Below are 144,179 nucleotides of genomic sequence, written 5' to 3'. Positions count from 1 at the left end.
GAAGAACATTTCCATTATCCTAGAAGGTTCTAGTGAACAGTGCTGAACTAGAAATGGTTTGGTCACCAAACAAAAATGTAAAGAATAGAAGGTTGACTCCACTTTCAAACAAATCAAAAAGTGAACTCTTGAACTGCCATTGGTAAAACTCCAGCCATGTCTGCTCAAAAAAAAAAACAAGGATAGGTCAGGACAACATGATACCCAGTAATAAAAAGCTTACATTCTTTCTCCCCAGCAAAGCGCAGTACAGCTTAACCTCAAATGGAACGTGACATTAAGGAACGAAAAGGGAAAGACGGGTAACAGAGCCGCTGAAGCTAAACAGAGCAGGCCCCACGTTCGGCATCCTTCATCCCACAGCCATAGTCATTACACTGAACGTTTATCAGTCAGTCTCTTGACCTGATGGGGAAGCTAATGCCAGTGAGACAGGAGTGCAGGTGGGGTGGGGCAGTGTCACAGTCAGCTCTATGTAGAATACTCAGCTCTGACAATGCAAGGAAGTCAACTAGCACCACAAACAAAACAAAGGAACAAGAGGATGTATTAGTCAGGGATTAGACAGACAGACAGATAGGCAGACAAATTGAGATTTACTTAAGGAATTGGCTCATGTGACTGCGACGGCTGGCATGTCTGAGTGTGTAATGCAGGCCAGAAGGCTGGAAATTCAAGGAAGAGCTTACGTGGTTTTGAGAACGAAGGCAGTCTAGAGGCAAGATGTCTTCGTCCTTTGGAAGCTTCTGACTTTTAACATCTTCAACTGATTTGATGGGATTCATCTATGTTATGAAGCTTTACTCAAAGTCTACTGGTTTAAATATTAATTATATCTAAATCACATCTAAAAAAAATACCTTCTCCTGGCAATATCTAGACTGGTGTTTGACCAAACAACTAGGTACCCATAGCTGAGTCAATGTGACACAGTTCATCATGCCAAGGGGTTGGAGATTGAAACCTTTAGCTCTAGGTCCCTAACATTTGGGACCTCCCTTACCACCTCCCTTTCTGGCTAACTTCCTCAAGTTCAACAGCATCACCAGTGGAGATTAATGTTAGTGAGGCTGTAAGAAAGGCAGACCTGGCCATGGTGGCCACTGGACACCTGTCCCACATGAGGCTATTGACAATAGAAGGTCTCCATGAGCTTTCAGAACAGCATGCCTGATGTCAACACTGAGGGTTGCTCTAGGACATGAGGTAGCAGAAACACTAGTCTTTCTCTTTTCCCCAAACTGACTCCTGTCAAAGCCTACAAAGACACTAAAATTTGGAATTACATTTTGCAGATTATATGACCACTTGGGAAATCCATAAAATAAATGAGATGTTTGTCAACTACTTTGAGCACTTCAAAAAACAAACTCTGATGGAGGGAAAAATGGTTTTTATTAAAAATGCTTTTCCAGAGGCACCTGGGTGGCCCATTCAGCTAAGCACCTGATTTGGGCTCAGGTCATGATATCAGAATTCTGGAATCGAGCCCCACATTAAGCTCCACATAGAGGTCTGCACTTAGCAGGGAATCTGTTTGTCCCTCTCCCTCTCTACCTGCTCATGCTCTCTCTCTCTCTCTTTCTCTCTCAAATAAAAAAAATCATTTAAAAAAGTAAATAATAATAATAATAAAAGAATGCTTCCAGGCTTCTAAACCTAGCTTGACTTTTTCTGTGAGTTTTATGCAGAAGAGGAGGAAATTTCCTTGACTTCTAGAAAAAGAAAGAAAGAAAGAAAGAAAAATTCTTTCAGACCATGGGCTTCATAGGCTATGAGCAATATAAGTTTATACTTCCCTGAGAAAGTTCCTTCTGCCCTTAACTTTTTCTGATTTTACATTCATAACTGATGAATATATCCTGCAATGGTATTATCTGGGCAAGAAGAAATTAACTTATAAATCCATAGATATCTTTCCTCCCCCCCAATGATACTAGATATTCAGGTAGCAGGTTTTTGGACTGATTTCCTTTCTCATTTATTTCAACATCTAACCGTAAACTTTGTGAGTCACAGGCACTGATATCCAACTGTAGCTTTTTGCCTTCACCTTGGCGTAATCCTTGGAGCACTTTTTCTAAGCACTCCGTCAGAAACCAATTCCTGCTTATAATACTCCAAGCCACACTCTCTGCACCTGTTTATTCCACAAGACACAACTAAACTCCATGATTACCATTTCCTCTCAGCTGTTAAAGAGCAAAGATTATTAAAAATGTAGTTATTTAAATCTACAAAAGTATTGGTTTATTTCCAATCTTGATCCAGACTTCAAACAAGGACCAAATCTCATCATAATTGGATCTCATAGGAAGTATGAGAACTGTATGTAATTAAAGTGACTTAGTTTCCAAGAGTCAATGTAAATTCAGGAAATGACACTAGTAAATTCATTCATACAAGAATACGCCCCTTTTACAATCCCCCCCATCGACCTTTTCACATTCTAGACATATTCTGCTACCCTCGCCTCCCCTGTTTATGCATCACCTTCTCAAATTCATCCCTTCTTTTGAATTCATCCAACTCATTCCCATTTATAGATCCACCAAAAGTCTGTCTGCCAGGTACTTTACCATCTAGTCCCCTGTCTTTGATAAGCCCTCTCAAAGCTAATCACTTAGAATTAATCTCTCCTCCTCTATACTTTCAGAATACATGGTCTTTACCAGAATTAGAAACTTCATCACATGGCAGGTTAGTGTTACTTGTGTACATTTCTCATTACTTGTGAGCTCTGACTCGGAAATTTACTGTGTGTCATTTTTCTCTCCCAGCACCTAATACACCAAATATATGTTTAAAATGAAGTGGAATGGTGGAAGGGGATGGAAGTACTTCCCAGGCGGAACAGTTTCACAGGCTCAGGTTCAGCTGTTAATACAGCTTTTCTGAAAGCTCAGTGATTCTATAATGTGGTACCATGACTTTAGCCCACAGGACACCAAAGGCAGGAGAGAAATGTCCTTAGAGAAATGATATAGAGAAGTAGAAAAGAATAGCACATTCAGTTAGCAAGTACTCATTCTCCAGAGTTGCTTCAAACTTCCCATTCTTGGAAGAAGAATCTATTTCTGCCTCTGCAGTTTCCAAGTGCAAAGTGGCAAACTCTGATTATCCCTCCAGTGCATACTATAAGAGAAAGGGTTGTGTTTAAATCTCTTCCATATACATTAGCACATTCCATTTTTATGTATCCTGAGAGGCAAGCAGGGTAGTTTTATCTCATTTTGTAGATGAGGAAAAGGAATGTCAGAATTTAGATCATTTTCCTAAGGTCAGTTTGTGGCAGAGCTGGAATTGTAACTCAGGTCTTTTGGCTTCCTGATTTAGAAATGGTGGTGCTGGCGAGTAGATTTCCAAGCCTTGACTGCCATTCACTGTTCCACTCCAGACATTCTGGGGTGGGGATTGGGAGGGCAACAGATAGCTCCAGATGTGGAAGCAGAGAAAGCTCAAGCAAGGCATCAGGGAAGTGGAGAGGGAGCAAGCCCTGAGTGTTAGATTGTAGTATTGTGTCAGGGAAGTTCAGATTTCCATAGACTCTTTTCTGTAAGGAGCAGAAACTTTGCCTATTTTAGACAAACCCTTCAGAGATCATCAGTATTTATAATTGTCCAAGTTAGGTAAAAGTAAGGACTCCACACTGGAATGCAGGAATGATGGAATTTCTGGAACCCACTCAGGAATCATTGGTCCATTGAAAGGAAGAAAAGGACTGTCCGTTTCTCCAGAAGAAAGAAAAAGGCAGGGTCTTTTGAGCTCTCAAAATACATAGTCTTGAGACATTTGATCTTGAGAGAATGTGCAAGTACATCCTTGACCAAAGTCTAGGATGTTCTGCCACAGGCAGTGGCCACTTTTCATAGACTTGCTGACAAGTATGCCTAATTCAATGTTGTGACATTTTATGGGAATTACCCAAATATTGTGATTATATGCAAATGACATAACAGCATTTCGGAGCTGTTCTGAAGTGCAAGGTAAGGTTGTTCATAAAACCTTTTTGGCTCTTTGGCATCTGGTATGAAAAGGGGAAGAAGCATGTACATGAAGCCAACATATATAAGATGTAAATGATACATCTGATAACAAAAGACAAAATACATTTAAATTCTATGTAAGATTTCTACAATGGTGAAGATGAACTGGATGAAGAACCCAAGTAATCCCTAAGGTTGAAAGGAAAAGAGGAAACCAAACCAAAGGATGGAAAGGGATCAGTGAAAACAGAGAGAGGGAGGGCAAAAAAAAAAAAAAAGCAAGTCTTTGCAAACACAAATATCTGCTCATCATAAAAAAATTTTTTTTAAGATTTTTATTTTTTAACCTAGGGTGTAAGCATACCATTTTCATAAATTTATTTTAAATATTGTTCCATTTTGCTTCAGTAGGTTTACAATTTAAAGAAAGAGTCTGACTTTTTAAATAGGAAATACTAAAATGTATAATTTATTGAGACAATGGGACTGGGAACAATTTTTATGGTTAGATAATTCTAATATTGTTTGGAACATGTGTGTGTGTGTAACATATATAATATATGATATGTAAAAATACATGCATATGATATATATAATTTATATATTATATAATAAAAATGCAAAAGTGTACATACACACACACACACACACACACACTTTTCTTTAAGAATATTGGTAAAGAGAGGTCTTGGGCAGGTTGTGAATGAACTTTGGGTTCGCTGGGAAAAACAGAATAATAATTTAGCTAAAGAAACAAATTGATGAGAAGAATAAATGACCAGGTTGCTATGTAAATTTTCTCCTGGCTGGTCCAAGAAGACAGATGTAAGGAACTACTGGAAGTGGAATCTTGTCTGCTTCACTCCCACACCCAATACCCCCAGATGTCAGCCACTAGGAAGTAAAGCAGAAAAGAGCCTAACTCTTTGATTTGGAAGAGGAGCCCTTAGAAAGCTGTAGCCCATAGCTAATTAAGAAAGCCAAAAAGAAAAACCACCACATCCTTTCTGATAAAGAGGAAGAAATTAAAGACTTAGTTACAGGGTTGCTTAATAGACTGTGTGTGCAGGTGTGTATTTTATTTATTTATTTTTTATTTATTTTCAGCATAACAGTATTCATTATTTTTTCACCACACCCAGTGCTCCATGCAAGCCGTGCCCTCTCTAATACCCACCACCTGGTACCCCAACTTCCCACCCCCCCCGCCACTTCAAACCCCTCAGATTGTTTTTCAGAGTCTATAGTCTCTCATGGTTCACCTCCCCTTCCAATTTCCCCCAACTCCCTTCTCCTCCCTAAGGGAGTTGGGGGAAATTGGAAGGGGAGGTGAACCATGAGAGACTATGGACTCTGAAATGCAAAGTCAAATTAAGTTCTAAATTACTATCATACAAGTAGAACCTAAAAGCAAATTTTTGACTTTGAAAAAAATTAAAATGAATTGTATTTTATCCAAAGCAACAAATCCATCATGGTTTATTTATTATTACTCTTGCCTATTTGAAAGAGAGACAAAGAGGGAATTTGATGTGGCTTTTTGTTAAAGTTGGGCATAAATACTGTTGGAATAGAAATTAAAACCAGAAGAGAAGAAAGAAACAAATGCTTAACCACAAAGGATAATACAGTTACTGTGACAGAGCTCCATGCTTGGCCCCAAGCTTCTTGGCAGTCAAGACCAAAAAGAAAACACAGTGAGTTATATAATGCCAATGAAAGAAAGCATACAAGTCCTTCAAGGGAGAAAACCTTTGTTTCTGGTAATAAATTTTCCAAAAAGCATTCATCACTAGATTAAGCAATAATTGATAACAGTTGAGCTCTCGTGGAAGGAGCTTGCCTTTGTATTTCTCAAAGGTTGCTATTTTTTATCTTGGCATAAACGTATCATTTAATTCTTACCTATGAGAGGTTAATATGCATACTAGTGATGCTTCATTTGTACTCTTGTAGAAAAATATATAAGAATGTGGACAGTATGTTAAAGTCCTAACTCTCTGTCAGTTATTCATAAGCAAACTTTACCATTTTAATCAAAGCCAGATGCCAGTCCATGGTGGCATCCAGTAGAATTGCTTTTCATCTTCAAATTTACTAAGGGATACAGAGAGCGATATCTTCATAAATAAGTGAGCATTCTCCAAAGAACAGGGGAATGGAATAAGAATAGTGTCCATGGGGAGCACCTGGGTGGCTCAGTTGGTTGAGCACCCAACTCTTGGTTTTGGCTCAGGTTGTGATCTCATGTGTTAGGAGCCTGAGCCCCCTGTGGACCTCTGTGCTCAGTGGGGAGTCTGCTTCAAGATTCCCTCCTTCTGAACCGCTCCCCATTCTCTCTCAAAAAATCTTTGAAAAAAAGAATAGTGCCAATGGGATTTTAAGATAGCTTGAATATTTTACTGTAGTCAAAGCTTTTTTGGAGTACAGTGGGTCTATTTCTATTTTAATGTCAGAAGAAAGGGCATGGATTATTCTTCTTCCTTGGAATGGTGGAGAGAAGAGTCTCCATAAAACCATGACAAAGGCGTGTGAAAAAAAGCTATAGAAAAGATTAAGAAGTGAAAGATACAGGATTATACCAAGATATGAAACAAAGGAAAGCAGATATAATGGGAAAGGATGCCAAAAGGCATTTATGAAGGTCAAGAGAAAGAGATGCAGGTGGATTTTCTAGGAAAAAGTGAATTTTATAAAGAAATTATTGAAAGTTGCTAAAAATCCTGCTTTAAAACAGAACTCAAGAACAAATAGGAAAAACAACTCTTAGAGACAACAGAAATTCAAGAGATTCTAGGAGTTACTTAGAGTTTAATATGTAGGATTCTGGAATATAAAACATATCAAATTTATGTTATAAAAGAATAGGAATTACATTCACATAAGGATTTCAAGTCTTGTGACTACTGATGCCATAACCAAAAATAGTGGAAAGAAAAGAAATAGATACTATAGGTAGAAAAGGAGAGAGGGAGGGAGGAAGAAGGGAAGGAGGGAGGGAAAGTAAAAAACAAGATGAGAAGCAGTGGGACAGACACAGACAGAGCCTGCATTTGGAGATGGGCTCATGTGGATGTGATTCCCTTTTCACCACTCACTGATTCTGTGATATGACAAGTTACAACACTCCTCCAAGCCTCAGTTTACTTGTTCGTAAACTAAGAGTAACAACAGAATTATGAGGAAGGGTAAATGGAATAGTATGAAAAACACTTAGCACAGTGCCTTCCATAAAGATTACTGATGTATTAATAGGGATTGGGTGGGTGGCTGGGGGCATAGAGTGAGTGAGTGAGAGAAGGAAGAATGGAGGGAGGGAGGGAGGAAGGAAAAAATGAAATCCCTACTTAGACCTCAAAGAAATATTAACAGCCAAATAAATTAGGGGAGGAAGCCCATGCTGTTATACACTATTGGATGTATTAGAGTAGAAATTCCCCTTAGAGATTATGGAATTCAACTCCAATTTATAGGTAGCTAAACTGAGGCCCAAAGTCATATTAACTCAAGACCACACTGCAAGTGTGCAACAGCTACCTTCTCTGGAAAAAATGTAAAAAGAAGATTTCTTCTCTGAAAAAAAAATGTAAAAAATAATGGTTACTTTAGAAAAGAAAATTAATGTCAGACAAGGTTGCCTGATTTATTTATGGCCATAAGTAAGGGGATAAGCCTTAGCCTTGGCTGGCTTAAATTTCCAAAATGTATAACCTGAATATTTTACTTGCCTTTGGCCTAGTCACTTGAGCACTTTTTCTTTTAAATTTAATGAATATTGTTCCATATTCTACTTAAATATAAACCTAAAGAATACACTGAACATTTTATTCATTATAAAACTTCCAAGACTGAGCATGTAGTTCTTTGGGGTAAATAATTATTACCTCTTTGTTACTTTAACCACTGTCTCTGAACACAATTTAGCCCAGACATGGCAATTAATTCCAGAATCATTAGTTCTTGGCTGCCAGTGTTCCTGATACTATTTCTCTTATTCTAGCCAAATTCTAGAAGCTGTAATCACAAAGATCCTTTTCGGTGCCCTATAACATTGTTATTATTTTAAAACTGTAGCCAGAAAGAGTAATTCTCAAAGGGGGGGAAAAAAAGTTTGTTTCTGAGGAAAAATTATGTGTTCCAGCCAATGAAGCCTATTGTTGAATATTTATAGAGAGTATAAGAATATATTTTAGTTCTTTTCACTGTTTCAAAGTCCAAATAACTAACAGATACTTAGAATGGGATTTTGGCTTATGTTTATTTTTTACATCAGTATATAGCACAACGTCTTGGGAAAATGGTGGAGGTACATTGTTCTGTTGTTTAACTAGATTTCTCGACTTTTCACTTGGTTACTACCACCAATCTGATTCCAATCTACAAACTCAAGCTATAAGATGTTTTTAGGCTCTTTTAAATCCATACAGAGAGAAATGTCAGACAGATTTACCTATTCTGAAGAGTTTAGCACCTAAAAGAGGAGTTAATACTTAAATGGTTTAAGAAGATAATTACCAATGCAAGAAAAGGCATCATTTCAACAGTCACAAAATGAGTAACTTTGTAAATACATGCTGAGTTGAGAGAAGGGATGTAAGATGGTTAGGAAAGACCCTCATCTCCATCATTGCCATCATCATTATCATTATCACCACCACTACCACCATTATATCTAACATGGATGAAGGGCTCATCACGAGCCACAGGACAGTTTAAGTACTATATATCCATTAGCTCATTTAATTTTTATAACAACCTGTGAATAGGTAATCGTATCCTCATTTACAGATGAGGAAATTGAAGCTCAGAAAGGTCAAGTGATTTATCCAAGATCACACAGCAGAGCTGAGATTCGAGTCCACACATTCCAGCTTCAGAGAACCTAAAAGGAGGAACAAAGAAGTGAGATTTAATCTGGGTCTTGAAGGATAAGATTTCACTAAATGCAGAGGAGAACAGTAGGGAAAAGTAAGAGCAAAAGCAAAAAGGTGCAAAAAGTCACATTGCCTGGAGTAGAAGATAGGAAAGATTGGCTATTGGTAACAATGACAACAAAACCATTGAGATTTTTAAGCAAGAAATAGACATATCAAAATGACATTTCAGGGAAATGAATATGACAATAACATGCATGATGGATTCAAATATTAGAAGACTAGTCTATAACTAGTCATGACAAGTGAGATTTGCAAATACAAAGACTCAAACAAGTAGTAAGAGGGAAGGAAGAGATGACCGAGAAATATTACAAAAAGTAGTGTCATCTCAGTCACTGAATTTGCCTGAGGGTTCAGAAAAAATGAAAAATCAAAAGATGGCTCTAAACCTGGACAAACAGCAATATAATATCACTATTAACAGAAATTAGAGAGTTGATTTTATAGACAACAGTAAACTAAACTAAACATTTTTCCTAAGTCATTGGTTTTCCTATTCAAATGATTCTTCACTGTATTACTTCGTTCTCTGACAATCCATTTTTTTATTTCCCAAGGCTTAGTCATTGATGCTCTTTTCTTTTTCCCCATCCTTTCCCCTTCAGACAGTGCATCCATTCTTATAATTTTAATATGAATTTGTATGTTCACAATCCTTAATTCCATATTGATATCCAGCCTATCTCCTGAGTTCAATATCTACTCCAATGTGCTAAGTCTTCCCCTTGGAGACACATCCAGCATCTCATATTAATATGTTCTCAAATAAGTGAAGTAATGGCAGAGCAGGCAATAAAGCCAAAAAGGCAACCTTTACTACCAACACATATGGTCAATAGATCTTAATCCTTGCCATACAGTAGAATCAATTACGGAGCATTTAAAATCCACACGTGGCCATTGCATACCTCAGAATCTCTGGTGGAGGGTCATGAACATGTATGTCTGAAAACCTCCATAGGTCTTCCCATTGTGAAATAAGCTTTGAAAATTACTAACTGATACTGTGATTGATCAATAGAGGTACAGCTCAATGTCTGGGGAAAAAAAGAAATGAAACAATTAGAAGTTAGAATCAGGTTACAGAAGAGAGCTCAGTTTCTTGCATGAAACAACCCCAGCAAAATTGTAGAGGTGTTAGGATAGCAAAGATCAGAAATGGGTCTTGAGTAAAAACCCGATTCCCCAGACCAACCACTTCAGCATCACCTGGAAACTTAAAAACGCAAAATCCCTCAAGCACACTTGACCTACTGAATCTAGAACTCCAGTAGCAAGGCCCAGCATTGTGTGTCTAACGGTTCTCTAGGTGATGGTGATGCACCATAAAGTTTGAGAATCACTGGTCAAGAATCTTAGAGAATGGACAGAAGGAGAAGACCTAACTAGAGAAGAGGATGTCTGGAGGCCTTAAAATGTTTCCAGTCATCCTGTGGAAATCTTGTTAAGTAACCATGCCCTATGCTACAAGGGAAGTTTCATCTACTACCAAAGGATTAATGTTATACAGATAGTATTCTCTGACAACAATGCAACAAAAACAGAAATCAGTAACAAAAGTCTGTAAAAAAAAAAAATACAGTTATAAACTAAAACCATACTTCTAAATAATTCACTGAAGAAATAAATATTAGACTGGAAATTATAAAATCCTCAGACGTGAATGTCAACAAAAATACTATGTTTAAAACTTGTATGATGCCAATAAAGTGAGACTTAAGGGGACACTTATAATCTTAAATATGTACATTTGAAAAGACCAGGATTAAAATTTAATGAATTAAGTTTCTAAACATAGGTGAAATATGCCATTTTCTAAATTTATCAAAATTAACTCAAAAAGAAATACTGAACATGAATAGACTTGCAATCATAATATTAAAGGTTCTCAAACTGATAATGCCAGACCAGAAATAATATCACATGGGGACTTGTTAGAAATGCAAATTCCCAAGCCCCACCTCAAAGCAACCAAATCAGAAATTCTGGGGGGTGGGGCCTAGCAATGTGTATTTTCACAAATCCTCTCTGCGATTCTGGTACCACTAAAATAATAACAGCCTGCGCTACAAAAGAAGCTACTAAAATCATATCCTCATCTCCAGGGCAGCCATATCCTCCCGGGCCTCTGAGAACTCCCCCTCCTCCATGCCCTCACCCACGTACCAGTGCACAAAGGCCCTCTTGGCATGCATCAGGTCGAGCTTGTGGTCCAGGCGGGCCCAGGCGATGGCGGTCGTGTTGCTCAGCATGCACACGGCGCGCTGCACCTTGGCCAAGTCGCCCCCGGGCACCACGGTGGGAGGCTGGTAGTTGATCCCGACCTTAAAGCCCGTGGGGCACCAGTCCACGAACTGAATACTGCGCTTGGTCTTGATGGCGGCGATGGCGGCGTTGACGTCCTTGGGAACCACGTCGCCCCGGTACAGCAGGCAGCAGCAGGCCATCTCAGCAACTTTTTTCTCACCAGAAAACTTACGTATCATCATCATTGCGAAGATTTGAATGGGTGTTCATAGGTGAGATCAGTGAGAGTCACCAGAATGTGGATTGCCTAAAACATCTTGCTCCTGTTTTGCTTGAAGATGGTATAAAAGTCTGCTATGCCCTATAGCCGGTGCACTTTCATGTGGCATCCTAGCCAAGGTCTTTAGTCAGTCCCATGTCCAGCTTTAAATTGAAGCCATTCCAGTTGTGTGTATGGTGCCTCTAGGATATTGTAATGTTTGATACAACATTTCCAAATAAGCTGTGATCAGAGCACCTAAAAGGACAAAGATTTGAGATTTTTACATATTTTTTTGTGCCTGCTTGCTAACAAATGTTATACGTGGATGACAATTTGCTCTAGGACTAGCTTCCATTATAACCTGGTAGGGGGATAGTGGAAGAAGAGCAAACCCCTACTTGTCTGTCCTGATGCCTACCAGTATATACAGAAAAGCCAAATGTGGTCAATTAGTATGGGCTAGTTCATGTTACGTGGATTTAAATGAGACTGGGAAAAGAGAAGTTGGAGACAAAGAGTATAGACAATTCCTTCAAGTAATTTTATAAATGGGAACAGATAGGTCAAGACATGACTGGTGTGGGGGGAGTGAAGTCAAAAGGATTATTGCATTTGCTTTGAAGAATCGATAAAGTAGTTTTCCTACCTTTTGTCCTTTTTAAAAAAATACTCCCCCAGTACATGGAAAGTATCACAAAGAAGAAAACTGAGAGCTGGTGATGCTCAAAAAAACCTTAAAGTGTTTTAAGTTAGTTCACATTTTTAATCTGTTACAGTCTACATTTGAATGTGCACATATGCAATCTATTTAGCATCCGAAAGAGCCTGGCAAATTAGGAAATACATTTAGAACAACAGAATCAGTTTTTAAATTTTTAATGTTTTAGCCACCAAAACACAGAACAGTCGTGAACCTGCCTCTCAGCACCTCTTACTCCGTTCCACTTCCGTGGAATGCCATTCCCCTGCGACAACCACAAACAAACTTTCAACAATGTTTGCTCTTTGGAGTGTTCTGTTTCCATAACTTTAGTTCACAGAAGGTTGGATGAGAGAGAAGGACTTTTTGTTAATGAATCCTTCTCTTCTTCCAAAGGCCTAATCCTGCTCATTAGAATGTTTGATTTTTTTCTGCAGTAAATACACCCCGGGTTATTTTCCCTGGTGAATTATCTGGACACAAATGAATTCTGAGTTTTCATGGCCTGACTTCAGAATTTTTTCCTTTACAGTTTTCTGCCTGGCAGAATTCTTAAACTGAAGACTGACTCACAAAGACTGCCAGATTGGGCATTCTGAATAAAGAATGAGTTTCTTCAGCTGACAGTAGTTACTGCAGGAACTAACCTAGGAAAGGTGAGTCCTAAGTATCTATTCTTGAGAAAAGACTTAGCCAGCCAAAGTCAATTAAAAGCTCAGTCCAGGACATTCTAAACATTTCTAACCCACTATCCAGATGTTTCCATGAAAACATCTTTAAATTGGTTCCTTTTGGGAAGCATAATTTTGAAACATTGATGAAAAGAAACCTCTATCTTTTCATCAGATCTAATGAATGGTTCTACTTTATTAAAAAAAAGAATTTATTATTCTGCATTTATCTTTTTCTCATATAAAAAGTCCTCATTTTAATAGTAAAAAATAATCAACATTTAAGTTCAAGTTGTCATCTCTTTAAACAAGTCAAGAATTCTATTCATTCTTTAAATCTAATCTTTGGGGATGACTGGGTGTCTCAGCCGGCTGAGTGTCTGCCTTCCACTCAGGTCATGACCTTGGGGTCTCAGAATCCAAACTGGCATCAGGCTCCCCACTCAGCAGAAAGCCTGATTCTCCCTCTGCCCTTCCCCCTGCTCGTCCTCTCTCTCTCTCTCTCTCTCTCAAATAAGTAAAATCTTTTAAAAAAAGATTTAGAAATGTTTCAAAAATATCTCTCACCAATACTGTGTTAATACCATATGTTATTAAAAAAAAAAAAAACAAACTTGGGGCGCCTGGGTGGCTCAGTGGTTTAAAGCCTCTGCCTTCAGCTCAGGTCATGATCCCAGGGTCCTGGGATGGAGCCCCACATCGGGCTTTCTGCTCAGCAGGGAGCCTGCTTCCTCCTCTCTCTCTTTGCCTACTAATGATCTCTGTCAAATAAATAAGTAAAAATCTTAAAAAAACAAAAAACCTTATCTAATATTAACTCATCAACAGAGAGGGGGAAAGTGTGTTTGTGAGAAGAGTGACCAAGCAAGACTGACAAAGTAATAACTATTGCTATACAGAACCCATAAAGTCTTCAGCTCAAGGTCAGACTAAACAAATATGTTTACTTTTCATTCCTTCCCAAACCCTATTTGAAATAAATATATTTGTATTTATATACATATGTATTTATATACATAAATAAATACATTTAAGGAATAAACCTCTAACAGCACTGGAAACAAGAAACAAGAAAAAGTATCAGTAGACCAGAAATGTTGAGGAAATAAAAAGCAGATGAAATCAGATGGATGGAAAATGCAAACCAGAGAAAACTGGAACACGCAATAGGTGTGGGAAAGACAGCTGTGAGAGACACCCATCTCTAAGTACTCCGTCAGAGAGAAACTAAGCTCTGAATCTACAAATGCAGAAGGCAGAGTGAAAGATAATAAATTAAGGAAATATCTGTAAAACAGCTGAGCCAGTAGTGTCCCTTCTTTCTGTCTATGGAAATCTTCTGGCTGAGGTATTTTTCTTCCAGAGGATCTAACTAGGCAGAGTAAATGGAAGCACAGCAGAATCTGAGATAACTCCAGACATGCTCAATGGACACACACACACACACACACGGAATCAACTTTCACACCCAAACATTCCTTGTACTGGCTATCCTGGGGGGTCTCTCAGCCTGCACAACTGCTCCTAGCTAACATACTCTAAAAGAAATCCTATCTTCTTACAGAGAAAATTTTAAATTCTAGATGAAATGTTATGTCCCTAAAAAACGTAAATATTTACAGTCCTAGAAAAAGCTCTAAGCCAAAACTGGATAATAACCATAGGATAAATGAAAAGCATAGGGGGAGAGGGAGTAAATGTATGCCCCAAAGGTAAAGGATCCAGACTTTTCATGGTTTTATTTGTCTCAATAAAACCAATCATCTCTATTTATTGAAACTATCCCTACATATTTAAAAAAAAAAAATTGGGTGCCTAGGTGGCTCAGTTGGTTGAGCAACTGCCTTCAGCTCAGGTCATGATCACGAACTTCAGGATTGAGTCCCACATCAGGCTCCCAGCTCCTTGGGGAGTCTGCTTATCCCTCTGACCTTCTCCTCTCTCATGCTCTCTCTCACTCATTCTCTCTCAAATAAATAAATAAAATCTTAAAAAAAATTTTTTTTTAATTTCCCTGCTCCTTCTATAAGGCTAGCACAAACACATACACACATACCAAATGCTACTAGCTGGGTTCTACAGGCCACATCTACCTTGCCAATGATTATGTATACATAGCAATTTTTAATATTGAATATAAGTATGATGAAAGCCAAAATCCATTCTCTGCTATTATAGTCTCTGTTTCTTTCTTTATGAGCCTCATCTACTCTAGTTGACTTTTTAAAAAATTTCACTCCTTTAGGCATGTGAGTTCACTATTCTTACCACAGACCAGTTTCATTTGCAAATGTGAATTTTAAAATTCTTTCCAAATTATTAGCAAATCAAATCTAGCACAGAGAACAAAACAGTATAACTAAATAGAGTTTATGCAGGGACTGGTTTATCATCAGAAAAGTAACTTGCAGAATTCACTATATTAACATGTTAAAGAACCATTTGATAGATGGACACATACATACACTTGAAAATTTTATATCCATTCCTGCTTCTTTTGTAACTCTTAGTAAGCTAAGAATAGAAGAATACTTCCTTATTTTGACAAAGAAAATGTATCTAAAACATAGAGCAAATGACATTTTTTTTAATTATTTATTTAACAGACAGAGATCACAAGCAGGCAGAGAGGCAGACAGAGAGAGAGGAAAGGAAGCAGGCTCCCTGCCAAGCAGAGAGCCCGATGCGGGGCTCGATCCCAGGACTCTGGGATCATAACCTGAGCTGAAGGCAGAGGCTTCAACCCACTGAGCCACCCAGGCGCCCCCAAATGACATTTTTTTTAAGATTTTTTGTTTGTTTGTTTGACAGAGAGACAGAGCACGTACACACACGAACACAAGCAGTGGGACAGGCAGGCAGAGGGAGAGAGAAAGGGAGAGGGAGAAGCATGCTTCCTGTGGAACAGGGAGCCCAACATAGGGCTGATCCCAGGACCCTGGGATCACAACATGAGACAAAGGCAGATGCTCAACTCACTGAGCCACCCAGGTGTCCCAGCAAATGACATTAAGGGTAAAAGATAAGAAAGAGGTCTTTTATCCATTTTGAGTTTATCTTTGTGACGGTGTAAGAGAATGGTCGAGTTTCATTCTTCTACATATAGCTGTCCAGTTTTCCCAGCACCATGTATTGAAGAGACTGTCTTTTTTCCGCTGTATATTTTTTCCTGTTTTGTTGAAGATTATTTGACCATAGAGTTGGGAGGGTCCATATCTGGGCTCTCTATTCTGTTCCACTGGTCTATGTGTCTGTTTTATCCATCAGAATCCTAGAGGAGAACATAGGCAGTAACCTCTTTGATATCAGCCACAGCAACTTCTTTCAAGATATGTCTCCAAAGGCAAAGGAAACAAAAGCGAAAATAAACTTTTGGGACTTCATCAAGATCAAAAGCTTCTGCACAGCAAAGGAAACAGTCAACAAAACAAAGAGGCAACCCACAGAATGGGAGAAGATATTTGCAAATGACAGTACAGACAAAAGATTGATATCCAGGATCTATAAAGGACTCCTCAAACTCAACACACACAAAAGAGACAATCATATCAAAAAATGGACAGAAGATATGAACAGACACTTCTCCAATGAAGACATACAAATGGCTATCAGACACATGAAAAAATGTTCATCATCACTAGCCATCAGGGAGATTCAAATTAAAACCACATTGAGATACCACCTTACACCAGTTAGAATGGCCAAAATTGGCAAGACAGGAAACGACATGTGTTGGAGAGGATGTGGAGAAAAGGGAACCCTCTTCCATTATTGGTGGGAATGCAAGTTGGTGCAGCCTCTTTGGAGAACAGTGTGGAGATTCCTCAAGAAATTAAAAATAGAGCTTCTCTATGACCCTGCAATTGCACTACTGGGTATTTACCCCAAAGATACAGATGTAGTGAAAAGAAGGGCCATCTGTACCCCAATGTTTATAGCAGCAATGGCCACGGTTGCCAAACTGTGGAAAGAACCAAGATGCCCTTCAACAGACGAATGGATAAGGAAGATGTGGTCCATATACACTATGGAGTATTATGCCTCCATCAGAAAGGACGAATACCCAACTTTTGTAGCAACATGGACGGGACCAGAAGAGATTATGCTGAGTGAAGTAAGTCAAGCAGAGAGAGTCAATTATCATATGGTTTCACTTATTTGTGGAGCATAACAAATAGCATGGAAGATGCTATTTGGGGAGCATGGAGATGGAGGAGAAGGGGTGATGAAGAGGAGAAGAGAGTTGAGGGAAATTTGAAGGGGAGGTGAACCATGAGAGACTATGGACTCTGAAAAACAATCTGAGGGTTTTGAAGGGGTGGGAGGTGGGAAGTTGGGGAAAACAGGTGGTGGGTATTAAAGAGAGCACAAATTGCATGGAGCACTGGGTGTGGTGCGAAAACAATGAATACTGTTACACTGAAAAGAAATAAAAAATTTTTTTTAAAAAAAGATAAGAAAGAATTAAGGAAAAGACAAATAGCTATTACTAAAAATTATTCTTCGTTCCTAAATAATGTAATAAGACAAGAAACCAAAGGAAACATAAATATTACAATGACAATAGCCAATGTTTTGAATAGTTACAGCTCAGGATAATCAATGGAAAAGTTTTAGAGCTAATGAGTTTTCTGGAAGATCAAGATACAAGCTAAGTACACTGAAATAATGACATTACTTAAAAAAAACCCATTAAATACAATAAAAAATCATATTCATAACAATTAAAATTTTATATATACCTATGTTTTAAAATAATCAAACCAGAGAAATATAAGAAAATTATTAAATATTTTAGAAAAGCCTTTATAAAAACCTGAGTAAATATCAAAATACATTATTCTTTTTTATATAGGAAGATTCCATTGGTAAAGGTATCAGTTTTTGTCAAACTGATAGCTACAAGTTGAATGTGTTTCTGACAAAAATCCAAACTATTTTCAATGGAATTTGAAAAGTCAATTCTAGGGGCTCCTGGGTGGCTCAGTGGGTTAAAGCCTCTGCCTTCAGCTCAGGTCATGATCTCAGAACCCTGGGATCTAGCCCCGCATAGGGTGCTCTGCTCAGCAGGATGCCTGCTTCCTCCTCTCCCTCTGCCTGCCTCTCTGCCTACTTGTGATCTCTGTCAAATAAATAAAATCTTAAAAAAAAAAAAAAAGAAAAGAAAAGTCAATTCTAAAGTTTACTGGTAAAAATAAATGTGCCCAGAAAAGGGGCTTAAAAATTGAAAAATAATAAGAATTTTCCCTCCCTGGCAAATATCAAATATCAAGCTATAAATCCATGTTAATTAAAACAGAGAATTTACGTTAAAAATATAGATTCATAGACATACACATAAATATAGATACATATAGACATACACACACACCACACACACGCACACACACACACCCCTCTTCAGGGTACAACCAGAATGAAGAGTGAAGAAAATATATGAAAGAAGGAAATAAATGAGTCTTCCTAAGTTTCACATCCTTAGTGCATCACCATCAGAGTAACCATTAGGAGCTAACGTCTATGAAATTATGCAGTTCACAAACACTTTTAAGTGCACTGTAGAATATTTATAAATACCAAATGCCTGTAACCTGTAAATAATTTTACATATAAACTTAATAATAATAATCTGGCTAAGGGTGAGCATTTTATTTTTAATCCTGGGTCATAGTTGACTTTATTCTATAGAAACATAAGAGTCACGATACAATATCAAGGGTCAAAGAAAATGCTTGCACTATGAACCTGGGGGCCAAAATTTCTGTGGAGCATTTCCCCCATGCATTGTAAGATGTTTGCAGCATCCCTGGCTTCTAGCTAGGCCAGAGTGATATTTTTATAAAGAAATCAGATCATCTCTCTCCCTTATTCAAAATTCTCCAATAACTTCCCATCGACTTACAATGAAATCCAAATTCTCTACAATTCTGCGGCTCCACACAGACCTCCAGCCTTAGATGCCAGTAGAACTCTCCCCACCACACACACCTTCTCAGCTGTGATGACCAAAAATGTTTCCAGACACTGCTGATGTCCTCTTGGGGACACAATTGCCTGGGGCTGAGAACCACTACTATGAACAATTCAAATCAAACCTTTACCTCCTCTGGGCTGATGAGCACTCAATAGTGTGCAACCCCATTTTGATATTGCTGACCCAAAGCGCTGGTGGGCCTTCTGTGTTACCTGGCATTCCTGCATTGTACCCTATGCCATCACTCCCCCAGAGTCTAGGAGAAGAAACCATAATTTCATCCCCTCCATTTTCATTTTTCTCAAACCTCCCCCAATTCATCCTCAATCCTCGCTTTTGTCAACTACTAAAAGATAAAACTGTAAGCTCCAGAATAAAATATGTACATTTATTTAGGGACTTAGAGATTGCAACTGGGAGACACAGACCCCATCAGAATCAAAAGCATGCTCCAGAGAGACAAAGGGTAAGGTTAGAGCTTTTAAGGAGGGAATTTACGTAAGTTGTTTCAAACAAAATGTGATTGGTGCTGGTATAGTTACACTAATCTATACATGGTTGGTTGCTAGGGCTACTGTCAGGCAGAAAGTTCATTTGTGTCCATCTTAACATATAACAGATGCCTTGGCTTTCAGCTGAGTTCAGCAAAAATTCTGAGAATTTGAGATGAAGACGTGCATAAGCCCTACATCCTCAATGTCCGCCCAGCTCCATTTTAAATAACTCTGTTAGCAAAGCTTACTCCCATTTTATTCTCTCTGTTGTCACTTTTAACTAATGGCTTTACTTCCTATTTCACTGAGAAAAGAGAAGCAATCTGAGAATAGCTTTCTCACCTTCTTACCACAAATTCTACCAGCATTTATGTGGCTGCACATTAGTTCCCCCCTTATCTGCAGGGATGCGTTCCAAGACCCCCGGTGGCTACCTGAAACCGTGGATAGTAGCAAACCCTCTACATACTGTTTTTTCCTATGCGTGCAAACCTATGATAATGTTTCACTTATAAATTAGACGCTGTAAGAGATTAACAATAAGTAATAATAAAATAGAACAATTATAATAATGTCTTGTAATAAAAGGATGTGGGTGTGGTCTCTGTCTCTTTTTCAAAAATATCTTATTGTACTGTACTCACCCTCTTCCTGTGATGATGTAAGAGGACAAAATGCCTGAGTGATGAGAGCAGTGAGGTAAAAGGCGCAGGTGTGACGCAGCGTTAGGCTACCATTGACCTTCTAATGATTTGTCAGAAGGAAGATCACCTGCTTCCGGTTGACACAGTAACTGGAAATGCCAGGAAAGCAAAACTACAGGTAAGTGGGGGATTGCTGTACCTCTATTTGCAACCTTTTTTCCTGTTACAATGAGCAATCCCTCCTTGCCCCTAGCTAAATTCATGGAATGATAATTAATATACACATTAACTTTATAGCCTTTAGTAATTCACAGTTGCCACTATCCAAAGTATATGTACTTAAATTAAGATCCTATCTTATTCCAGCTGTAGAACCACTGTGATATGTTCCATTTTTAAAATTCTGATCTTATACCCTGATAACAATATTTATAGATATCAATGACTGTATGAGGAATCCTGATATCTAATATCTGTCAACAGAGTGTCCGGAAGTCCAACATCATTGAAGGATGGAAATGTCCAAATATCTTGTATCAAGCAACCGCATTCATTAATTTTGGGCAAACTGAGGATGCGGAAGAGACTAAAGATGAAATTTCATTTTTAATTTTTTAAGAACGTTGTCAGTGAGAACAAAAAGTGTGAAAGCATTTTGTCAGGTCTTTTATCAAACAGCTACTACACTTTTTAGAATAGCTTTAAGATAAGTGGGAGTCTTTAATAAGGTATGTAACCTCCAAATTTAAATTTTTCCTTTGGGGAAAATAAGGTCTCCTTACAGCGATTTACCTCATGATGCAATTTCCAGAGAAATTGGTAAGAAAATGAAGTTTGCCTGTACCTGCACTACTTTTCTCATGGGAATACTCTGAATCTCATAAAAATGTTGGCTATAAATGTAGTTTGAAAAAGTTGAGTGAATTAAATGCAAAGTATTATTAAAAAAAATCCAGTTCTTATCACGGAAATATTCTATCTTAGTGTGGGCAGCATGATTGCCATGCATAGTCATCCTTTTAGCTTTTAAAATTTGTGGGATCAGGGACTCTATTATATTCTTTTCCACTATAAAGTCTAAATAAGGACAATCTTAAAAATGAGTAAAATTAAATGAGCACTTAAGTAATTTAAAGGACAGAGAAAATGGATACATTCTAACCCCTGGGGAGATAAGCATAAGTGGACTCAGATGGCAGAGTCTGGAAAGCGCTCAGCTAGATGCATCCAATGCTGTGATAGAAGGGTTAAAGGGTGTTCCTAAAAAGGAACTGGGATGGTACTCTGGTCAGAGCGAGTGGCACCTACAGAAGGCACAATGGATAGCACTTGCTTGAGAGTGGTCAAATGTATTTGTCTGACTAACCCCCGAGAGCACCTAGGCTCAAAACACGGCCTTGCCTGCAACATATAATAAATACGGACTAGTAGGATCCCATTCCCAATACCGATAGAGAGACAAGACACTCAGGAGTTTCTGTCTCCTACAGTTCAGGATGCAAGACAGGGAAGATCCTTACAGGGTCCTGGGATGGGAGGGTAGATATTGGCAAATGACACAGTAGTTCTCGGCATTCTAGAACTGGCTCTGAATGAAGACAGAAGTTGGGGATGAGGCAAAGTCTTTTAGATGAACTCAAACTAGCTCCTAGCAGCCATAAAGGACGAAGAAAAGAAATGTTTGGAGAAATATTATCACAGACCAGAAATGAAAAAAGAACATTAAAGAACATTTCCAAGGAATAAAGTATGTAAGGGTTCCAAGTAAAAGAGCTTAAAATGTTATTAAAAACAATTTCTAAAACTTAATATACTCATCTCATGAATTTTCTGAGTCTTACATAGGTAGACATTACAAAACTATAGCATGAATAAACTTTACCTGTACTGACTAATATCAACATAGTATTGCTAAAAGGAGGAATAATGACAAATAACCATATCCCTGAGAAACCTGCATCAGCATTTCCTAATGTTTCATAACCACAGGATGCTTTATGAATTATAAAATGTTGATGGAACACCAAAGATTTTCTTTTTACTTACTTTCTTAAGATTTATTTATTTATTTATTTGTCAGAGAGAGAGCGTAAGCAAGGGGAATGACAGGCAAAGGAAGAAGCAAGCTCATCTGCAGAGCAAGGAGCCTGATTCAGGACTCGATCCCCGGACCCTGAGATCATGACCTGAGCTGAAGGCAGATGCTTAATCGACTGAAGCACCCAGGCACCCCACCAACACTTTTTTAAAAGATTTTATTTATTTATTTATTTATTTATTTATTGAGAGAGAGAGAGCCAGAGACAAAGCACAAGAGGAGGGGAGGAGCAGGGACAGAAGCAGGCTCCCCACTGGCAAGGAATGGGACTCCATCCCAGGGCCCTGGGATCATGACCTGAGTCAAAGGTGGATGCTTAACCAGCTGAGCCACCCAGGTGCCCCAGAACACCAACATTTTGACAGAAGATATTATGCACACTTGATTAAAAGAGGACAGCCAAAATAAGTGTTTTGGGAAAACATCAAAATTGAATTCACATGTGTAAGAAGAAATAAACACTTAATGAAATTGCAAACAAATTCAATAATAAATAAAGTTATCAAAATCATAAATAAATTCAATAGGAAAATGTTCTTCTATTATAGAGATAATCAACTATTTAGAAGTGAATGCTATGATGTTCAAAACCTACTTTAAAATACTGACACAGAAATATGTACACTTATAAAACACATAAAGCAAACTGGACACTTTCTTCAAGTCATGCAAACCCAAGAGTCGCTCCACGATGTGGCAAGTTGGAGCAGAGCTAGAGAGTCTGGAGTGTAGTGGGGTATGCTGAATATGTCCACAAAATCAAGGTATTTCAAGCCATAGGTTGCAAATGTTGAATGTTATGAGCTGAATTATGTTCTCTCTAAAATTCATATGCTGAAGTTCTGTCAGTACCTCAGAACCTAATTATATTTGGAAATAGCGTCTTTAAAAAAAATATTCAAATCAAAATGAGATCATATGGTGGGCCCTAATCCATTATGACCTTATAAGAAGGAAAGATTAGGACACACATGAACCCAACCTCCTCGTGCAGAGAAGAGACCATGTGAAGACATGGGCAAGAAGGCTGCCATTTGCAGGAAAGGAGAAAAGCCTGGGAAGAAACCAACCCTGCTGACACCTTGATCTCTGACTTCCGGCTTCCAGAACCGTAAAAATTAGGTTTCTATTGTTTGAGCCACCCAGTCGGTGGTATTTTGTTAGGATAGTCTTAGTAAACAAATACGGATTTCCTCCCAGATATATTTGAATCAGAAAGCAGTAAACACAGGTCCTTGAGATGCTGCCTAATCTGTCCATCATCCTTTGGGCAAAGCCACCTTTATGTCTCTCAGGTGAGAGATAAGAGTACTTGGATATCCACAGGAGAGGACTGTTGTCGGTGGTACATGCTGAAAATTGTGAAATCTCAGTTCTAAATTCTTCACTGCACAAACCCATCGATGAGTTTCGGATATTGATTCCAGGACAGCAGCCTTAAAGCTCTGGTTGACAAATTAAGATGAAAAAATTTGGAATGCTTTGCTACAGAACACACTGCATTAGAAACTACCTAAATGTAATCAATAAAAATACATGAGAAGCTGGGAATCTCAGTCCTTCTTTTTTTCCTTAACTCAGAATTCAGATGAGGTCATGAAAAACATCTTAGGTAGCATTTTAAAAATATAAGTTAAAGAAATTCAGAAGAAACTTTGTTTCAGACTTTACCTTACATGTACATTTCCTTGTCTCTTGTTTGCCTCTAAAAAAATAGAAGTAGAATTGTTTCCCCAATAAAATTCCTTTTCCAAACCTACTAAGAAGTCTTGAAAAAAATCCCAATGTAGTACATGCTAATTGTAGATGGTGTTGACTTTTCTTCCACATATTAAAAAAATAAATTTAACAGAAAGATTTTTACTTACTAGTTAGCAATGTCCCTGCATGTCTTTTTGCACTGTTTCTAATTACTAAGTTATTTTGAATGTGTGTAAAGCAGAAGAGTTTGCCTAAAGGGCGAGCTTGACATCCTTAGAACAATATCCCCCTTATTGCCCATCTCCCCACCCCATTCTCACTCTTCATTCCCTTTGACCTCTCCTGACCACCCACTCAGTCCTGTAACTCTCTTCTTTCTTCGCAGCATGGACAGGGCCCTTCCCTGGCTCTTTCTCTGATGCTTTTCTCTCTGTTCGAAAGGTTCTGGTTGTTGCTTACCCTAACTGAATGATCTGTAAAAGGCTCATCCTGGCTTCTTGGCCCTTTTCTTTTTCACATTCAGTCTCCAAATGAAATTCTTCCAACTCACAGCTTCAGTTACTGATTTTCACCCCCATGGAAGCCTGAAGGCCGCACCTAGACCCAGACCTAGAGTTCCAAATGCCCTTAAATACCAATCACATCCACTTGAACGTTTTCAAACTGTTTAAAAACTGAATTCATCTGCTTCCCACATACATAAACCTCTCTTGCCCCTCAAACCTGCCTTCCCTTTCTTGGTGCCCTAATGGATTCATTGTCAATCTTCCTCATCTGGCCATTTTGCTCACATTCTGTATATGGTTCTTTTTTGCAATAAAAGCAAAGTCCAGTAACTTGGAGGCTGTAGTGTCTGCAAAGCCAAAGTATTTACTAGATAGCCCTTTACAGAACATGTTCTCTGAACCCCTATCTAGCACATAGCTCTAGCCTAACTTCTGGTGAGCTGTTTTTAAGCTGTTTATATATCTTTTCCCCCATTAGACTCTAGACTTCTTTAGAATAGGGTTAGGTCTAATTCATTACTGTTTTTTAAAATCTCTACTCCTAGCACAGAACCTGATACACAGTATTTACTCAATAAATACTGATATAGAGTCATTTTTTTTTTTTTATTCTTCCTGCTTCATCCTCTAGATCTACTCTGCACTCTTTCCCCCAAAACAATTCTTGGTTTCATGAGATAGGTTGCAAAAATGGCTGTCATGGTTCTCGCACTATTTCCATGCCCTTGGTTAGTCTCCACTGATACAGGCTCTGGCCTTGACCACATTACTTGCTTTGCCCAATGGGATGAAAGCAAATATGGTGCAAGAAGACACTAGAAGACTACTTGGTTACTGGGTCTTGCCCTTGCTTGCTGCAGTTGGAACTCTGATACCACCAGACGAATGAACCAGACTAGCCTGTTTGATGGTGGAAGACACATGGCCCTGTGAATCCCTTGCTCCAGCCAGATAGGTGAGGGAGGCCATCAAATGCTAGCTGACTGCACATCCATGAGGAAACTCTACTACATGAATGAGCCCAGCCAAGACCAGCAAAAGAAGTACCCAGATGAATCTAACTAAACCTGCTGACCTATAATATCATGAGCTAGTAAACTATTATTGCGTTAATCCAATACGTCCCCTTGTGGGAGAGAGTTGTTATATAACATAAGCTGGCTGCTATTTAGGTCTTCTTCATTTTAAATATCTCTACGATTACTGCCATAAACTTGACCACCAAACCACCAAAGCTGTGTCCACCACCACTTTATTCTCTACCCTTACCCTTTATACTAAGATAACACACTGTAGGAGGGGAAGGAAAAAACTTTCCATCTACCTTTCTTCTAAGTTCTCTGGCTGGCTTAATAATCAAATTAATAAATAGATTAACTAAAGAATGGCAATTTCAATTACATACATATGGGGACCCCACAAAAAAATGAGAACCCAGGACAATCCAGACAATTGAAGGTTATATGCCATCTTGAGCTAAGGAATGGGATAAGCTCTGGGGCTTCAAAGAGAGGGGTGAGTCACAAGAGGCTAAGAAAAGCAGATGTTTAGCAATTGTATTTGTCTTGTAATTCAGATAGGTCATTGTGATTTAAAAAAAAAAAAATTATCTCCAGTAGTAGCCCCCTTTCTGGGCCAGGCCCCCAATCTAAAATGTTTAGGGTAGTTTAAGGGGGAAGTAAAAGTTTCTTTTGAATCTGCTGGGTCTTAATCGCCTTCAGCTTAAAATAGTCCACCTGCCAAAGTGGCACATTTTGGGGAGATTTGTTCCTAACCCCTTCAACACTAACCTGTCTTCTTGCTCCTAATTTCTATTTAGATATGTAAATTTTAGGGGCTCCTGGGTGGCTCAGTCAGTTAAGCATCTGCCTTTGGCTCAGGTCATGATCCCAGGGTCCTGGGATGGAGCCCCGCATAGTTGAGCTCCTTGCTCAGTGGGGAGTGTGTTTGTGCTCCCTCACATGCTCTCGCATTCTCTCTGTCAGATAAACCAATAAAATCTTTAAAAAAAGTTATGCAAATTGTAACCTCCACGAGAAAAGCTCCTAAAGCATAAAAAGCCTACAGATGAAGTGATCTTACAACTTCCTCTGATATATGAGCAAACTGTCTACTCTCTGCATGTCCCACCATTATATTTTGGAAGCAGTTTTTACAGGTTCACAGCTGGAGAAGAAATTTCCCTTAGCGAAGAATCATACCTCTAGTCTCACCCATATCTGATTTAGATATTTAGATGAGACTTTGGACCTAAGACTTTAGAGTTAATGTTGGAATGAATTAAGACTTTGGGGGCTCTTGATGCGTTGGGCTCTCTGCTCAGCGGGGAGCCTGCCTCCCTCTCTCACTCTCTGCCTGCCTCTCCATCTACTTGTGATTTCTCTCTGTCGAATGAATAAATAAAATCTTTTAAAAAAAAAAAAAAGAATTTGGGGGCTCTTGGGTTAGAATGAAAGTATTTTCCATGCAAGAAGGACATGAATTTAAGAAGTCTAGAGGCAAAGTGTTATAAACTGCATGTTTGTTTCCCCTTGCATTCATATATCAAAACCTTGTGATATCATGATTTATAAGGAATATATATTTGGTCATTCAGATGACCAAAGTATATGTCTCACATGTATTTCATCTTCATCAACAATTCCTGGCTCCCAGCTCCCACCACCCTTAGAATTTCCTGAGCCATAAGAGTATCTTTTGTTATAATATTTGGTCTCTTGACCTCATTGCCAAAAAGCACTTCAGATCCATAAAGGTGAAAGGAATGTCTTGTTATTCATGACAAGCCCCTTACCAACAAACTGGGCTATGTAAATGAGGTGACTTTTAGAAAGAAAGTAAGGATGTGGGCTGTCAGGGGAACCAACCATGGGTAGAAGATTGGAACTTTTAGTCCATGCCCTGATTTCTTGAGACTGAATCAATGATCAATGGCCAATGATTTAATCAATGATGCCTACATAAAAGAGAGGGTTTGAAGAGCCTCCAGGTTGTGGAATCAGATGGCTCCCACATACCCCTATGCTGGGCCCCAGACTCCATAAAAACAAAAGCTTATTTGTCCAGGACCTCACCCTATGTATCTTTTTTTATAGGGCTATTGATTAGTATCCTTTGATAACCTTGGTCATAAATCAGTAATCTGGAGAATAAACAAGTTTCCTGTGTTCTGTGAGCCACTCTGGCAAATTAATTGAACCCGAGGAGGAGGGTGTGTGAAGCTCGGATTTACAGCGAGTCAGTCAGAAGCACAGACAATAAATAACCTGGGTCTGTGATTGATAGCTTAAGTGGAGTGCCATCTCTTGGGGCTGAACCCTTCACGTGGAAACTCTGATGCTATTTCTGGGAAGATAGTGTCAGCACTGAGTTGAAGTGTAGAACATCTAGCTGATGTTGGAGAAGTGCTTGGTGGTGTGGAAAACTGCCCCCTCAAATATACCCCTCTACACATTAAAAGTGTTGATCAGCACCCATGAAGCCTTAACCTCCAATGAGAAGTTATTTAGAGACAGGACCTTGGGAGGCAATTAGGATTAGATGAGGTCATGAGGGTGAAGCTTTCATGATGGAAATAGTACCCTTATAAAAAGAGATACCAGGGTACACACCCTTTCTCTCTCTCGCTTTCTTTCCCTTTGCCACGTGAGGACCCAGTAAGAGGCCAGGAAGAGAGCTTTCACCAGAACCTGAGCCTGCTGACACCCAGACCTTGGACTTCCAGCCTCCAAAACTGTGAGAAAATAAATTTTTGTTGTTTAAACCGTCCAGTCTGTGGCAGTTTACTAGGGCAGCCTGAGCTGACTAAGACAAGTGGTCAACAACCACAAGGCAAGAATCGCTTGCATCTCTACCAATCAAAACTAATTGTTATTTCTATATTCAAGAATCTCTTATATTGTTATCAGTTTTCTACAACTTACAGAGTTGTAAAAGAGCTCAAAGGTGATGGGAGGGACAGAGAACACAGAAAAATGCACTAGACAGGACACCTAGTGATCTTTTCTGCCAATTTCCAAATCTATCATAAGTTGCCCTGACATATCTAAAAAGCAAACTGTAAGCTGATTATCTCTACCTCTCCTGCTCTGAGGCTATTCCATAGGACATCTGCTGTCACTTCCTTGGATTAAGTCTCTTTATTCAAACCTACACACATCTTGTTTGCTGTCTTTTATTACAAGTGCAACCCACAGTTCCCAAGCCCATACCAACCCAAGGGAGTTGACAAGAGTCAGAGTCACAATGATATCCTCACAGTATCCATCTTGACCTCTAGTCCTCACCAGCAAAATCTTGAACCTTAGATGCCATTGGTCTTCTTGGCCTTAGTCACTACTGCTAGGTCACTTTTCCAAAGTCACGCATGTTGCCATGTGAAGCCGCTCGTTCTGTGCTACCATTCTCCTCATGGACAAACAAAGAAGGGGCAATGAAAGTAAAAAGAGCTATCATTTACTGAGCTCCTATTATGTGCCAAGCCTAGATACTTTACATTCTTTTTTTTTTTTTCAAAATCATGTCACTACCTGCCTTGGTAGTTAAAACTAAATTATATATCCCTGAAAAGCATTTCTAAAATATAAGACCATTTTTCTATATGCCAAAAATAATCACATTTAATAAAGTTCATTTCATATTTGATAAAATTAGTAAGTTCTTCACTACATCTAATATTCAGTCCAAATCTAAATTTTCCCAGCTGTCCAAAGAATGTCCCTTACAGTGGGTTTCTCCAAACTAGAATCCAATCCAGGACAGTGCAGCTGGTTGCCAGGCTCCTTTCAGTCTCTTTTAATCTAGAAAAGTACCCCTTTTTCATTGGCTGACGTGTTGAGGAGATCGGGCTAGCTGTCCTGTAAAATGTCACACTTTCTAGATTTGTCTATTTATTCCCTCACGGCATTTGTCTAATTTGTCTAATTTCTCCTATGTCTCCTAGAAACTAGAATAGCTAAAATCTCCAGTTAAGCATTTGTGGCCAGTCAGAAAATGACATCAGAGGACAACTAATATCCCCTTGCTGATCATTAGTGATGCTAAGATAGAATGATTTTTCACCTCTCCAGTAAGGCCACCAGTGGTTTACAAAACATTGGGCTGCCTTAGGCCTTAAGTATGTTTGAATGAGGTCACCTTCAGTCTTGGCCACCATGTACAAAATTAATGCAGTGAGAAAACACTTTAGAGTCCTCCGCAACCCATCACAAGCTAACATGTAGGACTATTTCCTTTAGAAAAAAAACAACTCTGTAGTGAATTTCAATTAAAAATGGAACCTTAAACTCACTGGGCTTGCTTTTTCTTCTCTAGGTACATTGTCAACAGGGAGCCTTGACCCTGGCACTGCCCAGTGTGAAGACTATGGTGATGGGTCTGGGTCACTGACGTGCATGTCCCCAGCTTCTCCCCGTCTCCTCTCACAGCCAGCTTTCCAGCCTTTCTTTATCTTTGTGGTTTTTGTCTGACCTCTTCATGTTTGCTTTCCCCCAGGGGCCCCTAAAGTGAACACAACATTTTTTGCATATACTGTGAGAGGCAAATCTGTTATTGCACTTGAAGTTTGAGGAGCTTAAGAATTAGCAATTGTGAAATGGATCTGCAAGTTTGAATCAAGAAACTGAAATTCATAAGAACTTTTATCCCAAGGGCAGATGAGAGCTTGGCTTTTAAGTGCTATCTGAGTACATCTTCATCTTCGACAATTATTATTCAGGAAATCAATAATGATAATATGATGCTGAGAAAAGGCAATGTAACTAGCATTACACTAATGCCCCACTTCTGAACCGCTTGAACCAGAAGTCAAATGTGATTAAGAAAGTCTCCTGGAAATTCCAAACACCTGCAAACCTGCATTCAACCTACTTTCCAGGGGAAGGAAATAATCCTTGGAAGGCAAGTTGAGAAACTTAGTCAAATATATTAACTCTGTGTTCATTTCAAGTGCAAAGCAGGGGTGCCTGGGTGGCTCAGTGGGTTAAAGCCTCTGCCTTTGGCTCAGGTCATGATCCCAGGGTCCTTGGATGGAGCCCCGCATCAGGCTCTCTGCTCGGCGGAGAGCCTGCTTCCTCCTCTCTTTCTGCCTGCCTCTCTGCCTGCTTGTGATGTATCTCTGTCAAATAAATAAGTAAAATCTTTTTTAAAAAATAAACAAATAAAGTACAAAGCAGGGGTGCCCCTGGGTGGTTCGGCCAGTTGAGTGTCTGACTCTTGGTTTGGGATGTGTCCTGAGACTGCCCACCTTCAAGCTTTGTGCTCAGCAGGGAGTCTGCCTGAGATTCTCTCTCCCTTTCCTTCTGCCCCTGCCCCCTGCGAAAGCTCTCGCTCTCACTCTCTCTCTCAAATAAATAAATAAATCTTAAAAAAAAAAAAAAAGCACAAAGCAGGGAATATAGAAGCGGAGGTATATAAAGTCCTATATATGGGAAAAGGGGTTAGTGGGAGTAGTTAATTTAAATGAAAACAGATTTAAATCTACAGAAGCCATTTTCCCCAAAGTAAAGCAGAAAAGACAAGAATATGAACCTCCAACAACTAAGGGAAATTTGTGTTGTCCTCACCTAGAATGGGGCAGTCCCAATCCCTTACAAAGGCAGATCTATGCTGGTGACCCACATAAAACATATTTATTTATATTTGAAGATCTTTCTTAGAAAAAGCAGTAAATTTTTGTTAGGAACACGTACAGCAGATCAACAGGTAAGACACAGAGGCAGATTTCATCTTAATGTCAGGAACAATTTTTTGTGTGGCAAAATATACAGAATATAAATTTATCATTTTAGACTTTTTAAGCATACCATTGCCACATGAAGTACATGCACATTGTTGTGCAACCGTTGCCACTATCCATCTCCAGACTACACTCTGAAGCACATTAAACGGCACATCCTCATTCCTCCCCCAATCTCGGCTCCTGGCAACCACCATACCACTTTCTGTCTCTGATTTTGACTACTTGTCTAAGCATTCACATAAGGGGAATCCTACAACCGCTGTCCTTTTGCATCCGCCATATTTCACTCAGCATAATGTCCTCAAGTCTCATCTACATTGTAGCATGTATCAGAATTTTACTCCTTTTGAAGGCTAAGTAATGTTTCTCTGTGTGTGTGTGTGTGTGTGTGTGTGCAGCATTCATTCATAGATAGACAATTGGGCTGTTTCTATCTTCTGGCTACTGTGAAGAATGCTGTTATGGACATGGGTGTACATACACTTGTTTGAGTCCCTGGTTTCAGTTATGCTGGGTATATACCCAGAAATAGAATTGTTGGATCATACAATAATTTTATGTTTAACTGTTTGAGGAGCTGCCATACTGTTTTCCACAGCTACTGCACTCTTTTACATTCCTGCCTGTAATGTACAAGGGTTCCAGTATCTAGACATCCATGTCAACACTTGTTGTTCTCTGGTTTTTGAAATCAACATCTTAAGGCATGCAGAGGAGGAATTTTTTTTTAAAGATGTTATGCATTTGAGAGAGAGTATGTGTGCGCATGAGCGAAGGGTGGGTGGTGGGGGGCATGTGTAGACAGGGGGAGAAGAAGAAACAGACTCCCTTCTGAGCAGGGAACTCAACCCAGGGCTCTATCCCAGGACGCTGAGATCATGACCTGAGCCACCCACCCAGGCACATCTGGAAGAAGAATTTTTAATAACTAGACCTGTGCCACATTGGGATGAGCTGTTCCCAGGATATAGGGGCCAATGGACGTGTTCTACCAAAGACTAGATAAACTAATATGCTCAGTTATGCAAGTTGTGCACTGTCCAAGTGTGTCTGGTCACAGAGTGTGTAAGGACTAAGATCCAGCACTTCGTTCACATTCCAAGGTGTGAACCCTGGTGTAAATCTGCCTCTTCTGGAGAAAGCAATAACTTTTTCCTTTTTGGAAATATTGCCAGCTTGCCGAGCCGTGTGCTTTATTTTTCAATGCAAACTAAGGCATTTATTTACTAAAGCTATTGGTTATCCAGGCTTACTGACTCTCTGTCATGGGAAAGCTGTAGATAGAGTAGATTAATACACAGGGTAATACCTAGTCCAGCCGGACTAGATGTCCATTAAAGCTCCACTCAATGGTGATATTCTGTGCACCTCTTTGATTCTTTTATAAGATGCCCCCTAAAAATTCTTTGCACTCCTTGCATTGACAGGTGGAGGCAATAGCCCCTCACCTTTAACCTGGGATCAGTGACTGCTTCGTAATAGAATCCTGCCGAGGTGACACGTACCAGTTTCCAGGCCCAGACCTTATAAAACTGGCAGCTTCCACTTCCTGACTCTTTGGACACTCCTTCTTGGAATAGAGCCACCATGCTGTGAGGAAGCCTACAAATCACTCTCTACAAGTCTCTTGGTAGAGAGACACACATGGAGAAAAACCAACAGTCATCATCAAGTGAGCAAACTGTCTTGGAAGTGGAGCCTCCAGCCCCAGCAAAGATGAGCTGTCCCAGCCAAGCCCTGCTCAGATTGCAGAAGGATGAGTAAAGTAAATGACTGCTGTTCTTTTTAGCCACTACCATTTTAGGGTGATTTTCTTTGGCTGCAATAGATAATCAAAAGTCTGTAATACAATGTTACCAGGGCTCCAAACTCATTTTTCCACAATATGTTTCACACCAGTAGTGCCTTAAATGATTCCAAGGGAGAACTTTCTCTAAGGAGCCCTGAATTTATTCTCGTATGTCACAAGTGATGGCATTTGTCCCTCACCTCCTCTCCCACTCCCCAATTTAGGGTAAAACTCTCTATCATAGAAGGATGCTGAGACCCACTTTCTGCACTGTCTGCACATCCTATCATAGAAGGATGCTGAGACCCACCTTCTGCACTGTCTGCACACTGTTTGGATTTCTTGAGGAATCACAGGTTTCTCTAAGCCACGCACTGGGCCTTTTCACAGACTCTCCTGCCTTCCCCCCAGTGGTACGGAGCAGTGGGGAGCAGGCTTCTAGAGGTGAGACAGAAGCAAAACTTGACCCAGTCAACGTTGTCCAAGGTGGCTCTTTAACTTGGGTTAAGCTTAAGGAGGGGGGTGGGGGCATAGAAGCCAAGCCAAGAGGCAAGGAATGCGGAGGAGACTCCCCACCCCTGCGTGGATCCTGGCTCTAGCCCTAGTCCTTTCCTCACAGATCAAATCTGCCTACACTTACTGTGAAGGGAATGGGTTTTTCAGCAAGGCCTTCCTCGGTTCTGAGTCTTGTCTGTAAAACGCTCCTCCTTCCATTGCCAAACCCCCTTCGTTTCGGGAAGGAAAGAGTTAAAAGACTTGCCCTTCAGGGCCTGGGAGGGGGCGGCAGCTTTGCGCTTTATAGTGGCAGCCACGGGAGGGCTGGAAGGGTAAGACGTTCTTGGCGTCCCAAAGTGGAGGAGAAGGTCTGGGAGTGTTTCGAGAAGGGGAGGACAGATCCGGAGGCGTGTTCCCCTGGAGTTCTTTTTCTTGCGAGCCTTCGCGCGCGCGCGCGCCTGCAGTCATCCCTTTGGTTTGGCGGTTGCGGACAGGAGGTAGAGAGACTCCGTCCCACACGGTGGCCAGAAGACCTCCCGGGAGAAGCCGTGCCCAGGAGCGTCCGGAAGCCGAGGCCGCTGAGCTCTCGGGCCGCCGCGGCGCGGGAGCCGGGGGACAGCCACCACCTATCCTCGCCGGCTCGGCTCCCTCCCGCCCGGGTGCGGCGCGCGGACCGGGCAGCTGTCTGAGCCCGCCAAGCTCCACGGTCGGTGCAACTCTTTCCTCTCAGGGAGCCGGGGAGGTGGAGGTGGGGGGGCGCCGCCTGGGTCCCTGGGCTGGGAGGAGAGGCGCCCTGCGGCTTGGCGACCCTCCGCGCAGGGGCTGGCACCCACCTGCCCGAGGGCGCGCGGCGGGGCGGGCACCTTCCCGGGAAGGGAGCGCTCCGAAAACGTTTGGGGGCTGGGGCACTGAGCGAAAGCCCCCAGCCTCCCCAGGCGGGATTCAGATTTTTAGAGGAAGATCAACGGTTCTCCCCAGGCATGCGAGAAGTTTGTGGAACATCACGCCCTTGTCTGTTGGTGGTTGAAAAGCCTACTAGTGAAGTTTGCCTTTCTGACTTTCTTACTTCTCCCCCCCCACACACCCCACCCCCCGCATACCCGGGGTATGCCAAGGGTAGCCAAGGGCAGTCGGTGTGAGGGACTCATGTGTTTTGGAAAACCCCCAGTGCAGCTAGTTTGGAAACCTGCCTGCAGAGGTCTGGGCGTTTTGTTCTGTGCTCTCCTTTAAAGGGCACTTGTTGCGTTTCACGTGCAGAAAACAAGGGCTGTATCTAGATAATCAGCCTCTGTTTACACCATCCTAATGGAGTTCCCGGATAGAGTTGGCGGCGGAGGGGGTGGGGTGGGAGGCATATTAAAGTCAGGCGTCGTCAATAAGACGAGCTGCTAATTTATTACCGAGAGAGCAGAACCCATGGAAAACTAGTAAAAAGTTCCTGGTTTATTTGTTGGGGTTTGGGGTTTTTTGGTTTTGTTTTCTTCTCTCCTGTAGATATTCAGGGCTTTCCCCCCACCACCTAGTACCCACTCTGTGTTAAGCGTTAATTAATTGAGAAACACCTTGACAGTCATTTCAGTAAATTACCTGCTTTAAATTTATGCCATTTCAGTAAGATTGGAATTTCCAAATTACTAGTTGTATAGGTGAACTTTAATCCTGATAATTCAAGGTGTTAAATGCTTACAGTGTCAGCCGAAGGATTCAGTCCTCTTCCTTGGAAATAGCTTTTTGAACTCCCACCAAATTCTTAGCCACCAAATAGGGAGCATGCCTATAAACCTTGGGCTGAACCTCGGATGCCTCACTCGAGAGCCAGGTCTGATTATGACTGAGGGTTGCAAGCACAGCATAACTTGGATCCATAGAAAAGGGCTACAGATTCATTCTTGGAGGAACATGCATTTGAGAGGGGTTTTTTGTTTATTTGGTTGGTTTTATGTTTTTCACCCAATAATAATATGATACCCACATATCTTTGCCAAGTATCCCTGAATTCTGCAGCTTAATACATGTAGAGAGCTGACGGAGATGTCATCAGAAATGATGTGGTGGTGTCGTTGTTGGAGGTGGAAGGAAAGTGATTTCGGTGGTAGCTAGCTCACACCTTGCTAAGAACCCACAGCTGTGGCCTCCTTAGCTCCTGCATAATCAGCTGACCAAGCAAACCAGCATCAGCTTAGACACTAGTGGTACCTTTCCTGAGTGTCATAATCACCCATGATAGCCAGGTCAGTTCACTAAATACTCTCCTAGTGGGTTCTACTGGGCAAAGAGCCACTCCATTTCCAGGAAAGGCCATCTCTCTCCCATATTTAAGGAAATTTTACTGAAGGGTCCATTCCAACTGGAAAAGTGGATTAGCCATCAAATAGCACAAGGTATTGAAGGATTTCTTTTCTCCCTTATTTATGATCTAAAGAGAAGAATGACCATATGCTTTGTTCTTGGAGTCCTGGTCTCCACTGTGGAATGCAACTAGTGACATTTTGTAGATCTATCAACAGTCAATCAAATATTCACTCTAAACTGTAAAAAGCAGGAAGCAACTGCAAACTACTTATAATTAAACAAAGCAAAGTGAGGCATTATCCCTGACCTGCTACTTCTTGGCCATGAAGCCTTACCTTCTTCGAGATTCACTTTCCTCACAATTAAAATGGGAATATTGCCCCTTCCAAAGCTCAAGTCAGACACATATATAATAAATTATTAATATACATACAATGTCATTATTGTTTCAGGTTACTGGGAATATCTCAGGGAAAGGCAAAAGTATATGGTATTTGTACCTTGTACTTACCTCAGACCTTCTTTACAAACTGAATAAATCTTATTTCATTTTTATATTGTCTAAACCTAAGCTTTATTGATTTCCCAAAATAACTGTGAAAATTCCTAAAAGTCAATAGTACCAACCATAAATAGACCAAGAAAAAGGACACAGTTTTTAAAAAAATTAAATTATGACTGGGCCTAAAAATCATAGACACATTCCACTGCATTAATGAACTTATGGGTCTTCATTTAAAGAATCATTAAAAACTCACAGAGAAGAAAAATTACAAAATATTTAAATAGGAAGAACCATTTTTATTTACCTTTGATTACTGTGTTACCACCAACCGCCTCATTTTCCCCAGCATCCTTCCTTAAGGATTAAAGTAGAAACCTTGACTTTCTGAGCAAGAAGGACCACGTGCTCTCTGCAAGTCACTTAAGCAGAAACCACAGATGATCTTCTGGAAACATGTAATCGCCCTCTGGAGACTATTGCTTCATCAAAACTCTGGAGACTCTGTTGAAACATTATAGAGCTAAGAAGGCAAGAGAATGAGAGAGAGTGTGGGCTAGCGGTTAGGAGCTTGGGTTCAGCATCACACCTGCCTTATGATCAGCATTTCCACTGCCACCTGTGGACTTGACAAAATACTTGTCCTTATGTGCCCCAGGTTCCCTGTGTTTGTAATGGAACTATGGATTGGCTTCACAGGAATATGGTTTGTGTTGGATGGCACTGTGCATGCCAAGTGCTCAATAGGTCTTATAAACGTAGCTATATAGGATGTTTAAAAGAGAGCCTGGGACAGATATCCTTTGGGAAGCCAGATACTGTGCCTGACCTGAGAAAGCCATTACTCCCAGTTTCAGCCATTGGCAAATATTGTGATAATAATTTCTGTGGAATGGAAAAGAAAACATGGGGCCTGTCAGGTGGATTGTACCCATTGACCATCAAGATTTTCAATAAAATAAATATTTTTTCTTTACCAGTTATATAATTTTTAATCCAAACGAAGATTATTAAATGTATCTATGGTGTTCACCACCAGAGTTCTGATTTTAAAAGAGCATTTTATAACACTTAAATGGCTACCTATACTACATTTTATTCCCATGTCCATTATTTACCATGTGCAAAACAGAACACATTTTGGAATATTGAATTACAGACTTGGGCGATTTTTAGAGTTAATACCATGCGACTTCTACTTGGCAAATAATGCCTTTTCTCTTCCATTAATAAGTATAATTTTGTATCTCAACTCTTGAAGATTTTTGTAATTCAGGTTCTTATCAGCCTAGGTGTAATGGAGAAAAAAAAGTAACTTTTTATCTACTAAAGGAAAAACCAGCATATCCTCATCCATATTATAATCTAGATATAAGGATAGCTGTGGATGGAGATGAGAGAGGGAAAGAGAAGGAAGCCGAGAGGCATAGAGAGAGAGCCGTAATGGAGCTTTGCTCTTTTTTTTTTCCCCTGCCATGGGATAACCTGACACAGATTATTTTATCTAATTACCAAATATATACTATTTTTTACTTGAAGTAATAAATAATCAGTGACTATAATTTTATTGGCAGCTATATTTGGTAACCAAAATTATTTGTCCTCCTTTCTTTTCCAGGTGAAAAAAAGTGAGGGTATAAAGGCAACACAGCAAGGGACTTTTCCTCAAATTTGCATCGTGATGGAAGCCTTTTGCCTCAAGGTGGCCTTTTGGGTAGCGCTGGTTGGATGTGTAATCAGTGACCATCCTGAGAGCTACAGCACAAACCTAAGCACGCCAGTGGATGACGTCACCATTTTTCATGGGACAGAACTCAGCCTTCTGGTTACCACTCATCGACCCACTAATTTGGCCCTACCCAGCAACGGTTCAAAGCACAAGTATTGCCCACAGCAGACTAAGATTACTTCGGCTTTCAAATACATTAACACTGTGATATCTTGTACTATTTTCATCGTGGGAATGGTGGGGAATGCAACCCTGCTCAGGATCATTTACCAGAACAAGTGTATGAGGAATGGCCCCAACGCGCTGATAGCCAGCCTTGCCCTTGGAGACCTTATCTATGTGGTCATTGATCTCCCTATCAATGTGTATAAGGTAGGAAGTAACCACAAATATATTTGCAGGTTTGAACATATGCTCTGATTCCACAGTAAGAGAGTTGCTGCTGACCTTTGGAATTTTAGTCTATGTTTTTGCTAAGTGATTTTCTGCAGCCTTCAAACTCGGTGGCATTTAAAAATTTTATGATTTGTGAAATGTTACACTTATTTGCTAACTTAATTGTAAACAAAATCGTATTTCTGGGGTGACTTTTCAAAGTCATGGGCTTTCATGAAGCAGGTTCTCATAGCAGCCTGCACTTGCTGAGTGGTGGGTGATCTTGGGAAGCAATGGGATTTTTCTGAGATTCAGTTTGCAGGGGGAGATCTGTGGAGCCCAGACAGTACTTAAAATAAGTGTCTCTTCATTTTCCACTACCTTTATAAGGGGCTGCCATTCAGCAGCCAGAAATCCACCGTATGTCTTGAAAGGAAAAGTATATATTTTATTTTTATTGTCTGGATTGATATGGAAGGGCAGGCTGGTTTCCCTCGTTGATCTGGGTGACCTAGAGACAGCGGGGTCCACGGGATCACAGGCCAGTGCTAACCCTGTTTAACAGTCTCATTAAGCTGTTTCAAATACGCATCAACTTATTGTCACCTCCTTTGTCCTTTTGGTTTATGGAGTTTCCGTTTATGGAAGACCCACTGTGTGCCCACCCTTGAGCGAGGTAGTCAGGGTCCCAAAACCAGTAAGACGAAGCTGGTACTTCAGTAGGAGAGGAAGATATCTAGCCCACTGTCCCTATGATCACCTCTCTTTAGGGACCAGTTAGTACCAAAACAAATTAAAGCCAAAAAGAATTAGGTAATTCGTCCTTTCTTTAGTGGTTGTGAAGGGAAATTGCTGCGAGAATCTAAACGACCTAGAATTCATGTTAAATCACGTGGTCTATATCAGCCGTTATGGATGTCTTTATTCTAAGCCCAGGAGAAGTGCTTTCCTCAGCCTTTTTCTCTTCTGTGTAATTATCCATAAAAACAAAGTTATTCTGAGCCATAGTATTCGGCATGATGACTTTAAATGGCAAGTTTTGTTGAAGACATGATAAATTTTAGGTAAGTCTCTCAGTTTCCAATAGATACACTTAAACGGAGGCAAAATTGTACTCGCCTCCCAGGAAAAACCATGAAGTGCTAACAATAAGCTGAAAATAATAATTATAATCTCGAATGTTACAAATAAGAAACATTTCAGAAGTTCTCCAATATACTGTTTGCAACATTGGGGAAATTAGACAACAAATTATTTTTTAAAAATATACCATCCCTTTTCACAGAATAGCATGAAAACATATGTTTTCTATTTGAACTTAAAATGGGATTTTAGAACTGAACTATGATGCAAAACTTAAAATGTGCAATTAACTTCAAATGTTTAGCACATGCTACAGAACTTTAATTTTTTTAAGTTATTTTATCTTTATAAAATATTATGTGTAAACACTTGACTTTCTCATGACATCTTTCTTCAATAATAGATTTTAAAGATTTTTATTTATTTATTTGTCAGAGAGAGAGGGAGAGAGAGCGAGCATAGGCGGACAGAATGGCAGGCAGAGGCAGAGGGAGAAGCAGGCTCCCTGCCAAGCAAGGAGCCCGATGTGGGACTCGATCCCAGGACACTGGGATCATGACCTGAGCCGAAGGCAGCTGCTTAACCAACTGAGCCACCCAGGCGTCCCCAATAAAAGATTTTAAATGTTTATATGACTCTTATTCAAAATTTTACTCTAGCAGTCACATTGTAGAGTATTAAATATTGAGTATTCATACTTACACACGAGTTAACCAACCCATCAAGTCCAAGGAGAGTAATTAACTATCTCCAAATGAACTATTCCCATTTGACCATTGGCAAAGAAGCTCTTTGGAAAATCAATGTCTGCAGCTGGTGGGAAGGAGACTTGCTTATCTCTTTGACGTGTTACCTGCCAATCACCAGACAAAACGGCATTTCTGTTCCATAGCAACATTGGAAGTCAGATCATCTGTTTATCTCCAATTGGTGAAAATTCAAATGAAAGTTTGTTTTACATTCATATAACAATGGATAATAATTTACACGTTCTCAATTGACCATATGAGTCTTCCCACTTGGGAATCCAAGACTTTATATACCTTATGTGTTTTTCATCACAGGAGTACATTTGTGTAGTTCCTGTTTTTCTAAAACTCATGTAATGAGTCATTTAACCAACATTCATTTTAGAAAATAAAACTTTGGGGTTAAAATATATATATATATATATATACAGTTTAGTTATTTTAATCTTCTTCCAAAGGAAAAGAAGAAAACATTTGAATAAGCTAAAAAGCCTCACAATATTGAGGGGCTATTTGTCCTTTATTCTGTCAGCCCTCTTCTTTAGGTTAGGAGACCATAAGATGTTGCAGTTTCCCCAAATTCTGCCCAGGAGAGTTTCCTTCCAATCGATTTGGAAGGATCATGCCTTTTGTCCGCAGCTGCTTCCTGCTGTAAGAGTCTGATGCTTGGGGGTCTCACATACCAGACCTGACCATGGCAGGCTGCCCTGTGTTGCAGGACAAAGTAGCAGCTGTCCATCTCACTTTACCGTTTTGTTTAGTACTGAGTGGCTCCTGATGGTCTGTGAGAGTGGCAGAGGGGGTCATTCTACACCTGATTTCTAGTTTTCCTAATTGATCTATCTTCAGAGTTTCTTTCCTCCAGCCTATACTGGTCTTTATTTCTACTCATTGAGCGTCGCTTTAATAAAAAACACCCAGGAGCTGGCGTGTTTAGTAGTCAAGATCCTCCCTCCTCTGACCACATTTCACATGTTTCTTACCGGCTCCCGGCACATATACACAACTCTAGTCAAAATGCCATCGTAAATGTCATTCCTAGAGAGGCTAGATCTAGTCTCTGAATGGTTGCTGCTGAAGCATTTATAGATCCTAAATTGAAAAAATGAGTCTGGAGTTAAATATGTTGCAGAGAGAAGAAATAAGCCAAAAAGTAGGGAGCGACTCCTCTGGCTGTGGCTTATACTTGTGCACACAGACATGCTACCTGGTGATAAAATCAGACAGTCCAAGACAATAAATGTAAAGCAGAAGGCACCAAAGAAGCCAAATAAATGCCAGTTTCCTTGTTGGTTTTTGAGCATACAAGGGCCTTGCAAATGGCAATGTTAAAGAAAAGTTATTACTGAGTTTATCAAAGGATTACTCTAACTTTTTTTTAAGATCTTATTTATTTGTTTGATAGACAGAGATCACAAGTAGACTGAGAGGCAGGCAGAGAGAGAGGGGGGAAGCAGGCTCCCCACTGAGCAGAGAGCCCAATGCAGGACTCGATCCCAAGACCCTGCGATCATGACCTGAACCGAAGGCAGAGGTTTAACCCACTGAGCCACCCAGGCGCCCCTAACTTTTAATTATACAAAAAAGAGAATATCAATAATTACAAGAGAGGACTGAAAAAAACAGGAGAGAGGAAGGGAAGGAAGTTACAAACCCTTTCAGATATCTACCCTGGTTACCTAAACTGATGATGGATTTGAATTGTCAAGAATATACATTATCTGATAAGTGCATTTTGAAGAAATGCACAAACTTAGCCAGTAAATTAATCTGTTATGTAAATTGTTTACATTCATTACAATGGCAAAACAAGTAAAACATTGTATCTGTGTTTAGAGTCACAAATAATCTCCCAACTACTAAATGCCGATATAGGTCGGAAGTACAGAATCTGATCATTGTACTCTTTAATGATTCCATGAGATGATATTAATGCCTGAAGTGTTGTCTACAGGGAGGAGGTTTATAATTTTGAATAGATTGGAAACTCTGCAAATGATTTGTGTGCACGGGTAAGCCAAAGTTGGGCATCACGTGCTTTCAGGATAACAGCTCACCCATACGTACACACAGATAAGCCTGTAAACTGCTGTACCTCAGCCCATTCAGTAGAAACGGGAATGTGGGGAAATACATGTATGACAGAAGTAGATCAGAGGGGATTAGAATGGTGGCCAAGGGAAGAGGTAAGAAGTTGAGTCCTATGTAGAGTAGAATTGCTAACATGTGTCGCTGGGAGTTGAAATCAGTACTGTCCTAGATAATATTTGTAGGTGAATAATGTCTCCATTCAGAATGGGAGATAAAAGCAGATTTGTGAGGACAAGCTAACCAGCCTGTGACAGAATCCCATAACTGATTGTCGGTTACTAATTTGGTCCACTCTAAGCATCCACCTCTTATTGAGAACAACAATGAAAATAAACAAAGACAATTTCTGTTTGAAATTATCAAGAATATTTTGCAATGGAAAATCGAGACTCAATCCCTTACTCTGGCAGCGGATCTGAGCAATGTGGAAACCAGAGACGTTCGCTTGGAGTCAGTTATCTCCGTGTTCACACAGCCTTTGACATCTTGTGCAACTGGAATCTGGCCTGTTGTTGGGACAGCCATACCAAAGCTGTTTCCTGACACATCAGATCACCAGGGCAACTTCTGCCTCAAAGTTAAATGGCCACAACTCACAAATTGTTTGTCTCCAGTGTAGTAGTTGTTCAGTAAGTGCTTATCGCTATGATTTGAATTGATGAGGATTTTTATTGTTAAAACTCACTTCTAATTCGATTTCTCTGAGATTTTTACATTAAATTATTCATGCTGCTGCTCCTGCTGGTGGTAATTTTTCGGAGGGAACCTCTGTTCTTGTATAAGACCTGTACATCCTATTCCAAATTGATTGAATTACCCACCAAATTATTGCAGATGTGATAATGGTGATGTTTCCCTTTTACTCAGCATCAACCAAATAAAAACAGATCTTTCTCATGTACTCCAGTAATAGTGCTATAATCATATAAGATTAGGGCACCTGGGTGGCTTAGTGGGTTAAAGCCTCTGCCTTCGGCTCAGGTCATGATCCCAGAGTCCTAGGATCGAGCCCCACATTGGGCTCTCTGCTTAGCAGGGAGCCTGCTTCCTCCTCTCTCTCTCTCTCTCTGCCTGCCTCTCTGCCTGCTTGTGATATCTCTCTGTCAAATAAATAAATAAAAATCTTAAAATCATAATATTAGGAATAAAAATTGCATTCCCTAAATTTTGCGAAAGAAAAGTGTGTCCCTTAACCAAGATCTCTGCCCCTTGTTGGTGCATTGCGTCCCAGCTAATGTTTCCTCTGGGGTAGTTCTGACCCTGACTTCCCTCTCGGGGACTCCTCTGCACACTTTCCTCTCCCTCCATTTACCTCAGCTAGCCTGGCCTGTCTGAGGATACCAAGACGGTCTTTCTATCTGGCATATTTTTCCTTCATGCCTCCTCTGACTTATTCTACTTGATTCTTCAGATCTCATCTTAAATATTTCTCTCTTGGGCAAGTATCTCTGACCCAAACTGGATTATTGCCTTTCTCATGGCCACACAAGACACCCTTTATTAACTCTGAAACAGCATTTAATGTATATATTTGATTATTGTATTTGCCAGTGCACTTGCCTGTCTGGCCCACTAGCCTGCAAGTTCCTTGAAGCAAGCTGCCATCCTTCTCATTTATCAGTGTATCTCCTGCATCCAGCATGGAACCCAACTTAAAAAAATATTAGATAAATGAGTAAAATAAGAAAATGTACTCTGTTTGCTTCTATAAGAATGTTTCTTCTCCCACACAATTCCAGATCTAAAAGCTGACATGCCTTTAGAATTTACTGAATTTCTACTTTTTTCCTTCAAACCAAGAAAGTCTCAGGATCCATGAATCTGTGAGATGTGTGTGCAAAGCAGAGCAGGACATAACAACAGGATCATTTTCCCCCTCTGTCTGGGCATTGTGTCCCCTTCCTCTCTCTGGTACATACAGTCAATTGAAGAGTCTTTTTTCAAGGTTTCTGTGCAATACACGTTCTTTGAGCACACTTGGAATTGGGATTGAAATATTAAACCTACAAGCGAGTTGGAATATCAAAAGCCATGTTCATGTTCTTAAGGATTGTATTTGCTCTTTAGAGGACAGGAAATAGGTTGAGTTTCTGGCATTGCCAAGTCACATGCACATTGCAGAAGTTCATTATGCTAACTAGCTGATTTCAGAATATCTGTACATAAAAGATGACAGAGTGATAAATTTATTACCCAATTTGCTGTTTGTTACAAGGAAGTTGCTGTCTGGAAAGGCTTTAGAACCCTCTCCAACTTACCTCCCATTCTGACTTTTCGTTTCCTGTGTCTGGGAACCTCACTGCTTTCTCTCATGGTCATGTTAAATAATTATTCTCATGTGAGGTTACTCCGCTAACCCTCAGCATCTGGCTCACAGCGCAGTGTTTCGTACTTCAGGGGAATGGGGGATGGAAACTGTCCATAACTACACGATTGTTCCTCTGGCTGAAGAGGGAGAGATGGTTTCAGTCCTGTTCTCATTAGGAAGGTGTTGAGATGGAAAAGGCATCATGACGATATTCCTCCATCAAACACTTCAGCTCCTAGAAGAGGTTTTTGTGTTCTAAATCTAACATAAAATAGGGATGCATAAAAGCTTTATTTTTGAGAAAACAATTTTCACAAGCTACGTTCTGTGTGTGTGTGTATGTGTGTGTATAAAGGTTGTGCTCCTTTGAGCATTCAGGTCAATAAAAGCAGATGTTCAGGCTATTTCATTCCAAAATACTTCTATGTGTCTTCATCTCATGAATTGCTAGGATATGAGTGTTAATTCTTTATTATCATACAAGTGTATGCAGTCGGTAGAAAGAAGAGAGTGTGCACACTAAAATGAAAGAGAGAGGGGAATCAACTTGTCTCTGAAGTTGATTCTAAGACTAGAGTGATTAAATAAGGACTGTTCTAAAAAGTTGTCAAAATAAATTTGATATACTGCCAGAAATTCTACAACTGCTTTCTGGAGCTACCATACTCTCCTGGGAGTTAGAATAACTGCTTTCAATAGCTACAATTTTATTTTTAACCATGTCTAGTTTTTCTTGGAAAAACTTTGCTGCATTATAAAGTTAATGGTTGAAATGGAATTCAGTAAGAGGACTAAATGTAAGTATCATTCAGTATTAACTTTGGGTAGCCTTATTTTTAAACTTGAACATCAAAAATATTACAAAACCACGTGCTCTGAAATGTTTACTTAAATTTGTAAGATTTGAAGTCCCCAGTGTTCCTGGACTCAGGATGCAAAGATCAAGGATGCCCTCTGGAAGATGTACTACTATTTTTAGATGTTCAAATGGAGGTTACTTTTAGAGTTTAAGTATCTCTATGAGTTTCGTTGACCATTTGCTGTCTCAACATTTTTTTTTTTAAACAACTTACATAGAAAAGATCATCAGTAATAAAAACCAATCAAATCATGCTTCTCGTAGCACTAATCCTAAACATAGGATCCCTATTGTTTTAGATCAAATTTTGTACTAGAATAGAATGGGGAGGGCAGTGGATTGGCCATTTGGTTACTCAGGGATATCAGATCTTTCTTCTCTAGATGTTCTTATTTTATTCATGCAAAAGATATTTATTGAGCTCCTGCTGTATACCAGTCATTGGGGGAAATAGCAATGAAGAAAACCATTCATCCTTCCCCTCATGGAGCTTACATTCTGGTAGAAGAACAAGACGATAAGCATGTGAAATAACTAAATATATAGCATATGCGGTAACTGCTGAGAAGAAAAGTACAATGGGAAGAAAAAATAGAAGGAAGGAAGAGAAGATACTAATTTTAGAGTGGGTGGCTAAAGAATGCCTCAATACAAGGTGACAGTTGAATAAAAACTGAAACATTAAAGGAGTAAACCATGCCATTCTCTAAGTTAAGAGCATTCCAGCCAGAAGAAAGGGTGAGTGCAAAGGCCCAGAGGCAGGAATGTGCCTGGAGGGTTAAAGGACCTTCGAGGAGGCCATCATGGTGAGCGGCGGGGAGAGAGTGGTTTAACGTGAGGTCCAGGGGATAGATGGATAAGGTATGAGGAGAAGCAGATAACACAGGGTCTGCCTAATAATAGGGTAACCGTATATTTTAGCATCCAAACCAGGGTAGTTTGAGTGTGAAAGGAGACATTGTCAATAATTGCATGTGGACAGTAGGCATAGACCCAGATTGTCGTAAACATACCAGGAAACATGGTCCCCCTACCTGTACATCTTTATAAAACCCTTAGTCTTTTCCTCTGAGTGATATGGAAAACTTTTATTTATATATTTTTTAAGATTTTATTTATTCGTTTGAGAGAGAGAGACCGCACAAGCAGCGGCAGCTGCATGCAGAGGGAGAATCAGGCTCTCTGCTCGGCAGAGAGCCCAAGGCAGAGCTCGATCCCAGGACCCTGGGATCATGACCTGAGCTGAAGGCAGATGCTTAACTGACTGAGCCACCCAGGTGCCCCGAGATGAAAAGATTTTAGAAGCCTGAGAGCAGATGAGTAGCATGATTTGGTTTTTATCTTAACAAAAGCATTCTTACTACTGGTTTGAGAAGCACTTCCTGAATCAGTGAAGGAAAAACATACAATTTTAAAATGTATATAACATGTATAACATGAGAATGGTGTTACCCGTGGCTTTGATCCTCACTAAAAACCTATGATGCACTGCTGTGGCCTGAAAATGAAGAAACTGAGTTTAAGGAATTTTCTCAGGGTTGCACAGGGAGCAAGGGGCAGGGCCAGGGTTTGGGGCTGTCTCATCGCAGAGTCCAGGCTGTCTCTGAGCGGCCATACTGCTTCTCTCCATCATACCTCAGAAGGCAAACGTTACAGTCATCCAAATGCCATCCCTTGTACAGAAATATGATTTCCAAGGCTGTCTTCAAATATAAAGTCAGACCCTTTTCTCCCCTCCATTGAACCCAACAGCTTCTTTAGTTGCTTATTTAAGACAGAAGTCACACATCATAAAGGAAAATGTGTGTGATACGGAGACTGCTCTCCACATTAGCATCTATGTCGTAAATCTCGCAGATTGCACTGGCACATCTGGGAAACAGATTTTTGTATTCCATACTCACTGTCATGTGGGTGAGGCCAACAGACAGAAAGGAGCCAGAAAGTAAAATGATAAGCTGAAAAGAAAGGTTGAGTTCTTGATGAACTGCTTATCTAAAAGCATGCATCTGCTTATCTGTTCAGAGGGACACATTTTTGCCAAATAGGTGTCTCACCCAGTTCTTGTTGGGAAGGCTGGGCAAATCTGTATGAACATGAGACAGAAAATGAGTATGTATGGCTAGCCCATAGTTTTATTTGGGGTGGAAACATCAGATTTTATTGATGAAACTAAATGCATTCCTAGACTTTCCTTCTTGGTTTCGCAGATGCACAAGAATTAAAAGGAGAGTGTGATACACCATGGATGACATTTGGGAACAGGTCTCAACTGATATTTAAAAAGAAGTCAGAATTCTTCAATAACATAAATTTACATAAGAACTATAAGTTTTGTCAAGTGATTCCATTGACTCTCAAACTATTTAGGAATGCCTGGATGGCTCAGTCAGATAAGTATCGAACTCCTGATTTCAGCTGAGCTGTCATGATCTCAGGGTCATGAGATAGAGTCCCACATTGGGCTCCTCATTGGGCATGGAGCCTGCTTAAGATTCTTTCTCTTCCTTTCCTTCTGTTCCTCCCCACTGTTCGTTCTCTCTCTCTCTCTCTCTCTCTCTCTCTCTCTCTTTCTAAAGAAGGAAAGAGGGAAGGGAGGGAGGAAAGGAGAGGAAGAAAAACTTTTTAAGTAAGGAACTTGAGTAGTCCTAATTGCAAAAGCAACAAGTGAAGCAAATAATTATCGAACACGTTAAAAGTGTCCACAGTCATTGCCTGTTGAAGTGCGAAATGTAATGGGCGCACATCTCTGCCAAACACTGAACACTATACTACACCCCATCCCACATGAGCTTTCTATCTGATGAAGGAATTCTGCAGAATGTTTGTACCAAGAGAGAAAGAAAAAAATCTCTGACTGCTGTGAACTTTTAACTTAGTTCCATAAAATAAAAATGTCTCGGACACTCCAAAGTTTCTCCTTTCAAATAATGTCATTTATGTCATAAACACGACTTCTCGGCTTATTTTCACCATTTCCCCAAATCTGATTTTCTTATAGAAGCCAAAACCTATGAAAATTAGGGAAATGTTACCTAATCTCACAGGAAGAGCCGTAATACTGTGTGAACTTTTTAAAATTTTTATTGAAATATACATCCAGGAAAATGTACATGTCAGCTCCACGAGTTTTCACGCAATGAAGACATCCGTGTAACTAGGATCAAGAAACAGAACATTACCTGCACCTAGAAATCCCTCGGTCCCTCACCACCCTAACTCCCAAGGCAACCACTTTCCAAACTTCTAATGGCATGAATTTGCCTTTGTATTTTATATAAATGGAATCATACGATATATATTCTTCTCTGTGTGGCTTCTTCTGCTCAACCTTATGTTAGTGACCGTAACCCACGTTGTGTTGTTGCTTACTCATTCTTATTACTGCAAAGTACTTGCTTGTCTGAATAGGCCACAATTTATTTATCCACTCCACTATATGTAGGCATTTAAATAGTTTCTAATTTTGAGCTAATAAGAATAGTGCATTTGGGGGCTCCTGGGTGGCTCAGTGGTTTAAGCCTCTGCCTTTGGCTCAGGTTATAATCTCAGGGTCCTGGGATCGAGCCCTACATCGGGCTCTCTCCTCGGCATGGAGCCTGCTTCCTTCTCTCTCTCTGCCTGCCTCTCTGCCTACTTCTGATCTCTGTCTGTCAAATAAATAAATAAAATATTTTTTAAAAAATAGTGCATTTGTGTATATTCTCAAATGCATCTTTGTATGCACACATATGCTGAAATAAATATATACACACGTATATGACCTACATATGGATACATTAAAATACATATATACTCCTTACATATCAATATATACCTATATATTAAATATATATTCTAATATAAACCTTGATTATAAATCTTTAATGTAAATTTTGATCAGTAATTTGGAGAACTTCTCAGGGCATGGTACAGTATTAGGAATTGGGCAGGATTTCCTAAACAGGAATTATTTTCTAAAATGCTCCAAAGACCCGTGTGGTATATATGTGAATTTTGTTCATTATAATTCTTCTTTTTCTTTTTTTTAAGATTTTATTTACTTATTTGACAGAGAGATTGCACAAGTAGGCAGAGAGGCAGGCAAGGAGAAAGGGAAAAGCAGGCTCTCTGCCGAGCAGAGACCCTGATGCGGGGCTTGATCCCAGGACCCTGAGATCATGACGTGAGCGAAAGGCAGAGGCTTAACCCACTGAGCCATCCAGGGGCCCCTACTGTAATTCTTCTTTGCCTTTCAAGCAAATCTATTAACTGCCTCCATAATGGATAATCCCCAGATCAACTCACACATTTGCTAAGTGTCTATAGAAAACACAGATGTAGGATAGTCATGACTTTGAGTGGCACGCATTCTGTTTGAGAATACAAAGGCATACCATCAAGTTAGCCCAAATGCCACTGTAATTTTATACTTTAGTGTTTTGTTGGAAGTTTTTGAGACCATCAAACACAGACACATGAAAAACATTTTGAATGCTAAACACCTATTAGCCTTTTCTTTAAAAACAGAAACACTGTCATTTCTCCTTCTCCCAAAGTAATATATGCATCTAAAACAAAACTAGTCAAATTAATTTCAGGAGCTACAGAAATAAAATTAGGTTTCAGCATTTTCCATTGAGGCTATAATAAATGGTTATTTATTTTAAAATGTTGAAACACAGCATGAAATGCAGATTTAAAAACCATGATTGCAGACAGTAAATGTTATGACAGTTTAAGTTGAATTGATGAAATTTTCCACACAATCTCTCTGAGGTTAATTTTCTTAAATACATATCTTGGCTGTGTCAGTTGCTAGGTAAAACTTGGAGATTTAGTTATAATCTTGTTACCACACTAGTAAGGGAGGGTTGCTATAGAAATTTACCAAGTTGTAGCTTATGAAGACAGTAAAATCCCTCTTAATGTCATCCATAAAATTTCCACTGCAGCATCCTGAAAAAAGAAATTGTATTCAGCAAAACCACTGACTGTGGGTTGCCTGGATGGCTCAGTGGGTTAAGCCTCTGCATTTGGCTCAAGTCATGATTTCAGGGTCCTGGGATAGAGCTCTGTATTAGGCTCTCTGCTCAGTGGAGAGCCTACTTCCTCCTCTCTCTCTGCCTGCCTCTCTGCCTACTTGTGATCTCTGTCTGTCAAATAAATAAATAAAATCTTCAAAAATACAAAACAAAACACTGACTTGATTTCAAATGGAACTTAAATGGTCTTACAATGCAGATACTACATACCCCCAGAAAGTATTCAGAAGTGTGTAAAATGTGTGAGCCTTGGGTTTTGTAATCTTATGAAAATGCATTTGAACTCAGGTAATGTGTTGAAACTTTTCCTGATTTTTGTTCCAAGGAAATCGTTAGCTTCACAGTAATATTTTCATTGGCGTTATGGACTGACCCTAAATTTGCCTCCAGTTCCCGGGCCACCGTAAAGGACGGGAAGTGAATCTGGAAGGTATGAGACACTAAAAGGAAGAGTCCAGTATTTCATCTGCAAGCCCTTAGTACTCACCACTTCTGCTTTTTCCTGACTCTCTGACCCAGGGGTGGGCAAAATATGACCAGTGGGCCAAACCCTACCCAATGTCTATTTTTATAAATGAATTTTTTTTGGAACATAACCATACCCAATTACTTACATAAATAGTTTTGACAGATACCATATGGTCTGCAAAGGCTAAAATATTTTCTATCTGGCCATTTATTAAAAAAAAAAAAATTATCAACCTCTGTGACATCTCACCAACTACCCTGCTCCTGTTTCATCCCTGCCTTTCATTCTCCTTCATTTTGTTCCATAGCAGATCAAAACTCAAAACCCGAACTTCAAAAATATTACTACATCTTCCTACCTTTGATTTTTTTTAAGTAGCTTTGGCCTTCAATCCCCCACAAAAGTAAATGGGCATTATCCCAAGAAATTGAAATATGGTTCTTTTTTTTTTTTTTACAAATGGTTTGTGGCTGATCTAGAATAAATCACTAGATCTCTCAAGTCATTATTTTTAGATGAAAAAAATAATGAAGGGCCCCCCCAATTAATGGAGTCTTATTAGGCATAATGACACATAGGCTTGTTCCTAAGGTGACTACTAATATCAGTTAGAAGAACAGCTAGGGGCTGTTATCATCTCTTTGTCTTCCCCATTTAGTTATCATGCACCAGTACTTCGGCCTCATTGAGGGTCTTAGTGACCAAGTATCCATGAAGCCTCTTGGACAAATCATGTATTGTGGTCAAAACTGAAGAAGTTCTAAATTCTTTGTCATGAATTTAGAGATGTTCACTGTATTGTCTTTCAAACAATGAAGAGCATCACTAAACTAGGTGACCAGATCTTTGGGCAGCCATTCATGTTTCAGTTAAGAAAAAAAAGAAGTAAAGGAGACTATTCCATCTATTTTGGGGGAAATTTCATGCCAAACAAACAAACAAACAAAAAACAAAAAAAGAGTACTCTCTAAAATCTTGAAGACAAAACCTTTACATATTTGGAATTATTTTATCAGAAAATCACTGCACTTTATATTTCTTTGATAAACCAATTGAATTACATGGTTATAAGTTAAAATAAATGACTTCTTTTTTTTAATCTCTGTGCTATAAAATTCAAGGAATTTGAGGACCATGGGCCAAAGGGCCATATTGCAAAGGGGAAAGTCGGGAAAGGATCAGAAATACTCTGCATTCCTTTTTTATACACTGTGTGTGTGTGTGTGTATACATGTAATTTTGTGGCATCAGATATTCCCTGTATATATTAACCCTTTCTTAGTTGCTGGGGGAAAGAAGGCGGTGCTATGGGGGTTGGAGGAAAGAAGACAGTGTTGGGTGATGGATCCATCCCTGGGGCTCAACTCTTAGACACTATGTAATTCATCAGGTACACAGAAGACAGTTCATATATATTTAGGAAAAGAAAAAGAGATGGAAGGAAGTAGGGAAAGAGGCAGGGACCACAGATTCTCAGAATGTGAGGCATCAACATCTTTGGTTCCAATTGTGTAAACCAGAACACTGAGCTGTTTATAATCTTACTGAGATACTAATTCAAATTGGTCCTGCTTTCAGGCTGATAGAATAAAAGCAGTCCCTCAGCTGACAGACCAGAGCCCACCTTTACCATGGCTCTGAAATTCTTAACTTGTTTGCAGTAACTCTTAACTCTCATGAAATGATCGAAGTTTCATAGTTGGTGGAAATGGTCCAGAAGACAAAACTGGTACAGAATTGTTTACATCTAATAAAATATTACTGCTTAGCCAGAAATGACTAAATGAATGAATAAATGAGTATTTATTAACTTGAATATGCATTTGAATAAATGAATGAATGGAGAAGAGTAAGTGCCTTAGGGCTTAATATTTGTTATCAGTCCCTTTTTAGGTTCCTTGATCCTCAAGTGCATCCCCTCATTCTGTTCAAACTATCTCTTCTCTGCTAAAGATATCCATGACCAATGACTAATAGCTATTTGGGTAATTTTCATGTTGTATATATTTTGCCACAATTAAGAATAATTTTTTAAACTAGGGACATAAATGAAAATGTAGAAATATAAAACTTTAGGGACAAAAAGGAAGAAAATCTTTGGGATCTAGGACTAGGTAAAGAGTTCTTAGACTTGATACCCGAAAGACAATCTATAAAAGAAAAAAAAATTGATAAATAGAACTTCATCAAAACTTAAAACTTTTGCTCTGCAAAGAACCCTCTTAGGAGGATGAAAGAAGGCTACAGACTAGGAGAAAATATTTGTAATCAACAAATCCTACAAAGCCTAATATCTAGAATATATAGGAAACTCTCAAAACTCAACAACAAAAAACAATCCAAATAGAAAATGGGGAAAAATATAAACAGAAATTTTGTAGAAGAGAATATACAGATGACCCAATAAACATACAAAAAGATGTTCAATGTCATCAGCCGTTAGGAAATACAAAATGGAAACCACAGTGAGATATCACTACACGCCTATCAGAAAGGCTAAAATAAACATACATTTGCTGGTGAGAATGAAAAGTTGTAGAACCACTCTAGCAAGAAGTTTGGATGTTTAATATAAAACTAAACATGCAGTTATGGTCAGATCCAGCAATTGCACTCTTGGGCATTTATTCCAAAGTAATAAAAATTATGTTCATGCAAAAACCAATTCATGTATGTTCATAGTAGCTAATTTGTAATAACCAGAACCCAGAAACAACTCAGATGTTCTCAGTGGATGAGTGGTTAAACAACTATGGTACATCCATTTCATGTAATACTACTCAAAATTAAAAAGGAACAAGCTATTGAGATATATAATTTGGATGAACCGCAAGGGAACCATGCTGAGTGAAAAAAAAAAAAGCCAATCTCAAAAGATTTTATATTATATAATTCCATTTATATAACATCCTTGAAATGACAGTTATAGAGACTGAGGACAGATCAGTGGTTACTAGGAGTTAGGAATGGGGAAGGGGACGCAAAGGGAGTGTGGTTATCAAAGAACATCAAAAGAGATCCTTGGGTGAAGGGCCTGTTCCATATCTTGAGTGGTGGTGGATACACACACATACATGACCTAAAATTACATAGAAATAAATACAAACCAATGAGTAACATTGGAGGAATAATATTGCTGGATCATATTAATATAAAAAAGATAGTACCAGTTTAGAGTCCCACCAGCATTATATGACAGTTCCAATGCCTCCACATGCTCACCAACACTTATTATTATCAACTTTTTCATTATAGCCACTCTAATGATGTGTAATAGTATCACATTGTGGTTTTAATTTCTATCCCCCTAATAGACTCATGATTTTGAACATCTTACATTGTCATGTTCTTAGCTATATATATCTACTTTGGTGAAATGTCTATTTAAATCTCTCATACTTTTTAATTGTTACTTATCTTTATATTTTTTAACTGTAGGAGTTTTTTATTTATTCTAGACAGAAGTCCTTCATCAGATATGTGATTTGCAAATATTTTTCCCACCCTGGTTTTTCTTTTCATCTTAACAGTGTCTTTTGAGGAACAAAAATTTTTAATTTTGACTAAATACAATTTATCACATTGTTCTTACATGGATCATGTTTCTGGTGTCATATTTATGAAATCTTTGCCTAAATGAAGATCACCAAAAAATTCTCCAGTGTTTTCCCTAACAGTTTCATAGTTTTAGCTCTCACATTTAGATGTATGATCACAATTAATTTTTATGTAGGATATGAGATAAGCACCTAAGTTCATGTTTTCTTTGCATAAGCATATCCAGCTGCTCCAACACCATTTTTGAAAAGACTACCCTTTCATCATTGAATTGCCTTGGCACCTTTATCAAAACTCATTTGATAATAAATGTAATAGTTTATTTCTGGACTTTTCTGTTCCAATGACCTATGTGTCTATTGTTATGCCACTACCATTCTGTACTAAAGTTTATAGTGAGTTTTTTAAACAGATATTATAAGTCCTACTTTGTTCTTTTTTTTTTTTTTTCAAAATTGTTTTGCTTATTCTAGGTTCTTTACAGTTATATATAAATTTTAAGATAGGGGCACCTGGGTGGCTCAGTCATTTAAGCATCTGCCTTTGGCTCAGGTGGGTCCTGGGACTGAGCCTCAGATTGCCTGCTTCTCCCTCTGCCTCTGTCCCTTCTCCCCACTCCCAACCCCAACTTGTGCTCTCTTTTTCTCTTTCTCTCTCTCTCTCTCTCTTGCTCTCACTCTTAAATAAATAAATAATTTTGAAATTTAAGATAAATTTATTCATTTCCTTGAAGTTAGATAGGAATTGTATTGACCCTTTAGATGATTGCCATCTTAACAATATTGATTCTTCCAATCCATAAACATGTATTTAAATCTTTGATTTCTCCAGTATTGTGTAGCTTTCAGTACATGCCATACATTTCTTTTGTCAAATTTATTCCTATTGACACTATTTTGAGTGATATTGTCTCTTGATTTCATTTTTGGATTTTTGGATTTTCCATTTCTGGTATATTGAAATGCAACTGGTATTTGTATATTGCTCTTGTATGCTGTGATCTGCTGAATCCCTCACCATTACTCTTGCAGCAACAATTTTTTGTTGCTTTTGTTGTTGTTACTAGTGTGTCATGGTTAAGAATGCAATGACTATTAAAACAGTTTGGTGCCCCGTCTTGATTCCTGCTAAGGCACCCGTGGTTTTACCCACCATTGTTTTTGTACCAGTAGGGCAAAAGGCAGTAATCTGCTAGTGTTATCTTGATCTTGCAGACCCTAGGAAAGGTTCTCAGGGATCCTTAGGAGTCACAGACAACACTTAAAAGAACCACTGATCTAGATGATCTGTAAGCACAGATCAAGCCTGTCCAAGCCTGAAACAGTTTTGAAATTCTAAGATAAGTGTTGTTTACCAAACTTGTCTTAATAACATTTGATTAAATGGCTGATTTTCATGGCAGTTAATATTCCTTAAACCAGTACAAGTATTTCTAAGTAACTGAGTGTCTAGAAAAGGAAACTTGGCGTCACTGTAGACTAATTACATTAGACTGCAAACTTGTATGTTTTCTGTTCTGTTTCCTTACTCCTTTTGGACAGAAAGAAGGTCAAAGAGGACCAGAAGAGTCACAGATGGGAAAGATAAAAGAGAAATTGGGGGAAAAATCATATAAAATCAAGGGAAGGACTGAGGTAAGATTAGGGGTAAATGGAGTTGATAGTAGTTTCAGAGAAACCAGTTACAGAGTTCTGATGTGAAAAAGAAATCACACAATTTATGAGCTGGCAAAGAATTTAAAGATAAGAAATGTTGGGCCAGAACTAGATTATTTGGCAGAGGAGGGAAGCAAGGCCCCAAAATTTCTGACAGGACTAGAGCTGGAAGTCAGGATTTCCAGTTTCCCCCTCAGGATGTTCCACTCTTCTCTCTTCCCATTATATATAACTTTTAATACTCTCTATACCACACATAGCACTTCCCCCAGAAGATAGCCAGGCTTCCAAAACTTTAATAGTGAATTGTTAAAATGCACGGCATTCTTCGGCGTAGTATCATCACAAGACTGGTAATTCGGCATCTTAGGTATGTTTTTTCTATTTCACTTTATGTCTCAGCTATTGGAAAGCTTGAAGTTTTATTGTCGAATGAGTTTCTGTCATTTAATACTCAAAATCCCCTCAAATGTAGGCACTGTGTCACGTCAGCTTCAGCATCAATTGTGTTCTCCCCACCCTCCCCCCAAGTCACATGCGATACCCTATCTTCACGCTTCATACCATTTCTTGGTTGCGTCATTGTTTCTAACTATACATAGCATAATTAATTTCCTGTGACCACGTGACATACTTTACAATGAAGAACTAACTCCAGTTTTTAAGATTTTGTACATTAAGTCATTAAAGAAGCTGAATTCCTTCAACTATGCCATTGGTTTTTCCCTTTTTCCTACTTATCACCAATTCTTGTTAAGTCTTTTGTAGGTACTCCCTAGATCTTTATGTGGGGATCTCTACCAGTTTGTTTTGTTTTGCTTTGTTCTGCTTTGGTTTTGCCTGCAGGTTTCTTTTAAATAAATACCAGCATGTACTACCATAGACAGTGCTGATTAAAAGAAATAATAAAAATTTTTTTTCATTAGGCTTTGGTCCTTACTGTGTGTCCAGGTCAGAGCACTTATTGTCTATAATTAACTATGTTCGCACTGTGTTACAAGAAAACATAAGCCTCCAGTCATGACACATGTATAAAAGCTTTTCTCCATTCAGGAAAAAACAGGTTTATTTTTTTCCAGCATGGATCTTCTCTCGGTTATGAATGAAATCTTAAAGTATTGACACATATCTTTGGCACTGACCTGTATAATTTTGATATTGAGTCCTTCTAATGTTCCTGCTTTAAAGAAGTTTCATTCTTCTCCACCCAGTGATCCTTTGGTTTTCTGCATGCAAAGCAAGCAGAAGTCTCAGGTCCCTTGCTTCTAGATTGGCATCCTTACGCAAACAGAGTTATTTGAAAGAGACATTTCATTCCTAGCCTGCAGGTAACTGAGACTGTTGAGGATAATAAGCCCATATCTTTCTTCTAAGGAAGAACCTTCATGGCTTTGGAACGCTGGTTTTAGAAACTACTTTTCCTCTTTTTCTTTCCTCTCCTCCACTTGGTAGGGGGTTTTTTTTGTTTGTTTGTTTTGTTTTGTTTTAAGATTTTATTAAAGAGCGGCTGGCAGAGGGAGAAACAGGCTCCCTGCTGGGCCAGGAGCCCAATGCCAGGATTCCATCCCAGGACCCTGAGATCATGACCTGAACCAAAGGGCCGTTTAACCGACTGAGCCACCCAGATGTCCCCACTTGGTCATTCTAAATAGCTATGTTATTTCAGATTCTAAAAAAGTTAAGACCTCAGCAAAAATGGAAACCCTCACATTTCAATAGTGTAAGACGGCGGGCAGCGAGGAGTAGCAACAATCCCATGTTTCCCAGGGGTGAGCAGAGTAGTGGGAGCAGAGCCTCAAGGGAACTAACACTTTAGGATCTATGTTGGGCCAGGCCCTTTTGAGTGCTTTGCCTGGATTAATTCATTTCATACCCGCATCCACTGGAGGGCATAGATTCTCTTATTATCTCTCGTCTTCTCCGAGGCCACAGTTCACTTGTCTAAGTGATGCCAGGGGCCATCGCAGACTCCAGATCCTGTTCTCTCTGCCACTGTGCCAGACCACCTTCTCCTTCTGTTGAGCTTCCACGGCATGTGGCTTACGGCTTTTAAGGACTTTTAGGTCTGTTCATCACGCAGCTAGTCATTTCCTTGAGAATGAGGTCACTTGTGTTTGGGTCTTCTACCACCCTACGCCCGCGGTGACCGGAGGATCCTCCTTCCCGTTCTCAGGGAAAAACGGGACGAACAGCAGGGACTGATAACAAACAGCTCACTCCTCCAGAGCCTTAGTTCCGCTAATCCCGCTGTTTGGATTGTCTCACCTGCTGTCTACAGGAATCCTCTGAGGTAGCTGTCACCCGGTCTTCATTTTCTAGAGGAGGGAACTCAAAAGCAGTGAGGTTAATCAGCAAGCCCGGGTCACACAGGAACATAGCAGAGCCTTAAGTCCTAGGGCCCGCTCTTAACTGCTGTGCAAAGCCACTTGCTTTAATGTAAAAGAAGTGCTTCTGGGTCCCCCTAGGTCACTGAGGGCCCCTGGCACCAGAATTGCGAAACTTTATGGAGTTGCTGCTCTGCTCTGCATTCACCATGCACTCCAAATGTGGGGCTGGTCAGGAGGCAAAAGGGGCCTGTCGAAGGAAAACCTGTGTGGATAAGTACAAGCCTCGGTTTTTACTTCATTTATTTCTATGAAAACTCTGTGTGGGGCACCCAGGTGGCTCTGTCAGTTTAGTGTCGGCCCTCAGCTCAGGTCATGATCCCAGCGTCCTGAGATCGAGCCCCACATTAGGCTCTCTGCCTGCTTCTCCCTCCACCACTCCCCCACTCATGCTTTTTTCTCTCTTTCTCAAATAAATGAATAAAATCTTTTAAAAAAAAATCTCCGCCTCAATCCTGAAACAATTAAAACATAAAGGAAAAGCAAAATCCATTCTCAGTCACGCACAGTGATTTATTTTATTGTATCCAATTTGAGATTTGCAACAGCCAGAGAACATGTTCACATTAAAGGCTTGTCCTGGGCATCACAGGCGTTATAATGAACTCAGTCTGTGCTATTGGAAGACGTTCTTGTTTACTACTGATTTGACTACTCAAGTGCTACATCCTGTTCTCTCTGCCATTCTCTCTGCCTCTCCCCCAGCAAGGAAGAAAACCTAAGGATCCCAAACGTATACCTGGTCCATCATCTTCAAGTCCAAGTGACACTACCAGAATTCATGTTGAGGAGAAGAGAACAATTTGAGATGTTCAGCTACTATCGACTGTGCTCCTAAATCCCTTGTTCCTGTCTAGGATGGGTGGAGTGGAACAAAGGGAGGAAGAGAATCCCTCAGCCGCACCGGATGGGCTGGAAGGAAAATTAGCACACAAAAAAATGTGCCACTGGTTTTATTTATCCCATTATTAAGATGCCATGACAATAACAAAAGTAATGCTCAAGCAATAGCATTAAATGGCAAGAGATGACATCTGGAATAGATAAAGAGGGGTAAATTCATTTCTATTATCCTTGCTTTCATTAAGTTGTGCATAAATGGTACATTTCCATTTATGATTACAAATTATAGCAATTCAAAATAACTAATGTTTGTGTGGCACAGATTCAGTTCGGAGAATTCTTTCAGATGCATTGTTCTGATTGAGTCCTCAGATGGTCATCATACCGTTGGAGGCAGGAGAACCACCCCACTTAACAAATACAGAAAGGAAACTTACATGAGTTTACCCAAGGTCAGATAGATCTTGATTTTGGATTTTTTTTTTTTAAATTATTATTATGTTCCGTTAGCCACCATATAGTACATCATTCCTTTTTGAGGCCGTGTTTGCTGATTCATTAGTTGTGTGTAACAGGTAGATCTTGGACTTGAACCCAAGTCTTATGCATGCACAACCTAAGATGAATTGAGGGGGGAAACAGCCGTATTCTATAGTGCCAAGCTGGTGAGTCCTGAAACATCAGGCTGTATCATTCAGTGAAGTCACCCGATATTGAACTGTACCTTTATGTACTGATGCCTACAGGGACCACTGGGGGGAAGAAGTAGTGGAATGCAGGCCCTAAACTCGTGTGAGTTTTGATTTCATATGTCTATGTCCTATTATATTTCTGCTCCTCCTGCACTACTGGGTGGTCAGCTATCATTTTTTGTGCTCCAAGTGCTTCTAGAGCAGTGGTTCTCCGAGTATGGTTGATGGGCCAGCACTATCAGTATCCCCTGGAAACTTGTAAAGTAAGAGTGTAAAGGTGTAAAGTAAGTAAGGGTGTAAAGTAAGAGTAAGTCCTTCTGTGGTGAAGATTCAGGCAGTTTGCCTATAAGGAAAGTGCGTGAGCTTGAGGGCATAAATTTCACATCAGCCAATTGGCTCGTTACATTTTTGCTCACTTTCTGCTTGTTGTGTTCCAGAAACTGACATCAACAGGTACAATGCACATTTCTGAAAAGTTCCTGCCATGTAGACATTGCTTTGTATTAAGCACAGTGGTGGACAGAGATCCTGCTTTTGGATCTAGTCATTCTAAAAACAGGTTGCTTATGGGTGTACCATGTGGTAGAAGTCCTTTGGTAAATCTGTTCTGACAGGTTAAAAAATGCAGCCTGTCAATTTTGTATTAGTTTAGACAGAATCCAAATCAGCCACACACATACATAATTTCTACATTAATTTCTGCCTTTCAGAGGTACTTTAGTTTTCAGGTGATCGTGAACTTTGTATTTCAACTGTAGAAAAAATCTCATAGGCTAGAACCAAGGAAAGTATCCTTCACTAGCATCCATACTCAGCAGGTTGCCCTCTCCTGTCTCAGTGACTGGTCTATGGTGTTCTCTGTATCCACTTGAGAATGCAGTTAGATACGCTTCATGTTCCAGTGTCTGCTCTGTGGTTCTTATCAGGCTGGACAGTCTCATCACAGCCCAGACTGTGAGGTCTCCAAAATTTGTGGCAGTTCCTCTTTAACCTGAAGTCTTAACTAGAACAGTGTTCTCCCACTTCCTCAAAGGACTCGCTGACAGGTGCATGGTTTCTTTCAATGTAAAAAATGGAAATATTACTCTGGGATACAGATAAACAACTTCTAAATAAAAAGTAAATTACAAGATGAATTTGTTTTTAAGGCAAAATTGGTACTGCCTAATTTCAAAATATGAAAATATTTCCTTGAATTAATGATTGAGGATTATTAATTCATTCAACACCTACTATGTGCTAGGGACTATGTGATGTTCTTGGAAGTTATAAATATGAGGGTTCATAATAGCATAAGCCCTTGTATGACAAAAATAAGCTATGACTACCTGGTGCCTGATTAACCCTTTGAACCAATCCAACTTGTCAGTTTGTCACAGTGGTTTGGTTTTTCTTCATTGAATTGATAGTGGCTTATTAACATTAATGAAATCAACTAGTTCCTTTGCTGGGGTCTAGATTTATCCTATATAGTTACTTATTTTTTCCTATCTTAGTCTGAATTCTTTCATTGATGTGCTTTTCAAAATCAAAACCTTTTAATTAGACAATAGGACTGCTTACCAGGAAAGTACACTAGGAAAAAAGATCATAAGAAACTGTTAAAACATATTATTTCCATATGTTCCCACTCTTTTTTAAGGGCATTTGCTTTTATGTACAAAGGAACTTTTCTGGAAGAGAACATTTAACAATTAACAGTGGTTGCCCTTGGGCAAAGAGTTTAGGGGGCTTGATCACAAGGGAGATTTGCTTTTCATTTTATGTTTTTATACAGCTTAATTTTTGTCATTTTAAATATTGTTTTCAATTTTGAATGCTAGTAAATAAGCGCAAGGATGCATTCCCAGCAAGCAGTCTTTCAGAAGTTCTAAAATATCTCTTCTAAATAAGAGAAACATAGGTGAGCTACACTCTATGCCTCTTTGATTCCTTTATTGCTAAAACAGAGTGAACTGAGACTTGGAATGTAAAATTACTTCCACACTGGTTCCATAGGAAAGATTAACAAGCAGAACCTACCTGATAATGGGGCCTCTTTGAGGAAGCCACCTTTAAACAGAAAAGGAAGAAGTTACCCCTACAGTGCCCTCATCTCCCCTGGTTGCATTAGGACAGTTACTATCCATACATCCTTTCAGAATGAAGTGGGTATAGGTTAGAGAAATCTGCACTGTGATTCTTTGGAAATGTCCTCCAATGATTTTTTTTTTTTTTTTTAAGATTTATTTACTTAGAGCTGTGGACAGGGGAGGGAAGAGAGAGAGAGAGAGAGAATCCTGAGTAGACTCCCCGCTGAGCATGGAGTCTAACTTGGAGCTCCATCCCATGACCCTGAGATCATGACCTGAGCCAAAACCAAGAGTTGGACACTTAACCAACTGAGTAACCCAAGCATCCCATCCAGTGATTTATTTCATTTCCCTTTGTCTTTAATTTCCAAGAAGAATCGATCCTCACTCCTGGGGAAAGGAAAAATAACAGCGAAAATAACAAAACTCTGTTTCAAAGAAAGACAATTCTATGATCTTTTTAAGGTGTCCACCAATTCTGTGATATCTTTCCCTTCAGTCCTTCTTCTAGTTGAAACCCTAGTTGAAAGCTTTGCCAAGCATGAAAAAAGAAAAAAGTCAATTAAGATTGGAAGGGTCTGGGGGCCTGGGTGGCTCAGTGGGTTAAGCCTCTGCCTTCGGCTCAGGTCATGATCTCAGGGTCCTGGGATCGAGTCCCACATTGGGCTCTCTGCTCAGCAGGGAGCCTGCTTCCCTATCTCTCTCACTCTGGCTGCCTTTCCATCTACTTGTGATTTCTCTCTGTCAAATTAATAAATAAAATCTTTAAAAAATAATAATAAATAAATAAATAAATAAAAAGATTGGAAGGGCCTGAAAGAGTTCATGCTCAGTTGTGTTTTTCTCTGGATCATTTTTCTTACCACTTGTCATTTAGAACCTCAGAGGACTTCTTCGAAGTCCCCCTTGCTAAGCAAGAAACATCCATTCTCTCATTATTGGATCTGTGAATTGGGAAATCCATCCACATGGATATCAGGATCCTCTGTTTCTGAAATGAACCAACCATAACAACTCAGTCACTGTAAAGCATACCCTGTAACAATTCCTACACATTTTAATTACATCTCTGTAGTCTTCAGGGGAGAATTGCACTTGCATGACAAAATATTAAACTCTCATTCTATAAAAAGTCGTTTTCAGGTTTTTGTCTCTTTATGGGGGGGAATTCATCTCAGAAATAGTGTTTTATATCTTTACTTGCATCAATTATTACCAACCAGCAATCAGCAATGGTATAATTATTTGTTAGTTTCAGGAAAACCATCAAGAGTTTAGGGCAGTGTTCCTGTGAAAAGCCCACCAATTGTCCTTGGACCAAAGTTTATGCAAAAGTTCTGAGAAGATAGTAACAAAGACTCATCAGAGTGCAGGGGGAAAAGAAAGAGAGGAGAGGCAGAACTGGATTCCTCAATTCCAAATACTTTCAAAAAAGTATTCAAAAGAAAGGGAAATATACAGGCAACATGAAACTGAAAGTTGCCGAAGGGGAGGTAGGTGGGTAATTGCCTGATGGGCATTAAAGATGGCACTTGATGGGGCGCCTGGGGGGCTCAGTATGTTAAGCCGCTTCCTTCCGCTCAGCCTTCCACTTAGGTCATGATGCCAGGGTCCTGGGATCAAGCCCAGCATCAGGTTCCCTGCTCCGCAGGAGCCTGCTTCTCCCTGTCCTCCCTGCTTCTGCTCTCTCTCGCTATCTCTAGCACTATCTGTCTCGCTCAAATAAATAAACAAATAAAATCTTTGAAAAGAAAGATGGCACTTGATGGAACGAGCACTGGGTGTTGTCAGCAGCTGATGAATCACTAAATTCTACCCCTGAAAATAATAACAGTGTAAGTTAATTAAATTGAATTTAAATTTAAAAACTTTTAAAAATGAAAGGGAAATATGTTTGAAGACTAAAAAGAGAGGATTTCTGAGATAAGTCATACAAGGTCTTAGCCATAAAAATAGAATTTTAGAGAGCCCTACATTACTAAATTCTCAAAATGAGGATTATGTTAATGACCACATTGACCATGAAATTAAACCTCACATAATCTTTTAGATATGTCAGAAGAGAAATTCAAAGCTCTCCTCAGAGCTACTAAGGCAATAAGTACATTGCAAAAAAAGAGAAAAAAGGTGTGTCAAGTTGGTAGGACGGTTTTTCCTATTGAGTGGAATCGGTTTCTATTCTGAGTCACTAAGCAAAAATTAGAAAGGAAATCAATACCATATTTACTCTAAAAAGGCATCATGTGTTCAGCAGAGTCTCCCCTTTCAAGTAGCTGAGCTAGTAGCTAGCCCATGCTCCTGGTATAATACCTAATTAGATAAATACCAGCAACTCACAGGGGGTTTTATGATCTTGCTACTTGCCATGGCCACTAGAGGGTATCCATTTTTCCTTCCAACAGAGGTTTTTAATTGTCAACATTTAAGAAAAGACTTTGGGGCAAATGCTACAAACATATCACAGTAACCACATTTGTCTGTAGGATAAAGGGAGGTTTAAGCCTAAATAAAGGAAGGCCACTTCGGATACACCTGGTGAAGCAGAGTCAGCCCCATCGGCACAGAGGAAAGGTTAAGTTCAAAATGACTCCAAGGTGTTAAGCTGCTGACAAGTCAGTACATCCTAAACTACTTCCTTTTTCCAGGATTCCCCATCAACTCACATTCAGAGCCCATGCTTCTTATCAAAAGATAATATAATCCTCCGATACTGCTACTTGAAAACTAACTTTACTTATGGGTTAGTAAAAATAGATAAGAGATAACTGCCTCCCTTCTCAGTCAAACCGTCACCCAAACCCTAACTTTTTGCTGCTCTTTGAAAAGTAGGTGGATGGGACTGGAAGGGATTATGCTAAGTAAAATAAGTCAAGCAGAGAAAACAACTATCATATGGTTTCACTCATATATGGAACATAAGGAATAGCATGGAGGACATTAGGAGAAGAAAGAGAAAAATGAAGGGGGAGAAATCAGAGGGGGAGATGAACTATATGAGACCGTGGACCCTAATGGAGGAAACAAACAAACTGAGGGTTTCCGAGGGGAAAGGGTGAAGGGATGAGGTGCTGGTGATGGGTATTGAGGAGGGCACGTGTTGTGATGAGCACTGGGTGTTATACACAACTGAGGAATGTAAGTGTCCACGTTTTCCGTGCCACCTCTGTTGTTTCTGACCCTGGCGTCTCCTTCTTTCAGCTGCTGGCGAGCCACTGGCCTTTCGATCACAATGACTTCGGCTTGTTTCTTTGCAAGCTGTTCCCCTTTTTGCAGAAGTCCTCGGTGGGGATCACCGTCCTCAATCTCTGCGCTCTCAGTGTTGACAGGTAATGGGGTTCTCTCCCTCCACTCATGTTGGGTTTCGAAAAGCATTTTTCTCAAAAAGAAGAGAAGTCAAGGAGCCTTGAGAGTTGGTGCACAGGACAGTTGTTAATTAGTTTCAAGTGAATTAAAATATTAACAGTCTAGCCCTACTGTTTAGAATCACTTTACACATTGGCTGATCGTTAGCCATCTTTCGCTCAGCAATGTGTATCTAGAGCATTTTGCCAGTTATAGCTGTTTGGCACCCTATCGCAGAAAGGAGAAATGAACATATCGGATGGAAAGAACCTTGGAAAAGGACACTTTAGGACATGCAAATGCTATATTTTCCATGGTACATTTCTCATTAGAAAAAAATATATATCATTCAGTTATAATACTTGATTACTTGAGCTGAATGGTGAATACATAATATTGTTATATTCTTCTCAAAGTGTCTCTGAATGCCTGACGTGTTTCACAGTCTTTAAAAAGAGGGCAACAACAGAAGCGCTCCATGATCGGATTTTGAAAAACCCATCAAGTTTCTCTTAGTCTTTCTGGAATTCTCCTCAAACAGGGATGCCAAGACTTCTCTAAAGGAGTCCTTCTAGATGATATTTTCTGCACCTCCTAACTTTCATAGGAGTAACTATAAAGAATGAAGTTAGGAACCATATAATACATTCTATGGCATCCCTTTGTATTGAATATTATCCTATGCAAATGCTCTTTAATGCCCCACTTAATTGATCTACCACAATTTAGAAGAGGTTTCCACTTTTGCTCTCTCACACTGTCAATCACTCTGTCAGAGCACCTGAGTCCCACCATCATAGAAATAAAAGAATCCTTTTCTTAAAGAACATTTAAGCCTTTACAGACATTCTGTTATCTATCACCTGCAATCAGTTTAGGGGACCAAATCATTATTATTAAAACATAAAAATACTCACTCCCTTAGTAGATGAAAATTATCCTGGCATCCTTTTTTTTTAATTAATTTATTTTTTTATTTATTTTCAGCATAACAGTATTCATAATTTTTGCACCACACCCAGTGCTCCATGCAATCCGTGCCCTCTCTAATACCCACCACCTGGTTCCCACAATCTCCCACCCCCCGCCCCTTCAAAACCCTCAGATTGCTTTTCAGAGTCCATAGTCTCTCATGGTTCACCTCCCCTTCCAATTTCCCCCAACTCCCTTCTCCTCTCTAACTCCCCATGTCCTCCATACTATTTGTTATGCTCCACAAATAAGTGAAACCATATAATAATTGACTCTCTCTGCTTGACTTATTTCACTCAGCATAACCTCTTCCAGTCCCATCCATGTTGCTACAAAAGTTGGGTATTCATCTTTTCTGATGGAGGCACAATACTCCATAGTATATATGGACCACATCTTCCTTATCCATTCGTCCATTGAAGGGCATCTTGGTTCTTTCCAGTTTGGCAACCGTGGCCATTGCTGCTATAAACATTGGGGTACAGATGGCCCTTCTTTTCACTACATCTGTATCTTTGAGGTACATACCCAGTAGTGCAATTGCTGGGTCATAGGGAAGTTCTGTTTTTAACTTCTTGAGGAATCTCCACACTGTTCTCCAAAGAGGCTGCACCAACTTACATTCCCACCAACAGTGTAAGAGGGTTCCCCTTTCTCCACATCCCCTCCAACATATGTTCTTTCCTGTCTTGCTAACTTTGGCCATTCTAACTGGTAAGTTGATATCTCAATGTGGTTTTAATTTGAATCTCCCTGATGGCTAGTGATGATGAACATTTTTTCATGTGTCTGATAGCCATTTGTATGTCTTCATTGGAGAAGTGTCTGTTCATATCTTCTGCCCATTTTTTGATATGATTATCTGTTTTGTGTGTGTTGAGTTTGAGGAGTTCTTTATAAATCCTGGATATCAACCTTTTGTCTGTGCTGTCATTTGCAAATATCTTCTCCCATTCCGTGGGTTGCCTCTTTGTTTTGTTGACTGTTTCCTTTGCTGTGCAGAAGCTTTTGATCTTGATGAAGTCCCAAAAGTTTATTTTTGCTTTTGTTTCCTTTGCCTTTGGAGAAATATCTTGAAAGAAGTTGCTGTGACTGATATCGAAGAGGTTACTGCCTATGTTCTCCTCTAGGATTCTGATGGATTTCATGGCATCCTTATTATAAATTACGCCACATATGCCTGTAATACCTGTGAAACACAAAGCAAAAAGTTTGGCAGTATTCTTAAAAATAAATGTATTGCAAAAAAAATGTATTGCTGAAATTACAGCACACAATTAAAATGTAATGATGCTACTGACAGAATTGCTGCTGATGCAGTGGTAAACACGACATCAGAGAGCATTTCTGCTTTACTAGTTGCATTCTCAGTTGTTCCCAGGAAAACTTGAGCTCTGTGTGCTTTTCTTCTGTTATCATAGCAGGCATTAAGGGCCACTGTATTAACACATGTATGGCGTGTAGGTGGCCACTGTGTCACTTCCACTGGACAAAATAATTGACTGTGTTACCTGTGGCCATGTCCTAAGAAACTGAGTAAGCATTTGTAATCTGGATTTTATTCACTAATGAGTTCTCACTCTGCTGTTCCTATTCCTAGCATCCAGTAGCACTATTTCATCTTGTATCCAAAGTGGTGTAGTATCTAAAAATTAAAGCACTTAAATTTATATCTCTGACATTACTAATAAGTGTAAAATGCTTCCTGTATTCATCAAGTTGTATATTTAGAGATGTGGCTGTGTATGCTTATTACAAAATCCAATTAAATTTTTAATTACAATATAACTCTAGAATCCCTGTGGGGAAAAGAAAGAGAAAATAATCATTATAGTTTAAAAAAGAATTATGTTTCCTACATGCATACTCTTCCCATATGATAGTGCTAAATGTTATAAAGCTACAGTATTAAAATGAGTATGGCACAGGGGTACCTGTGTGGCTCAGTCAGTTAAGCATCTGATTCTTGATTTTGGCTCAGGTCATGATCTTAGGGTCTTGGAATCGAGCCTGCATTGTGCTCCATGCTGGGTGTGGTACCTGCTTGGAATTCTCTCTCTCCCTTTCCCTCTGTTCCCTCCTCCCCAATCTAAAAACAAACAAGTAAACAAAAAGACAGTGTGGCACATACATATGAATATACTGAGAAATAAATGGGAAAGCCAGAAACAGGTGTTACAGTGTATTAGAGTGTAATATAGACTGAAATCACTTTGAGTATAATGGGGAAAGGAAAAATAGTGCTATTTAGCCGTCTGGGGAGAAAAGCACGTTAAAGTCTTATATTTTACTATATGTCAATAATAATATTTATAATAGTTACTACTTACTCAGTATAAGTACGTGCTAAGCCGTGTTAAAAATACTTTACAGCAGTTCTTGTCCTTAGTCCTTAGGACAAGAACTGCTTGTTGTGATGGTTCTGTAATCACCCTCACTTTACAGATGAGGGAGCTGAGGTCAGAAGAGATTTATCAAGGCCATTTGGTGACCAAGGCAGTAATCAACTATAAGTCGTCCACCTTGTTAACCGGTACGCTCCAGCATGTAAAAACTTATGCCATATAGAAGAAAATAGAGTAATATCTTTTTGATCACTAGTAAAGGAGGACTTTTTGAACTTAAAAAGGTGGTAGAAATGCTGAATATAATTATAAAAGGATTTCAGGACATAAAACTTTAAACAAAGAAGATCAAGCATTCATAAATTTAAAAAACAAATAAAGCAAGAAGCTGGGGGAAATACTTGCAGCAAATACCTGTTAAAAAACCTACAACATTGAAGGGGTGGGGGGTGGGAGGTGGGGTACCAGGTGGTGGGTATTAAGAGAGGGCACGGATTACGTGGAGCACTGGATGTGGTGCAAAAACAATGAATACTGTTATGCTGAAAATAAAAAATAATAGTAATAAAATAAAATTTAAAAAAAAGAAAAGAAAGACAAGATAAGACAAGAAAATAAAAGTCTGCTTTGGAGTTTCTGCCAAAAAAAAAAAAAAAAAAAGCTACAACATGCTAATATTCTTGGTAATCAAGGAGGCCACACAGATAGTAATTAAAATCATAAGACTTCCATATAAAAAGAGCATGACTATAAAAATACCAAAGAAGAAACTTAAATGATTAATTAACATATGAATAATGTTCATGTAATCAGAGATTTCAGCTAAGAAAACATGTTTCTCAGTATCTGGTGGGAGTAGAGATTTAAACAGCCTTTCAGGAAGGTAAAATCCTACAAATGCTTTTGTTTTGTGACCCAGTAATTACAATTTTCAGGATTGATTCTAAGAAAACAATCTAAAAAATTTGAACAGAGAATTCATGCACAAAAATGTGCTTTATAAAATTATTTACAGGAAAATATAGCAATCTTATTACCCCATGTTAGGCCACTGGAGAAGGAGGCTAAAGGTAACTGACGTGTGTAGGTATATGAATATAAAATTCCTTGAAGACAACATGACAAATATTAGCAGTAGTTATATCTCAGGATAGGATGATGGGTGTTTGCAATGTTGTTCTAGGAGTAGAAAAAAAATTCTGAAAGTATATTTACTTTTATTGCCTGTTACCCATTTTCCTTATTTACTCTATGCTATTTTATACATTTTATTTATCTCAGTTATGCAGCTCATTCCTATGACCTGTGTTCTATATCAAGGTTAATTTTCTATGGGCAGGCAGCTCTAAAGCGTAAGCAATACAGACACATAGACATGACCACGGAAGCTTCTGTATGTGGAGAAACACATGCAGGTGCCCAGCCCAGAGCTGCCTCTATCCCTATTAGTGCCTTTACAAAAACCATCATATTTTGGAAAATATTTTATTAAAAAACTAAACTTTGTCCCAAAGGCTTTAAAAAACAAGACAATAGGTTACACCTGGTTGGCTCAGTTAAGCCACTGCCTTCAGCTCAGGTCATGATCTCTCATCAGGCTCCTTGCTCAGCAGGGAGCCTACTTCTCTCTCTGCCTCTGCCTGCCACTCTGCCTGTTTGTGCTCTCTCTCTCTCTCTCTCTCTCTGACAAATAAATAAATAAAGTCTTTAAAAAGAAAAAAAAAAAGGGAGCACCTGGGTGGCTCAGAGGGTTAAGCCTCTGCCTTCCGCTCAGGTCATGATCCCGGGTCCTGGGATCAAGTCTGGCATCGGGCTCTCTGCTCAGCAGGGAGCCTGCATCCCTCTCTCTCTCTCTGCCTGCTTCTCTGCCTACTTGTGATTTCTGTCTGTCAAATAAATAAAATTAAAAAAAAAAAAAAAGAATCAGGACAATAAGGAGCACTGGGAAAGAGGAACCCAGCTTTCTAAAAGAAAACTGCACCTCTGAGGAAATATCCAACCAAAAGCCAAAGTTGGACAAGATCAGCATATGACAAAAAAGAATGAGAAACAGAATGAAGACAAGGACGATTCTTGTTCCCTATAAATAATAACATCTTTTTTAAGACATGTAAGTCTAATCTCCTAAGGGGCATGGATAAAAAGAGAAGCCAAAAGAGAGGAAGAACTCATCATCAGGGAAATGCAAATCAAAACCACGGTGTAATATCATCTCATGCCTGTCAGAATAGCTAGTATCAAAAAGACAAGAGACAACAGGTATTGGCATGGATGCAGAGAAAAAACGAACCCTGTGCACTTTTGGTGGGAATGTAAATTGGTGTGGCTACTGTGGAAAACAGTTTGGAAGTTCCTCAAAAAATTTAAAATAGAACTATCATATGACCTAGCAATTCCAGTTCTGGGTATTTATCCAAAGAAAATGGAAACACTAATTTGAAAAGATATGAGCAGCCTTATCTTTATTGCCATATTATTCATGATAGCCAAGATGTGGAAATAACTCGTGTCTACCCATGGATGAATGGATAAAGAAGATGGGGCACGTATAAACCATGGAATATTATTCTGCCGTAAAAAAGAATGGATCTTGCCATCTGTGACAGCATGGATGCTCTTTGAGGACATTACGTTCCGTGAAATGAGTGAGACAGAGAAAGACAAATACTTATGATCTCATTTATATAGAAAATCCAAAAAATGAAACAAGCAAAACAAATCAAAAACAAGCTCATAGATAGCACGGATTGGTGGCTGCCAAAGGGCAGGGTGGTGGGGGTGACATGCTGCAGGGGGTCAAAATGTACAAACTTCCAGTTAGAACATAAATAAGCCATGGCATGTAATGTACAGCATGTTGACTATAGTTAACACTGTACTACATATTTCAAAGCTTCTAAGGGACTAAATCTCCAAAGTCCTCATCACACACACACAAAATTCTGTAACTGTGGTGAGGGATGTTCATTAGACTTATTGTCATGCTCATTTCACAATGTATACAGATACTGAATCATTATGTTATACACCTGGAACTAATGGAATGTTTTGGTCAATTATACCTCAATACAAATAAATTCATACATACTTACATGTTTTAAAAGAGAGAAGATAGAATTTTCTTGCTTTAGTAAGCAATGTAGGCAAATTGTCACCCTTGAGATATATTTTCTTGTGAGAACATTTAGAGTATATGTTGTACGTCATGTTATATGGCATAGTTATAGTGTTCATTTTATATTTTATACAAGTCCAGGTAGTCAATTTTTTGTTGAAAAAATATTTTAAGGTACTTATTCCTTAGTGACATACTATATAATAAATTATCCCTAGATTGAGAAGCATAATTCATAATTTAGTCCCACAGGGGCTCAGGCAGGAAGGGGATGGTACACAGATGTGAAGAATAAGGTCCAGCTGCTGCCCCTTAGAAGTCTTCACGCTTGTGAAGATGGCAACCTGAGGACAAGGGAGAAGGAAATGCATGAAGATATTTAGGCTACAGAATGCCTAAATCCCCTAAACCATCAAAACCCCGCATTGCTCTTCCCGCTCTTTCTTCCTTGGGGGAATCTCAAGCAACCATTTTGCACAGTTTCATTCTCCTCACTAGAAACTCTACCTGTCAGGGGTTGAGGTGGGTTGGGGCATGGAGTGGATGGAGGGAATCAGTCATAGGTTCCCATGTCAGGTGTAGACTCACCTCATCTTACCACATCTTCCCCATTCCCATCTCATATATGGAGAAAAGTGAACTAAATGTCCCATCACAAATTATCAGCTGTGTATCCAATGCCATGTTCTTGGTTAAAAGGAGGAAAGAAAAAATGGCATCAAAAGTCTATTTCATTGGGGCGTCTGGGTGGCTCAGTGGGTTAAAGCCTCTGCCTTCGGCTCAGGTCATGATCCCAGGGTCCTGGGATTGAGCCCTGCATTGGGCTCTCTGCTCAGCAGGGAGCCTGCTTCCTCCCCTCTCTCTCTGCCTGCCTCTCTGCCTCCTTGTGATCTCTGTCTGTCAAATAAATAAATAAAATATTTTTTTTAAAAAGTCTATTTCATTAAGACGTGGGCTCAGTTTTAGATCAAGACAATAAAACATTTTAAAATTCCATTCCCACAAAAATCTGCCTTAATTCAGGTTTTCCATGGTAATAAACTCAACATTCTTTGTTCCCTGGGTTCTTTCTTTATTATTTTACATTTCACTTGGTACTGACTCTAAGCTTTGAGACCTGAGTGTAGGGAATCTATTTTGACATTTCCAGTTCAAAAGCTTTCAGAGAATGAATGAGAATGAATCATTCACACTTAATTCCAGAAGATACGATTTGCTTTGGGTCTTGATTTGGTTGCATTATATTCTACTAAAAATAAGAAAATCCCTCTTTCCTTTTTTTAAAAAAATCCTTCCGTAAAATAATAAAACTAAAACAAGAAATAAAAAGAGGGAAATTGCAACCTATTACAAAACAATTTTCAGTTTAGGCATCCCTGCCTTCCTCCTGTGAGCTAAGTGAATCAAACTACAGTTCAGGAAGAGTTCCCATGATTTTTTAAATATATTTTCAGTGTAATTATCTCTCATTTCAGAGTTGTTATTTTGAGAGAAAATAATAAGAACTATATATCCAAGTTCTATACAATTTCCTTATTACCTGATTATTCAATGAATATGGAATACAGAAGGTTGAAAGAAAAAAAATCTAGCTGTTTCACTATCAGCTTTTAATCTAAATGAGGTAAATAAGAGAGTAAGAAGAAACCATGACTTGCCCCAGAAAAGATGAGCTTTCATCGTAAATATTGACTATGGACTGCCTCCTCTACATATTCACTAGTTCCTCCTCAAATCTAACTTTCATTGACTTTTACTTTGCATCCTTAGTCACTTAAGAAAAAAATAAACAGGAATTTCAGAAAAGACTGAGGAAATTTAGAAACAATTTTGACCTCTCCTCAGCTTTATCAGTGAAAAAACGTTTTTAACACTATAGTAATATATTTCTAACATGAATGAATTATTCCCAGCAAAATAGGACTAACCAGCCATTACCAACAATTAAAATAGGTATTTTTGCATGCCATAAATGACATATTTCAGATGTTACTTAGAGTTTGTTTGGGGGTAAAAAGGACAGAGCAGAATGGAAGGGGAATTCAATGCTGTTCTTTGTAAAGTTAACTGTCATGTTTAAAGTGGAAAATGAGGGGGTCAGACCAGTAAAAAGGTCTGGGTACAGATCTAACTTGTAGTTAAAAATTGCCTGGGGAAGGAGGCTATGAAAAGATAAAACTCTCTTGACAAATGCTCCAGGAATGATGTGTAATTAGATACCTGGAAAAGTTGCAGAGACAATTAATAAGGCAATTTTGTTTGATAGGCCTCAAATTCAAAAGCCAATGTCACTTCTTCATCCCAGCATTTCATGTAATTGCTCAGTGGTCTCTATGATGTTCTCAAAGATTTGTCCTAAGTCAAGAAACATGAAAGTGGTTTTCTGGAAAGTTTCATTTTTATTTAGAGTTCGACTTGGTTTCTCCTTATTCTCCCGGTGGTATGTTGTGCTTTTTTTTTTTTTTTTAAAGATTTTATTTATTTATTTGACAGACAGAGATTACAAGTAGGCAGAGAGGCAGGCAGAGAGAGAGGAGGAAGCAGGCTCCCCGCTGAGCAGAGAGCCCGATGTGGGGCTTGATCCTAGGATCCTGGGATCATGACCTGAGCCGAAGGCAGAGGCTTTAACCCACTGAGCCACCCAGGCGCCCCGGTATGATGTCCTTTTGCTGCATGAAAATAGGGGAGACATGAAAGGAGAGTCAGAGCCAGAAGAGAGAACGTAGGGCCGGGACAGAGACAAAGCCAACGCTGACTGTAGGGCAACCTGGGATCTCATTTTGAGGTCTGAGCCTATGGCACACAATTATGTATTCTTTTATTTTAATTCTATTGACAAGATCAAGCGACTGGTTAATTTTGCTATCTTATTTTTCTTTGCTAACACTCTACCCCAAAACTTAGCAGCTTTAGACAACCACCATTTTATTATCTCACCATGTGGTGGGGTAGGAATTTGGGCAATTCCTCTGCAACTTGTCACTTCGCTTGGGTATTTTGGTGGATTTCAGCTGATGGCTAAGCCTGTCTCTTGGGTCCAAGACAAATGACTAGCCCATTGGCAAGAAGAGCTGGAAGTCTGGGCTCAGCGGAGCCTCACCCCCTCTCCTGCAGTCTAGCACTTCTCAACACGTTCTGTGAGACAGGCACGAGGGTGGAGCTGTGGCTCTGCTCAGAGACCAGGCCTGAAACCCACAAAACATCCTTCCAGCTCCACTCAGCCAGTCCAAGCAGTCACTGGCCAGCCCAGCCGAAAGACTCAGCTGAAGAAGTGTGAAAGTGCTCACCGCTATCTTTTAATCCACCAGGCCTGGTTTCTCTTTCAAATTCTTCCCGCTGGTTGTTTTCCCTCCAGACTTCTGTATGGCAGTTGGTTTGTCTATCCCGTAAGAGACAGAAATCACAATCAAACATTACAAGTGACTGCATTTGCTGTTAGTTTAAAGTGTGCCTAGGTGAGGATAGAAGTGATAACTTAAGGGAAGTGGCAGAATTGAAGGAAAAAGAATAATTTCTAATGTAGGCAAGTATGGACAGGCACCTGATAGAAACTTTTTAAAAGTATGTTAGCTACCTTTTCCTTCTCTTGATTCAGTAATCTCACTCAAGATAATTAATCCAGGAAAATCATTCAAAAAGAGAAAAAACTATACGTACAAACATATTTGTAGATGTGATATTCACAACCTTGAAACACTAGAATTGATGTGACCTTAGGAGAAATATTTAAGTAAACTCTATCAATATCCAGTTATACTGTGTAGCTATTAAATTAATAAATGCCATGCCTCTACAGAAGCATAAGGACGTTTTGTTTAAGATTTTATTTATTTATTTGACAGAGATCACAAGTAGGCAGAGAGGCAGGCAGAGAGAGAGGGGGAAGCAGGCTCCCTGCTGAGCAGAGAGCCCGATGCGGGGCTTGATCCCAGGACCCTGAGATCATGACCCGAGCTGAAGTCAAGAGTCGGATGCTCAACTGACTGAGCCATCCAGGTGCCCCTACGGGTATTTTTTATAATGAAAAGTGGATTAAGACTAAAAATAAAATTGTAATTGATATGACTATAATATATATTTAGTTTATGCATATGTGAATAGAAATGGACAAAGAATAAGAAGATAAAAATAGATTTTGTTGAAGTATTATCTTTTTTTTTTTAAAGATTTTATTTATTTATTTGACAGAGAGATATCACAAGTAGACAGAGAGGCAGGCAGAGAGGCAGGCAGGGAAGCAAGCTCCCCGCTGAGCAGGGAGCCCGATGCGGGCCTTGATCCCAGGACCCTGAGATCATGACCTGAGCCGAAGGCAGCGGCGTAACCCACTGAGCCACCCAGGCACCCTGAAGTATTATCTTTTTAATCTGTTTTATTTTATATTGTTTAAAGCACATTCAATAATAAATATGTTAAAATTTAGTGACCATCCCAGACCATACCTCAAAAATTCAACAACACGGATTAAATGCCTTTGGCCTTGAAGACATCTAAAAATCTATTTATAGACATACACAGTAACAAGCATCTTTACATAAATAAAACATGTAATTTATAGTTTTATTTTGGTATATCACATGATAGGGTAACAAGGTAATGTTGTGGGAAAAGACTCCCCCTGGGAGTTGGCACACCAGAGCCCTGGTCAAGGCTCCCCACATTCACAGGAGACGAGGCAGAGGATATAGTAACACTCCAGCCCTCAGTTCCCAACTAGTAGAACATGAAGGGGAAAAAGAGCAACCCAAGTGTCCCTCGTGGGTTTTTTAAAAAATTATTTGATTCTAAGATTCTCAAAGTATTAGCTTTTTATCTGTTGTCTACTCAGGGATGACTTGAAAAATAAGAAAATGCTCAGAAGGTAGTGTGTATTGGCTAAAGCCAATAAAGATAAATGCATGTCCAGGAAACAAACAAAGACTCTTAATTCAACAGATATGGATTTGGCATCTATTGTTCTAGGCATTATGACCAACATATAAAATGTCTGCCCTCATGGAGCTTATATTTTAAGAAAAGGGTGGACATAAGCAATAAACAAAATAAATACAATCTTTGATTGGTCACATGGTAATAAGTTCTGTGGAGAAAAATAAATCGGGGTGAGCAGGTCAGTGTAAGTCTGGAGGGGATTCTGGCAATTTCAAATAGCATGTTCAGGAGAGGACCCTGTAAGAAGATATAAGTGAGCAGAGAAGGAGATGATGAAGCAGCTCTGAGGACACCAGTATGCATTCTCCTGGGATGGGAAACCACTGCGGGATTTGAACAGAGGGATGACATGATGGACTTCCGAGCTACAGGCTCACTCCAGGTAGAGTACAGTAGGGCAAAGTCGATGCAGGGAGCCCGGTGCGGAAGCTACAGGAGAGCTGGTGAGAGGTGGTTGCATTTGAATGCATCATGAAGGAGGAGGTTGTAGGGTTTGCTAAAGAACTGGTTGTGTGGTAACAAAGAGATAAAGAGGAGTGAAAGCTAACTTCAGATTCTGGGCCTGAAGTGGTAAAGACTGGAGAGCGGTTAGGGTAGGGGTCATGGAAGAGGACCAGGAGTCTGGCTTGGGTGAGTGCCAATGCCTACTGCATATCAAGTGGCCATCTCAGTTAAGCAGTTGGATAGACAAGTCTGGAATAGAGGCCAGGTTCTAGGTTAGAGTTGTAAATTTGGGAATTAATGATCAGTATATAGAAAATTGATACTAAAGCCATGAGACTGTATAAATCACTAAAAGAGAGTGTGTCAATAGAGGTGGAAAGAGGTCCAAGGACTAAGGTGGAATCCAATGCTACTAAGAGTTTGAGAATTGAGCAGTTTTCAGCCAAGGAGATGAGATGGGGAGTGGCCAGTCTTATCAGCTGGAGAAAACCCAGAAGAATGTAGTAGAAGCCAAGTGAAGAAAGCATTTCAAAAAGGAGACATCATTACTGGAATATCAGTTGTTAGTGGTTGAATCTACACTTGCAGATTTTCTGTGTCAAGTGAGGATGTCATATGTACACATCAACTCCCCTGAAGGATGCTTTATAATCGCACCTAGTAAGGAGAACAAGTTTGCATATATGTAGGTTTTATCATTAAATTCCAAATAGACATCATTTTTGGAACATCCAGTATTTCTTACTTTCCACACCTATTCCTATGCCCGCCACCACAAACGATTGTTTCTAATTGCACTTATGGTTGTTTTCTCATCTCATGGAAACGTTATCAAAATGAATGTGATTATAAAAGAAGAATAATCTAATTCTCAGCCATGTGGTTTTGCTACACTACACACTAAACATTACCTCTATTTATTTAAAAATGTTGAATTTACATTAGATTATAAATGTGTAATATTCTGGGAACACAGCATATTATAAAATGAAGCTGCTATGTGAATGTATTCATCATAAGAACATGTTGACCATATTTTTTTATTCAAAGCATATTCTATCTCCAATCCTGCCTAAGAAATCTGGCTTTCTCACTCCCCTAGGAGATAAAGCATTTTATTTAAATCACCTTTCCTGGTAGTTGATCTAAGGGAAGAGGGAAAAGAAATAGATAAAACTCATAGCCTCAGGATATAGACATCCTGTCTCCATTCCTTTTAGCTTTTACTGGACATCAGGCTGCCACTCTAATAAGGCAACAAAGAAAAGTAAACAGAAATGAAAAGCAAAATAAATAGCAGTCTTTATCCCACTGGAAATAACCATACATTTAAAAATGCAACCTTGGCTATATCGTGAAAGGATTTTCTTGGTCTGTTTCCATAGCTGTATTTTATTCTCTTCTGAACTAATCTAGACTTTTTCTTAAGATTTTTATTGTACACCCGTCTTGTTTATCCTAAAAATCTTTTGCAAAACAATTTCTCAGTAAATTGTGCTGTATCTATACCATGTGGCATCATCCTACAAACCCAAACTCTGGGTTCTAAGCTACAGTGAAAAACTAGGTAGCGTAATTTCTATGACTTATGTTTTCATGGATGTACTGAAATGGAACACTAAATATAAGGGATACGGGTAGCTTCCCTTGGCTTCACAAATCTTTGATGTTAAGTCATGTGTCCTACAAACCCATGTGCACTTGTCCTCAATGCGTTTGTCTATTTTACAGTCTTCTTCTGGCATTATCTAAAGAAAGCTATAAAAAGAGAATATTTCAAGTTGGTGCAGCCTCTTTGGAGAACAGTGTGGAGATTCCTCAAGAAATTAAAAATAGAGCTTCCCTATGACCCTGCAATTGCACTTCTGGGTATTTACCCCAAAGACACAGATGTCGTGAAAAGAAGGGCCATCTGTACCCCAATGTTTATAGCAGCAATGGCCACAGTCACCAAACTATGGAAAGAACCAAGATGTCCTTCAACGGATGAATGGATAAGGAATGGTCCATATACACTATGGAGTATTATGCCTCCATCAGAAAGGATGAATACCCAAATTTTGTAGCAACATGGATGGGACTGGAAGAGATTATGCTGAGTGAAATAAGTCAAGCAGAGAGAGTCAATTATCATATGGTTTCACTTATTTGTGGAGCATAACAAATAGCATGGAGGACAAGGGGCGTTAGAGAGGAGTAGGGAATTTGGGTAAATTGGAAGGGGAGGTGAACCATGAGAGACTATGGACTCTGAAAAACAGTCTAAGGGGTTTGAAGTGGCGGGGGGGTTGGAGGTTGGGGTACCAGGTGGTGGGTATTATAGAGGGCATGGCTTGCATGGAGCACTGGGTGTGGTGAAAAAATAATGAATAATGTTTTTCTGAAAATAAATAAATTGGAAAAAAAAAAGGACAGCATTACCTTGTTGTTTGCAAAAAAAAAAAAGAGAGAGAGAGAGAATATTTCCTTCCCATTACAACAGCAAAAAAAAAAAAAAAATTTCAAGAATGAAGCCAAAAATGTCATACCACGTCACAGTCCCATCTTAATAGTAGGTCTAAAAGTCATTAGCACCAGACCATCACTTCAGGTCAAAGCAGAGTTTCAAAACCAAACCCTCTCTAGACTTAACATTGAAATGTGATTATTATCACAAAAATATTAAAGTAAAAAATGAGGTAAACAATTTCTTAATGTCAGTTTGTTTTTTGATTGACATCATTGTTCTATTACATTTATGTTCTGCATTTTGGTGTGAACCATTGTTTTTTTTAATTTTTTAATTTTATTAACATATAATGTATTATTAGCTCCAGGGATACAGATCTGTGAATCGCCAGGTTTACACTTCACAGCACTCATCATACCACATACCCTCCCCAATGTCCATAACCCAACCACCCTCTCCCTAGCCCCTCCCCCTGGCAACCCTCAGGGTTTTTTTTGTGAGATTAAGGATCTCTTACGGTTTGTCTCCCTCCCTGTCCCATTTTGTTTCATTTATTCCTTTCCTACCCCTCAAACCCCCCACGTTGCCTCTCAAATTCCTCATATCAGGGAGATCATATGATAATTGTCTTTCTCTGATTGACTTATTTCGCTAAGCATGATACCCTCTAGTTCCATCCACGTCATCGCAAATGACAAGATTTCATTTCTTTTAGTGGCTGCATAGTATTCCATTGTATATATATACAACATCTTCTTTATCTATTCATCTGTTGATGGACATCTAGGTTCTTCCCATAGTTTGGCTATTGTGGACATTACTGCTATAAACATTCAGGTACACGTGCCCCTTCGGATCACTACATTTGTATCTTTAGGGTAAATACCCAGTCATGCAATTGCTGGGTCTCAGGGTAGCTCGATTTTCAACTTTTTGAGGAACCTCCATGCTGTTTTCCAGAGTGGTTGCACCAGCTTGCATTCCTACCAACAGTGTAGGAGGTGAACCATTGATTTCTATTAGGAATCTTCCCTAAAGATTAGGAACCAAGGTGAATTTATCTCCATTTTATCTGTTCTACACAGGACCATAATGGGAGAGATACAGTCATTCTCTGATATTTACCAGAAATATTTACTTACTAAACCTGGTACAAGGCCACTGTACCAGTTGTACAGTGAGAATAGAAGAAAAGAGAAGATGATGGGCTATCTATGGCTACTATTCACTTAAGGGTATCTAGATCTACCTCACAGATGTTTTGAGTTTCTTTTTTTAAAATTTAAATTCTTGTTAACATACAGTGCAAAGTTGGATTCTGGAGTAGAATTCAGTGGTCTGTCACTTACATACAGTGTAAGTGTATGTGCTCATCACAACAAGTGCCCCCCCACTTTTTTTTTAAAGATTTTATTTACTTGACAGACTGAGATCACATATAGACCAGAGAGGCAGGCAGCGGGGTTGGGGGGGGGCAGGCTCCCTGCTGAGCCGAGAATCCTATGCAGGGCTCCATCCCAGGAACCTGAGATCATGACCTGAGCTGAAGGCAGAGGCTTAACCCACTGAGCCACCCAGGGGCCCCAACAAGTACCCTTCTTAATACCCATCACCCAGCTAGACCATCCCCGCCGACTTCCCTCAAGTTTCTTTTTTAATATATAAAGAGGAATAAGATACGACCTTAATGAGTACCAGCAGCTTTTCACTACTCCTTCATACAGTTTTTCCTCCAGTGTGAAAAAAACACAGGCTAATCTGTCTGACGCTGCCACATTATAAACTGTCACAAGATTTTGCTGAACCCCAAATGAAGATTTCAGACTTGGGCCTGCTAAAGCAACTGATTCCCAAAGGGATGAAACTCTTAAGGATCCCACTTATTTTTCACATCAGAACTCACAGAAAGTGATAAAAAGCAAATGATTCAAGGCCAAGGGAAAGATCTTTCTGGCATTTCTAATTTCTTTAATTTAAATAAATTATAAATTTTGTAACGACTGCTTTCCACCACAACCTCCTTCCCCCTGCCCCTTTTTTTTTCAGGTACAGAGCAGTTGCCTCCTGGAGTCGAGTTCAGGGAATTGGGATTCCCTTGATCACTGCCATTGAGATAGTCTCCATCTGGATCCTTTCTTTTATCCTGGCCATCCCTGAAGCTATGGGCTTTGTCATGGTGCCCTTTGAATACAAGGGGCAACAGTACAAAACCTGTATGCTCAATGCCACGTCAAAATTCATGGAGGTATGGAAAGTATAAAGGAAATTAACTGGGGGAGGGGGAGGAGGTCTTCATTTATACTTTATCATTGCCAAGACTTGATATTTCTACAGTGCCCAGCATGGTTTACTCTTTTAGTTTGGTCACATATTCTTCAGCTGCATGAAAAGTACATGTTATGGGAGGGTTTAGCTTCTTGAATAGAACTATTTTGTTTTCACTCTTACAGCACAATCGTAAACAGGACTGTTCTGCACCAAACAACTCAGAGTATAAAACAAACGTACTCAGTGCTCACTTCGGTAGCACATGAACTGAAAGAAACTGAGAAAAAAAGATCAATGTGCTATTTGTTTTTATAATAAGCAACACAGCACAACAATTTCCTTCTGACAGGCATGCTGATAGGCATTTTATGTTACTTGGGCAAATGCACAATGCTCACATTTTTTTAAAAGATAGATTAACTTAAAATAGGAAGCCATACTTACAGGTACTTATGGTCATACAATTCTGCATGTATTATACAAATGATATAAATTTGCAGAACTTTTTTTGAAGTGTTTTAGTTAAGCGAATTCCATCTTTATTTAATACACCTGACCACATTAATGTTTTTCTGCAGACTTTAATTATGTAATTGAGTGTATTGGAAAACATGTTTAAAATGCATATTTCCTTTACCAAACTAGTCAAATGTGGACAAAGGAGAAAAACCAAAAGGGTAACTACTTCTCTTAAACCGGCATAATTTAGTGCTTTGATGTAGGTTTCATACAGCTCAGATTCCACATTTAATCATTTACAGACATCTCCAGGTATGTTTTCCTAACTTGGAAAATTCACAAAATTAGTGGTTTTACAGTTGACCAGTTTTCCTCTTTGGAAATTCTTATTTTAAATTTAAAAGTGCTCTTGAAAACTGCCAAACTGGCAATGGTAAAATGAAGGTATTCTGTTTATCTACTGACCTTTTTATTAAGTCAGTCTCCAAAGTGAAAGAACAAAGAAAACAGCAGGAGGTTATCAGAATTTGGGAAGTGGGAATAAACCATCTAGATATTCCAAGCTAAAGTGTTCAAGAAAAGAGTCTTGATATAAGAAGGGGCTTACTAATCATGGGAACCAGGCAAAATGAAAAGAGCTTTCGCAAAGACAAGTCTCTAATAAGAGTGGGCAAGCAAAGGTTGGCTATCTTAGGGTTTCAGTAAAAGGTAGAAGTTTAAACTGATCATTTTTTATATTCCGTTCCAAGTCTGAAGTTTCCAGATTCTTTTTCTCCTCTTGTTCCTTTTTTCTCATTTTATTCCTAGTTTGTGTTCCATTTTTTCCTCCTCAACTTTGCTCTAACCTAGAGTGGAGGGAGGTCCCTTCATACCCTGGCTGATGACATTAGTTCAAAAGAAATGTGTGACCCCTTTCTCTATAGGCCTGTGCCTTGGAGGGGGCAGGGGCTCCAACCAGACCCCTCAGGGGTCAGCTTCCAAACCCTCTGCAGCTGCTTCTGCAGCATTCATACCCAGTCAACAACGCATCTGGAAGGGGGGGAGGGGTAAAGAGTTCTGATTTTTTTTTCTTTTTTTTCTTTTTTTTTTTTGGTTTTTTGACTTCAGTACTGAAATCTTCTACAGTGTGATATGGAGAGGGAGATATTTGTATGAATACATCTGAATAAACCAACTCCTTTGGTAGTTTACAGTAACTTTAGGATAGAATTCAGGGAGGGGTCTGTGAACTTAAATGGAAAAGAAATTACATATTCATTTTCACTAACTTCTAATTGGAATTTATCATTTCCTTCTATTATGAATGTAGGCAATGAACCACAAGCATATTTAACAGAACCATATTTCTACTAATAGGAATAATAGACATTTTCTTGTCACAGTAACAGTTGGATAATCTTGAAATATTTACGCTCATCACTTTTCAACTTCTGATAGTTATTAGAACCACCATTAGATTTTTCCCTTAACTTGTTAATAAACACCTCTATTTCTATATCAGAATTTTCTTTTTACTATTTCAATAGCTGTGTTTCAATGTAAGTGGTTACCACTGTAATCTTACTTTTACGCATATAGAAGTGTTATTCTCAGAAAGGATTACAGTCTTCACCAGACCTTCAAAGGGGTCGATGGCATAAGAACAGTTAAGAACTTCTGCCCAGAACTTTTTTTTCCTCAAGAGCCATTTATAGATTTTTAATAGACATGTTACAAGTGTAGCCTACTGGGCCTCTTTCTATATTCAGCAACTGTCCAGTTTTTCACAGAGCAGCATGATTATTTTTTACTGTGGGAACTGAGATGATACAGGAGGCCGCATTATCCTTCGTAAATAAACAATCTGGGGAAAGAACACAGAGAAAAGCATTTCTAAGTTAGCGATTAATTTAGTGGAAGAAAGCATGTAGATATAATTTTCTAATTTCCATTTTTATAGGGTACTAAATTTTCTCCTTAAAAACACATAAAACTGAATAATCCTCTATTTACAAAGCCTGCGCACAAGGAGATAATGCTAACTGTGGCTTCAGATAAGATACTGGGCCTCAACAGTTTCCAGGTGATAGGTATTAAAGAGTGAGAAAGGGCATGGTTTTTGAGGGCTCAAACTGGCAGGCTGCAAGGTCACATAGCAAGCATACCAGGCAAAGGGTTAACTCCCAGTAACCAGGGCTGCACAGATAAGCCATTCATAACCTTCTTGTTACCAAATAAGACTCCCATTAAGTACACTTTAACCACGAGTCAAAAGGAAACCAGGCACTAACAAAATTTTGAGGCTCATCAATAAGTAAAGATAAATACATATCTTGTATATCCCAAAATCATGCTGTATGAGCTTTGGAAGGGAATTCTTTTTCTTGATTAGGGCTCTCCCACTGTGTAATTAAAACCAACTTCAGTTCATAATAAGTATCTTTGTCAGGATCATTTTTTTTGAAGTGACATTCCTTCATGGGCTTTTATAAATCCAGGATGATTTTTGGAGTTTCCAATTGAATTGAGTTTTGAGCGTCATCCCCCAAGCCCTTTGCCACAACCAGAGGGTGTGTACATAGAAACATTACTTCAGGCGTGAAAATGTTGAAGCCATCAGAGGTATTGCCCAGTAAGTTTAGATTATAATACCCCTCCGTTTCTCTCCCTTTTATTCACCCTACAGTTTTACCAAGATGTAAAGGATTGGTGGCTCTTCGGGTTCTATTTCTGCATGCCCTTGGTGTGCACTGCTATCTTCTACACCCTTATGACCTGTGAGATGTTAAACAGAAGGAACGGCAGCTTGAGAATTGCCCTCAGTGAGCACCTTAAACAGGTAAACCTCATAGGCTCGTGAAAATTTGGCCAAGACTGATTTGTCCAGACAACAGAAAGCCTATAGATATTGTATTCAACTGATGTAGCCTCATTTCCTAAAAATAAATAAATACTGTCTTATAACTGTTTTCTTTATAGTTATAATATTAGGAATTTCTTTTGTGAATGTGGAGAGCCTACCGACAAAAGAGGTGGCCATGTGGGCAGGGCCAGATAGAGAGGAACTCTGATTTAGTTTGCCAAGAGTATATTCCACACATGTGTTTGTGTGTCTGTGAACTGAACTGGGCTTGTTGGAACTGTGCCAGGACACAAAGAAGCAGATGAAGTCTTGGTGCAGAAATAAAATACAAATATGAAACATTTGGAAAACAGAATCACAAGGTATGGTAGAAGTGGACTGTGTTGTGGGAAGCCAAGGAGGATGTAAGACAGAGTCACAGAGATGCTTGTCATGGATGAGGGAGATTGAATTGTTCGTCAAGGATAAAGGCATTTGATGGGGAAGGAGATGACAGAGGGCATATTTCAAGTGCAAGGACAAGAGTCCAGTGAGACCATGGCATGGGCCCCACGCAGCTGGGGAGTGGGGAAAAAGAGATGAACCTCATTAGAGAAACATCTCAATGTCCACAACAGCCAAACTATGGAAAGAACCTAGATGTCCATCAACAGATGAATGGATAAAGAAGATGTTTTATACACACACACACACAGGAATACTATGCAGCCATCAAAATAAATGAAATCTTGCCATTTGCAACAACGTGGATGGAACTAGATGGTATTACGCTGAGTGAAATAAGTCAATCAGAGAAAGACAATTATCATATGATCTCCCTGATATGAGGAATTTGAGAGGCAGGGTGAGAGATTTGGGGGGTAGGGAAGGAAAAAATGAAACAAGATGGGATTGGGAGGGAGACAAACCATAAGAGACTCTCAGTCTCATGAAGCAAACTAAGAGTTGCAGGGGGGAGGGGGTTTGAGAGAGGGTGGTTGGGTTATAGACATTGGGGAGGATATGTGCTATGATGAGTGCTGTGAAGTGTGTAAAATCTGATGATTCACAGACCTGCACCCCTGGGGCAAATAAGACATTATATGTTAATTTAAAAAAAAAAAAACATTTAAGGTCAGACTCATGATAGAATTCGGGATTGGGTATAGAAAAAGAGGTCAAATTTTGAAGAGCCCCAGGAAGATGTTGTTGGTCCCCCATGCCCCTCCCCAAGCAGCAAACAGAACAGATACAGAGGTGGCTTTAGAGGGCAAAGCTATACACTTAGACTTGCTGAGCTCTGTGATTTTGGGCAAATTGCTTAGTGTCTCTGAACCCCTAGTTTTTCATAAGATGCATATAATACCTCATCTTTCTGTACAAATATTAATTCAAGTCTTAAAAAATTATATAAAATGTATATAATAATACATCAAAGGGATCACCTAACGCATATACCATGTCTCATAGTAAGTACCCAGAAAATGTTTGTTATATATTAATTCAAAGAGTAAAACTAGGACCGCCCATAAGTTCTCAGTCTGAGCAGAGTAGTATATAAGAACACCCAGCTGCACCAGAAGATAATGAGTCGTTGATGGAGCCCATAAATCTGTCCTATACAATCGCCATATACAAGCACCATTCCTCATCAGTGACTCCTTTCCACTACTGTACGGATTTTTCTGAGCTTCAGCTTCTTTATCTGTAAACTGGGCATACTAGTATGTGAATTGATATCACTACAGAAATCAAAAGAATTAAGCACATACAGGGGCTCCTGGATGGCTCAGTGGGTAAAGCCTCTGCCTTCGGCTCAGGTAATGATCCCAGGATCCTGGGATCGAGCCCCGCATCGGGCTCTCTGCTCGGCATGGAGCCTGCCTCCCCCTCTCTCTGCCTGCCTCTCTGCCTACTTGTGATTTCTGTCAAATAAATAAATAAAATCTTTTTAAAAAAATTAAGTGCATACATATACTTTGTAAAATCTGACATGCATACAAAAGGTAGCTAGTATCTTTCAGTAAAATTTAACAGAAAAAGTAGATTGAGTATGATTGAGTAGATTGTTCAGGCATGAATGTTTCAAGGGCTCCAAATGGGAACTATATCAAGCAATGCTGGCCTCTCATTCCTGCAGTAGAGGTAATTAATTAGAATAAATTTGTAAAAAACAAAAAGACAATGTTCTTCAGTGCTGAAATTTTCATTGATACCAAAATTGAGCCTGTTTAAGTTATGAATGGTAACTGCTCTGAAAATAACTGAACAGAATTGCCTGTGAGGATAATAGGATTCTGCTTTACATTTCCATTTCATTCTTTATGTTTCCAAAGAGCATGTTATTTGTTTGATTCCTCCAAGCACCCTGTGATATAGGCAGGACAGACTTCCTTGTACACTTGATTATGAGACTGGCTAATCCAAATGCAGATTAAAACTGAAGTCTTGGTCCTATGAGGCATTGCCTACTATCACACCAAAAGTTGTAACAGGTTTTAACAGCAGGAGAGCAGGCTGGGCTGGAAGACCTTCCGTCGGGGCCGTGGAGAACTAAATTCACAGTGAAAGGCCCTGCCACCCTTTGGCTAGTATCCTACATGGCTCCCAGTTTTGCTTCCTGCGTGGTTTTCTCGAATTTCTCTTCATTATTCTGACAACAACTTTTATCAGTTAGGGATCGTGTTTGGATGCTGGTAGCAGAGAACCCAAAATAACATTGAGTAAAACAAGTGAGGGTTTCTTCTTTCTCCCACAGCAAAAAAAAATCAGATGTCACAGGTTCAGTGCTCAAGGGACTCAGAAGCCAGGGCTCTGCTCTTCTGCTGACTTTTCCGTTAGAAGACAGGAACTACAGCTCTACCTTCTCTCAGATTTCCAGGCAGCAAAAAGGGCGAGAATATAGACCACATTAGTGTTTGTGCATCTGAGGACTAGCCTCCACTTTTTAGTAGCTTTTCCAGCAAACTCACATAGCGATTTCTACTTGATCTCAGCAGTCAGATTGTGTTAGGTGGCCTTGAAGTCGATTAGCCTGAACTCCCCTGCTGCAGCAACAAAATCAAGGATTTGTCTGCTATAAGGAAAACAGGAGAAGAGGTACTGGTTAAGCAAATACAAATACCAGACTGCCATGGCAACAAATTAATAATGGGTTTTGAAGGATCGTCCTCTGAGGATTTGCTCAAGGGAGACAGCCTCTCCCCCAGTACCCTCCTTGTCTCTTTTTCTGGTCACACTTTCCGTGAACATAAAAGGATCCTTTAAAATGAGCCCCTATTCCTACATATCGGAACTCCTTATTTTCTCAATTGTTGCTCAGCTTGGATGTTCTCTGAAGCCATAGTCCACCCAATAACTCTTTTTTTTTTTAAGATTTTATTTTTATTTATTTGACAGAGATCACAAGTAGGCAGAGAGGCAGGCAGAGAGAGAGAAAGGAGGAAGCAAGCTCCCTGCTGAGCAGAGAGCCCGATGTGGGGCTTGATCCCAGGACCCTGGGATCATGACATGAACCGAAGGCAGAGGCTTTAACCCACTGAGCCACCCAGGCTCCCCCACCCAATAACTCTTAAAAGATTAAAGAACCCCAGTCCTTCGGGCTAGAGCCACAATTTGTGACGACTGCCTTGAAATCTTTTTAAACGGCTCTATTAATCATGTGGGTTTATTGTAGACTGCCCATACTTAATGCTATATGCTTTGGGTTGAACCAACATTACCCTTCCAAATCCTGCTTTCAATCAATTTTATTTTGACATTAACTGATCCCAGTTACAGACAAGTTGCATTTTATGTTCCTAGTTAGGCTTTCACATGCATGCATTGTAACACTCAAGCATGATGCACCCAAGTGTCTGGTTGCAGATAATTCCTAACCTATGATTTTTCTGGTCCTACACAAACTCTAAAGTATGTAAACCTTCAAACTGAGGTCAGTCCAGGGTTAACATGTCCCAGTCATTCTAATCAACATTGCTGATAATCCTTTTCCCTCATCCCTCTGTTTGCAAACAGAGGTCTTGGGAAGCTACATGTCATTAATAAGAGAATTTTAAAAGCAAAAAACTCCCAATGTTAACTTTCTTCAACATCAAGAAATGGAGAAAACACATCGCTATTGGTTTTTTATCTTCTATTCCGAATATCTTCGTAGATTTGTTCATTCTTTATTATGTTGGGTTCATTCACGTTGACTGCCGTGCTGTCATTAATGCTGGTTACCCATCACTGAGGCTTTTAGTTAACCATTCCCCCCATTTAGTCACACACATGGGTGCACACACACGCATTCAGCTCCAGTGTTGGCTCAGCTCCAGCCAATTTCCATTTCCCTGACATCGAACTTCTGTCCTGACCCTAATAACCAGCTTGAGGCCACCATCCTTCCTGGCAGCTGCCCAAAAGAATCATTAGCAACTCCTAGATTAGAAAGTTGGACTCCAAATCTTGAGGAGATGGAGGCACTGTGAGGCACACTCTTCTGGCTCTTTTTAAAGTAATTCTTTTTCTGCTGCCTACTACTTCCTTTGTGTAGCTCTTTCCTCTAGCAGAAAAACACTAAATTTATTGTACTTTTTTTCCCCATCTTTCCTTTAGCGTCGAGAAGTGGCAAAAACAGTTTTCTGCCTGGTTGTAATTTTTGCTCTCTGCTGGTTTCCTCTTCACTTGAGCCGTATTTTGAAGAAAACCGTGTACGATGAGATGGACAAGAGCCGATGTGAATTACTTAGGTATGGTCCTGTGTACTCGTTAGGAAATTGGAATTTCTCCAATTGTCACGCTTATGGTATTTTTACAAAACCGTCTAGTCTACAGTCTCGTGAGCCCTAAAAATTAAAACTGCAAAGTTGATTATTTTTCTTTCGCTGACATAGCCCATGTCTGATCCCAGAGTTTGTGTGAGCCGTATCTGTAATTTTGCGGCTCCCCTCCTGGGGCTGTACGTCATGGTTTGAGCTAACCAAGTGGCAGGTATATCCGTAAATGTTCTGCAGAACTGAAACTGCCATTTAAACAAGGCCTTGAAAAAAAATCTGACTGCCACCTATAAGAAATGGCTCCTGGGCAAGAAAAATGCTTATTCTAGGGATAAATGCTAGTTAGCAGGTTGAAAACATTATCTTCTAATTATTCCACTATTTTCTTCTGTTCTAGTTTCTTGCTGCTCATGGATTACATCAGCATTAACTTGGCAACCATGAATTCATGTATAAACCCCATAGCTCTGTACTTTGTGAGCAAGAAATTTAAGAATTGTTTCCAGGTGAGACTGGTTTGCATATATCTTTTTAAGGACAACCAAGGGGGCACATGAAGTCACCAACGAGCTTGGCTAATTTCCAGTAAAGAAGTGAAAATCCTACTTTGTTACCCAGAAAGAGGATCAGATTGCCAGCATAAAGCAATATTGTCAGAAAAATTATCTGAAAGGAAATACCAATTCAGACAACAAAATATGCAGGGGCTTGACTAAAAAGAACTAACTTAATAGCTTGTTAATTTAGTATGCTGCTTTATAAAGAAATGCTCGACTGTGAGCTCCAAGCTCCGGAGAACACACACTAACCTCCCATTATCTTAGATGTTAACCACAGCCTCAATAAAACGTGAAGTCTGCTGTTTAAAAAAGTTTTTGCTAAATAATAGGATATTTAATAATAGCCTATGCAAGGAAAAGAAATGCTTATTGCCCTGGCCATCTGAGCTAATATAATTTCATTTGAAATCACTTTCCTTCTGTTCTTCAAACTTCCTTGCAGCTAAGCCAACCCATGTCTTCCAGAAGCTCCATGTCCTTCTTCCTGAGGTATCATCTCCCCAGTTCCTGGGATGATTAGCATGGTGTAAATCCTTACTGCATCCTTTGGCCAGGATGTTTCACTGCAGTTTATGGCACATGTTAAGAAGAGTAGTATAGAGGTCAAGGGTGCAGGATCTGGAAACAAACAATTTTTATTTACATCACAGCTCTATACTTGGTAACTGTCTAACCCAGGTCCAGGTGATACCCCTCCCACCTCCTCAGTTTGATCATCTGTAAAATCAGATGATCACTGTGTCTATCTCATAGGTAGGATTCAGTGGGTTAATATTTGTTAAGCACCTGGGACGATAATAAGCTCTGAGTAGGAGTTTTTTTATTATTAGGGATAGAGAAGAGAGGAAAAACACCATGACTGCCCTCATGGGATGCACAGGAGAATGGAAGGAGATTGACATATATTTACCAAAGAATCTTACAAACAGATGAAACTAGGTATGGAAGTTCTAGCTGCTACCTTTTTAAAGTCTACTTGACAACGTTTACAAGTCATGAAGTGCTCTACGAAAGATTCTGCCTGGGGAGCCTGGGTGGCTAGTCCGTTAAGCTTCTGCCTTCGGCTTGGGTCATGGTCCCAGGGTTCTGGGATTGAGTCCCGCATTAGGCTCCCTGCTCCATGAGGAGTCTACTTCTCCCTCTGATCCTTCTCCGCACTTGTGCTCATACTCTGTCTCAAGTAAAGAAATAAAATCTTAAGAAAAGAAAGAGAGAGAGAAAGAAAGGCTCTGCCCAAGGAAGCATTGACTAAAATGCTGGTCATAATTAATCCATCATATAATCTGGAATTAATCTAATTTTAATTAATTTATATATTAATTAGAGGGGAAGGGAAAAATCAAGGTACAAACTCTCAGAAATTAAACCAATCTTTGTATTAATCTTCATACAGAGGCAATATATGCAGGAGAAAGACCTTAATCCAGAGTGTCCTGGGTTCTAATTCCAGTTCTGCCTGTTTCCCCCTCTCAACCTCCTTATCCTCAGTAATAAAATGGGAAAAATAGCACCTACCACCTAAGGCTACAAGGAGAGATGAGGTATCCAAAGCAGGCAGCCACACAGGTAGGCACACAGCAGAAATGCCAAGCCCCTCCGGACCCTTCTCTACCCGTGCCCACCCCAAGTCATAGGACATGCTCTCTCAGGCCAACACTGCCTTCCCTTCCACTTGGATTTGGTGAATAAATTAAAACAAGAAATAAGGGATCTATTTCTCTGCACTAGAATGGACGGTTTAATTTCTACCTAGAGATTACTCGCTCCATACTCTAGATTACTGTTCAGGTTCACATTCTCTCCTCACGTTTTGTTGGCAGGAGCCCAAGGCTTCTGTGTTCTGCTGGAAACAGGTTATTAGGCTCATTTATTTAGACTTTGTTCCTTCCCCCAGTCCTGCCTCTGCTGCTGCTGTTATCAATCCAAAAGTCTGATGACCTCGGTCCCCATGAATGGAACAAGCATCCAGTGGAAGAACCATGAACAAAACAACCACAACACAGAGAGGAGCAGCCATAAGGACAGCATTAACTAAACATCTTAAGAGATATTCATCAGAAATCCTTCAAATTCTATTGGAGAAAAAAATCACACAGCAACTGTGTTTCCAGAAATCTTTTCTCTAATCCTTCTCCTGTGACTCAGCCCCAAACCCAGAAAAATGCTTTCCAAAACATCAGAGGGTGGACTGGTTTATGGTCACAAATTCAATGAATCTTATTTCTTTAATTTATCTAATTTACATATTGTGCTTGTTATTTACATACTCCGCACTAAGAAAATGGTGGGAGTTGGCAGGAGGAAGGAAGACTGTTTGGTTAAATCAGATGGGTATTTACTACTTTTGCATGAAAACAGTCTTCCAGTACTTGACAGCTTCTGTGGAATGTCCAGTGAGAACTAGCCACCATGAAAATTTAGTGATTATGACAAGATTTTAAATTTTTTTGAATTGGCCAGATGCAGTAACGTAAGCAATCAGGTTAATGTTTTTCATGTCACTTTTTAATTTTTAAAACATCAGTTCTCAAGCTGCAGCAAATATAGGCACTTAAAGCACAGGCTGATATCCATATGTGGCAGTGTAATAGCTGGTATTCAAAGAATTTTTAAGAACCTTTCTTTTCTTTTGTAATGAGGTTTCATTATAGGAGCTCTGGAGCATATTTTTATGTGAAATTTTAAAATAATGCTTGAATCAAATAGTTCTATTTTTCACAAGCCCAATCTTTTTTTAATGTAGATATTTTATGTAAAATTAACATCATGTACTAAAATTTAAATGTGCATATCATTCAACCATACCCAAGACTTTCAGTGGAATGTATTTACATCTAAAGCACAACTAGTAGAAAAAGACAAGGTTTTTAGAAGACTTGGAAATTTTCATCGAGTTTTTTTTTTTAAATAATAGTAACATCTATGTGCACATTTGGTAATAGTAACATGTATGTGGACATTTACATATATGTACATACATATATGTTATGCATATCACCTCATAGTCTCTTGATTTCTCTAAAAATGTTAACTGTCAGTCCAACTTTTTTGGTCATTCCCTTTTCCATATAAGAAACCATTTCAAAGTGACCAGCTGAGTTTATCACATCAGTGAGATATAATTACCCCCAAATGCCACCATGAATTTACAGTTCTTCACTTCCCTGGGTTTCCAGCAAGAATCTAAACACCTCCCCCACCCCCACTCCTCACATGGTCACCATTTCAAAGGGCCCACAGTGACTTTCGCTGGGCATGTTCCAAGATGTTTACAGACTGTGAGTACAGCAGAAAATCTTTTACTGTGGTGTATATAAATATATATAAACAACTGTACATTTTTTTAGCCAATTTTTCTGTGATTGTCTTTATGGAATGTACTTGTGTGTGTGATATATGCATGTGTGTTATGGAATGTATGGATTTAATGTAATCTAATAACATTGACCTGTAATCGTACCACAGGACATACTCTAAGTGGAATCTAAGTGGTTGCTTATCGTGACCACTGGTCTTAGTCAGTTTTAATCTATCTGTGTCATAATTCCTGTGAACATGTCACCATTACAAATGGGATATGGGAGGCAGCATGAATGAGGACGAACCATGGGTTAACAATCATGTTTGTTGAGCTGGTTGATGGGTTCGTTTGATAAAACAGCATTTGGGATTGTACTTTTCCTGTGCTAGAGCAAAAGTCATTAAGTATTGAAGTATTATATTGTCTTGGTTCCTCAACTCAGTATGCTGATGAGACTGACAAGAGGTCCGATGTTTCCTATCGGACTTCACCAGACAGATTGCTGATGATAAATTAGCTAAGCTGACTTGCTGGGGCTACATTTTAGCGTAGTTGTGTATAAAATATCAGGTTCCAGTTGATCCAATTGCAGGGCTCCTTTATGTGTTAGCAGTCAGATTCCATAACTTACTGGTGCATCATGTGCAGTGATATATACCTATAATATAAGCCAAAGTTCACAGCATTTTGTTTAGACAACTGTCTTCTTTTTTAAGATGTGGTTGTCTCTTGCATATGAAGATACATTGCATCAGTTCAGAAAATCATAAATTCTGAATAACACAGGCTTCAATGTGCATTTTGCTTATGGACCAGTAAGTAGCCATGGTTTACCAGAAGGAGTATTTCCAGTTTTTACCTTTATCACACCCTCCCAAGCAAATCTGTAGAAATGAGCCAGAAGCCAAGGCCCCTGCATTGGCAGTGGCCCATATGTATAAAATAAAAGTTTACAGAAGCCTTGCAAGTGTCTTTTCATTTCTACATAGTTCTACACAGAAAATGTTCATTACATGAAGCCTATTGCTTATATCATCTTAGTAATAGCTCAGCAAGCTATTTAACTTTCAGACACTTCCTAACTGTATCCTATTCGTAACCTACTTTGTCATACAGAACACTTAACTCTTTCATCCATTCCTTCATTCACATTTCCAGTATATTTTACTAAGCATCTACTTTGCCCCAGTCATTCTTCTAGGTACTAGGGACATAGCAGTGAACAAAACAGGCAGAGTCCCTGCCCTCATGGAGCTAGCATTCTAGAGGAAGGAGCTGGACAATAAACAGTGCATCAGGTGGATAGCTGGACGAGGAGACTCACGTATATCCAAGCACTTATTTGACATCTCCAATTGAATGGCTAACGGACACATTGTATCTAAAACTAAGATACTCCTCTCTACTTGGGCTACCCTAATATTCCTCTGCTCAAGTATTAGTCAGGGTTTTTCTCTAAAGAACGCCAAAGCAATAGGACATATTAGATAGATAGATGATAGCTAGCTAGCTAGATGGAAGACAGTTAGAAAGAAGAGGAAATTTACTATGGGAATTGGCTCACGTGATTATGGAGTCTGAAATATGCATGATCTGCTATCTACAAGCTGGAGAACCAGGAAAGCCTGTAATGTAATTCAATCCAAGTCCAAAGTCCTGGAAAAAAAAATGGGAGTGGATGGTATAACTCCCAGTCTGAGACCCAAGGCCTAGGAACCATGGGGCAGCCTACTGGTCGAAGTCCCAGAGTCCAAAGGCCCAGGAGTCAGGAGCACAAAGTCCTAGGGCAGGAGAAGATGGATATCCCATGTCAAGAAAGGACAGAGAACTCATCCTTCCTCTGACCTTTTGCTCTTTTGGGGCCCTCATCAGATGGAGGATGCCTGCCCACACTGGTGAGAGCAGATTTGCTTTATTCAACCTCCTGATTTCAGTGTTAATCTCTTCTGGAAATACCCTCACCAGCATACCCAGAAGTGATATCTTACTAGCTTTCTGGATGTCTCTTGGCCCAGTCAAGTTGACATATAATGTTAACCATCACAGCTCTGTTAAAGACAGCCCCATCCTTTGAGCTGTCATGATATATATGTGTGAGTGTGTGTGTGTGTGTGTGTGTAGGCTTCTATGACGCCTACTTGTTTCCAGCCTTGTACACATTATACCATAATTGGATCTGGTCTCTCGACCCCCATAAATGGTCTAAAGATAATCACATTTCCAAGCTAATTTGACCAGCATCCCCTGGGGAGTTTTCTCAGGAACAACTAAAGTAGGAAAGAGCCCTTTCCCACTGTGGCACACCTAGTAGGTCATGAGCCTGGGAGGTGCTGGCTACCATGCTTTGGGCATTATGAGGGATGTCAACCTAGAGTGTTACAAAGATGGAAGAGGACACACAAGTTCTTGGTGCCAGTTTTCCCTGATGCATTCCTATGACTTCAGTAAGCAAACCAACATATTTACTTTTGTGCCTATGCTAATTGCATTTGGTTTTTGTTGCTTACAATACGTACATTCTAAGAACATCTCATCTAAATTATCATGGTTTATTTCTTTTTACTGCTTAAATTCCGAGACCTCATGTTTTTTAGAGTTTTAGAGTGGATTGGAAAGTAGAGACAATTCCCACATGCCCTCTTTCCCCCTTTCCCTACAAAGAGTTCACCCACATCACCTGGGTAGCTCAGTCAGTTAAGTGATTAAGCATCTGCCATTGGCTCAGGTTGCTCAGCCAAAGAGCCTGCTTCTCCCTCTGCCTACTGCTCCCCCTGCTTGTGCTCTCTTGTGTGTGATATATCTATCTCTCAAATAAATAAATAAAATCTTATAAACAAAGAATTCTCCCTATTATTTCCTTTTGTGTTAGCATGGTGTACTTGCTGAGGCAATATTCATACAATCTTATCAACTAAAGTGCATAGTTCACATTGGAGTTCACTATATTGTACATTGTATGGATTTTGATAAGTGTATAGTGACAGTTTTTCACCATGACAGGATCATTCAGAATCGTTTCACTGCCCTAAAAACCCCCTATGCTCCACCTTTTCTTCCCTCCTTCCTTCTCCTTCTTGATTTATCTTTTCACCCAGTACAAATATAGTGAATATCCTCCATTATTACACTGTGCGAGTTGTGCTGGGAATATGAAACCAGATGTATAAATAAATAAATGCACTGAAGTGCTTAGTGATGACTCAGTACATGTCAGCACAGGGGCCTGTAAAGGCACAAAGACAAAGTAGTCAAAATTCTTTAAACTCCAGCTGGTCACATTAGTGAAAAAAATACTGTGTAAGTGTTCTTGCTTCTGTGATTCTTATCTTAATGCAAAAATATGTCACTGCCAGGAGAATGGCATAATAAAAAGCAACAGACTATTGTCTGTACATTATGAATTCTAAGCCTATAAATATACATTATTCTCTATTCAAAAATAAACTTAATATCAATGCATTTAAAATTATTAAGGTAATAAAACAAATTGGAGATTAAATCCAGGACAGAACCAAGACAAATATGAATCTTTTGCTTGTCTATTATCTCTATCATTATTTTCAATATTACTAGTCCATAAATAGTACTAAACAACATATTGTCATGGACTGAAGAAAATGCACTACCAGTATTCCCAAGCCTCTCCAGGCCCAAAATTCTGAGACTATGATTCCTTCATTTGTAACATAATCTGGTACAGCACTCTATTGATTGATTTTTTTCCGTACCTCAAACAAGCGAAGTTATGGTGGCAAAAGTCCACCATATGCAGTTGTCTCTGAAATTCCAGTGGGGTCTTCATATTAAAAACTCCTCCATTTTTTAAAAAATAATCTTATATTTGGAGAAGCCTCTGTCACACTTTTGCCTAAGTACTTACAAAGACAAACTAGTGTCTATATTTGGTCAGGACCAATACTCTGACTTTTGTGTTTCCAAAACTGAAAGGAGAGGCTACAGTTCCTAGAATGAGGGAATAATCAAGAACCCAAAAATAACAGGGCGCCTGGGTGGCTCAGTTGGTTAAGTAGCTGCCTTTAGCTCAGGTCATGATCCTGGAGTCCCTGGATTGAGTCCCGAATTGGGCTCCCAGCTCCACGGGGAGTCTGCTTCTCCCTCTGACCTTCTCCCATCTCGTGCTCTCTCTCACTGTCTCACTCTCAAATAAATAAATAAAATCTTTAAAAATAATAATAATATCATTGTAACTGCAAAGTGGGGCTTTGCTCCTGAAGCAAACTAGCATGGATCACTTTTGCTTTGATGAAGGCAGAAGTCCTAATACCTCATGGTTTCCCAAGCTTTAACAACAGTACTATTCACTAGATGTCCTTGTTTCTTCCTGGGAGGTAACAAATTAGGAACAGCATTGCTAAACCTAGATATAATAAGAAGAGTAACTGGAATCTCCTGAGGAAATATAGAGTATTCCACAAATTTTTCCTTCCTGGCCTTAAACCACAGTCTTTCCTAATTTATCTACGTGGAGCTGACCATCTTTTGTTTGAATTGGATTCTATGATGATAGCTACATCTGCCTTTTAGAGTTGTGTGACAGATTTGTCCCAGATGGGAGACAGTAATGCGTGCTGCCCAGACTGCCAAGTATTATATGATCAGTCAAATCACAGGCCCCAGCACCTACAGGACACAGCCCTGACTCACTCCACTTATGTTTTCACAGAATAAAGCCATTTCTCTATGAACATGAGCTCTTCATTTTTCTCGAATTGTGACTATTGGGAATAATTGTAGTTAAATGCTTAGGGTTTTTAAATATCTTGAAATAAGAAAATCTAGTAAATGTGATCAGGTGAAGGGAACATATGGGCCCTTTTAGGCTTTTCAGGTGTACATTTGTGCCTAACGCAAACCTGATCTCTTTGATCCAGTCTTTTGTCTACGTTATGAAGCCTAATGGGGTCAGGCCTGGATCGCTTCTCTTCACTCCCAGGCAGGACCTTGTTGGGAGGGATGGATTTCTGCTGATCAGTTAAGGCCAAACAGGGCCAACAGGGAGGTGGGATGTGGGGGAAGGGTGTCTTGCCAAAGGAAACCCCACATGGCCTTAGAAAGGGGAAGGGAGAACAGCTGCACCACTTCCTCTCTTTTTTGAGGATACTGTCCATGTATCCTGCCACTCCTGATTTCTGCTGCTTTTTCACATTTTTAGCTTAGTTAATTCTTCAATTTTTAGTACATTCTTTCAAAAGAATTTTTGCTTTTCAAATTGTAAAGTCATACACAAAATAGATCTATAATATATTTAAAGCTCTTTCAGAACAAAACAATAATTAATGAATGATCCATGTATTCAGGGGGAAATCTTTATACATGAGACTTTAAATATAACATAAGATATATATGCAAATATATTTACATAGATTGTTTATATTATATTTGCATATATTATAATCACATGTTTGTGTTTACATATATATCTTACATTTATTTATCTAGTCCTTTGGTACCACAAACAAGGCTCCACCGTACATCTTTGTACAAGACTCCATGGAGACTTGTGTGATTTCCCTGGGACAATTAAAAGGAAGTAGGATTGCTGCTGGGTCACTGGGATTTTGCACTGATACTGTCCTTCCGAACTGCCAGACTGTCCCCACCAGGTCTGGGTGGAGCTGTGATTACTTCAGGGCTCCAGGTGCTTTGCAGTTATACCACTGTACACAGGCACTGTCACACTGAGGGAGCATATATACCTTTAGACATATGTACAGATGCTGTTGGAGACCTGATCAGATCCTCCTGGATCCCTTGTACCGTCTCTGTTCACCCATCCCTAGCTTCATGGTTTTTGCTACTATTTATACCTGTCCTTGGACATCAGAGCCCCCTAGCTTATAAGGAGCAGAGGAAGTGACCGGGAATTTTATGTCCACCTATGACTCCCCACCATGACCTGTGGACAACGGCTTACTGGTGTGAGGGGACCAAGTCCAGCTCTCGTGCCTCAGGAGGAGCTAATACCCAGCACCCAGGAAATGGGGCTGAGTCTGTGACTTTACCTGAAAGCTCACCTCTCTTAGGTTCTTCCTTCTCTTCAGTCTGCTTCTTCTACTCCCTTACTGGTTTCTTCTTCTGGGGCTGGGTATTAGCAAACCACTTATGCTCAATTCTTGGCTTGAAGACTGCCTCCGGAGGAACCTGACCAAAGAGAGCAGACTTTTTATTTCACGGTTGAATGTAATCGGCAAATTCCAACAATGAACATGTTAGATTCTTTAGCAAACTGAATTGGGGCTCATGTTTGAAACTACTCTTGATTTCTCTATCTGGGGCATCTTAGGATGTATGAGATCTCTTCACTAATCAGCAGTCCAAACTTCCTCACCCTCAACTTCAGTCCCATTGGCTGTCAAAGAGCATGTTTTCTGTTGGGTGCTCACACAGACCACTGTGGGAGCTCCACAGCAGACTCTAAGGTTTTCTGTGTGTCTGACATTACTTCTAATGGAATGCGACTGTCCTTACTCTCAGAAGAACACACCTCTCCCAAGTGTCTGCCAGATGAAAACATCAGTCATTTATGAAGCTGGAAATCAGTGAGAGAGGTAACGAGATTAGTCAGCTCTAGGTTGGGAAGTGCAGGTAGCAAGCACAGACCACTCTTTCAGAGGGCTGGATGATGAGAGTCCCAGAGAACTAGGATGGTGACTTGACAAAACAGCAGGGTCAAAGGAAAGGCTTTTGTTTCTTTAAGAGAAAGACCACCTCAGCACTTTTAAGATGGAAGAACTGAGGCCAGTGAAAAGGAGAGGTCATGGAGGGGTGAAAAAAAAGAAGGTAATTGATGGATCAAATGCCCAGAGAAGATAAGAAGAGTCAAATATGGCAGCCTTTAGTAGAAGGAAAGATTTGAAACTGAAAAACTCTGTGTGTCAACTATATGAACATGAAAGAAAAAAAAGGAAGGGAGAGAGGAGAGAAGGGATGGAAGGGAGGGAAGAAGGAAGATTCTTCCTTACTGATTAATCAATAGCAACTATCTCTTCAGGCATGTGATCTCCTAGTACCTTACATTTAACGTATTCGGTCCTTTACTACCACAAACAAGGCTACGCTGTACATCTGCCAACCTATGAATGTCCTTTGTCTATGTTTTAGGCTTATGGACAAGAACAGAGCCTGTTTGTACTGCAGGTAGAAGAATGTCATTTTTAAATCAGACCTTACAAGAACAACCTGGAAAGATACCAAGTGTACATGTAAGAATGATCTCTCCACTTCGGTCACTCCTAGCTAAAGGGACACAAAGAAGACTGTTCATTCAAATGCTAATCTCCTCCAGATACATTCTCATAGACACACCCAGAAATAATGTTGGGGTTTTTGTTGTGGTTTTGTTTTTTTCAGAAATAATGTTTTATCAGTGGAGCATCTCTTAGCCCAGGAAAGTGAAAATAAAATTGACACATAAAATTAATCATCACAGTTATACAATAAATACACAAGAAAAACCAAAGTCATTTCATTACATGTTCATGTTTTCTTATAGAACCTATCTGGGCAAATAAATTTCCAATAAGCTGGAGATGCATACCAACTACTAAATATGCCAGAAGCCTTTATTTTATAAACATCTTCCAATCTCATAGCTGTTCCACATTAAAGAGTCTTTCTCACTGTTATCAGTCAGGGTTGCTGGTGAAGAGTAAGCCTTGAAGCTGTTGTCCAGCATGCTTCCCTTCCCTCCCCTTCCTCTGTGTGTGTCCATAAAGAATCTATAAAATGGTAGACTGTTTTCCAACTCTTCCCCTTCTACTGAGTGCTCCACTTCCAAATATACCTGGACTTAAAACCCATCTGGCAGAGTTTCTTACTTCCTCCATGCTGATACCATTTCTCAGATGCTACATCATCTGCAGATACTCGGCAATTGCGTTACAAATTGCACAACTCCTTGTGCTTGGTTAGTGAGTACAGTCTTCCACTTTTGTCATCAGCCCAGGATCCAGAATCTCCTTCAATCAAAAAGTAGAAGGGTCATGGGAATTTAATATGCTACTGAACCATGACTCGGTTCAGGAAAAATAACGGTATAATTTCTGACCACGCTTGGGATCACACAGCATTCCACCAGGTTGCCCCAGTACTCCAGGGAACGTTGTGTGGTTACGCGTGAGTACTCTCATCTAGGAATTATGCTGTGTGACGTACAATCTTACAAGCTCTTGCCTCTGTTGATTACACGGTATGCAACAAATAAAAGGTTGTTATTCTGATTTCAGCTTAAATGTCACCTCCTCAGAGAGACATTTCCTGGCCACACAATGTAAATTTGTCACCCAGTCACTCTACCACATTATTCTGTTTTAATTCTCTGCACAGCACATATCACTAAGTGATACTTTTTTTATTCACTTAAGTTTGTCTATTGTCTGCCTCCTCTGGTCTATCTTGTTTTTTATAATATCTCCAGTGCATGGGATAATTCTGGATGACACATAGTTAGCCCTCAATATGTATATGTTAAATTAATTAAATCAAGGTGATTTTTTTTAAAAAAGTGGCTAGGAGGATACCTTGAGGCTACTTTTAATATAGAATGGTCAAAGAAAGTCTTTCTGTGAGATGATTTTTGAGCCAAAACCTATATGACAATTAGATAAACATATGAGGCTTTGATTATTACATTGGCCTGCACATTTTTACTGTTGATATAAGACTGTTCTTGTGAAGAAAGGGCTTTATAACTATTGAAGAGTGACCCAAAAAAGTATGGGATTGGCCCCAAATTTCAAAAGAACAGGTATAGGACTGGACCTATAGAGTGGGTTTAAAAGAAGTAATGACAAAAATCATCTTCAAAGAGGTAATGAGAGAAATCACTGTTTCCCTGAACATTTTCCTTTTCAGTAATCCAGAATTACTTTTCCTAAAATCTCCTTCCACCATTAAAGCTTAATCACCCAAGGGAAGGGAATGGCAGATACCACCTAAAACAAAAGTCCCCAGGGAAGATGATAAGATTCCACCAGATTAAAAAAAATACATGCTTTTCTACTGAGCAGTGGGAAAACTTAATTAAGAAGGAACAATATGTACATCCCACCTAGGTTCCCTTGGGTTTCAGAACTCACACCCCATACCCCTAAGATTTTAGCCACTTGAAGAGTTGATTGTGGAAACAGAAATCAGGTAGAGAATAGAGACAAGTTTCAGACTGGTAAATTGTGCCCTGTGTAGAAAGAGGCTTGTATTGTACACTGCAGTTTCTATTTGGAACACATGAGCAGACCATCTCATAGAGCGTTTGCTGACCTAAACCAGCATGGGTGTCTGCAGCTGCTGAGAAATAAGCACGAGTTGTTGGGGAGAATTGTATTACCTATCCTCAAGCCTCCCATACTTTCCCATGCAATGTGGAAAAGATACAGGTATTCCTAGACTTGCCCCTGGAACCAAGAGTCAAGAGCCGGAGAGTTTGCCATTGAGTTACTATAGAGAAAGGTGAGATGACACCAAAGTCCACAGGCTAGACAGGGTAAGGCAGACAGCCAGTTCAGAGCAAGACTGGACATTACAGCAGTGGATGCAGTAAGGATAAAAGTCACTCACTTGAGTATGTATCTCAGCTGATGATCAACAGAAGAACAGAAAATGATACCACTCCGTCAAGGAACACTTTCCAAAACTATGAGGATAAACAAGTTCCTCCTGGCACCTAGCTGCCATCTTTGGCATAAGGAAAAGGAAGAAAGACTCTTCAGAAGAGCAACAACTCTGGTGGGGCTTATCTTACAAATTTCAAAATCGCTGAAACATATACAGCCATAAAAACGAAACTATAAACTAGAATAGATGAAACTATCTTCTAATAATAAGGTTTAAATAATTATTTTCTGCAATCACCAGGAATTTAAGTAGCTCCAAAGGAACATGAAGCAGTTAAAGAAATACACATTTTAGATTGCTTCAATTTTGACCCTACTGTTGTGTATGGTTTAAATATCCACTTCTATTGTTCTAGTTTGAGATGCTCAAGTATGCTCAGTTCAACTCACAAACCTTCACACTAGGTATCCAAGGATTCCTTTGGTCTTATAGTTGTCCTGGAGGCAAAGGTAGGGTGCAAGTAAGAGAGTAGCTTCCTCTATTTGCTATAGAGCCAAGGAAAGGAAACTTAGGTGGTTACTCCGTCCACACCCACAGTACTGTATGATCTATTGGCAGGATACTTGAAGGCAGTAATACAAAACTCCCAGCAAATACCTGGCCCATCAACGGTGTGACTTTGAACTTCTCTGGAAGTGACCCTTCTCTCCTAGCCCGTGTGTTCATCTCTACATTCCCATATACAGTACTGCTTCCATCCTCAACCTCTCCGAGTTAAACTTATGTCCCCCTTCTCCTGTTGCCACTACCAAAAAAGTTAACTTTTCTCTTTTTCTAACACAGTAGCTATACAGAGTTAATAGGTAGAGCCAAGATCATCCATTAAACCAGGATCCCATAGCATTGGTTCCTTTTTCTCAAAAGCTAGAAGACCTTTCTCCAGAAATAGATTTCCACATCTCCCACCCATGGAAGGGAAGAGAAAGCTTTGTTTTCCACGGTGGAGAAGGTTGCCCAAACATTCACTACTACTTTCCTCCTATTCCCAAATAAGACAAATGACTTCTAGAAATGCCAAAAAGAAAAGACAAACCCAACATGAGTTTTGGGGACAAAAGAAATTAACTCAAGTAAAATGAGGTGGTTAACCAAAAAATAAAAAATGTAGGATGCAGTAAAACAGAGGCTCTAACAGAGGAGAGAGACAAAGAAATTCCTCAGAATAACAAAGAACAGCAGCAGGCCTAGAACAAGTGCAAATAGAAACAGGAGGACAGAAAGCTAAAGAAAGAAGAGCTTGTCTGCAGGGGAATAATGAGATAGAATTAGCAAATATATAAAACTGTCCAAATTGTGACATTGATCTAATGGGGTGATCAGAGAATGGAAAGTGTGTGTGTGTTTGTGTGTGTGTGTGATAGAGAGAGAGAGAGAGCGAGCGATTGAGGTAAGACTTCATTCACCCTGAAAAGAAGCCAAAAGTAATATGTAAAAATGTTAAATCCAGGGAAATGACAGTGTTAAGTACATTATTCAAAGAGATGGAGTTAAATATCAGTAAAAACAAGTTAAAAGTTAAGAGTGATAGCCTCTGGGTTAACAAGTATCAGGAGAGGTAAAGGTAAGGGGTTTCCTCTTTTCGTTATTAGCTGTGGTGGATTAAAGATGACCATAAATTTCTTGAAACTCTTCCCACAGAAGGGTCTATTTCCCCTCTCCATGAGTGAGTTAGGGTTGACCTATAAAAGCTTACCAATTATATCCCAGTGGACATGACACTCTGCCATTTCCAGTTGTCGGTTTTTAGAGGAGTAGAAGCTTCCGCTGTGGTCGCATGAATCCCTGAACCAATATGTAAGAACACCAACCACCTCCCTGGAGAGACCACATGGAGAGATCTTTAGACTGCATTAAGAGGGAAATAACCAGCTGAGCCCAACCTTCTAGCCACCTCTTCAAGACACCAGATGTGTGAATGAAGCTGTCTTTGAATTACCAGACTAGACCAGACACCAGCTGAATACACTCAGTTAATGCTATACAGAACAGAAAAATCACCCAGCCAAGCCCTGCTTCAACTCCTGATCTACAAAATCTTGAGACTTAATAAGATTATTGTTGGTTTAACCCATTACATATTGGAGTAGTTTGTTATACAGCAGTAGATAATTGGAGACTAAGTGTTTCAGAGCTCAAAAGTTAAGTCTTCAGTAGTAAATTTTTAACATGTATATATATATAATTTTCATAAAAATAAAAATTAAAATAGTCTGATCTGGGGTGCCTGGGTGGCTCAGTTAGTTAAGTGTCTGCCTTTGCTCAGGTCATGATCCCAGGGTCCTAGGATCAAGCCCCGCATCAGGGTCCCTCCTGCTCAGTGGGGAGCCTGCTTCTCCCTTTCCCTCTATCTGCCCCTCTGCCTGCTAGTGTTCACTCTCTCTTTCTCTGTCAAATAAATAAATAAAATCTTAAAAAAAAATAAAATAGTTTGATATGAGTAGGGTCAATGAATTATATTGAGGTCAAATTCATGGTTGTAATATTGTACTATAGTTATACAAAATGTTACCTTTGGGAAAAACAGGGTGAAAGGCATATGGAAGTCTCTTTCTTTCATATTTCTTACAACTACATGAGACCCCAAAGCTAATTAAAAATGAAAAGTTTAAAAAAATAATTCAGGGGTGCCTAAGTGGTTCAGTCAGTTAAGCGTCTGCCATCAGCTCAGGTCATGATCCTGGGATCCTGGGTTAGAGCCCCACAAGGGGCTCCCTGTTTAATGGACAGCCTGCTTCTCCCTCTCCCTACCCTTACCCAAACCCCACCACCATCACCCCTGCTCATGCTCTCTCTCTTGCTCTGCATTCTCTCTCTCAAATAAATAAACAAAATTCTTTTAAAAAAAAGTAATTCAAACAGTTGAATGTTTCTAACTTGTCATTCTTATTTATTTTAAACAAAACATAGTGGCATACCTCACATATTATACTACATTTTTCCACTTAACATATTTTGTACTTATTTCCAAGTCAGCATGTATAGATCTAGTTTATTAATTTTGATGGCTAAATTATAGTCCTCTGTATGGATTTGCTGTAACTTACTAGCTAGAACCTTAATGATGGATATTTAGATTGTTTCCCTTTCTAGAGACTATGTACTCCATCAAATTAGAAGAATCCTAAATTCCCTTTGAGTAATCAAATTTAAAATTGGGCAATCTGGCAATATGCCTCTACTATAAACTGATAGAACTTATTTCTATCATTCTTAGGATAATTCCTTTCCTATCTCACATCTTCAATAAGCAATTCTAGAATCAGTAAGCCTACTTCTAAATCCAGGAAGTGTCCACATATCTATACATAGCTAACTCAACTTATGTGTAGCAGATTGTAACTCCAACTGCTAGATGTCAGGAAAAAAAATAACTAAAACTCAAAACTCCAGCAGAGTTACCCTGCCTGAAGGGGTTTCAGGAAAAAATGAAACCAGTAAAAAACACAGATATATGAGAGAATTGATCTTCAAAACTAAGTCTCAAATCACAATGCTTCCAAAACCCATCATCTCAAAATAATTATTTAATCTGACTAGCATGTTTTACATTAATTATATCATTAAGACCAAAAGGAAAAGTAAAAAGGATGCTCCAGGCAGAGATACTGAATTTGTGGCCAAGAATAAGTCATTCTACCATCTAAAGACTCTGTGCTTTTAAGAAGGTGGATCTGGGGCACCTGGGTGGCTCAGTGGGTTAAAGCCTCTGCCTTTGGCTCAGATCATAATCTCAGGGTCCTGGGATCAAGCCCCACATCGGGCTCTCTGCTCAGCAGGGAGCCTGCTTCCTCCTCTCTCTCTGCCTGCCTCTCTGACTACTTGTGATCTCTCTGTCTTTGTCAAGTAAATAAATAAAATCTTAAAAAAAAAAAAAGAAGGTGGATCTGAAGTGTATTATTTGCTCATTCATTCCCCAAATATCTAAGTATTTGATAGTGTATCAGAAGCAGACAAAGGCAGCTCTTTCTCTCTGGAAGAACTCACACTCTAATGGAAGGACCAAGAACTAAACAGATAAATATAAACAATGTGGCAAAGGATAATAAAAATAAGCACATGATAGCACAGGGTTGCACAGGAGGACATGCAAGGCTTTGTGACAGGGACTTCTAAAATCTTAAAACAGGGATAAGCATCATCTGTGGGAGAGAGAGCTTATTCCGGCCAGAGGGCAGCATGGACAGAAGTGCGGATAGGGTTGAGTGTAGCTTGCAGGGGTGGGTGGCTCTATATGCAGTTACATACTACCCGAGTATAAAATGGAGCATGGGGTTCTATTAGAGGCAGCCTGGGTCCAGATCATATAGGGCTGGGTGCCTTTCTGAAGAATTTGACATGCATCCCTCAAGCAAGGGGGATGAACATATTTCCCAATTTGACCAAGACTGTTCCAGTTTATGCTTGTGTTCCCACTGTAATTATTAATAGTCCTCACTTTCACATTCAAATGTATTCTGGTTAAGATGACAAGCCTAATTATCACTGTGGTTATGATAGATCGACCTCCAATGGTACTCAGATCATTGAAAACCTGCTTATGTGAGAAATAATTGACAGTACAAAGAAAGGAAGAAGAAAACAATCTATTTCCCACCCTGTAGAAACTGTTATCAATGTTAAATTAAACAGCAGTGAAAGAATAAATGCAAAATTTTCATGAGATACATGCAGCAGCAATTTTTATAGTCTTTTGCAATATGAAACCCAAAAATATGTACTCTACAACTTTTACTGTTCTTTCTTATACTTCACTTTTAGGATTTTTTTTTCCCTCTGGATATACTTGTTGATTTATAAAAGAAATACATGAACATGAGAATAATTTTAAAAGTGTAAGAAAAGTGTAAAATAAAAAATTAAGGTCTATCTTCCCTCCCCAACTCTGGCCCATTACCCAAATGACACTATATGAATTCAATTTACTAAATAGTATAAATCTAATTGGGCAAAATAAAAGGATAGTTGTTTATTATTATTATTATTATTATTATTATTATTATTCTATTGCCTTCTAATATGTTTGAACTACCCCAATCAGGGTTGGCTAATTCCTAAAATAGCCAACAAGTAGCCTGCAAGCACACCTTTCATAAGCAAAGCAACCAATCCGCAGCATATACCCCAACAACATCCTTTATCCAAACATCATACTTAAAGCCACTATCCCCTGTCCTAATCACCCAAGGCAAACAACTAGACAAAGCTCCCATGCCCCAGAGTGCCAAACAATTAGGCATAGCTCTCATGCCCCAGAACTCCCCCAAATTATTCAAACTAGGAGTGATACCAGCAAGATGACCAAATAAGACATCCCCACTAGAACCTCCCCACCTCAACAATTTGGTGTCTTTGGCTCCCAAAACTGACTTTGTGGGAGCTGTGGGACTCAGCACCATAAGCCAAGGGATCCAGAAAGACTCTTGCCACATTCCACACCCACCCCTATGATATGTGTAACAGGTATACAGTCTTTGGTTCCAGCTGTGGACCCTGAAGTGGACCAGGAACCTGCTCCAGTCTCTGCCTCTCTTGGCTGCGGTCTGAGAGCAGCTGGAGAACACACTCTTAAACGATCACCCATAAATGAGAGATCTCTGTGGAAGTCCAAGTTTCTAGCAGAGATGTTCCATACTAGAGCACTGGAAAGAAAAAAAATTCAAGTTTGGATACATTGGAGAATATAAAAGGAATAGTTTGACTTTATCAGTACTATCCCTCCCCCAAGGCAAAACAGCCTAGGGCCAAGAGAGTGATTTTTCTGCAAGGGGTTGGGTAGTGAGTAAACACCTGGCTTCCCCAGATTTGCAGGATGCTTCCCATGAGGTCCATTTCTCTCCCACACCAACTGAGTTGAATTATGAACTGCATGACTGAGGGGCAGAGAGTGATTGGGAAAGAGATAGATGGGATTCTTGAAGGCATTAAAGAGAAGAAGATCCTAATAACCATGTCACGGACTCTATCAAAAAGCCCACCCACAAGCCCCTGGAAACCCCTTGCCCTCAGATCTTCCCAACCAGCACCCCCAGAACACCATGTACTGCACACACACACACGCACACACACACACCTGACCTGTGGTCAGCTCCCTGTGTATGCTCATAACAGTAGTAACAGTAAGCTTTGTTAGACTCAGATAAAATTAGAAATGAAAGAGGAAACATTACAACTGATATCACAGAAATATGGGGGATCATCAGAGACTACTATAAACAATTATATACCAACAAACAATTATACAACAAACAACAAACAATTATACAACAAACAACAAACAATTATATACCAACATATTGGATAATCTACGAAAAAACTGTATAACTTCCTAGAAACATACAACCTACCAAGACTGAATCATGAAGAGATGGAAAATCTGAACAGACCAATACCAATACCAACAGACTAATTATTGTAATTAATTAATCAATAATCAAAAACCTCCCAACAAAGAAAAACTCAAGACCAGATGGTTTCACTGGTGAAATTCTACCAAACATTTAAAGAATTTATACCAGTCCTTCTCAAACTCCTCCACAAAAATAGAAGATCAGGGAATACTCCCAAACTCATTTATGAGACCAGGAATACCCTAATACCAAAGCCAGATAAGGACAGTGCAAGAAAAGAAAACTACAGGTCAATAATCCCTGAGGAATATAGGTGCAAAAATTCTCAACAAAAACTAGCAAATCAAATTCAGCAGCATATTCAAGAGATCATATGGCATGATCAAATGGGATTTATTCCTGGGATGTGAGGATGGTTAAAAATATGCAAATCAATAAATGTGATACGTGATGTTAACAGAATGAGAAAAAAAAAACCTCATGATCATCTCAATATATGCAGAAAAAGCATTTGCCAAAATTCAACAACCATTAATAATAAAAATTCTCAACAAATTGAGTATTGGGCAAAAGTATCTAAACATAATAAAGGCCATATATGGCAAGCCCTCAACTATTCTTCTGCTCAATAGTGAAAGGTTGAAAGCTTCTCCTTTAAAATCAGGAGCAAGACAAGTGTGTCCACTCTCACTGCTTCTAATCAACATAGTACTGAAAGTCCTAGCCAGAGCAATTAAACAAAAAAAAAAGAAACAGACATCCAACCCTGAAAGGAAGAAGCAAAACTGTCTCTGCTTTTATATGATATGATCTCACATATAGAAAATCCTAAAGACTCCACACACAAAAAAAAATGTTATAGCTAATAAACAAATTCAATAAAGTTGCAGGATACAAAATCAACATATAGAAATCAGTTGTCTTTCTATATACTTACAAAGAAATATCTGAAAAAGAAATAAAGAAAACAGTCCCATCCACAATAGCACCAAAAAAAAAAAAAAAAAAACCTTAGGAATAAATTTAACCAAGAGAGTAAAAGATCTGCACACTGAAAACTGTGAGAATTGGATGAGAGAAATTAATGAAGACACAAATAAATGGTAAAATATCTTATGTCTGTGATTAGAAGAATTAGTGTTGTTAAAATGCCCATGCTCCCCAAAGCCATCTTTAGATGCAATATGTTCCCTATGAAAATTTCAATAGTATTTGTCACAGAAATAGAACAAAAAAAAATTTTTTTAATATTTTATCTGTTTTTCAGAGAGAATGAGAGAGAGAGAGAATAAGCAAGAAGAGCTGCAGACAGAGGGAAAAGCACACTCACCGCTGAGCAAGGTGCCTGATTTGGGTATTGATCCTAGGACCTAGAAGAGAAAGACCATAGCTGAAGGCAGACACTTAACTGACTGAGTCACCCAGGCATCCCCCAAATTTTAAAATTTATATGGAACAACAAATGACCACAAAGAGCCAAAACAATTCGTAAAAGAAGAACAAAGCTGGGGGCATTACACTCTCTGACTTCAAAGTTATCACAAGGCTATAGTAATTAAAACAGGATGGTACTGGTATAAAAATGAACATATAGACCAACTGAACAGAATAGAGAATCCAGAAATAAAATCTCATGTGTACGGTCAACCATTATTTGACAAGGGAGTCAAGTATACACAATGGCAAAAGGATACACCCTTCAATAAATGGTGTTGGGAAAAATGGTTAATCACATGCAAAAGAATGAAATTGAACCCCAAATCTTAGATCACTCACAAAAATTTACTTCAAATGGATTAAAGACTTAAACCTAACACCTGAAACCATAAAACTCCTATAAAAGAAAATTGGGAAAAATGTCCTTGACACTGGTCTTAGCAATCGCATTTTGGGTATGCCTCCAATAGCACAAGCAACAAAAGCAAAAACAAACAAGTGGGACTAGACCAAACTACAAAGCTTCTTTTAGCAAAAAAAAATCATCAACAAAATGAAAAGGCAACTTATAGAATTGGAAAACATATTTCCAAACCATATATCTGTTAAGGGGTTAATACCCAAAATATATAAAGAATTCCTAAAACTCAATAGTCAAAAGCTAAATAATGCTATTTAAAATGGGGAGGACCTGAATAGGCATTTTTCCAAAGAAAGCATACAAATGGCCAACAGGTATATGAAAAGATGCTTCACATCACTAATCATCAGAGAAACAAAATATCCACGAGATACTACTCACAGCTATTAGAATGGCTATTATTTTAAAAAGGCAAGAAATTAAGGAGGTAGAAGAAGTGGAACACTTGTGTATTATAGGTGGGAGTGGAAATTGGTACAGTCATAATGAAAACTAGTATGGAGTTTCCTCAAAATAGTAAAAATAGAAATACCACATGATCCAATAATCTCACTTCTGGGAATATACCCAAAAGTAAAGAAATCAGGCTTTTGCATAGTTATCTGCACTCCCATATTCACAATAGCAAAAAGAAAAAAAAAAAAGGGAAAAAACCTAAACGTCTATCAGTAGATGAGTGGAATAAGAATATGCAGTGTATATACACTATGGCTTATTATCCAGCCCTGAGGAAGAAGAAAATCCTGCCATCTGTGACAATGATGAACCATGAAGGCATTGTATGAAGTGAAATATCTCAGAGGAAGATGAGTACTATATGATCTCACTCACAAGTACAACCTAAAAACATCAAACTTACAGAAACAGAGAACAGAATGGTGGTTACCAAGGGCTGAAGGTTGGGGGAAATGGAGTGATGTCAGTCAAAGGGTACAAACTTGCAGTTATAAGATGAATAAGTTCTGGGGATCTAGTGTACAGCATGGTGACTATAGATAACAACACTGTATTATTTACTTGAAATTTGCTGAGAGAGTAGATCTTAAAGGCTCTTACCACAAAAAAAGAAATGTAATCACATGAAGTTTGGGAAGTATTATAGATAACCCTATTGTGGTAATCATTTCAAAATACGTAAGTGTATCAAATCATCACATTTTACACCTTAAACTTACATGATGTTGTATGTCAATTATATCTCAATAAAACTGAAAAAATAAAAGAAAATATTAAAACTAGCCAATTCTAATCCTACTGATCATTCCTCCCCCTTTTCTTCCAACAGACACCACAATAAAGTTTCTGCCTACATTTCCCCCACCCCTCTGCATCCTGATGGAGACTGTGCTTCTCTCTGTGCCCCCCACGGCACTGCAGGGACCCTTTCCTTGGGGTCTGTAAGTATAAAAAACTATCTTTGGACTCTGAAAAACAATCTGAGGATTCTGAAGGGGCGGGGGGTGGGAGGTCGGGGTACCAGGTGGTGGGTATTATAGAGGGCACAGATTGCATGGAGTACTGGGTGTGGTGCAAAAATAATGAATACTGTTGTGCTGAAAATAAAAAATAAATTTTTTAAAAAGGTACATACTGAAAAGAAAAAAAAAAACTATCTTTTCAATGGCAATCATCTCCTTATCTGCTTGCCTTGCCATATTTGAATAATAATAAAACCTACATTCTAAACGAATGTTATAACAGATTTGCCTTCTTTATAGTTTAACCATTATCCCAAGTAGATCTTATGGCTTTCTAGCCACTTTTATTATTGAAGCTTTGTTACCAGATATTGAAGTGTTACTCCAGTTGAAACCAAAATTTTCACCTCTTGTCTGTCTTAAAGCTTTCCCCCTTGCTCCCAGGCCTGGCCCAGCTCAGAGCAGCAGTGTAGAGAGGGAGAATGATCTTGCTCTTTCACGTCTCCTCTCTTTCTGTTGTCAGATTATCCAGGGGCAAGGGAAGGGAAAGGAAGTATTAGAGGAGTAAGGAGCAAAGGAATTCTTGTCTAGACCATATTGGTGGTTGTTCTTTGGGCAACACTAGTCCCTTGTTGTGACAGGTATTCAAAGGGAGAATGAATAAGTAAAAACGATATACAAAACTACAAAGATCCCCAAACTGTACCATTTGTTGATTTAATTCATCTTTCAGCTGACATCATGTCCCCACTCCTCCCAGCTCTCTCCTTTGGCATTATACTCTGGAGCCTTTTCTTCTGATGCCTCCCCACTCCAGCAGGCAGCTCCTTCAACATGACTAGAGTCTCGGTACCTCCACAGCATCCACATGGCCCACAATAACTCAGATACTTTTGTCCTCTGAATGATGAAAGTATAGCTTGAAACCACTGCTGCTCTCTGCTGTTATAGGAAATGTCAACCAGCATCTTCAAGTACTCAAAATTCTCATTGTAAGAAATGAGCTCCTGAATCTAGAATCATCTACAACCTCAAACTCCAGAAAGCACAGGCCAGCTCTCCCAAGATCTCTCTCATCAAACTGCTCCAATCCCATGGAGCTGATCTCACAGTTGAGAGCATCAGTCAAAGACGGTTCTAGTCTTGATTATGGAGGGGACATTCCCATGGGTCATCACAGACATCTGCACTCTCCCACAGGGAGCCTTCTCTTATGTAGGCTGCTGGAGTAATGATTATAGTACTCATGTTTGCTACCTCTAAGAAAATCCTTAGCAAATGACAGTATCTCTAATACCTCTCTTTAGAATGTGGAGATTCTTAACCTTTTTCCCTGCTTTTAGAGTTTAACCAAAATTCTGAGCCAATAAGAAAATTCTCATTCTACCTCCTTTTAACAGAAATGAGTTACCCACTTTGGAGCCATTATAAAAATTATAATCCTCAAGGAGTAAAAACTGACACCTCTGTCCAGTCGTAAAAGTCCAGAAGTGTGTTTGCAGTCAGTGTGTCTACTCCCAGAAACTTGATGAGAATGGGATGGGGAGGAGCATGAAAAAAGAGAAAGGGGCCAATCAGAAAGGTGAGGAAGATTAGGACAATACTCAAAAGAGGGTGGAGGAAGGCCCTTTCACCATAATAAAAGAACGGAGCCCAATGTGATTCAACCCAAGCTGTCACTCCCATTTTCATCCTAGAAGCATTCACCACTAATCGATCAAGAGTATCCAGTTTGCAGTAATGCTCCTCAGTCTCTGGAGACTTTACTACTTTGTGGGATGACAGTAACACAATGGAAAAACCTCATTTCCAACCAAGATGGGACCAGGAAGAACTATCTAGAAGTGCCCTATAACGAGAAGAAGAGAGGAACTTGCTTCAGTCTCTATCTGGACCATGTATGGCATAGAACTTACCTTCTAATTGCCTTCTTTTTACTATTTTGATAATTGAAGAGAAATATGCTTTCATAATATTAAGATGCCCTGTGTTTTTAATTACACAAGTTATGGATAGAAATAATTTTAAAGATATTCCTTGGGCTCCTGGGTGGCTCAGTGTGTTAAGTCTCTGCTTTCAGCTCAGGTCATGATCTCAGGGTCCTGGGATGGAGCCCCCCATCAGGCTCTCTGCTTGGCGAGGAGCCTGCTTCTCCCTCTCTCTCTGCCTGCCTGCCTACTTTTGATCTCTCTCTCTGTCAAATAAATAAATAAAACCTAAAAAAAAAAAAAAAAGATATTCCTTACAGAGCCTCTGTCTTCCTCCCCATTGGGAACTATTCCTTTTAAGCCTACATGCAACTATATATGCAACCTATAATTGCTTTACATTGAACTCCAGACTTCTACTGTGTCTGGATTCTGTATGTTCCTCTTTTATTTTCCCCCGCTAGTAAATATCCTTGGGTAATTTTTTTCAGATGGCAGAAGATGTCTTTCTTTTGCAAGGACTGGAAATGTCTATTTTTCCTTCATACCGGAACGATAATTCTGCTTATAATGAATTCTAGGTACAAATTCTTTTCCCTCAAAATGTGGCTGGTATTGCTTGTGTCACCAGTACCCATAGTTGTCGAAGAGACATCTAGTAACAATCGAATGTATATTTATTTGTATATGTGCTGCCAAAGTGAGCACTAGAATGTATATTTATTTGAAGTTAACTGTTCTTTTATTCTGTCTAGTCATATTTGAGATTTTTCTCCTTTTCCCTCAAATTGAGATATTTTCATCTGTTTATTCATTTAACAAATTTTTCCTGAACAAGTAATATAAGAGTGCAAGTGATACAGCTGTGAACAAAACAGATTAGAATGTTGTTTTCTTATTTATTTTTCTTTGTTTTCTTGCTTGGAATTCTGTGAGTCTTAAAATTCACATAAATGGATTAATTATTATTTTTTAAATTTTATTTAAGGAAGCAAGATGCCATCTCTAGTTCTCTTTTTCTTTTCACCTCTCAATTCTGATGAATGCTTTTTATCTTTCAGATTATGAACTCAATCTTTTCCCTATCAATTTTGTAATTCCATACTTCCAAAAAGCCCATACACTTCTTAAAATTTTGCCATTCTGTTTTTAATTCTGTGTATTCTTTCTTAAACTCTGCTTTCTCCTTTTATGGCAGCCTGGTTTTGTTTGGTGGACACAATATTTTCTTAAATATCTCTGGGGATAGTACTTAGAATTTTAAAAATTCTCTTCTGTTCCTTGAATTACGTTTTCTCCAGAGTCAATAATCATTTCAACTTCGATCTTCCATTTCATATGTTTTGTTTCCTGCTGTGTCTGATGAGCTGTTTTCTATTCCTATCCCTCAAAAATGGATGATATAAGTTAACACAAGGAGATGAGACATGTTTTCTCTCTAATTGTGTAGGGTCTCATTTCCCCAGTGGTCTCTCCCTTGAAAACTGGACAGTAGAATAGTGGACAGAGTTGTGTTTCCAGGCAGCCAATATGAATGATTAGCCAAGAACTCTTCCAAATATCAAATTATGAAGGACTTCCTTAGTGTATTTTACCCCTAAAAACCCTTCTCCTCCATCCCTTCTCCCTTTCCCGTCCTCTTCTTCTTCATTTGGCTTTGTTTTAGAAGTCTAGAGTTACTTTAAATTCTGTGCTACTTTTCTTCTCAGGCATGAGTAATCTCTCTAGGAGCCTCATGCAAGCCTATTGTTGTCTAAAAGCAGTTATTAACTTGGGCCTAAGGGTAAAGCAACTGCTCCCACAGTCCCAATTTAGGGCGTGGAAAAATAGAGTAGCAATTAGGACCCAGCATGTAATTTGAGGCCTTGGTGCAAAATGAAATAAAAATACAGGATCCCTTGTTTAAAAATTATTAAAAAATTCAAGACAGTGATAGAGCTTTAAATCAAGTAGAGGCCACTTCCAAGCATGGGCACTATGCCACTGTATGGTCCCATGCCTATGAAGATAGCTCGGACTTGCCATAGGGAACTTCTCCCAAGTTCTACCATAAATACCCTTAAACTCCTTGTTATTACCTTTCTTCTATGTCTCTACTGTTCTGCTTTTTACATCAGTTCAACACCTTTTGCTTTCTACCAATAAGGAACTCCCCAGATCTTCTTGCCTGCTGATGGTACTTTACCCCACTTCCCAGAGACTTTTTTGATAATATTCTCTTATAAAATACATTTTCTATTACCTTGGGACTTTGAAAAGAAAAGGAAACAGATATCCATTTGAAACAAAACCTGGTATCTTGTAGTGACAAATAATCAGAAATATATGGGTCACAAACTGATTTTAAGAGCATCCAGTCCCCTATAATTTATTAACCTTAGTAGCACCAGAGTTTACCTATTAACCAGTAGAACTAGAGTTATATTTAGAAACAGTAAAATACTACATTTCTGGACACACTTGTGCACTTCTCTTTTAAAAATTTCACATTACTTCCTATATGAATTCATTTTAAAAATAACCACTTATATCAATTAAGTTGACAGGCTTCAAAGTTGGTGGGAGTTTCCCATTATACAAAGGAACATCACTTCACCAGAAAAGTGAACTATTTTTAATATCTAGTTTTCTTCAGCCAAAGGATGTAATTTATATACAGAGAGATAAATGAACACTATAAATATGAGGGAGGAGGTAGGAATTTTCTGATTTTAGCTTCTTACTTTTGCTCTCTATGTGTATATCTTCACAAGCTCCACTCTACCATAAAAGAGATTTAACCAATAGATCATTACCTGGTAAAGGCCCTTCAGCAAGAAGAGACTTTCATTTGCCTCTCTAGAACCTATTGCAATTTTATTGAAAAGAGTTATCAGAAAGAGTTCAGAGGCCTAAGACTTCCTTGTACATTGACATAGTTTTTTTCTGTAAATTTTCTTTTGTGTGTCTAGTATTTGGCTGTTTCTAGCTATACTGTGTCATTTAGGGGGAAGTGGGCTCTACTAATGAAACATCATGTGAGAACCATTGTTTCAAGTCACTAAAGACTACTACTTCATGAATTTGAGACAAGTTTTCTTGTTTTCACAAAATTATCTTGCAACTTACAGAAATGAAAATAATTAGGCCAGGAAAATGAGACATAACAATGTCATATTTTTCCTAGAAATAATACAAGTAGATACACTGTTTTCAATGGACAGACAAGAGCCTTAAACACAACCCACACCTTTTGACCTAACACATCCAATTCTGGAAATCAACCCAGAAAATCATCTGAAAAGCAAGTTGTATGCTACAAATTTCCAGGTTTTGGGGTTTTTTTTTTTTCCTAACAGCAAAAAATAGTATATCCTAAGAAGGGTCTGAGTATGGCTTCCCTCTAAAACAGAACCTGGGATTCGGACTCAGGTAGGTAGTTTATTTGAAAGATGACTCTAAGAAAGAGTAAAAGAGATGGAAGATTAAGGGAGAGAGAAGAAAGAAAAAGCAACAGGTGGTCTATTTTGAGCTGGTTCCATCTGTAGGTGGCATTGGTCTGGTCCTGCTGGGGACTCTCTGAAGAACCTGGCTTTGGGCATCTCAGAGTTGGGAGACAAAGTCCACAGGATGTTGTCTCCAGCTTTCATTGTATCTGAGCCTTTAATAGGCCATTTCAATATCTTACCAAGCTGATATAGTGGATCTTGTGGTCATGAGCCCATGTTCATACATCCTTTGCCAGAATGAGTCACTGGGTCCAAGGTAATGTTCTACAGAGGATCCATGTCAGGAAGTTGAGGATAGTAGGTGATAAGACACTTGTAATAGTAGAGGCACTGTGGGCAGGGAATATAAACCCATATTCTGCTGTATAAAAGCTTGGGCAAGACAAATGAATGATAAGCCTCAGTCTGAACTAAAATAGAGGCCACACAGAGAAGCACTGAGACACTGAGGTGCCAAATATTTGAGTAGAGCCTTCTTGGACCTATAAAACCAGACCAGCCCCTAGCTGAGTTCAGCTAAAGGAGGGGCTAACCCCACATAGAAGAGAAGATCCCATCCCAGCCTAGCCCAAATTCCTGACCCAGAGAATGATAAGAAAAATAAATCATTTTTGTTTTGAGCCACTAAGTTTTGGAATGACTTAATAGCAAGAAGACAGTAGCTTCTGTTTTCATACTCTTGGACTACCTCTTAGAAACCAGCTACCATGTAAAACGTAGAAATACTCTGAGACCATCATGCTATGAGGAAACCCAAGCTAATAAGTAGAGGGGCTTTATGGAGGAGCTCCAAGTCTCTCTAGCCAATAGCCCTACTCAATCAGAATCAAGTAATGAAAAAAAAATCAAGTAATGCAGAAGAACTACCTATGCAATCCACAGAATCATGAGAAATTTAAAAATAAAACAAAAGAATCATTGTTGTTTTAAGCCCCAAGTTTTGGTATGGTTTATTACATTGCAATAGATCATTGAAACATATGGCCATTCCATTCTCGAGCCCATTGCATAAGCATTGACAGAGGCTGGCTAACATTCACCAGATACATTTGTCCATTCTGTTGCCAAGTAACTCTACTGCTATGGATGCTTCCTAGCAGATATTGTTATGATCATAAAGCCTTTGTGCCCACACTCATAGTTCCATCTGCCGCACTCTTTCCCTAGATCTTTACTAACTGTCTGATTGCCTACCAATTAAAAATTTAGATTTCAATCTTCCAATCTTGCTCTGTTCAGGCCTCTGACCCACAAGCCAAGACATTTGCCAATGCTCGGACCATTTTTGTCTTACAAAAATAACAGAAGTGTACTGCTGAGGCTCTCCCCACTGAAAGGATTTGGAAGGACCATTGTGTAGCAGCAGTCCATTTTCAGATATCACCAGCATACTGAGCTAACTCATGCATGACCTGGCTGGATGGTTTTCTCCTGTTTTGGTTGGTCATAGGGAACTCCTCAAGAAGCTATGAGTGAGCTGAAGGAAAGGTAAGGGTACAAGAGAAGTAGGTAAATGGAGGATAAGGCTACTTATCCCTGTTAATTTATGCCCTCTGATTAGCTCCCAGATGTACTATATTATCATACAGTATTGCAACTTTCTTTCCAACATTATGATTTGGGGGCTCCAACTCATGACAAAGTTCATGATAGGTAGTTTTAATAACATAGTTAGTTGATACCCCCATTGTCAGACATTCAATTTCTACCACAGTAACATTCGAAAAGCCTGTCCTTTCCTGTCCATCATGGGACTCCTTTACTCGGCAATCTTTGCACTGGGCTTCCCATTGGCCTAGGGAAGACTTTCTCAGAGACTCTACATTATTGTAATGTTACTAACACCAGTGATAAGGTTTCATTGTTACCTGGTTGTTAAATGATTTAGTCCAAATTAATAATTACTGCTTGACTGTCTAAGTTCTAGAAACACCTTCACACTCCCTATCTTAGATACAGATTTGAATGCAAGTTTCTTTGGGAAATGATCTCAGAAAAGAGTAAAGGAATGGGAGACAGAAAGGAAAGAGGGGAAAGTCAAATAAGGGTAAAATTTTACCCTTATTTGGGCAATTAGGCTCAATCCCATTATGGATTCTGAGAGGAATCATGTTAATATACTCAAAATTATCTTTCCAAAGAAAGAAAGCTGGAATACTTGCCAGCTCCCACTCCTTTATTACTTGAGGGTTGTTCCCAAGGGTGTTAGTTCTTCTTTCTCTTAATACTTAACTTCTATGGAACATAAGAAATGTTTTGAAAGCACGAGATTTTTCAAACTGAATCCCTTGGCTCCTTATTCAGGGCTTTTCACTACCGGAACCAGCCTAATAAAGGGGTAGAGGTAGGTGTCCTCTTTTTAAGCAGGCAGTTTCAGGAAGGCACCAGAAAACCTTCCTGACTAAACAATGGACCTGTCCAACAGCTTGGGGATGCTGGAAATGACCTTCCCTCAATGGAAATGAGACTTCAAATGTAAGACCCCTTGGAGAGGAAACTGGCAGAGTTAGCCCAAAGTTTGAACAACCCCTAAGAAGGGCAAGGGAGGGACTATATGGAGGGACTGGAAGGGTGTCATGGAGAGGACCAAGGGATGAGGAAGGAATTGTTAAAGGCTCTTTATTTGTTTCCTATGGCTGCTATAACAAAATACCACAAACTGGATGGCTGAAAACTACAAATGACTATCTAGATGCTACAAGTCTAAAAGCAAGATGTTGGTAAGATTGTTTCCCTCCAAGTCTCTGAAGGAAGAACTGTCCCATGTCTCCTAGCTTCTAGTGGTTGTAGACATTACTTGGCATTCATTGGTTTGTAGATTCATCACTCCATTCTCTGCCTCTGTCTCCACATGGTGTCTTCCCTTTGTATGTCTATGTATCTGTGTCCAAATTTCCCTCTGCTTATAAGAACAACAGCTACTGGATTACAGCCCAATCTAATCCAGTATGGTTTCCTCTTAACTTGATTACATCTGCAAAAATGTCATTTCCAAATAAGGTAACACTCTGAGATTCATAGTGGACATAAATTTTGGGGGGAAACTATTCAACCCAGTGTAGTCTCCAAAGACAAATAGCTAACCACCTAGTTCTGTCCTTTTGGCCCTTAGATTTGTGGCTTCAGGGCCCCACAGAGTAGCTATTATTACACACTTCTCATGGTTTGCATCATGGGATAACCAGACAAAGTCTTCCCCTTGCATGTGCCAGAGCCAAAGTACAGTGGTAAACCATGCCAAGAACATTCCCTAGTTCAGTGCCTTCTAAACTCCTTTACCCATACTCTTTGTTCAAATGAAGTTTTACTAGGAGTGTTCAGAAAAATATAATGGATAACAGCTGCTCTGATGGAAGTAGAGCTGGCAGGAGCCAGGGTATCCCCCTCCTGGATCAGATTATGAGGAAAGGAACTTCACAGGACATGACTGGAAATCCACTTATCCACTTCTGTGTTTAGTTCAGGAAGCAATTGATAAGTGCCAGTAACAGCAAAGTAAGTACATAAGGGCTAAGAGAAGAAGTATAGAGAAGTACAAGGTAAATTTAGAAAGGGCCAGAGAAGGGACAGTTACGGCCACCTTATGTATTTTGTTGGAAAAAGGGAGAGGAAAAGTCACAAAATACCAGTCTGTGGCTTCCTGGTAATACCAGGGAGAGGGTAAAAGGATGAAGGGAGCAGCGGTTGAGCATCCTGGGATCATGCCCTGGATCAGGATCTCTGCTCAATGGGGAGCCTGCTTCTTACTTTCCCTCTGCTGCTCCCCTTGATTTTGCTCTCTGTTCTTTCTCAAATAAATAAATAAATAATAAAATCTTTAATTAAAAAAAAAAAACAGGGGAGGGTATGTGCTTTTGGGTAAATTGGAAGGGGAGATGAACCATGAGAGACTATGGACTCTGAAAAACAATCTGAGGGGTTTGAAGTGGCGGGGGGTGGGATGTTGGGGTACCAGGTGGTGGGTATTATAGAGGGCACAGCTTGCATGGAGCACTGGGTATGGTGAAAAAATAATGAATACTGTTTTTCTGAAAATAAATAAATTGGAAAAAAAATAATAATGTATATCGTACAAATAAATGCAATAAATTACAGATGATTAAAAAAAAAACAGAAAAGGATGAAGGGAAAAGGAAGAAAGGACCTCCTTATACACAGAGGCAGCTAGTATTTTATGGCCCATGATGGATTCATGGAGGAAGCTCTAGAGTTTCCTGGGTCAAGTTTGAGGCAATTAGCTATAAAGTACAACCAAGTTTATATGACTTTGAGATCTTCTGTTTCCCAAATAAGTGGATAAACAGAAGACTTAAGGCTCCAGACTCATTAATCTAATACCTCTGTGAGCACTCAGCATTCATACGAGGCCAAATAAAAGCATTCAATATAAATAAATCAATAATAATTTATATCTCTTGATCTCTCCAAAGAGAACTGTTTATATGTGGAGAAAAAATAAAAAGAAAGAGCCATTTCTACTCACAAACACACAGAACATTAAAAAAAAGGGAGACCGGGCAGATGGGGTACTGGGTGATGGGCATTAAGGAGGGCACGTGATGTGATGAGAACTGGGTGTTATATGCAACTGATAAATTATTGAACACAACATCTGAAACTAATAATGTACTATCTTTCAGCTAATTTAATTTAAATTAAAAAAAAAGTGAGACACTAAGCCATTTGTTGTGTCTTTAAAGTCTTTACCAAAGGAGGGAATTATCTGTCAACAAGCCAAGGCGTGTGAGTCAATGGGTCAGTTTTAAGTTTTTCGAGAGTCATGCGCCCAAGAAAGCACTTTAATTTTTATCTTAAATAGTTTAGTGATTTAACCTATTAACTCATTTTTTATTTAAAGATTTTGTTTATTTATTTGTCAGAGAGAGAGAGCACAAGCAGGGGGAGTGGCAGGCAGAAGGAAAAGCAGACTTCCCACTGAGCAGGGATCCAGACACAGGACTTGATCCCAGGACCCTGAGATCATGACCTGAGCTGTAGGTAGACACTTAACCAACTGAGCCATCCTGGCATCCCTAAACTATTAATTCTAATGCCTTAGAACTAGCTGAGTCCAATATAGGGTAAAGTGGTAGGTGGAAATCATTCTGATAGAAAAATATTGCTAAGCGGTATTATAATTTCTTGAAAGACCTGAATAAAGAGTGTTTTGCTCGGTTGAATATCTGCCACCAATTCTACCTCCTTGACTAGTTCTTAGTACAAGGCTTTTCTCATAGAGCGGCTTAGTCAGCTTAGGCTGCTGTAACAGCCTAAGGTAGCTAAAACAACAGGCATCTATTTCTCACAGCTCTGGAGGCTGGGAAGTCCAAGATCAAGGGGCTCACAGACTCAGTGTCTGGTGCGAGCTGCTACCTGGCTTGCTGATGGTCACCTTTTTGCTATATCCCCACCTGGCAGAGAGAGAGAAAGAGAAGGCTGTCTTCCTCTCCTTGAGAAGATACCAATTTATTATGGTGGTTCCACCCTCAAGGCCTCATCTAAACCCAATTACCTTCCAAAGGCCACACCTCCAAATACCATCACACTGGGGACGAGGGCTTCCCCCTATGAATTTGGGGGTCACACAAACATTCAAGCCAGAGCAGGGGCTCTTCATCTTTTTGAATCATAGACTCCTGTGGAAGTCTAGTAAATAATATTCTTAAATGGATTTCTAAAAGCATAGAACAGGGTACCTGGGTGACTCAGTCAGTTAAGCATCTGCCTTCCACTCAGGTCGTGATTCCAGGGTCCTGGGATCAAGCCCGACATGAGGATCCTTGCTCAGTAGGGAGTCTGCTTCTCCCTCTGCCCCTCACCCCACTCGTGCTCTCTCTCTCTCTCTCAAATAAACAAATGAATACTATGTTTAAAAATATTTTTTAGGGCGCCTGGGTGGCTCAGTGGGTTAAGCCGCTGCCTTCGACTCAGGTCATGATCTCAGGGTCCTGGGATTGAGTCCCGCATTGGGCTCTCTGCTCAGTAGGGAGCCTGCTTCCTCCTCTCTCTCTCTGCCTGCCTCTCTGCCTACTTGTGATCCCTCTCTCTGTCAAAATAAATAAATAAAAAATCTTTAAAAAAAATTTTTTTAAAGTTAAAGCATAGAGGGGGTGGGAGGTTGGGGTACCAGGTGGTGGGTATTATAGAGGGCACGTCTTGCATGGAGCACTGGGTGTGGTGTAAAAATAATGAATACTGTTTTTCTAAAAATAAATAAATTGGGAAAAAAATGTCTTCCAAAAAAAAAAAGAATAAAGTTAAAGCATAGAATATATTCCTAGGAGACATAGAAAGGCTACAATAGACACGCCTGTGTTTATGTAGGCACCCACATATACCCATCATACATATGACAGTAAACATCACTCGGAGACAGAATTACAGTTTAGAGATCAACTCTGCCTTCCAAAGAAAAGAAAAAATAAATAATAAAATAAAATACCTAGAATTGTATGAATACCAATTACATTAAAATACAGTTATCACCCCACTTGCCTCCAAAAATATAGTTATCAGAATATTTTTTAAAACCAAAATTTATAAGGCAATATATGTCTTTTGTATTAACACATTAAATAATAAGATCTAGTGGCAGGTCAAACAGCTATCATAATTTCAAAAGAATGATAAAGGTAGACGGTATTTTGAGAGACCTTTCAATAATTGCAATATGATGTGAAAATATCAGTGGTTTCTATTGGTATAAGGTCAGAGGTACAGCTAACACTACTGTGACATGTCGCCCATATTCATAACTGAAGAAAAGGCTAACTGTCATTTGGAAATGCATGAAAATAAAAATGCAATTTTTTCCCATCCCATACTCAGCTGCCCAGATTCAAAACTCCTCTCTGATTTCAAAAGTTGTCATTTTCTCAGTGCTCACAAGGGCCTGGATGAAGAAACACACCTTCAGAAACCCCTTCTCTTATAGTTCATGCTCATGGCTCTCTGAGTAAAGTTTATTCCTTATCCTACCCTGACACCTTGGCTAAGTCTCTGTGCCTTAGAGGCTGCCATTCCTGGGGCATGGAGAGAAGGGTTGTAGTTATCATTTCCCAAACAATGTCCCGAACCCAGGATGCAGTTTGTAAAAGGACAGAAAGAAGAGAATGAGCATTTACTGAGAACCTACTATGTGCCTGGCACTCTACTGTAGGCACTTTACAGTCACTATCTCAAGATGCCCTAAGGAAAGAGAAAGAAAATGGATTGGAGTGGATAAATGGGCTGTTGCCAGTTAGCACATGACTGTCCTTGGTTTTGAATCCAAGTCTATCTAATTCTAAAGTGCACAATCTTTTTTTAGTACATTATGCATTGCTGACACTGAGCTGGCCTCTTGACCATTCACAATCAGTTTCCTTATCTGGATATAAGATATTGTGGATCATTTGAGAATCTGTATACAAGTGTTCTGTAAACTATAAAACACTTAACACACATTACTGTTGTTATAATCATGTCACTGTTGTTATTATTAACGTCAGAAATTTGGCATGACTTCCGCAATCATTGGAAATCCTGGGCACCTAGACAATTCTGTAATAAATGAGCCAAAGTAAGGAAGACTATGTCACAGTAATGCAGGGAATAATATTCTGATTCTTCCTGATAATTACCTTATTATTTAAGGAAATTGGGTCTTTTCTAGTGAGGAAAACAATTTGCAAATTAAGAATGATTAAATGTAATATTCACTTTCTAAGAACTTATGTAAAGCAAAAAAAAGTAATTAAATTAATAATTTAAATATGATAAGAAAATCTCTTATTCAACAGTAAGGAAAGATAAGCTTTATTTGAGGGGTCAAAATTTCTCATAATTCTTGGGCGGCAGCTCCATGAAAATGGATGTGCAATAGCTTCTGAAATGCATACTTGTTCTAGATTTCCCCAAAAGTTTCATTGAGATACGCATTCACTTAAAGTAAAACAGTTTGTCAATTTTTAATATTCTTTTTTCCTGTTTACAAAAACACCTTCTTATTTTGAAGGGGAAAAGAGACATGCAGATCAAAGTTAAAATACCAGAGATAACCAATGTCAATTTGCTGCACAAACTTTCAGCCAATTCTTAAACTTTTCAATAAATTCAATACTTTGTTTTCAAACTCTGACCCCTTTTAGCAAGCTGGATCCCTTTTAGTGGATTTAGCAACAGTGACTTTCTATATTGGGGGCAAAAAATCTCTTTCCAGATAATAGGAATAAGTTCCAAAGACCAGCTATGCATTAACAGTTTAAAACTATAGATGATCCACAGATCTTTAGGAAAGACACTTATTCGTTAAAAAAAAAAAAAAAAATTTAAGAAAAGTAACCATCTGAAACTCAAACTAAATGAATAGGATTGTGTCAAAACCTGAGGATCTTGGGGAGAGGCAGAGGAGGACAGAGTTGATTAAAAGAGGCAGGGAGGGGCACCTGGGTGGCTCAGTTTGTTAAGCGTCTGCCTTCACTTCAATTCATGGTCTCGGGGTCCTAGGATTGAGCACCATATCAGGCTCCCTGCTCAGTGGGGAGTCTGCTTCTCCCTCTCCCTCTGCCCCTCCCCCTGATTATTCTTTCTCTGTCAAATAAATAAATAAATAAATAAGGTAGAGAGAGGTTCTCAAGCCCCAAGCCTGTGTCCTATTTCCTGGGGCCTCCTGGTGGCCCTCTGGTACTCTCACATTAGCAATCTGGCATGAGCTGGCTCCTCACCCCCATTGTCACTGTGGGGGCGGGAAAGTAGAGGGAAAGCAGTACCCTAGTCCTTCTGACCTTCCTTTTTCTCACTCTGCAAAGCAAAATTGGTATTCAAGTCTTCATGATCCACTAAGTTAAGTAAAATGTAATTTCTGGAGACTGTAGAGCCCCACATTTTCTCACCAATTTGCTAATGCCGGCATTTCTTTTAACCAGGGCTAAATCCTTCACTTTAGAAATAGAATAACAAGATTCAGCTCCCAAAGTCTGGCTGAGGTAATAGTGCTGCATAAGAAAGTTTTAATCAAAGTGTAATCAGGTGAGATGGAAAGTCATTTTGGAATACGTGTTGGGGCAGGGTACCCAGGACAAGAAAAGACGAATGAGGAAATTCATGAAGATCTGATGTTTCCCAGAATAAACTTTGTTTACTTTCAGCTGATGGAGAACAAATAAAGGCCAGGTCAAATTATTTTTGTCATTCGGTTGCAAACATAGATGACACTGAGTACATAACTCCCAAGATGTGTCCCTGTGTATAAGACTGCCAGCCACCACACAGGGCTTCCCTTTCAGTTTATTCACAAGAATCCAAGATCCTGGAGCTGGATGTGATTTTTCAAAAATTACCTAGTCCAACCCCCTCATTTTCAGAAGAGGAAAGCAAATCCCAAAAAGTTAAAGAAATTGTGAAAGATCGGATCTCTAGTTAATAGCTAGAATGCAGGTCCCCAAAAACTTCTTGCAACCTTACTTTTATTTTGTTCATGATCCCTCTGTATAATTTTAACATTAAGAGCTTCACAGATACACTAAATGGGGTTTACTTATATAAGGTCGCTGACCTACACCTCTGTTTACTCAAGATGTTGTCACTCACTATTTTTTTTAATAACAAGTATACCATGACACTAAAGAATTAATCATGGACACAAAAGATAGAGTGACTGTGGTTAATTTTATATGTCAGTTTGGTTGGGCCACAGGGTGCCTAGCTGTTTGGTTAAACATTATTCTGGGTGTTTCAGTGAGGGTGTTTTAGTTGAGATTAACATTTAAATCATTACACTTAAATGAAACAGATTGCCCTCCCTCATGATGGGTGGGCCTCATCTAACCAGTTGAAGGCCTGCATAAAACAAAAATGCTGACCCTCACCCAAGTAAGAGAAAAATTCCTGCCTAACAGTCTTTAAACTCGGATATCAATTTCATTTCCTACCGTTGGACCCAAACTGACATACCAGCTTTTCTGCATCTCCAACCTACTAGCCTTCAGATTAAAAGCACACCAGTGAATCTCCTGGTTCTCTGGCCTACAGACTCAAACTTTCCTAGATTTCCAGCTTGTCAATTTACCCTACAAATCTTGGGACTTGTCAGTCTCTCTAATCGTGTGAGTTAATTCCCAATAATAAATACACCATTCAATGAATAAATGATTATCTTATTGGTTCTACTTTTCTGGAGTATCCCAATACAGTGACCTTTCCTAATGTTTTTATGTTGTGTCTCTCATGTACCTCAAAATACACTTTCAAGGAAACTTTATGAGCTTTTGCCCAGCTGTCAATATAAACCATTAGGTACCACAACCATAGTTCACATACATTAAAGAACAAAGGAGTAGAATGAACATGAACTCCCAAAAGTCGTTGCTAAAATGAATACTGTAATATTCAGGTTGTCTTAGGTAGCCCATCTGAGAAATATGGTTAGATTAAGTTCTTGGACTGCTAAAATTTTATTACCAGATCAGAAGTTCTCTGGGAAAGAAAGTCAGGCTGGTGGTGATTGGCAGAAAATGGGAAGAGAAAGAAGAGTCTGATAAAAATAGCAATAACCAGCATTTATTTGGTACCTACTGTATTCCACACACTTTGCAATCATTTATTTATCCAACAGATATTATCAAGCACTTCTAATGTGCCAGACATGTTCAGGGCACTAGGGATATAGCTCTGTGTAAAGAGACTTGATTTTCTGCTCTCAGGGATCCTGCAGTTTAGAGAAGGGAGATAGGCAAGTAACAAAACTGGTGGAGAAAAATGAAGCAGGGTGGAGGGAGAGGTAGTATGAGGTAGAAAGGGTTATCACTGTTAGGGTTGTCCAAGAAGACATTACCAAAGCCAAGGTAATACTTGATACTAGAGCTAAATGAAGGAAGTCATATGGAGCACATTTTTCAGGCATGGGACTCAGTAACTGCAAATGGCCAAGGCAGATGGATGTTTGTATACTCAAAGAACAACAAGAAAACTACTGGGGCTGGGGCTGAGTTTTTAGCAAGAAAAGAGCAGTAGAATATACAGTCATAAAAATAACAATGAGCCAGATCATGCAGAATCTTGAATGAGAAAGACAGTAATGGTGGTATAAATGAGATAACTGAGGCTCAGAGTGATTTGTAATCTTCCCACAACTTAGCTAGTAAATGATGGAGCCTAGGATAGACCTATGTATATCTGTCTGGGTCTAAATCCTTTACTCTTCCCGTTTCATTACATTGTTTCTCCAGAAAAAGCTTCAAGCCTCTCCAGTATTTTGCTTGGCCTTGGATAGTATTTTCAGTAAATATTTGTCTTTTTTTAAAAAACCCAACATATCACAGATCCTTCCTCCTTGGAGGGAAATCCCCATTGTGAGTCTTGGCTTGCCATAGTAAAACCAAACCACCACAGAGTCCCTCTCCGTAGCCCATTCCAGCTGGAGTGAGAGCATGGGACCTGGATCAACTTGATGACACTACCCTACACTTTGAGCCTTGAGGGTGTAGTCTAAAAGGACAGGGTCAGGTGGCCGTCAGGAGTGTCTAGCAATGCTGGTGGCAGGGATCCAGCAGAGGCAGGGGCCGGAGGAGCACTTTGAACAGAGGTGCCTCCAGCAGGACCCTGGTTATATCCCGTGATTCCTCCCATTTTCTTAGCCTGATTTCAGCACTGCTAACAATGCTGCAAGCCAAAAGAGGTGAGGGAACATCTCCTTCAGTTCCAGTGAGGTACTCCTGTTGGGAAAAATTGTACAAGACTTTGGAAAGGAAAAAAAAGATTACCAAGTGTCGTCTTTAATGTATCCATCTCAGCTATCTCTGCCTTTTATCGTTTTTGAGCTATTTTACAACTCTTTAATTTGTAGAAAGCTGAAAATAATGCAAATGATTCTTCTCCATGCAAACGCAAATTAGTTGTGTCAGATAGAATGCATTCCCACTTTCCTGTATCATTGTGTGGTAGTTTAAATTCACCTTTCAACCAGTTGTAAGTTCTCATCACAACCCCTCAGTAATTAACGGGCTAAAATCTGAGTTAAGTCAAATCTTTTCCACATTCTTTAGTTGCCGGTATATACAAATGTATGGTGCATTGGAGTTTTTCAACCAGTGACATCTTACTGGTTTCCTTAACAATTAGTAAGTTAAATAAAATCCATGATGCATTTTCATTTTATATTTGTATCAGAGGCATGATTTGCCACTTAAAAATATTATTCTTGAACAATAGTAAATAGGAAAATCATATCAGTGTCCTGTCTTTAGCTGGGAACTCTCTTCTCCTGACCTCCACCTACCATACACAGCCATGTACTCAAGAGACAGGAGCCCCAAATGCTGGCCTTAGCTCTCACCTTAACCAACTATTAAATTCAAATAGCCTCTCTGGACTTCAGTTCCTTCATCTTTGAAATAACGAGGATGAATTCAGTATTCTTCAAGATCCACCTCAGTTCTGGAATGCCTGGGTGGCTCAGTCAGTTAAGTGTCTGCCCTCAGCTCAGGTCGTGATCCTGAGGTCCTAGGGTTGAGTCCCACATTGGGCTCCTTCCTCCTCAGGGAGCCTGCTTCTCTACTGCCTGCCACTCCCTCTACTTATGCTCTCTCTCTCTCCCTCTCCTCATCTCTCTGATAGATAAATAAATAAATAAAATCTTCTTAAAAAAAAAAAAAGATCCAACTCAGCTCTGCCTTCTCATGACTATGTTACATGCCCTTGGGTTTTCTCCCCACTATCTTTTGTGAGTTTCTCATCCATTTTCCCAGGTACTGCTATATATATTTCACCTTATTTCACTTTCTGCCAAAGCATGCCCTACTTTCCTCTTCTTGCTTTCTCATGGTTCAATTTCTTGATATTCAGCTTCCTGTCTCCCCACATCTCAATAAACACACACATGAATACAAACCTCTTGTGGAAACCAAAAGACAATAACAAACATGTAGTTATTATAGGATTACATGGAAGAAACAAGTAATTTCCACTCTACTTTGCCCTTAATCCCTCTAAAGGAGCTACCTCAAAATAAACACTTCACTGGAAAACAAACTAGTTGAACAAACAAACCACTCTGATCTCACTATTCAGAGGTAGGTAATAATAGCACAAGAGGTGGGCTTTCTTTTTTCTTCTCCATTCCCCTTGCCAGAAGGGGTGGGGAGAAAGCACATTCTGAAGATGACTCTTTGGCTTCCATAGACAACTGGTCAGGCCTCCATGCCAGAACTCAGGAGTTCTGGATTCTCTCCCAGCATCTTTGAGGTCAGGCATCCTCAGGGAATCTGCTCTTACAAATGCTTTCATGTGCGATTTTCTACCAAGATCCATTAAGAATTCAAATGGATCTAAAGAAAAGATCCAGGAAGAAAGCCAAATTAGATTCTCCAAAGAGTTGTCTCTAGCAGTCATTGCTGGCCAGTGTGATGTTCTTTCTGAGCTTTCTTATAGCTCTTTGAATGTCATGGGGTGTTTGGAGGTAGAAGGGATTGTGTCAAACAGAAAGGCAAGAACTTCCAGGCCAAGTATATCCATGTAGGACTCTTCAAAGGACCCCTGTAGTTCAATGTGGCTGCAGCAAGGGGGCTTTGTAGGGACAGGGGCGGGGGTGGGGGGGTGCGGCAAGCCTGGGAAGATAAGGTGAGAGCTAGACTACCAGGGCCACACTGCTGCCTATACCACCAGGAAGCTCCCAAAAGGAAACCTCTGTCAGATTTGCTACCTTGTTAGTTTATAATTCCACAAAACATGGCAATGTGACTTCTGAAATGTCCCCATTTGAGGTACTCATTCAAACCAACAGCATTTCCTCAGAGACAAATACTGCATAGTCATTTGACCCTAAATGTTTGCTGAAAATAGATGAGTAGCTGGGAGTTTTTGTTTTTCTCCACGCAAACATATGTGAACGATTATCTTTCTCTTCCCACACCTCACCTTCTAGCAGCAAGAATACATGGAGCAATCACCAGTAAAATAAACAAGCATAGTTGCAATAATTCCAAATACTTTATGGTGCATTAACGACCCAGGAATTTGGTTGGAAGAACATGATCATCTTCTGTCAAAGAATTTCAAATGCATATTCACTTGACTGATTTTGGTCTCCTAGGGATAATCTGGACAGGTGATTCTTCAGCCACCCTGTTTAATGACTAGCACTGAGGAGGCATGGCTTCCACGCCTGGTGGACTTTGTTGAGGAGAGACCTAGAAAGAGGAACTGCCACTTTGATAAATTCAAATGGTTGCTTGAATCCAAAATCTCCTGTTCCAAGGTACAACCAGCCCCGAACAGACTCAAGAGAGCAGGTTTGCCTTTAACGTGCTCCCACCTCACGCGCACCTTCATTCTTGTTCTGTTCCTTTCCTACTGAGACACACCAGGCATCTTAGTCAGCCAAAGCTGCCATAGCAAAATGTCATAGACTGGGTGGTTTAGCAGGAATTTATTTGTCACAATCTGGAGCCTGGGAAGGCAAAATCAAATTGCTAGCAGGGTCAGTGAGTGGTGAGAGCTCTCTCCCCTTGAGTAGCAGACAGCTACCATGGGGCTACATCTTCCTGTGGCCTTTTCTCTGTGCTCAGAGGGAGCAAGAGATCTCCTCCTTTTTCTAAGGGCACGAATCCCATCATAAAGTCCCCATCATCATGATTTCATCTAATCTACATACCTCCACTGACCACAACTCCAAATACTATCACATTGGAGGTAAAGGCTTCAACATATGAATTGATATGTTGATATGAGGGGGAGGGGGACACAAATATTTAGTCCATAACATTCCACCCCAGCCCCTCAAAAGTCATGCCCTTTCTGCACACAAAACACATTCATTCCATCCCAATGACTCTATGACTCTTAACTCATTCCAGTGTCGACTTCTAAAGTCTAAAGACCAAAATCTTATTTAAATATCATCTAAATCAGATATGGGTAAAACTTGAGAGATGATTCTTCCTCAGGCAAAATTCCTTTCCAGCTGTGAACCTACGAAATCAGACAAGTGATGTACTTCCAAAGTACAATGGTGGGACAGGCACATTTCCATTCCAAGAGGGAGAAATAGGAAAGAGGGGGAAAAGTGGTGGTCCTTAAGTAACTCTAAAGCCTAGCAAGGCAAATTCCATCAGACCTTAAGACATGAGACATCCTCTTTGGTTTAACAGCCTGCCCTCAGAAGTCACTGGGACAGCAGTTCCACCTCCAAGGCTTTGCCAGACAGGAGTTGCACCCAACATTTAGAGTTGGGGGGAGCTCCTAATGTTCCATAGGTCAGCTCTACTCCTGAGGTATGAATGGGACCTTCCTGGTACAAAAAAAACAAGAGGGGTAGGCCTACCCTTTGAAAATGAGGAAGAGAGAGACTTGCCTCTGGACCTCTGATGGTTGTGGTAGTCCTCATGATCTCTGGATCTCCTTCTGGGTCATTCTTCCCTTTCCTTGAAGAATAGCACACATTCACAGCCAACTAGGTCTATTATCTTGTCTTACAGAATCCAAGAACTCTGGTAGCCTTTTTTTCATTTTGTCCCATCTCTAACCCTTCAGTTCAAACTGGCAGTGTTTCTTCTATAATCCTCTAACTTTTATCAAGTGATAGTACATTCATCCTCTTGGTGTTCTTTTCAGAACATGTTTTGTGTCATTTTTTTGCAATATGGACAGGTGAGAATTTTTCAAATATTCAAGTTCTGGTTATTTTTTACATAATAATTCCTTCTGCAAGTCATCTGGCTCTTCTCTCATTTTACCCTTCTCTCACATCTCTGTTCTCTCATTCTTTAGTCAGGGGGGTCAAGCCACTCCTTCTACACTTTGCTTAGAAATCTCCTCAGGAAAATATCTAATTTCATCACTCACAAGATTTATCTTCCATAAAACACTAGAACATAAATTCTTTGCCACTTCTTAACAAAGATCACTTTCCCTCCATTTTTGAATAAAATGGTCCTCATTTCCATCTGAGACTTCCCATAATTATCCTTAATGTCCATATTTCTAACATGTACCTCGAAACTCTTCCAGCCTTTACCCATTTCCCAGTTCTAAAGCATCTTCCACATTTTTAGGTACTTGTTACAATAGCACCCCCACTTCATATATATATGAATGATATGGAGAGGCTGATTGATTAATTGGTTGTAAGTAATTGACTTGGGCAATAATGGAGACTGAGAAGTCTCAATATCTACAGTTGGCAAGTTGAGAGACAGACCCAAGAGAACCAAACATGCAAGTTTCATTCTGAGTTCAAAGCCAAAGGCTGGAGAAGACTGATGTGCCAGCCAAAAGATAGAATTCTTTCTTTCTCAGACTTTTTATTCTATTCAGGCCTTTGACAGATGGGGTGAGGCCCACTCATACTGAGGGGGTGAGGGCGGCTGGCAGACAATCTGCTTTACTCAGTCTACTGATTCACGTGTTAACCTCATTCAGAAACATCCTCACAGATATACCTGGATAGAATGTTTAACCAACTATCTGGGCACCTCAGGGCCAGGTCAAGCTGACATATAAAATTAAGCAACACACAAGTCAATTTACCTTGAGCTGATTTCTCATCTTTTCCTCACATGTTTTACCCTAGCTTTTCTTGTTTCTTACAATTTTTTGGCTTTGTCCAATAATCATAGTCTTTCAAAGAGGCTGCTTGATTGCCCTAAAAATTACTACAAAGATATTGATGAGTGCAAATGACTTAACAATTGTTCTACCTATTGCATTTAACTTGTATTTAAGAAAAAAAATTTCTGTTGTATTGTGGTAAAATACACACAGCATAAAATTCACCATGTTAACCATCTTAAAATGTACAATTTAGTGAGATTAAGTACCTTAACAATATCACATAGCCATCACCACTATCTATTTCCAGAACTTTTGCAACACCTCAAGAGGAAACCCCATACTGATTCCCTGCTCCCCAGTCCCCAGCCCCTGGAAACCACTAATCTGCTCTCTGTCTCTATCTATTTGTCTATTCTGGGGATTTCATATAAATGGAATCATACACTATGTGACCTTCTGGATCTGGCTTCCTTCACTTAGCTAAAGAGAAATGTTAGAATGTGAAATGTGAAAATGGAAAGTAGAATATATTTTGTGATATAAACATTTGAAGTATCTTTAAAATTACACCAACTTTCAGGGTGCCTGGGTGGTTCAGTTGGTTAAGCGTCTGCCTTCCGCTCAGGTCATGCTCTCAGGGTCCTGGGATTGAACCCCACCCTGGGCTTCCTGCTCAGTGGGGAGCCTGCTTCTCCCTCTTCCTCTTTGATCTCTCTGGCTCTCACTCTCTCTCTCAAATAAATAAATAAAAATCTTTTTAAAAAAATTACACCAACTTTCTATTTAACTATTTTATTTTACCAAGATTTAGGGAACTCATCTGTGATCCATCTCCCCCAGACATTCCACTTAATGTTATTCTTTCTTTCCATAAAGCTTTAAGGCAGCCAAACACAAACTAGCATCAAGCCAGGAAGAAGACTGTGAGGACATTTCAGAGGGCCCATCTCCCCCAGCAGAGAGGCCTTCCTTCCCTGCAAGTGACCTGGCAAAACCATGGGAGTCATAAGGTCACACAGCCCTGAGGGACACAAAGATGTTTGTCCCCTGACACTTTAGGTCTTGACGAAAATAAAAGCAAGCACATCTCTGGCAACAGAGTAAATTATTCATGGGCTTTATTTAAAAAGACAGTATTTATAGGAAAAAGAAATGGACACCATTTCAATTTCCAAAATCATTTCCAGAAAAAGAACATTCCTAATCAAATGTGAGTCAAAGATACTGCCTTCACGGTTCGCCCAGCATAGCGACTGAATTATCAAAGGATCCCAGGTTTGCTTGGATACTGGTTTCTACAATGTGGGTAATTTGAAAGGATACATAGCTTTACTGGGAATGTGCTGCACAGATGGCCAGCCCAGACTGCAAGTCTGCTAAGTTTTATGGGAAACGAGCAGTTTGGCAGCCCCCCAGTCTAAAGGGTTTGAGAATGGCACGCCAGCAAGGGCTCAGGCCGCAGGACTCGTTCTGAAACACTGAAGCCTGGAGGCCCCATTTGAGAGTTTCAGCCTGCGCAGGAGATTTTATGTGCTACAAGCTCCCACAGCTTTATTAGGTCTAACGAACCGACATAAGCAGAAAGCTTTACTTTTTCAGGTCTTCATTTTTACTCAGTTCCTATTTTTATTAATAACCAAACGCAAAGAGGTTGTAAATATTTTTAGTCTTTATTTCTATCCTGTTACTGTTTCTATTTTTGCCAAGATCAAAGTCTAGATTCATCCTCAAATGAGTTCATGTGCCTTTCCTGCTCCTGTTTCAAAATACGGACTGCGTAGTCTTTATAATTTTATTCCATGATGACTAGCTTAGATTTAATCATATACACAAGCCTCGGTAACTCCATAAACAAATCCATGTGAGGATAAAAGAAAGACCATAGGCCCAGTCTGAGTACAAAAGCCTTTATATTTTTCTCCTTCTTTTTAGAAGTTTCTGAGGTTTGTAACTGAACACAGTGGACTCTGGTTAAAAATTCATGATTCTTTTTTAAATAACACCATTTCTCTTTTTATGGATCTGTCAGTCCATAAAGATCCCTATTTAACAGCATAAATATTTATATTCAAAAAACATGACTATGAGGTGAGGTCACTGGATTTTAACAAATACACCTGAATTTATCCATACAAATAAATGATGTCTCCCTTAAATAGGTAGCAACATTCCAAGGATATTGCTATTGTTCAAAAGGATTTTGAAACTTCAATGAGGAACTGCCTTTCTTTACACGCTGAGGGAGTTGCTTCAAATATCCTTAATGGTTAAAAATATATGTGTGTTTCTCACCGGTATAAGCTTCATTTTCAGAAACAACCAAATCACTCAGTAAAGTAAATGGTAATTAACTGGATAGAACAGCTTTAGCCTAAATAAGAAGTGACTAAAATATAAGAAGACTAGCTTTTTCTTTAATATGATTCCTTAATTATTTTCAGTGGTAATTCCAAAAAAATTTCCTAAAATATTTAGAACAATAGCAGTATAGTTGAAAGAAGTTGTCTAGACCTCCAAAGCAACTCCTGAAAAGGAGGACTTTCTTGTGACTATATGGAAGGTTGGGGTTGTTGTTGTTTTTTTTAAGATTTTATTTATTTATTTGAGAGGGAGAGAGAGACAGAAAAAACATGCGAGGGGGAGGAGCAGAGGAAGAAGGAAAGGAAGATGCAGACTCCCTGCTGAGTATAGAGTCACCTAGGCAGGGTTTGATCCCAGGACCCCCAAGATCATGACCTGAGCTGAAGTCAGACACTTAACCAACTGAGCCATGGAGGGTTTGGTCTTGTTTTAAGAAAAACAGGCTATCCTACTTGATTTTCACAGAAACCCAGTGTTAACAATGACTAGATAAGGGAGTTGGCTGTTTTTCAGCTTATGCCAGGATATAATCTAACAATTTGATCTTTGGAGTGAACAGAAGGGCAAAATCCAAAATACCTTCATAGAACTCTGCTTTTGTGGTATCTTCCAAAATAAAATGTTCATATGGCTATACAATCTGAAAGTCAATGTATATGCTAAGCCTAAGAGATAAAAGTATATTCAATGTACATAAGGATATTAACAAAATATTCAAAAATTAACTCTGATCTTTAGAATTTATCCTTTTGGCTTCAAAGTCTTATTTTCCAAAGCTAATTTCTTTTTTTTTTTTTTTTAAGATTGATTTTATTTATTTATTTATTTATTCATTCATCAGAGAGAAAGAGAGAGAGCACAGGCAGAGGAAGTGGTAGACAGAGGGAGGAACAGGCTCCCCACTGAGCAAGGACTCCCTGCCATTATGAGACTCATCCCAGGACCCTGGCATCATAATCTGAGCTAAGGCAGACACTTAACCAACTGAGCCACCCAGACATCCCTCCAAAGCTAATTTCATTAAGCATGTTTATGATTGGCTTACAAAAATAGAATGTAAGGGAATGTTGGGCACTGTACAAAATTGATTTAAATGAGTTTTGTATGTCACCCACATAGAGATAAATAATATAGGTAAGCCTGTATTTTATTTTTGTATTTCTGTTGATGAAAGGGAAAAGGAAACTCTTGCATGCTGGGCACTTATTGTACACAAAGACTGAACAGGTTACTAATTTAATCCTCTCCACATCTCTAAATACTTTTAGCCCCATTTATAGGTGAAGAAACTGAGGCTCGGGGAATTTAAACAGCGGAATGCTGGCGTACCACTGGCAAGTAGAAGAAACGCACTCAGAATTAGCTGACTGGGGAAGAGAGAAAAGTCAAAGTTTACACTCCTGTGGGTTTTTTTTCTCCCCCCAAAAACTGATACTATCATTCCACCTAATTTTTTTCCATTAATCTCAAAATTCTTTTGCCATAATTTTCTGCAAAACGAAATAGTGCAATTACCTCCTGATCTGGGAAAATAAAATATTCAATGAATTTTTATTGAGTTATTTATATAAGGATACTTTGGAAACTAGTTAAGTGCTTGAACCAGTTAAGTGCTGGGTGGGAGATATAAAAATAAAGCAAGCTAAATGAACTGTTGAAGTGAATAAAGCAAATGGAAAAAAAAATCATCATCCTGAGTTTAAAAAAACACTTGCAGCCTTAATCTATGGAGGTTATAGGTTAAAGATTTAACTTAGGCAAAGGATAAAGAGGAGATCCTTCAAATAAAACATAAGAGGAAGTTGAGAATCAACACCAGGGCATTTCATTTGACCTTAGAGACATATTTAAATTGGTGACTTTTTTGTTTTTAAGGGTGTTTCTGATTTGTTGTTGCTGTTATTGTTGTTAATGGCCTCAATTTTCCAGTTATCTCCTAATTTTATTCTGCCTAGTGAAGCTTGTTCATTTTTACCTTTTATTTTCTTGTTCAGCCCCTACTGACTGACAATTTGAAAGGAAAGAAAGTAAAATAAAGCACCTGGTTCAAGTAATTATTTTTTTTTCATTATCCTGATGGATAACAATACATTTTCCAAATAAATACAAGCTCTATAATTTACTAATATTTTGTGAGGTTCTTACCTTATTTCTGCAGAGTTTCATTCTCATTGTCTTCTGTCTCTCCATTTATCACCCAAACTAACACCCCTCCCCCAAATTCTAAAAGGGATTAAAGCTGAAGTGATTGATGTTTTGACAGTGATGTGGCCAAAAAAATTATCTTATCCAGAAATTTTGACTTAATATGTTATCTGAGGAGCTCACAAAATCTCAAAATAAATTGCATAATTCTGGTTTTTTTGGTTTGTTTTCTGTAAGTCTGTGTCTGTTTCTAAGCTAAAAGGATATACAGAAACTTGTATGCATTGTTCATCTTAAATTGACATCTTATAAAGCTGCGCTGAGTACAGAATTTTCTTTCACTTCAAAGGGCAGACCACAGGGTACACAGAAAGAAGGAATTGGGTCCTTCCAGCCAAACACTGCCCTCTGGCACTCATACTCAACTCCCCTGGGATAGAAGAGGGCAAACTCTGGCCCCTTGTAGCCCTAGGTAACATTTCCCACAACCCCTGACTCATAAATATTGACATTTGTCTTCTGTCTCAAGAGCAGAACAAGAGCAGAAAAGAAAAAAAGAGCTTACCCCAGAAAAAAAGTTGTTTTCAAGTTGAAATGGTCATATATTTTCTAAAGCCTGATTTATATCGAAGATACTGATATAATTTTAAATAAAATATACCTCATCTTAAAACTCAAAATATAGTCTTATCCATCAACAACTTAAGAATATAGAAAACAAAATTTTTGACAGAGTTTTAAAATGTATTTTTCCATCCAGAAAACGGTTTTAACTAACAGACTGGGTTGATGCAATTTTTTCTAAAAGTAATAACATAACAATGTTCTCAGAGAAAACTTTTTTTGCTGGATATCAATTTTTAAATCATTGTGAATTTAAAATTCTTTATTCTCAGCAAAGTCTTTTTTTTTTGTTTTTCCTCTTAAATACTTGTCTCCCCCACAACCACCACCCCAGCTTCAAAAAACAGAAATAATATTGCTAGCTAAGACCTAAGAGAATTCTTCACAGACCCAGCCTGTGTTTTTCCACTGTGGAACTAGAGCACAACCTGGTGGTGATTACTGTCTTTACAATGGTTTATGCCTGTGAATGACCAAAATTACAAGCCAAAATAAAAGAATGCCTAGAAAATAGCATTTTAGAAAATAAAGAAAATAAAGTATCAGGAAAAGGAACTGTAGAGTGGCACTCTTAAATCATAATTATGATAAATCTCCTGATAGTTTCTAAAATAATATACATGAAGAATGGTTTAGTAAGGTTACTGATGAGTCTTTGACACACACTGATACAATTTTGACATTTATATATTTTCATAGTCCCCCTTTTCATGACTTTTCCAGTTGTGTCAATAATGTTTCAAAAGCAAAAGCATTTAAGGGCAAAGATATCTTTGATATGTGACAAAGTAAACTAAACATTTTATCAGCCGTGGCAGAATTCTTTTCTGCTTTGTGCCACAGGTAATAAGCACCATCAAAAGACCAAAAAGAAAAGATGTACTTGTCATGGGAGTTTCCTTAACTGTCAAATTTTAGCCAACAAGAATATAGTCAATTAGGCTCATTTCCATTCTTTTTTTTTTTTTTTTAAGATTTTATTTATGTATTTGAGAGAGAGCACACACAAGCAGGCAGAGCAACAAAGGCAGAGAGAGGGAGAAGCAGGCTCCCTGCTGAGCAAGGAGCCTGATGCAGGACTCTATCCCAGGACCAAAGCAGAAGGCAGACATTTAACCAACTGAGCCCACCCAGGTGCCCCAGACTCATTTCCATTCTTAAAAGCATTCTTAGAATTGTTTCCCCCAGAAGCAAAGATAATTTTATATGCTTTTCTTTCACAGCTAATAATACCATAGATGCAAGACCTTATGGACAAAATGGTGATTCGTAGTATCTATTATCATTATGTGTTTTTAGGACTTTACATTCATTCCCTTATTTAATCCTTTTAATAGCCCTATGAACTTAAAGATCAGTATTTCCCTCTTACAGAGTATGACACTAAGGCTTAGAGGTATAACTTGTTCAAGGTCACTCACCCGATGACTGATAGAACCAAATCCTTCTCCAAGGCCACGCTCAGGCTCTGGCACATCATAGGTCCTCAAATATTGGTTGACCCAGTGAACAAAAACACCTGTTGGAGGATAGTAAAAGTAAGCCTGTATTAGATCCAGTCCTTTGACTCTCCATCTGGTCATTTATTCAACAAGGTTTAGACATACTTTGACTTTTGTCTTGCATCTGCATGCAGTTGTACTCTTCTGAGCCCAAAGTGCCTTCTGTTTTCCAGAAAAGAATATAGCAGCAGCAGTACCAGGCCAGAGACACCTGAGCCTCACACCTGAGCTGTTTTATCCATGAAGTACTAACAGGATCTTTATAGTTTTTATGCCACAGATTCCTTTGGAAGTCTAGTGAAGCTTCTGGAACCCTTCCCAAAATAATCTTATTAAATATATTACAAATCAAACTAACTATTTAAAATATTTTCAAATACTTTTTTAAAGATTTATTTATTTATTTATTTGACAGAGAGAGAGAGAGATCACAAGTAGGCAGAGCAGTGGGCAGAGAGAGAGGGGAAGCAGGCTCCCCACTGAGCAGAGAGCCCCATGTGGGGCTTGATCCCAGGACCCTGAGATCATGACCTGAGATGAAGGCAGAGGTTTAACCCACTGAGTCACCCAGGCACCCCCATCAAATACTTTTTAAAAAGTAATTGGCAATATATGTGCTAATTTATTAATCCATGAAATAATGAGACTAGCATTAGTAGCAGATTTAATAACCACTGTATTGACATAAATGGTATTTTGAGATATCTATAACTACTATAATAACTTAATATCTGTGACTTCTATTGGCAAGAGAGATAATATTATATTAATATATGTAACACTGATTCGTAATTAAAGAAAAAGCCAAATTTCAGTTTGAAGTTAATGAAATTTTTTTTTTCATTCAAGTTCATGCTCCCCTCACTCCTAAAATTAAGAAATCAGGATAATCTCCATCTATGAAAAACCCAAAGCAAATATTATTCTCAATGGGGAAAAACCGAGAGCTTTTTCCCTAAGGTCAGGAACACGGCATGTCCACTATTACCACTGCTATTCAACATAATACTAGAAGTCCTAGCCTCAGCAATCAGACAATAAAAAGAAATAAAAGGCATCCAAATTGGTAAAGAAGAAGTCAAATTCTCACTCTTTGCAGATGATATGATACTTTATGTGGGAAACCCAAAAGACTCTACCATAAAACTGCTAGAACTCATACAGAAATTCAGTGAAGTGTCAGGATACAAAATCAATGCACAGAAATCAGTTGCATTTCTATATACCAACAAAGAGACAGAAGAGAGAGAAATTAAGGAGTTGATCCCATTTACAGTTGCACCCAAAGCCATAAGATACTTAGGAACAAATCTACCCAATGAGGCAAAGAATCTGTACTCAGAAAACTCTAAAGTACTCATGAAAGAAATTGAGGAAGAAACAAAGAAATGGAAAAACATTCTATGCTCATGGGTTGGAAGGACAAGCAGTGTGAAAATGTCTATGCTACCTACAACAATCTACACATTTAATGCAATCCTTATTAAAGTACCATCAACTTTTTTCAAAGAAATAGAACAAATTGGGCACCTGGGTGGCTCAGTCATTAAACAACTGCCTTCAGCTCAGGACATGATTCCAGGGTCCTGGGATAGAGCCCTGCATTGGGCTCCCTGCTCAGCAGACAGCCTGCTTCTCCCTCTCCCACTCCCTCTGCTTGTGTTCCCTCTCTCTGTGTGTCTCTCTGTGTCAAATAAATAAATAAAATCTTTAAAAAAAAAAAAGAAATGTAACAAATAATCCTAAAATTTATATGGAGACAGAAAAGACCCCAAATAGCCAGAGGAATGTTGAAAAAGAAAGCCAAAGTTGGTGGCATCACAATTCCAGACTTCAAGCTCTATTACAAAGCTGTCATCATCAAGACAGTATGGCACTGGCACAAAAACAGACACATAGATCAATGGAACAAAACAGAGAGCCCAGAAATGAACCCTCAACTCTATGGTCAACTGATGTTTGACAAAGCAGGAAAGAATGTCCAATAGAAAAAAGACAGTCTCTTCAACAAATGGTTTTGGGAAAACTGGACAGCCACATGCAGAAGAATGAAACTGGACCATTTTCTTACATCACACACAAAAATAGACTCAAAATGGATGAAAGACCTCAATGTGAGACAGGAATCCATCAAAGTCCTTGAGGAGAACACAGGCAACAACCTCTTCAATCTCAGCCAAAGCAACTTCTTCCTAGAAACATCGCCAAAGGCAAGGGAAGCAAGGGTAAAAGTGAACTATTGGGACTTCATCAAGATATAAAGTTTTTGCACAGCAAAGGAAAAGTCAACAAAACCAAAAGAAACCGACAGAATGGGAGAAGATATTTGCAAATGACATATCAGATTAAGGGTTAGTATCCAAAACCTATAAAGAACGTCTCAAACTCAACACCCAAAGAACAAATAATACAATCAAGAAGTGGGCAGAAGACATGAACAGATATTTCTGCAAAGAAGACATTCAGGTGGCCAACAGACACATGAAAAAGTGTTCCACATCTCTCCGCATCAGGGAAATACAAATCAAAACCTCAGTAAGATACCACCTCACACCAGTCAGAATGCTAAAATTAACAAGTCAGGAAATGACAGGTGTTAGGGAGGATGTGGAGAAAGGGGAACCCTCCTACACTGTTGGTGGGCATGCAAGC

The 144,179-nt window shown here is 39.2% G+C and overlaps 2 protein-coding genes and 1 long non-coding RNA gene across 3 annotated transcripts; 1 reads left to right on the top strand and 2 right to left on the bottom strand.

Annotated features, from left to right (window-relative positions):
• Window positions 1–11,010: 11,010 nt before the first annotated feature.
• On the bottom strand, window positions 11,011–11,370 carry LOC122890320 (tubulin alpha chain-like). Its single transcript, XM_044225973.1, has one exon. The coding sequence runs from the start codon at window positions 11,368–11,370 to the stop codon at window positions 11,011–11,013; it is 360 nt and encodes a 119-aa protein (XP_044081908.1).
• Window positions 11,371–33,897: 22,527 nt separating this feature from the next.
• On the top strand, window positions 33,898–94,656 carry EDNRA (endothelin receptor type A). The gene is made up of 8 exons (XM_044224908.1): window positions 33,898–33,949; window positions 37,656–38,138; window positions 65,127–65,254; window positions 81,574–81,772; window positions 84,920–85,072; window positions 89,675–89,808; window positions 90,233–90,341; window positions 92,290–94,656. The coding sequence occupies exons 2-8, from the start codon at window positions 37,719–37,721 to the stop codon at window positions 92,428–92,430; spliced, it is 1,284 nt and encodes a 427-aa protein (XP_044080843.1). The 5' UTR covers window positions 33,898–33,949; window positions 37,656–37,718; the 3' UTR covers window positions 92,431–94,656.
• LOC122889604 lies at window positions 82,653–141,533 on the bottom strand. Its single transcript, XR_006380948.1, has 5 exons — window positions 141,447–141,533; window positions 111,007–111,046; window positions 105,023–105,144; window positions 99,732–99,858; window positions 82,653–84,097 (listed from the first exon to the last, which is right to left on the bottom strand). It is a non-coding gene; the product is annotated as an uncharacterized LOC122889604 (long non-coding RNA).
• Window positions 141,534–144,179: the final 2,646 nt, after the last annotated feature.

The sequence above is a fragment of the Neovison vison genome, chromosome 11, assembly GCF_020171115.1.
Source record: "Neovison vison isolate M4711 chromosome 11, ASM_NN_V1, whole genome shotgun sequence".
In the NCBI taxonomy this organism is placed as follows: domain Eukaryota; kingdom Metazoa; phylum Chordata; class Mammalia; order Carnivora; family Mustelidae; genus Neogale; species Neogale vison.
This window is presented reverse-complemented; position numbering and strand designations above follow the sequence as displayed.

Bases quoted from the DNA above. Each gene is read 5' to 3' on its own strand.
- LOC122890320 (XM_044225973.1), bottom strand. From the start codon at position 11,370: ATGGCCTGCTGCTGCCTGCTGTACCGGGGCGACGTGGTTCCCAAGGAC.
- EDNRA (XM_044224908.1), top strand. From the start codon at position 37,719: ATGGAAGCCTTTTGCCTCAAGGTGGCCTTTTGGGTAGCGCTGGTTGGA. The intron at 65,255-81,573 runs GTAATGGGGTTC...TTTTTTTTTCAG, and splicing joins TGCGCTCTCAGTGTTGACAG to GTACAGAGCAGTTGCCTCCT. The intron at 81,773-84,919 runs GTATGGAAAGTA...TTCACCCTACAG, and splicing joins CCACGTCAAAATTCATGGAG to TTTTACCAAGATGTAAAGGA.